Source organism: Cydia amplana, chromosome 9 (assembly GCF_948474715.1).
Source record: "Cydia amplana chromosome 9, ilCydAmpl1.1, whole genome shotgun sequence".
Taxonomy (NCBI): Eukaryota; Metazoa; Arthropoda; class Insecta; order Lepidoptera; family Tortricidae; genus Cydia; species Cydia amplana.
This window is the reverse complement of record NC_086077.1, coordinates 15,131,344-15,253,239: the sequence shown is the minus strand read 5'-3', so window position 1 is coordinate 15,253,239 and position 121,896 is coordinate 15,131,344. Positions and strand designations below refer to the sequence as shown.

At 37.9% G+C, this 121,896-nt stretch overlaps 2 protein-coding genes, 1 long non-coding RNA gene and 1 other non-coding gene across 4 annotated transcripts; 2 read left to right on the top strand and 2 right to left on the bottom strand.

The window, feature by feature from the left end:
• Positions 1-260: 260 nt before the first annotated feature.
• LOC134651216 (alkyldihydroxyacetonephosphate synthase) lies at positions 261-24,675 on the bottom strand. Its single transcript, XM_063506286.1, has 12 exons — positions 24,401-24,675; positions 21,593-21,679; positions 15,165-15,456; positions 14,644-14,829; positions 13,492-13,665; positions 11,944-12,060; positions 8,862-9,008; positions 7,084-7,233; positions 6,326-6,442; positions 1,665-1,825; positions 843-964; positions 261-451 (listed from the first exon to the last, which is right to left on the bottom strand). Exons 1-12 carry the CDS (start codon positions 24,571-24,573, stop codon positions 261-263), a joined length of 1,917 nt encoding a protein of 638 aa, XP_063362356.1. The 5' UTR covers positions 24,574-24,675.
• On the top strand, positions 10,474-10,546 carry Trnaa-agc (transfer RNA alanine (anticodon AGC)). The gene has a single exon. It is a non-coding gene; the product is annotated as a tRNA-Ala (tRNA).
• A 5,615-nt stretch (positions 24,676-30,290) lies between the features above and the next one.
• Positions 30,291-99,478, bottom strand: LOC134651207 (uncharacterized). The gene is made up of 2 exons (XM_063506275.1): positions 99,218-99,478; positions 30,291-30,969 (listed from the first exon to the last, which is right to left on the bottom strand). The coding sequence occupies exons 1-2, from the start codon at positions 99,232-99,234 to the stop codon at positions 30,372-30,374; spliced, it is 615 nt and encodes a 204-aa protein (XP_063362345.1). The 5' UTR covers positions 99,235-99,478; the 3' UTR covers positions 30,291-30,371.
• A 13,866-nt stretch (positions 99,479-113,344) lies between these two features.
• LOC134651227 (uncharacterized) lies at positions 113,345-115,062 on the top strand. Its single transcript, XR_010097089.1, has 2 exons — positions 113,345-113,388; positions 114,942-115,062. It is a non-coding gene; the product is annotated as an uncharacterized LOC134651227 (long non-coding RNA).
• The last annotated feature ends 6,834 nt before the right edge of the window (positions 115,063-121,896 follow it).

The following is a 121,896-nucleotide window of genomic DNA, read 5'->3' as shown; positions in this document are numbered from 1 at the left end:
GTTTAAGTGTTTACATTTTGTTTTGATAAGATGTCCAAATGTTTTGCCAAATAACAAGCTCGCAACCCAGTAACAAAACAAGAACTGAGGCCCTACCTGTCTCTAGGTAGACCTTTGACTTGCCGCTATAACACATGAAAAATCCAATCCAATGACGGCAATGACACTTAGCCTACATTTTGTCACTTTGTGAGTGACACACAAAGCAATAAGTAAAACTATGTCATATTTTGTACCCACTTATAGTTTTTTTTTTTAACTTATAGTTTACTTTTAACTATTGCCTCTTCGTGTTTGTCTTCGCCAAACGCCATGTTTCCGAGGGCAAAAATATTGTCGGGATCTAGAGTTTGCTTAGCGGCGAGTAATAATCTTCTCCCGGGTTCGCTTACTGTATCTTTGTACCATTTTTTTCGAAGTTTACCAACACCATGGTGATGGGATATTGAACCTGGAATAAAAAAAAATTAGATCATAAACTGTAATTTTTTTTTGCAGTATTACTACGTCGTGTATTTCATATTTGCGTTATTGCTCGTTCAAACTTCCGCAAACATCAATACAGCCAACATTCAGTTCTATCAATTTTGTTTTGTTTTTAAAAATAGACCTGGACCAAGGAATTTCGATTATACATATACATAGACATTTTTAGTGTAGAAAACTTTGTCAATTTATACTGGGTCAACCAAATCTTGTTAGTAAATAGGAACAAAAAAAACAATACTCATCCTTTTCTTTTGGGTGCTAGTACTAGTGTAAGACAAAGATAGTATGATTCTCTCTGTCTATGTTCGAAATCAAACAGATCTTTGACACACTATAATTTTACTTTAGCTTACCACCACAGTCGATAATTTCATCTCGAGCGGCCTCTTCGATATCTTCATACATCGCAACGGGGTCCTTGAACGACGACGAGTTGAATCCGAAGTAGAAGTAAATGCAACATCCGGCGTCATATCTGAAAATGAAAAAAATACAAGTCAATTAAAGGGCTAGACTCTGAGCACGCTAACTTTGCACAAACTTTGGTTGTAAAAGTTAGAACAGATCGGCGTATCGGGCGCGGCGCGTCATCTTAAAGTGATCGCACCGCACCGTGACCTTGGAGCATCGCATCCATAAGTGAGAGCGAGAAAGAGTTATCTGTTTCTCGCTCTCACTTATGAGTGCGATGCTCCAAAGTCACGGTGCGGTGCGGTAGTGTGTTAGCCACTTAAACCTTGTCGGAATTGGATATTGGGCTGTAGCCCCTCGCGTCAGTTGATGTCTTTGGGGGTCAAAGGGTTAGCTCCATCTATAGTAGATGAGTATAGTCAGCAGCAGAAGTTGCTGACCCGCTTAGCAACTTCTGCTGCTGACTGTACTAACGTCTGTGTGAGTCGGCAGATGTGGTAGTGCTGGACTCCGCGATACTCGCACTCGGCGCGCACGCGGCGCTTGACGGACGTCTCAAACGACTCCGCGCTACCACGCTGTAGTCCAGACACTGGGAGTAAGTAGATGAGTACTAACGTCTGTGTGAGACGGCACGAGATGTGGTAGTGCTGGACTCCGCGACGCTCGCACTCGGCGCGCACGCGGCGCTTGACGGACGTCTCAAACGACTCGGCTACCACGCTGTAGTCCAGAGACACGGGAGTAAGTAGATGAGTACTAACGTCTGTGTGAGACGGCACGAGATGTGGTAGTGCTGGACCCCGCGACGCTCGCACTCGGCGCGCACGCGGCGCTTGACGGCGGCGCACAGCGCCAGCGTGCGGTCCCAGGGCACAGACGTCTCAAACGACTCCGCTACCACGCTGTAGTCCAGGGCCAGGTCCTGGAAACGAACAGTTCTTGTCTTCAGTCGTACCCAGGGCGTTTTTTGAACTTTGGCGCCCCGGGCCAATACGTTTCGCTGCCCCAGAAGTCAAGGAAGAAAAACAAAATGCAATCCGCTAGCAATCCAATATGCCGCCCCTGAGGGTTGGCGCCCCGGGCTATGGCCCGGATGTCCCTAGGGTAATACGCCCCTGGTCATACCACAGAATCAATAATAGTACCTACAGAAGGTTCACTCTCTAACAAAACGCGTCTATTACGACAGATATGCCAAGCGCGAGCAGGCGTCCCCGTTCCGTAGCGGTGCGCGGCAACTACTATGGCTAGACACCAAAATTGATGTGGGCCATGTACTTGTAAGTAGACGAAATCGCGGAGTGAGCCACGCCTGGTACTCATAGTGTTGTGTTTCCTGCCGGTAAGGTTGCCAGAGCTCAACGAGAGTGCGGGGTGTAAGGCCTCCTACTAACGAGCGCTTTTTCAACGCGCGTTAAAAAAGCGCTTGAATCCGTCCACACGCTAAATTCGATTTAACGACCAACGCTTAAAGTCGAAAATCCAACAACGCTTGATAAAATAATAAAAAAAAAAAATAAAAAAAAAAAATCGTTTATTTCAGACTAAGTATGTCCATAGAGATGTTAGTTGTATTACAAACTTAAAAAAGGCTATGTTAGTTAAAAAACAGCAACAAAAAAAAAAACAAAATTAATTTGAAAAAAAAGGTTCCACTGACAGGAGCAGGTAGTAGATATTTTTATTCACTACCTGGTCCTGCCAATGACAACCTCCACCCAGTACTTGGTTAGCGGACAGTCCAGGCGTTCCGCCAACACCCTCAGCATACTGTTGCTGCTGCCACGCACCCGCCTTAGCATCGAGGCAATTCTTTTCCGCCTTATAGCGAAAAAGTCATCCGCCCGCGCCTCGGCAAACATGGCTGATGCACTGCAGTGCTTCGGCAGCCTCAGCAGCATCCTGAGGATGTTATTGTACTGCACCCTTAAGGTGTTATAGGACCTCTGCGTAAAGCTTACCCACAGGCTGCACGTGTAAAAAGTTTGACAATATGCTTTAAAGAGCGTCAACTTGACTTGATCGTTACAACGTGCAAACCTGCGGGCAAGCATATTCCCCCTCACTGCCATCGCCCTTCTTTCCCTCTCCAGGTCCAGATCGTCATTTAGTTCAGCAGTTAGCATGTGGCCCAAATACTTAAACTGGTTCACTATCTTAAGGGACTCGCCCCCCAGCATGATCTTAGGCGGGGTGTTTGGGTTATATTTTTTTGCCTTAAAAATAAGCACCTCACTTTTATTCGCATTATATTTAAGACCATGCTGTAGAGCGTAGCCCTCGCACACTCTAAGTAATCTCCTAATGGAGTCAACCGACGGTCCCAGCAGGACCATGTCGTCTGCATAACTTATGTTATTGAAACAGATATCACCTATATGACAGCCGACATGCGTCCTGCTGAGCCGTACTATCAGCTCATTCACATATAGGCTAAATAGGACGGGGGATGACAACCCCCCCTGCCGTACACCACATTTCAGCCTGTACACCTCAGAGTCTACCCCAGCCCATCTTACGCGATTGACCTGGCTGCTGTACCAATATTTTAATAAAGCCACGCACTCCCTAGGTAGATCGGTTTTCTGCAGCTTGTCCCACAATATGTCGTACACAACCAGATCAAAAGCTTTGGACAAGTCCAGAAAACACGCATAAATAGGCGTGTTTCTGTCCTTGTAGTACTTGACAGCCTGCTTAACGCACAAAATCGCACTTTCCGTCGACAGACCTGGCCTGAAGCCGAATTGAGCGTCGTGAATTTTAATATGTTTACAAAGCTGCGCGTTAATCAGGCTGTCAAGCACCTTCGCTAGTACAGTGGCCAGAGAAATAGGTCTGTAATTCCCCATGTCCGAAAGATCACCCGTCTTGTTTTTGACCAACGGAATTACCACTGTACTAGTAAGTTGCTGGGGCAGATAGGCGTGCCTCATACACAGCGTGAAGAACATTGCCAGCACCCGCGGCAAGTGTACCCCAGCGTACTTGAGGTGCTCGATGCTGAGCCCGTCATGTCCCGGTGATTTACTCCTTTGCATGCTTTTAATGATTTTATCAACCTCCACCACCACCACACCATTTCAGCTTGGACTTAAAAAGCTTTCTGGCTTCACACATGTCCCGGTAGACTGGACCTATTTTAGGTCTGTTCGCAGACACCCACACTAGAAATTTCTCTCTGGCATCCCTGTGAGCATGAGCCACGTACCTGTTCCATCCGGCCACCTGTCTACAGTGTTTCCCCTGCTTTTTCTTGCTAGACTTTTTCGCTGCCTCCGTCAGGGTATTCACTATATAACTATGCATATTATCTAGTACTACTTTATGATTAGAGTCGCTACATAGCTTATCCGCGCATGACGTTAGCTCAGCAGGAAAGTCCAGCAATTTTAACTTCCTGTGACAGATAGCCTGGTAGAGCTCGACTTGAGCTGCTTCTCTTTCACCCCAAAATACGCCCTCATTCCGTGACGTAGAACTATCGCATACAATTTCAACTTTTTCCAGGTCACACTCTATTATAAGCGGCAGATGATCGGACCAATACACGTCGTATTCAACCCTGACATTTCGCACAGTTTTTCTCGCTGCCTCTGTGACAATGCAGTGATCCAACCATCTGTCACACCCATGGGCTTCACTCGTAAAAGTATACGTCTTAGAGTCAGTGCCCAACAGCTCAAGATCTATACAATGCCACCTTTGTGTTTCACAAAACTGCAATAGTTCATTGCAAAAAAGCTCATTGGGATGCGCATTAAAGTCACCTAAAATGTACACTGCCGCAATACCTGGATTATCCTGACTAATGGCACTAATTTCACTCATGCACTCAGTGAATAACGGTAAATTATCCGGGGCATTTACTGGCATATATACAGTAAAAATTAGCACCTCAGTATTTGCCCTTGCTATCTTAATGGCCGCTAGCCGCGCACTACCGCACTTCACCACCGATACGTCCTTAAACACCGTTTTCCTCCATAGTACAGCAACTCCTCCGTGCGGACGCCCAGTTAGCAAGCCGGCTCCGCAGTCGACCGCAGTAGTTCCTGTGTACGCGAAGTCGTTGTGTACCGTACCGAGCAGTGGCAAATCGTGCCCTAACAGCCATGTTTCTTGCAGCAATAGGACATCAGCTAATTCACATAACTCCCTTATTCCTTCTAACGACCTCTTTAGCGACTTACAGTTAAAACTTATCATCCTGCTTACACTACTACTCATTTCGCTTCTAAAGTTAATGATGATAATAAGCGCCACCGCTGTCGTGTGAATAAATACACATGTATCCATTTGTGTCATTCAAACGCTTTTTTAACGCGCGTTGAAAAAGCTCCCGTGCGTATGGGGACTAAGGGTCGGCAACGCGCATGTAACACCTCTGGAGTTGCACGCGTCCATAGGCTACGGAGACTGCTTACCATCAGGCGGGCCGTATGCTTGTTTGCCACCGATGTAGTATAAAAAAATGGTCACAGCGAACTATCTTGAGGCAGCCTCCAGCGAAGTACCCGGTTGTTCAGTTCCATTTGAATTTAGCGTAAATTAGTAGGTACATTATAGTAAATATATATATTTTTATGGAATAATCTTTATTTTGTTGCGCTCGTTATTTGACAGCGCCGACCACGTTGCGAACGCTAGGCGGCGCTGCCATCTTGCACGGTCCCAATAAGGCAACTGTTTAAATTATAAAATGATTTAGTAAGTACCAATTTGAAACAAATGGTATGACGGGAAGCCGTTTTTTTATGCAATTTTGTTTTGCTGTGAAAAGGGAATCCATATTGAGTTTCTAAGATCTCTCTATACACCTACAGCAATATTCGAAGTTAAGATACGTCAAATATTAGATATGATACAAATACTGACATATCCGACCCATATCGTTTCTATATCTAATATTTGACGTATCTTAAAGTTCGAATATGGCTGCTAGTTAAGAGCCATTTATCTTCTCTCTCTCTTATCATATAGCATCCAAAAGAATGCCTTCTACAATTAAATTTCACTGGCATTAGGTTTCAAATGGTCAATAAAACGACTTGTATAGTTTGTAGCTTTCTAATAGACCCCGAAGGCTAATCCTATTGTCTATTGTTAAGAAAAACCGCTCGTGCCACGTGCCACAACCACCTGCATAAAAAATCGGTACTTCGGTTACTAAGTGCCGGCGAGTCGAACGCTACAGAACCAGTCTAAAATGTGTCATCGAGATGCGTAACAAAGGCGCGTTATCGGAGAGCGCACCTACACTGGTTTTTTGAGCGTTGGACTAGCCCGCGCTCAGGTGCCAAATAGAATAATGAAGACCCTTTTTTGCAGGTAAGTAGCGCGTGCGGTTTTACTGAACAATAGACAATAGGATAAGCCTTCGGGCTCTACTAGAAAGCTACAAAGTATAAACTAGACTCACCCGAATATAAGCGATGACAAATGTGAACGTGTATCCCCTCTCTCCATTGGTGGCACCCGCCGGCACGCCGCCATGTTTAGCCGCGATGGCGTTGATCGTTTTCTCCCGCTCGGTCACCTAAAAAAGAAAAAGTTTTTGGCAAAAGAGCTTTTATCGCTGACTGTACTTTTCTTTCCACAGACAACTAATACTCGTCGAGACAATTCTAAAAACCCCAAACACAATTCGCAGTTGCGTTGTTTTTTTACAGAGTTCCTAATGGCCACCTCCTGTCTCACTCCATCATCAGATCAGCTCCATGGTACCATAATATTGCATTGTCACCCGACTTATACAAATTGTGGGTCAAATTTAACTTGCAAGATTTGACCCGTACCGTACAAAACCCGTACGAACAAAAGCTTGTAAAAATTAAACAATTTCTATATATTTTATGTATGGCTATACATAGGAGGCATATAATAATATAAAAGCTTGTTTTGATTTTTTGTCTCGCGGAGCCCGCACAGAGGCTTTGCGGAGCCCACTAGGCACACATTTTGAGCATGGCTGCTCTAGGATACCTACTCTGCCCTGCTAATAGTAAGTGCAGTACTTGCATGAAAATCATCGTTTAAATAAAGAACTTATTCAAAGAGAACAAGATAAACAATTGCATGACTTTTCAACTGCGATTACTGCATATGTTGTTAGCACGGCAGTACTGTATTGTTGTGTAAAGATAAATTTGAACAGAGATTCGCCAAGTCTGTATTTACCTCCTCGGATTCCCCCTCGAACAGTAGCGTGACGACGCATAGTTTAGCCGGATCGAAGCCCTTGATGCGAGTGATGTAGAAGTGTTTGAGGCCGTCAAGGATCACGCCGCCCCACGACGATTCGAACTTGAGCGCGAGACCGAAACGGAACTGAAAACGGGGAAGGGTTTATTACATTTATGTATTTATCTACTGGCGACCCGCCCCGGCTTCGCACGAGTTAACAAATTAGGCTTAGCACGCACTGCGGTTTTTAAAAAGCGGTTCCGCTACCGCAAAAAATGTAACGTACGGCATTCTTTATAAGCGCACGCACTTGCGATTTAAGAATGCCGTACGTTACATTTTTTGCGGTAGCGGAACCGCTTTTTAAAAACCGCAGTGCGTGCTAAGCCTTATACATAAACCATCGTCTTGAATCGTTCAACCTATTTAAAAAAAAACCGCAATAAAATCCGTAAAATCCGTTGCGTAGTTTTAAAGATCTAAGCATACATATGGACAGACAGCGGGAAGCGACTTTTATTCTATATGAGTTAAACAAGAAAATTTGGGTTTTTTGCCACAATAACGAAGTGAACTATAATCAAGCGTCAGCTAAAGATGAAACCGGCCAAGTGCGAGTCGGACTCGCGCACGGAGGGTTCCGCACCATCAACAAAAAATAGAGCAAAACAAGCAAAAAAACGGTCACCCATCCAAGTACTGACCCCGCCCGACGTTGCTTAACTTCGGTCAAAAATCACGTTTGTTGTATGGGAGCCCCACTTAAATCTTTATTTTATTCTGTTTTTAGTAATTGTTGTTATAGCGGCAACAGAAATACATCATCTGTGAAAATTTCAACTGTCTAGCTATCACGGTTCGTGAGATACAGCCTGGTGACAGACGGACGGACGGACGGACGGACGGACGTACGGACAGCGGAGTCTTAGTAATAGGGTCCCGTTTTTACCCTTTGGATACGGAACCCTAAAAAGGGCAGCATCATTTTACAATATTCAGCCTGGTCCAATGCGAAGTGTAAATGCCAAACTGATTCTCGAACCAACGGTGTCGTGGCGGGTCTATCTTTACTTGTTTCCCAAATAGTTTTAAGTCATAATTTGTTTGTCTGCAATTTCGTTATCATAATTTATTTGGTTCAGAAACGCGTCACTTTTCAGGATTGCCATAAAACAATCCTAACCTAACCTAACCCATCTATAGGATAACCTGACGAAAATCCTGAAAAGTTAACGGTTTCAGTTTGATGACTAATGATAATATGACAAACGATACATTATGACTTTAAACTTTATGGGAAACAACGGGACCCCTGTTGTGGCACCTGCTGGCCGTTATTCATAAGCCGTATGATGGACGATTGGAGTTACTCCTTGGCTATCTTAAGGGGTCACTCTATGCCCAGACCATGGCGAGTAGGGGCTGTACCAATAATACAACATGAGGTCAACACGGTACCTGGTCGTTGTCCATGAGCCGTATGCTGGACGGCTGCAGCCGCTTCTCGGCCACTTCCCGCTCGAAGGCCACGCCGGGAACACGAGCGAGCCGTAGCGGGTCACCGGCGGCAGTGGACGCACTTGTATCGTCACTCGGTATTAGTGTCACACGGTACCTGGTCGTTGTCCATGAGCCGTATGCTGGACGGTTGCAGCCGCTTCTCGGCCACTTCCCGCTCGAAGGCCACGCCGGGAACACGAGCGAGCCGTAGCGGGTCACCGGCGGCAGGGGACGCACTTGTATCGTCACTCGGTATTAGTGTCACACGGTACCTGGTCGTTGTCCATGAGCCGTATGCTGGACGGTTGCAGCCGCTTCTCGGCCACTTCCCGCTCGAAGGCCACGCCGTGCTCCCACGCCGGGAACACGAGCGAGCCGTAGCGGGTCACCGGCGGCAGGGGACGCACTTTTATCGTCACCTGTAATATCAAATGTAATATATCGGCACTTAGAGGACTCATCCGGAGATTAAGTAGGTGTCAAAATCTGCTGTAATACGAGGGGCGGCTGAAAAGTTCGCGGCCTTAGAAAAAAAATGAAAGAGAGTATTAAAGTAAATGTTAATTATTAATCGTTAGTAATGGCGGCAAAGGCGAGGTAAAAAGTAGCAGGTTTTTTTTTGTTTTTTTTTCTAGCTTAGGCCGCGAATATTTCAGCCTCCCCTCGTAGTTACTTAAAAAATGAATCCGAGCATAAATTATTTGCTTCTAAACTGCCTGTGAAGCCGATGGTCCCGGGTTCGAATCCCGGTAAGGGCATTTATAAAATAAATAAATAAATAAAATAAAAATAAAAATGTTATTTATTTGTGTGATGAGCACATATATTTGTTTCTGAGTCATGGTTGTTTTCTATGTATTTAAAAAGTATTAGTATACCTATTACAGTAGGGCCTTGATAATCCGTACATAGGCTAATCCGAACTGCCGAGTGACCCCTTTCTCTGAACTGACGATGAGATCATAGCCCAACTTTCGCAAGAGCCTGACGAATCTGGATGTGACGAGTCTTTTATTGACGATTCTTCGGCACTTAATGTCACAAAAATTCCCTACTCGCAAGCTATATCGGCATCGGCATTGACCACTTGTTTGGACTGGGCTGACGAATGATGCTACGTCTAATCTGTCAATAAATAGTTCGTGATTATTTTGTGCTAAGGTACTTTGTTGATTAATTTCTTTGTTTTTGTTACTTTGGAGTCTCAATAAATATGTTTTTTTAGAATATACCTACCATAATTTTCTTTATAACATAAACATACTATAATCCGAACGCTTCGCCAGTTCCGTACAGGTGGCATTTTTTTAAAGTTCGGATTATCGAGGCCCTACTGTATATATTATATTGTTGTCTGAGTACCCACAACACAAACCTTCTTGAGCTTACCGTGGGGCTTAGTCAATTTGTGTAAAAATGTCCTAAAATATTTATTTATTTATTTAAACTGATAAATGTGTCATATATTAAAGAAAAGGTGACTAAGCCTTCCGGCTTCTGGCCGAGGTTGGATCAGCTTTCGCGGCTAACGCCAGACGCCATAAGGCCCTGGTCTCCTATAAACGCCATCGGCCGCTTACAGCGTCTGCGTCACGATGCTTACTATAGAGATGTACTGTTGTGGTCTGTTTTAGACGTCGACGTCAGCGTCTTTTTTGTTCAAAAACGTTGACGCTGACGCCAGACGCCGCGTACAGCATAAAATAGGAGACCAGGGCCTAACATAACCTCTAGTCTGGGCTATGAAGGACATCGAAAAGTTATCACTGCCCTGCGATATGTAACGTGTCTCGCGCTTCATTAACTTCGAAGTGAAAGTTGTATATCGAGCAGTGTGTACTTAGTCACTTTATTGCTATCGATAAATTCGTTAGCCATGTCACCGGGGGCGTAGCTCAGATGGTAGAGCGCTCGCTTAGCATGTGAGAGGTACGGGGATCGATACCCCGCGCCTCCAACGGTATTTTTTTGTTTTTAAGATTGCCTAGACAGCTTCCGATAGCTAAAGTCTATTTTTTTATTCGGTAGACTAAAATGACATTTCATAGTATGAACATAAAATGTCATTTTATACTATGAAATGTCATTTTAGTCTACCGAATAAAAAAATAGACTTTAGTTCAGCTGCAATAATAGTAAACAGCTGCGGTAAATTAAATCATTTACAAGTCGTATCGCGGACAAACTTTTGAAATGCATGCATCATGAAATAATAACAATTTTTCTTACTCTGTGGAACTATAATATTGTTTTTTTTTTTAATACCACATCGGTGGCAAACAAGCATACGGGCCGCCTGATGGTAAGCAGTCACCGTAGCCTATGGACGCCTGCAACTCCAGAGACTACTGCATTCCTTTGTATGATTGAAATTGGCAAAACATTAATATTTTTATTTGGCAGGAACTGTTGCTATTTTCTCCTGGTACAGAATTAAGTACTTAACAATAAGAAGTAGGTAGTTGAAGCCCATAGTTTATTATGGTAGCGGCATAGAGAAAAAAATACATAGTGCTCACTCCATACATCAGTTCAGACTATTAATTTCAGTGTCTACATCTAGCATTGAGTAGCGGAACTATCAGTACTGCTACTTGACAATAGATGTAGCACCGACCGGAAAGTCTTATCTCAACAGCATAAGACTTTCCGGTCGGTGCTACATCTATTGTCAAGTAGCAGTACTGATAGTTCCGCTACTCGATGCTAGATGCTAATAGTCTTTTTGGTACTAAAACATCAGTGTGGAGTGAGCACTCTATGTATTTTTTTCTCTATGGTAGCGGCAGATACCTCAGTGACGGAATGGCGGAATGTTAGCGATCCCATGGCGTCCCCCATACGGCAATGCGGGTAAAGATGTGAGTTTAGTGGGTAGGCCGTCTCCCACCTTTTCTCGCTAAGAGAAAGGAATGGGAAATGGGAGTCCCACATAACCCCCGACAGGGGGTATGCGTAACAGCATTACCACATCGTTAAAAAAAAAACCGGCCAAGTGCGAGTCGGACTCGCGCACGGAGGGTTCCGCACCATCAACAAAAAAAGAGCAAAACAAGCAAAAAAACGGTCACCCATCCAAGTACTGACCCCGCCCGACGTTGCTTAACTTCGGTCAAAAATCACGTTTGTTGTATGGGAGCCCCACTTAAATTTTTATTTTATTCTGTTTTTAGTATTTGTTGTTATAGCGGCAACAGAAATGCATCATCTGTGAAAATTCCAACTGTCTAGCTATCACGGTTCGTGAGGTACAGCCTGGTGACAGACGGACGGACGGACGGACGGACGGACAGCGGAGTCTTAGTAATAGGGTCCCGTTTTTACCCTTTGGGTACGGAACCCTAAAAAAGGTACCTCAGTGACGACCCCGAAGCACCCCTCCGAGCCCATGATGACGTGCTCCCACTCCGGCCCGCACGAGATGCGCGGCACGCGACAACTCTTTTCTAGCACGCCTGTTGGTGTCACCGTCTGGAAAATAACATTTTCACCTCAGCAGCTCGAACAAGGGTACTTTGCTACTTAAAAACAGTGAGCAAAATGCGATTTTGCTCACTCGGTGAGCAAAATGCGATTTTGCTCACTGTTTTTAAGTAGCAAAGTACCCTTGTTCGAGATGCTGAGGTGAAAATTTAATTGTTGGTATATCTTAAGAAAACATGAGTGAATAGAGGTAAGTGATGAAGAAGGAATACATTTTTCGGGTTCTCTAATATGTTCTCACTGCTGAGGTGAAAAGTTTTGTGAACTACACGAGATCAAAGTTATTTACATCTCGTGCGCTTTTGAGTCCCTTACTACGCTCAAGATTCTAAATTAGATTCACTCGCTACGCTCGTGAATCTATTATAGAATCTTTCGCTTGCACGGGACTCAAAATAAGCACTCGAAGAAATATCAAACTTTGATCTCTTGTTGTACAAATAACTATAGAATCATTAGTGTCATGTCAGTTCGGCAGAGGTATTCATTTTTGCATAAAGGTATCTGATGGCTAAGGCCCAATTTAATTTTCGACCACGTAGTCGTCACCTATTAGCTGTGCCTAAAACACGCACTACGTACCATGGCAAATCACCACTTGTCCGCGCCCTACAATATATTAACGCGCTCCTCGCATCAGCACCGGAATGTGATGTATTTGCAAGTAGTTGGATGGATCTGTGTAAAGAATGTATGAAGTTCTGTGAGGCGATGGATAAGCGTGAATCTTCTGTCTTTTATTAGTTTTCTTTCTGACATTTTGTTCTGTTTTTCCTTTCTAGACTGTATCATGTACCTTGTTTGTATAAATACTGTCTATTATAAATTTCACAGCGTGCATTAGTCCGCTGTAAAGCTGTGTAAATTTTATGAATTAATAAAATAATAAATAAAATAAATAAATCTCTCGGGATTGTCCGGCATTGAGGGTTGATTATACATTACACCGGCGGATTTACCGTATATACACACATTGGTGTTGCTGAAAGGCATACCAAGTATCAACGCTTCTAGGTGCGATGGGGGCTATTGAGTCGAGAACTGTCGGAAGTACTCAGCCACTTAGGGTATTTGACTACTAGTCAAATCAGTTTCTTTTTTCGAACTGTCAAAACGATTTTGCTACTATGGAATTTATATGAAACACTATATAGCATGTGACGTCACAATCAAATTACCTACTCTTTATAGTTTTATACGGGTTTTAAAATATAAATTGTGTCTAAAAATAACTGCTGTCTACGTTTCTCTATTAATCTTCTGGTGCTTTATTTCTTGCATGGTATAAAATAATTTATTTTAAATACAGTCAAATACCCTATTGGCCTCAACTTAATCCCTAGTTAGCCCTATGCAGTTCTGTTTAATACTGGAATCCAGATTAACGTGGAAAGCTAGCAAGTCTTGTTTGTGTCCTACCTTGGTCTGAAGAATAAGGTCCTCGATGTTGCCGTAGGTGTTCTTCTTCATCCCGCTGGCCCTAGTGGCCACCCATCCTCCTAAAGTCGAAAACTCGTAGGAATCTGGCTCGTGGCCTACGGTGAGACCGCGGGCGCGCATCTCACGCTCCAGGTCTTGCCCAACTATACCCGTCTGTAACAAGAACTAATATCCTTAACAGGTGTTTTACTTATGACAGATTATAGAGGCAGGGATTTTAAGGCATAAGAGTTGCAAGTGGATTGTCAAACTGCGCTTGACACCGCAAAATAGACATAGACATAGACATCCTTTATTGGTAATGATAAATTACAGGTCACAACTTACATATTATTCAATTATTATACATACGACATTATTTACACATTATTTACACACAACTTATTTGTTCATTACGGTCACATAACAATTTATAAAAATAATAGCTTGCAATTATTTATAACTCATTATTTAATTGTTATAATTTAATAACTATTCAAACAAATATAAAATATAATTTAATAATTATTCATACACACTATTGAATGTTATTTCTTTATGTTCAATAAATTCTTTATAACTGTAGAAACATTTTTCAATAAGCCATTTTTTTAATTTATATTTATACTTGGATCGCTTACAGCCTCTGTTATGGATTTTGGCAACTTATTATAGACTACAGGTGCTGTAATATGGATAGACTTTGCTGTCTTTTTGAGTGTGTGAGGGATGGTCTTTAATATACGGGGTTGTACAGCTTGCAGCAGTCATATACTTCAGCTACGAGCATAGAAGCTAGGATCCTGTAGAAGTAGTATACGCGTGCCGAGGGACAAAGCATACGCAATGCGACACTATGATTGATCAAATTTATATGTTGCCCACCATAATCCATTATAATTTACGGTGACAAATAAAAAACATGTGAGACTGTGACAAGGACAAACAATATTAGCGCTTTCGCTGCTACTCCTACTGAAAGATACATAAGACTATCCCGTTCGGTAATTTGCCCCCACCCCTCATGACCAGTAAAATACTAGATTCATGGCTACGAGTGTCAAACTTACGGCCACGAATACAAAGGAACACTATATCCACCAATATATCACCAGACGAACATTATCACGGAGTGGTGGCGAGTGAACTGACCTGCACGCGCGCCAGGAGTTGGTCGCGGTCGATCCACAGGATGGAGTTCATCCCGCTCGTGTCGAGGGCCACGATGGGACGCGGCTCACGGGCCGGACACGTGATGGAGCCAGATACTGAAGTACCTCCGCCGAACGGGATTATCACGAACTGGTGGTTAGTTGCGAGTGAGACTATCTTTACGACCTGTAAAATAAATGTGATTTTGTGAAAAATGGTGAAACAAATGTCCGTGATTCTGGACCAAGTCAAAACTAAGTCGAGGTCGGTTCCAAGCATTATAAATAAAAATCTTTTTATTTATGTTATTTTCGTGTTTGATTCATAAGCACGAGAAGTTAAAGATGGAGCTAGCGAGCTCAAGGAGACTAGCAGATGGTGAGTTAGGTACTGTTTAATACCTCTCAAAGATACGCTCGATCGTTTCATAAAATGGGATAATGACGATTTATTCTGGGTGTACGTAAGTACTAGGTATACTAAGTACGTAATGCCTGTGTGTGTAGGTAAATACCACTTACATCCTCATGGCACTCCGGCCATATAACAGCGTCCGGTATCCTCGGGAAGCTGTTGCTCCTGAGCTGCGCCATGTCACTAAGTGTCTGCCCATGCGCCCTAATCAGCCGGTCCATCCCGTCCACGCTGACCAGCGCTATCGTCTCCAACTCCTCGCGAACGTTGCTGGGCAGCCTGCTGTCAGGGTACGAGGTGGGAAGTGGCGTGGTTTTGGGTTGCTTGCTGAGGTCGATGTTGAGGTTCTGAATCACCCATGGGGCGAAGTGCGGGAGGGATTTCCCGCCTATTAAGTATCTGGAAGGGGGAAATGTTGGTTATGTTTTCTTGAGTCGTATTTAATAGCCTAGCCCTTATTAGTTGTTGGCGGTCGTAGTGGGTGGAGAGGACTCTTTATGTCTTCAAGATACCTGATCAGATGAAAATATATAATGTATAGTAGAGTTACTGGTCAGTAAAGGGGTTTTAAACTCAATTAATTGTGCATAGTTCATAAAAACATATTTCTTAGTAGGTATGCGATAATTTTTGATGTCGAACGAGGTGCTAATTCTAGGTATTTCGCAGCTCATTATTACGTTAAACCTGCGTACATACCTATACCAGAATGTCACCTCAGAGCAAACGGCGCTGTTGACTATGGAGTATGCAATGCAACCAAACAATAGTAAAGGTTGTGTTGTGGGCTCATTTAATTCTAGCAAACAAGCAAACAGCGTGCGCGTGCGGCTCCGAGAACTAATGTCCTAGATCGCATAAGTACATAGACGTATAATATCTGTGGAAGAGTACCTAAGGTCAGGTGGGGTATGTGAATCATAGATTATTTTGCTCGGGACAACAGACACCGTATGAGGAAAGTCCATCTGTGTAAATATTTTCAAGTTCATTTTATTTATTTTTAGTATTATCATTCAATTTAGTGTTTAATAATATCTTGTGTCTCTGTTTATTTTCCCTTCAAGTGTTTCTCTTGCTCCATAGTTTCTCTTATTCCACCTAACCTTACAACCGTACGCACAAAATCTGCCAAACCACCACCAAGAACCATCGAGTCCGGCTTTTTCTCAGGGGCGTATTTACCCTAGGGCCAACCGGGCCATGGCCCGGGGCGCCAACCCTCAGGCATATGCCGCCCCTAGCGGATTGCATTTTGTTTTTCTTCCTTGACTTCTGGGGCGGTGAAACGTATTGGCCCGGGGCGCCAAATTCCAAAACACTGCTTTTTCTTAGATTAGCTACTTACACTTTTTCCACAGTCTTTTTTAATTGTACTTAATCTATAGAAGATGGTACCTATAACATAAAACCTGACTCACAAAATGACAATTAGATTTTCCTAATTTGTCCTACTAACATTTTATTTCAGTCCAAAATTTGTACAAAAGCACAGAATAAAAAATAGACAAAAGCAAGATGGGCGTTTTCTAAAATAAATATTGAAAACCTGATTCTTTCAAATCTGGACGTTCTTGGGCTCATTCTACTCAGAATCGACAGCATTCTCCATCCCGCCATTAAAAAAAGATGTCCCAAAATGTCCATTCCATTACGTCACGTTTTAGTATGAAAAATTTTTTCACTTGTATGTGCGTGACGTAGTGGAACGTACGATTTTCATACAAATTTTTGGGACATTTTATTTTATCATCAGAATTGAATATGCTAGTGATTCCGTCCGAGTTGAAAGAACCCAAAAACACCAGGATCTGCGAGAATCAGGTTTTCGATATTTATTTTAGAAAACGCCCAGATACTTACCGTAAATTTATTGGCTTTTTTATGATATAGGAGGCAAACGAGCAGGCGGATCACCTGATGGCAAGCGATTACCGCCGCCCATGGACACCCGCAACACCAGGGTTGTTAGTGCGTTGCCGGCCTTTAAGATGGGAGTACGCTCTTTTCTTGAAGGTTTGAAGGTTGTATCGGTCCGGAAATACCGCAGGCGACAGTTCATTCCATAGTTTAGCTGTGCGAGGCAGGAAGTTTCTGGAGAAACGCACAGTTGAGGACAAGTGGTGAAGATGATATTATAGTGTTGTCGCGTAGAGCGATGGCGAAAGGCTATGATGGCTAATTATAATAATAATAATATAATAATTGAATTGTTATTTTTAAAAACCATCTAGGTACTGTATTAGTGTACCCAGTGTTACCATGTTACCATGCCCAAATATGTCAATGCTTTTTTATATATATTGGTGAGCAAATCCCTGTAATATTAGTGTCTTGTACTCGTAACACTAACTGAAGGTCTTTTTTAGAAACGCCATTAGCAAACTATCACTAAATATCTAAATACGCAGGAGGCAGCCAAATATTAGCCTAGGCTTAATATTTATTTAAAGTGTTGTAATGTAACGTAATGCTTTACCACGTCTCTTTAGTACCTACATCCAGGTGGTATGACTAAGAAAACTTGATACTTTAGGGTACATTTTATAGTAATATTTACAGTACATATGGTGCTACTTTACCGCCCTAGTGCGATAATTAGCACATTACGTACCTGTGTCGATAATTTAAGGGGCCATATGTACTTACTGTAGGTACCTGAAACGTTTTTCGATACATGTGCGAATAGGTAATTCGCAACTCGTGTCGATTTACTTAAAACACTCCCTTCGGTTGTGTTTTAATTTATCACCACTCGTTGCGAATTTCCTATTTTTCGCAATTCTATCGTAATGTACTATATACAATCTAATTATTAAGTTAAAAATTATACTTAGGTATACCATCGCAGCGGGCAAAGTACGGTCGCATTTTTATCGCTTGTCACCATGCCTGTCACGTTCTAACAAGTATTTAAGTGCGAAAGTGACGGGCATAGTGTACAGGCGTTATAATGGAACCATGCTGCGCCCACAGTTCACGTACTGGCCGGCAGCTAGCATTATGGGCATGATCGCGGCTTACTTAGGCGCAAGTCAACATTGAAAATAGTATTGAACTAGAGCAAACATCAACTCAAACCATGCGCAAAACAACCTCTAAATTGAGCGTAGTAAACTTGCTGGAATTTTTGTTTTCATCAAGTTTTACGAGACGCGACGCGACGCGGCGCGACGCAATTGGCTCAAAGTTTTTGGCGAACAAATACAAAAGCAGAAAAGTAAATACTAGATTTTTCTGACAATTCCGCCGTTGTTATTAATCAATTATAGTGTGTGCTATACGTTACCCACACATATACATACAGTGTTAGAGTAGGTATATAAAGCTACAAATGTATAATTTGACGCGCATGTATTATACCAATATCATAGCAAGCAGTTGTTTGTCTTAATCCCAACCTCACATGGCGATCCTGGCAGGGTCGACATGTGGCGTGGGACTATCTCTGGTGGTGGTGGAGTATAGGTTTAGGTGGACGACGCACCAAGGTGCAAGACGTCGGATACATCATTACCAAACTTAAATGGAGCTGGGCGGGACATGTTGCCAGGCAGAGTGATGGCAGGTGGGCCAAAATGTTAACGGAGTGGTGGCCGCTTACAGACGAAAGGAGTGCCTGGCGTCCGTTGGGTCGTTGGGTAGACGATATTCGGAAGATTGCGGGTCACTTCTGGATGAGATTGGCTCAGGACCGGGATAAGTGGCGTACTCGAAGAGAAGCCTGTGCTCAGCAGTGGGCGATAAAAGGCTGATATGATGATGATGATGATAGGTTTATTCTGATATATGATACTTATGCTAGGGTATATATACCTAGGGTACATGTGAGTGATGTGCGTGTCATATATGGTGCACACTATTACACAACATAATATGGAGTTTTATAGTTAATACCTAGGTACTTATAATACAATCTTAGATTGTTTAGCCTTACTGCAATGATGTTAAGTACGCACTACATTACTGAGAAATCCTTTAACTTATTTCAAGTGCAACTCTATAATAAACTTATGAGTCATAATGTAATATTGGATATAATAAGGTTCGCCAATAGCAATAAATGACGCTGCACTTGCAGTTTGAACAAGTATGGAGTTCCACTCCACACATGACATAATAAGTAGTGTTCAGTAAGTCAATATAAATAATAGGATATTGTTCATAACAAATAACGCAGGTCGACCGTCGTAAAACAAATGCAAAACCTTGTACTTGTACTGCCCTACACTTATTTGTTTATTTATTTTATTTATATATCACTTACAGACGTGTGTCCAACGCGTGATAAATCATCGTAACATTCTTGACAAATGATTTCAGCACTGGAAAATTGGCCATACACTTTTGCAGCTGGTTTTCTAATACTTAATTATTTTAATAATAATTTGAGCCTATATACGTCCCACTGTTGGGCACACGCCTCCTCTCATGGGCGAGAGGGCTTGGGTTATAGTCCCCACGCTAGCCCAATGCGGATTGGGGACTTCACAGCATACACCTGTAAATTTATTCGCAGATATATGCAGGTTTCCTCACGATGTTTTCCTTCACTGAAAAGCTAGTGGTAAATATCAAATGATATTTCGTACTAAGTTCCGAAAAACTCATTGGTACTCGTATGAGTCAGGATTTGAACCCGCGACCTCCGGATTGAAAGTCGGACATCATATCCACTCGGCCACCACCGCTACCGCTACTAATACTTAAGTCTCATAATTTTATTTTTATTAGGGATGTGATATTCTTTTACAGTAATTTTATATGACATTCAAGATAACCCGCTCGATCTATTTTGGTATTTTTTTCCAAAGGTATTAAATTTATCACTTAGCCTTGGAATGAAATTAATAGCAAATTCTTTTCAAAGCGTGTTCAACTTGTTCAAGGCACTAGAAATAATAAATTATAGTCGTGGATGGGAACGTAGCATCTGATTTGTTGACGTCATGATTCTGAATGTCATTCAGTAGGACAATTTATTTAACGAAATTTCTATGAAACGGTGGTTTTCCACAATATACGAGGCGATGTGAAGAGGCGGGAAATTCTACCTAAGTATTACTTTTTATCAAGTCTTTTTGTCCTTGTGAGTTTGTGTCAAAACACGCCAAGACTATTGCAATTTTGATTTGCCAAAACATATAATTAATCAGATTTGAATGTTCAAATCTGATTAATTTTATGTTTTGTTTTATATGTATTACATAATGGGAGATCTTTTTATAGGTCTTTGGGCGGCTAGAGATAAAAAAATACTTCTGCCAAAATGTTGAGTACTTTATCACTTAAACTCGCCGCTCCATTCAGTAGAGTTCACGACCCTCTCACATGGCGCCTGGCCATCGCTCATAAGAGGCATAACTCACGCGATAACAATTCGCATTACGCGACACGTCGCCAAACCGACGGAAATGGCAATTTAGCTCGGCTCACGGACTGGTGGCGTCACGTCACCGGCTGGATCTGGTCTGGATGAGCGTGTAGGCATTCTAGCCACTTGGACTGAAGTAGATGTGGTCTTAATAATAATAAATAATACTTTTTTGAAGAACCGCAGACGGTAGCCGGCGAAGCCGAGAATCGGCTGCAGTCGCTCATGACATGAGCATTCCTGCGCAAATGTGGATGAATAGAGTCCCCAAGGCTCCTGTGCAGGACATCATTCATTCATTACTGTCCACTTAGCAAATATACTACGAAACCCCTGCAGACTCGACAGTGACGTACCTATAGTATTTAACTCTTAACAAAAAAAAAATCCCAGTAGTTCACTGGGTAACAACTTGGTGGTAACTAGTGGGAATAACCCGATTTTATCAATTCGGCCTTATGTTTACAAATAAAGCCGTATCCAGATCAGCTGGGCAAATCGACCGATTTGATCAGGAAAATAATTGGCGCCAATCTCATCTAGCGTCCACACGTCCAATTTAATCACCAATTTGCATTCCATACATACTAACTTCGAAAATGGGCATTTTTGTGTCCGCACCTGCTGATTTGATCGGGGAATCAAATTGGCGTTTGCGTCCGCACCCGGGCCGCACGGCATGATTCGATCGGACAATTTCATCAGATTGGGGCGAAAAATTGTCTCGTCTGGACTCCACTTAATTATTATTAAAATAGGTGTTAAACTATTACACCCATGGACAAATTTATAGGAACGCAAAAAAAGTTTAGGTTTGAAATTACTTTAGGTGCACACAGTAATTAAACTTGCGTTTCTCTGAATTTCTCCATGAGTAGGTATATTTTACTAAGTAGAGTCTGTGCGGAAAGAGAAGAGTCGTGGAATGTATGGGGCCAAATACATTCCACGACTCCATTCATTATCAAACATGTAAACTTTGTAAACGTGGTGGATGTGTTGGATGGAAATTTGAATCAAATAATAAATGAGGGTAAAATCGCTAAAACGCTGGAGTTTATCCATGAAATTTGAAACACAAGTTCTTCAAACGTTGTAGAGCTCCAATAAACAAGGATTTTAAGAACTGATATACAGGGTGAGAAAGTAAAAGGAACTGACCTGTCGCCTGTGAATCGCGCCGCCTGGTCGATCAGCTCGAACTTGGAGTCCTTGTAGCCCCAGCCCCACCATTTCAGCAGCTCTTGTCTGGAACATGTCGAATTGTGATAAGTAGGTGCTTAATTTATTTGGCGAACAAATTAGGAAAAAAGCGGCCAAGTGCGAGTCTAAATAAGTTTAGATTTTTTTTTCCATGTATCTGTTTTGTTTTTATTTTAATATTATTATTATAGTTTTTTTATGTAATTCGACATTAAGAGACCTTATACATCTCTAAGTAATTGTATTACGTTAGTTTGATTTGGTAGTTGTAGTTGTATTTAATAATTGTTGATGTATAATTATTATTATTTTGCTTGTATGTAAATTCAATGTTGACGTGTAAAAGTGCCCTTGTGGCCTATTTGCTGAATAAATGTTGAAGTTGAAGTTGAAGTCGGACTCGCCCATGAAGGGTTCCGTATTTAGGCGATTTTAGACGTATAAAAAAAAACTACTTACTAGATCTCGTTCAAACCAATTTTCGGTGGAAGTTTACATGGTAATGTACATCATATATTTTTTTTAGTTTTATCATTCTCTTATTTTAGAAGTTACAGGGGGGGGGACACACATTTTACCACTTTGGAAGTGTCTCTCGCGCAAACTATTCAGTTTAGAAAAAAATGATATTAGAAACCTCAATATCATTTTTGAAGACCTATCCATAGATACCCCACACGTATAAGTTTGATGAAAAAAAAAAAATTGAGTTTCTGTTCGAAGTATGGGGAACCCCAAAAATTTATTGTTTTTTTTTCTATTTTTGTGTGAAAATCTTAATGCGGTTCACAGAATACATCTACTTACCAAGTTTCAACAGTATAGTTCTTATAGTTTCGGAGAAAAGTGGCTGTGACATACGGACGGACAGACAGACGGACAGACAGACAGACAGACAGACAGACATGACGAATCTATAAGGGTTCCGTTTTTTGCCATTTGGCTACGGAACCCTAAAAAACGGACCCTCATCGTTTTTATATGGACTCGTCAAAAATCTTATTTATATTCAGAGGCGATTTTTTGAAAATAGGGTAGATACCAGATCCCGTGCTATTTTCTGGTTTTTCTAATGCCCTGACCTTGGTTAGTCTAAGAGATCATACAGATCATGATCAAAAATGGAACTAGCAAAAAATAACACAAAATTGACGATTCCGTCGCTGACTGTGATTTTTCCAGTCTGTAAATGCTATTCGTCGTTACTTACTAAGTTAGGACAAGTCACTCCTAATACCATTTTTGCGTAACAGCACGGCATCAGGTACTTATTAGCTGCTTAGGTATAGTGCCCCATTTAAAAAATCCACCCTGTATACCTACTTATCTTCATCTTCATTTTACATGTCATGCTGACGATATTTTAGGTAGGTAGGTATATAATTCGTTTCGCTGAAGAATGTTTTGAAAGGATTATGACATAAGTACTTACATATTATATTGTGATATTAGGTAGGTATGACATTTGTGTCGATTGTGATATGATATATTGTGATTGTATGATGGGTTTCGAGCATTGAACAATTGAAACATTCATTACCTATACGTAATAAATGAAAAGTTGAAAACAAATGAAATCTCATACCGTCCAACAACTTTTTAGAAATTATTTAAGTACTCAATTATGGGGCCCAATACATTACACGACTCTTCTCTTTCGACTCTATCTATAGGTAGGTACCTAACCCATAACGACTATAACTTTTAAAGTTTTTAAATTTGGTCATTTATGAAATTCTTAACTTTAAAGCAGTTTTATAACGAATGTAGGTAAGTATTTCGTTTTGAATGATTAAAAAAAAAGAATTTAACTGAAAACGTGTAGCAGTTTGTCTGAATTTTTCGGAAGTGTGTAAGTAGGCAACAATATCGGTCAGTAACACGCCTATCTTGTGATAATAAAGATAAGATAATAAATGCACCTTATTTATAGGTACTAAGAAGTTATTACTCATGATATTATCAAGTCACATATTAATGTGGGTTTGTACACGAATATTAATCATTGTAAGTTGGAAGTAATAATAAAATAATTTCTATTTGCGAAATGCTGGATGTAGTTAGACCAAATTTTGACTAGAGTGTACGGAAAGAGAAGAGTCGGGGAATTAAGGGCACCCATACATTATACGGGTCTTCTCTTTCCGTACACTCTAGTCATCGCTAGACGGTTAGTTTTTACTAAATTATTATATCAACTCATTTAGGTAATCAGTTTTTAGAAACTAGCAAAAGTTTGGAATAATTTGACGGTAAATTCCAAATAGGTATATGTAATTCCGAAGTTGGTAAATAAGTAAGTACTTAAAAACTTTTCAGATCTGCCTTAATTAACCAAGTAAAAACTTTTCGTCGCGGCTAAATATGTAAATATTGATTTGATACTAATATTTACTATTACCACACGAATAGTTTTTTAAGTAGGTTACTTGACTCTTTTGTATGGACCGGGCCCCGGAAGCTCACTTGTACAAAACCGCGCTAAACCGAAAACAACGAGCTATAACCGTGCACTCATGTTTAGGTACTCCAGAAAACTATGGAGAATATTTTAGAACGCACGGTTAATTATACCCAGAAATGTAGGGCAGAGATGCCGGTTTGTAAAACATGTAACATCTATGTTTCAGTTTACACGCAAAATGTGTCAAATACATATATATTACATAAATTACATGATTAACAGCTTGTTCTAACTATTGCTTGCAGTCTGTGGGCTTATACAGGACCTTGAAAAAACTGTATTGTATTTTGTAATTAACTTACCTTCGTCTAGGAATAACACTTTTCACTTTTATAATTGTATCATTCCCACTGTTCGTATTTACATCCCTTTTCTTTTTAACACTAGACATTTTATTTTTATCACTGTCGTCTGTCCTGTTATTGCTGTTTTCATTTGCGTTAACTATCGAGCTGCTTACAGATGCAGCTGACATTTTTAGTTCCGACGATTATAGATTTGTGTCCGCTACCATTTGGTACGAAATTTATAAATCGCGCAGCCTGCCGCGCATGTGGTGACAAATGCTCGGTCGGTAAAGCAGACGAAGGGGGTGATACTACTTTAGCGCCATCTAGGCACCGGTTGTAATAATATTGTAATCTTGATTATAGCGCCATCTGGTAGCGATATGATGAGATTCTTACATTAGGGACATTAGGTATTGTCATGCATTTATATTTGAACTGTTAAACTAGATGGCGGCACTTTTGTTTTTAGGTATTTGGTCATTTCTTTATCTGAAAGATTTAGTTGCATTTTGATTTTGTTTTTGAAGTGAAAACTTCTTTAGCGGCGCTGTGCACTTTTTGAGGTGGGGAAAAAATGTTAAACTCGAGACAGCGTAAGACGATCACGTGACCGTAAGATTTAGATGGCCACTCATTTAGATGGCATTATTATTATTGATTTAAATGCCATCTAGTGAATTTCGCTCTAACTAGTATTAATATAACTCGAGTACTAACAGTGATGTGCTTAGGGGTTTCAAGTAATTAACTCTAACGCTAGATGGCGTTAACCTTAATTATTCATAGTGTATTTTGCACTAGTCATTGAGTTTTCACTTCTGCCGGCACTCCCTGAGTGCAACCCGTTGTTTTTTTATATTATACAGGGTGCTTCCTGCAACAGGAGCAATAAATTAAACTAAAGGCTGTACTCCTCAAACTGACCAACATTTGTTCAGCAACTTTTGAAAATAACTCATGTTTTGATCACGTTAATTTCGTATGTACCCCGAATACAATACAATACAAACAAGCCTTATTTAAGTTATTGAGCTTACTGTGGGACGAGTTTGATTTGTGTAAGATTTTACCTTTTATTTTTATTTTTGATGTAGTAATTCTAATTATGTAGGGTGTGTGTAGACGTGCTGCTTGTTACCCTCATATAAATTATAATAATAATAATAATTCAGCCTATATACGTCCCACTGCTGGGCACAGGCCTCCTCTCATGCGCGAGAGGGCTTGGGCTATAGTCCACACGCTAGCCCAATGCGGATTGGGGACTTCACATACACCTTTGAATTTCTTCGCAGATGTATGCAGGTTTCCTCACGATGTTTTCCTTCACCGAAAAGCTAGTGGTAAATATCAAATGATATTTCGTAGGTACATAAGTTCCGAAAAACTCATTGGTACGAGCCAGGATTTGAACCCGCGACCTCCGGATTGAAAGTCGGACGTCATATCCACTCGGCCACCACCGCTTCATCCTCATATAAATTAACTCAAAGAAATAAAATAACAAACATTCAATAAAATATTTTATTAGCCGTAGAAAAGAATGTTGTACATAAAATTGTTATCAAAGTATAACGACTTATATTATTGCCTTATTACTTAATAAATAATTTAAAGCGTAAGCTACTTTAGTATATCTTAATGTTTTTAAGTACCTACTAGAGTAAGACCAAGATAAGTCTGCAACGATTTTGACAGCACACGCAGTGTTATTTATATGCGTCATAATACTCATAATTTCATAGAAGTTTGTCGTTTAAAATAACACTTGCACTGCGTGTGCTATCAAAATCGTTGCAGACTTATCTTGGTCTAACTCTTACTACATAACTTCGATGTACGAGTAGTAAGCATGGGTTAACTATTAGATAAATATTAATTATTTTCGAGTCTTTTACTTACATAGATAATAAATGCAAAATCTAGGAAGAAATGACTGCTTTATTATGAGCATATAAAATAGGGTCAGTAGCACCAACCATTTATTTGAGTTCTCAGTATAAATGCAATTCAATTCAATGCAATTCAATTCGTTTAATACGGTGTAAACGTACATGTCAATAACATACAAAAAAAATCTTATTATTTTGTGGACAAAATTAAACTGGTCGGAGCATTTTACTAGCCTTGGCTACCGTAAAATGTAATTTCAAAAAATTATATTTTTCGTCTCTATTGCTCTTGCATTCATATCGCACTGGATTATTAGATTTACGAGATCAAAATACAAGCATGTTTATTTTCTGAGTTTGCGGTAGGCTAGCTTGCTCTTGGTATGAAATCTATGAAATGGGAATACCTATACGATCTTAATGATTGTATGCTTCTAGACCTAGTCCTAGTGCTCCTAGTAGCGTATATTACATAGGTAGCTACACTAACCTAATAATTTTAAATTCGTGGAGCAGTCTTACCTTACTAACACAACTAAGCACCTATTTATCTTAAAACTATTTTACAATAATTAATAATTCACGGCTCCTATTTGACATGCACCATAAATTGAGCTTGTCGAATTGAGGCCCTGATTGATTTTATTTACAATAGAGTGACACTGGGTTAGTTTAGTTGCTAAACTTTAGTAGAAAAAATTAATTTATCTATGATTTTAACTTACATTTATAGACGGGTCTAACGCGAAATTTATTTCATTACTTACCTTTATTTACCGATGTTTAGACGTTTTTCGGCGTTCGACGATGTGAGTTAATATGTATTTAAAACGCGAAAGTTTTGAATATTATATCTATGATTTTATCATTGTGTTTTACAATTCAATTAAGCTGCATGCACATAGTCGGTAAGAGTACTTAGGTACCGTAAAACGAGGTGACTTTAGGAAATTTTGGGGATACTTTGATAGTTTTAAAACTGCCACTAAATTATCATTATTCATTATTTTCTCGAACTGTTCGTGTAACAAGTTAGATTATTATACATACTTGTTTACCTACTACTAAAAAATCCGAATAAAAATATGTAACGGCTGAAAAACTGAAATATCGAAGTCGCCCCTGCATTTGAAAGTCACCCCGGTTTACGGTACTAATAACAAAGCATTTGCACCAGGGATGTTGCGGATGCAGATTTTTTGACATCCGCGGATGCGGATGCGGATGCGGATTTTTAAAGGCTCACATCCGCGGATGCGGATGCGGATGCGGATGTCAAGATTAGGTACTTAGAAAACGTCAAATATTAAATTTTTAGTATTTTTTTATTAAAAAAAACCAAACGTTTAGTATTTGAGCAAGAATATAGGTGCGTTATATTTAATAAACAGCAACTTCGCCGGCTTTTCTGGATCTAGACGATTTCGTTATAGGTAATGACGAAATTACCTAGCACTTACGCCGCCGCTAAGACGTTCCTGTACCGACTTGTTCGACATCCGCATCCGCATAAGCTCCGCATCGATTTTATGCGGATGCGGATGCGGATGCGGATGTTGAAAATAATGCGGATGTTCCGCGGTTGCGGATGCGGATGCGGATGTTCGCAACATCCCTGATTTGCACATTTTGCTGCAAATTAAAGGTTTTATTATATAGCTAAAATAGTTTCACTATACAACTTATACCATATGCAATGACGAAAAATGAAAATAAGCGAGTACCTAAGTAAGTACCTACTTACGTATAATTTCTTTCTAGTAATAATGACCTACATAAGTATGTATATTTGCACTGGATTTAGTATTTTCGTACCAAATAACATTTTTAGGACTTTGATATTAAAGTACAGTTAGTGTTGTTATGGTTGATTTCAATATGCTTCACGATCGGATCAAGAATGTTTAATCCATCATTGTAGTGCGACCGAGGGAAAATGCGGTGGAAGGGATCAGCGTACTGAGCTGCGGGGCCTGCCGCAGCGCGTAAAATACCTAAACTCGCTCATCCCCGAAATGTAATAGCACTCTTAATAATAAATATTCGTAAAATTACTAGTTCAAGCATTCACATCATCCCGGTCTTAAATGAGACAAATGCTATATAAGGTAAACACCCATTAGCACCCATTTTTGACCCATGAAAATTTAAATAAAATAGAATAATATATAAAATAGGCTTTACGCGGTTAAATTATAATGAAATTAAGTTAGTAAAGCATAAGGCAAGCTGTAAAACTCCATAAAGTGGCTTAGTATAGTTGGTTTGATAAAACCCGGTCTTTGCCTGATTAGTGTCGATCGCAGGAAGGACTCGGCGCAGTCGTTTATTTAATGCACTCTATTAAAGTTATATCCACATACTGGATTAATTTTATTAAGGCTTCTGCAATAAATGAGCTGGCGTGAGTGGTTCCAACTTTAATAGGTTTACCATTGAGTTTGTATAAAGTAGGTAATAGTTATTTGTTTTACAAGGGGCAAAGTTATTGTTTAACCGCTCGAGCTAATATTGATACCCGAGCAAGCGAAGGATCCAAAATTGGAAAATGGAATCTTGAGCATTGCGAGGGTTTTAAAGCACGAGGGTCAAACAAAATTTGCCCCCGACTGAAACACAAAAAATTTTCACCAACCCGAAGAAAATGTTTTTAACTGGAAGATATCAAACAAAATCAAACCAAATAAATTCCAATTGAATGTTATTGAATATTTATCATTCAAAATCATCATTCAAGTCAATTCTACCAGCAAACAGAAGAATACTTACAACTCAAAAGCATTTGATTACTTTGCCTCACATGTGAATAAAATGCTATAAGTTTTTGAACAATCAAGAGAGCCTTTACCAGTAGGTGTGGTGAAAAGAATGTTGAAATATAACCTAGTCTAGAGGACAATGACACACAATGACAATCGCCAAACGCCAAACGAAAACAAGAAATGTACCGTAAAGTCATGTGACTGATGTGACTATTTCCAAAGGTACGTTAGTAGTTACACTGTTTCAAATAGATACCTGAATCCTGCATTTTATTCTGTTCGTGAATTTTGCTAAAGAAGACAAAAGCTTAGCTTTTAGCTAATTAATTGCCATTCATGACTGTCTAATCTGCCCATAAAATCAACCATAAATAATGCAATTATCTCTCGTTGATGCAAAACATGGAAGCTAATATTGATCTAGTATAATTTATTGGGTCTGTTGAGAACTAAACGGGCGATAAGTAAGCTAAATGACAGTTTTCCCAACCAGCGCAGCGAGTTACAAATCGCTATTTAATTGTGGGCAACTTAGAAAATTGTTAATATAAATTACTAGGCGTGCTTAGAGAAAGGCTGTATTTGTAGGGCACAATTAGTGCAAATAACGTTTTATTACACCAACGTTAAATTTATATAACGACGGCAATAAATAAAACACATACCTACTTAATTATTTTGCACGCTAAACATAATTTAAGGGAGCGTTCCAAAACAAGTCATGCTATTTTGCTTTCTAAATTAAAAATATAATAATTGTTCATTTTCGATAATTGGATTGACGATATCTTATAAAATTATCCTTGACAAATAGATCACTGATGGATGAAAAGATATTTTTCACACCACCTATTCGGAAAAGAGCTTTTTCTTCCCTGCTAGGAGGGTTCAAAGGGGCACTTTTCCTCCCTACCAAGAGGGATCAAAGGTACCATTTTCTGTTCTAGCACACTATTTTTACATTTTTATGCACATTATTTTTTTTAGCTTAAATAATCTGTTTAAGCATCAGATGGTGTCAACACTAAGATTTTTTTATTTTCCTCATAGTTGATGTGAAAAGCAGTGTGTGTCACACGGTATCAAAATTATTTCGTCTTGGGCGTTAACACTTGCATCCCTCATCATTACGCTCAGCGCCCCATCGCTTCATTCAGGATTCAATGTACGCCCTTGACGGAAATATATATCATTTTGATCCCTTGTAACACAAACTACTATTTTAAAACGCTTTGAAAACGCATGACACTAGCAAACGTCTACATTGTAGATGCGTTCAGTTTCATCCGTTTTCAGATCACCTATAAAAAAAATAGATAAACCAACGAATTATGGCAGTAGTCTATGGTACTGCGCCGAATTCTTGTTTTTCTGCAGGACGTAGAACGACTTGGGCTTCCCGTTTCCTGAGAAGTATTTTCTGAACGAGGTTTTCTTGTCGGGAACATAGTACGCTAAAGAGTCTAATGAGTTCGGATGGTTGTTCATGCCTTTGGGCCACGTCGGAGTGCTTTCGACGTCGACGACGTCATCGTCGAACCGTGCCTGTGGTCTGTCTTTAGCTAGTTTGTGGAGGACGGGGAGGTTCCAATGGTATACTCGAGCTGGTTTGCCGTTGCCAGTCATTTGAAGAGGTAGGGTTCTGGCTGCTGCTGGGGCGGGGTCAGCGTGGGTATAGTAGCTGGTGTTCGGTGGTAGTTTGATGACGAACATTCTGGAGTCTCCCGTGGCGTGCCGCCTGCCTTGTTCGGCGACTCGTTTCCTGTGATGGGCGGCGGGCACCATGAGTTTCTTGAGGCCTAGAGAGCTGAGCAGTTCGTGTGTGGTCTGTTCCTTCTTGTCGTCGACCGTGAGGCTGTTGTCGCGCCGCAAGGCCGGGGCGGGGACGCAGCATGTCGCTGCGACTAGTAGCAGGAATGCCGATACCCTGGAACAATCGAAAGACAATATTAAAAAATATTTGTTGTTCTACAAAAAAAAAAAAATTAGACCATAAACGATTTATAACAATGACAAATGTACTTAATTATAATTGATTGAATGTTTTTGTTTACTATAGCTGGTCAACCAAATCTTGTCAGTAAAAAAAGGCGCGAAATTCAAATTTTGTATGGGACGATATCCCTTAGCGCCTACATTTTTCAAATTTGCCGCCTTTTTCTACTGTCAAGATCTGGTTGACCAAGTATATTTCTCAGGATTTTCCAAGCTACTTGATTTAGAGTTGCCAGACACCAAACAAGAGACCAAAGACTAAAAATTAACAAGCAGGTTTGTTTTTTAAAACCTTTTCTGTTAAATTTTATAGCTGCACGGTGAACGGTGACTAATCTATATATATAAATGCAAGTGTCCTGACTGACTGACTGACTGACTGACTGACTGACTGACTGATTCATCAACGCAGAGCCGAAACTACAAAAGCTAGAAAGTTGAAATTTGCACACTAGGTTGAATTTATAAAGTGTACAAGAGATAAGAAGCGATTTTGAAAAATTCAACTCCTAAGGGGGTTAAAAAGGGGATGAAAGGTTGTATGGGGTGCAAGTTTTATTTTAAGCTAGGAATTTGAAACTTTGTAAAAATGTACTATATTAAAAAACAAGAAAACTAATTTCTGCGTTTTCGAAAATTCATCCCCCAAGGTGATGAAAAAGGGGTTGAAAGTTTGTATGGAGATCAAATATTTTTGTGAGTGTTGGACTTGAAACTTTGTATATAGGGATATTATTATAAGACGGGAAAAGTAATTTTAGCGTTTTTGAAAATTCATCCCCTAACAGGGTTAAAAAGGGGTTGAAAGTTTGAATCCATAACAAATGATTTGAAACTTTTTAGAAAGGCATAATAGCCGATGACAAAAAAAAGTAATTGCGAAGTTTTAGGTAATTCAACCCCTAAGGGGGTAAAAAAGGGGATGAAACTTTGTCCTGGGGTGCAAATTTTATTTTAAGCTAGGACCTTGAAAGTTCGTAAAAAGGTATTAAATTAAAAAACATGAAAACTAATTTCAACGTTTTTAAAAATTCATCCCCCATGGTGGTAAAAAAGGGGTTAAAAATTAGTACGGAGATCAAATATTTTTGAGAATGCGGGACTTCAATCTTTGTATTTGGGGATATTATTAGAAGACAGGAATAGTTATTTCAGGGTTTTGTAAAATTCATCCCCTAACAGGGTTAAAAAGGGGTTGAAAGTTTGTATGGAGTTCAAATTTTATTTTAAGCTAGGAACTTGAAACTTCGTAAAAATATATGTTATTAAAATACAAGAAAACTGATTTCAGCGTTTTTGAATATTCATCCTCTAAGGTGGTGAAAAAGGGGTTGAAAGTTTGTATGGATATCAAACAGTTTTTCGAACGCGGGACTTGAATCTTTGTATTTCGGGATATTATTAAAATACAGGAAAAGTTATTTCAGTGTTTTGTAAAATTCATCCCCTAACAGGGTTAAAAAAGGGGTTGTAAGTTTGTATGGGGTTCAAATTTTATTTTAAGCTAGGAACTTGAAACTTCGTAAAAAGGTATTATTTTAAACGGGCAATAAACTAATTTCAGCGTTTTTAAAAATTCATGCTTTAAAAGGGTTAAAAAGGGGTTGAAAGTTTGTATGGAGTTCAAATTATATTTTAAGCTAGGAACTCGAGACTTCGTAAAAAGGTATTTTATTAAAAGCGAAGAAAACTTATTTAGTGTTTTCGAAAATTCATCCCTCAAGGTGGTGAAAAAGGGTTAAAATTTAGCATGGAGATCAAACATTTTTGTGAGTACGAGGCTTGAATCTTTGTAAAATGGTATATTATTAAAATACGAGAAAAGTAATTTCAGCGTTTATAAAAATTCATCTCTTAATTAAAGGGTCGAAAGGGGGTTGAAAGTTTGTATAGGGTTCAAATTTTATTTAAAGCTACATACTTGAAACTTCGTAAAAATGTATTTTATCAAAAGAGAAGAAAAGTAATTTCAGAGGAGGCCAAACATTTTTTTGAGTGCGGGACTAGAATCGTTGTTTAAATGCATATTATTAGAATACAAGAAAAATAATTTCAGCTTTTAAAAAATTCATCCCCTAAAATGGTTAAAAAGGGTTTGAAAGTTTGTATAGGGTTCAAATTTTATTTAAAGCTAGGAACTTCAAACTTCGTAAATAGGTAGTTAGGTAGTAGGTTTTATTAAATAGAGGACATGAAAATCTTCTAAGGGGGTTTAGAGGGATTACATCGAGGACAATTTTATTCAGTTAGGGGCTTGAAACTTCGTAGGTTGTGAAAGACAAGTCTCATGCGTTGTATTGTATAATATTAATAATTAAGAAATGATTAACCGTCCTACCGCAATCTCTTGCTGCATAATGTTCTAAGCTAATGTAGAATATATAACCACCAATATACAAATCCACGCGTACGAAGTCGCGGGCAACAGCTAGTGAATCTATAAACGTCACAAACAACTTAAAAACAAATAAAAATTACTTCTTATTTTCCATTTAATGGCAGTTTGCTGGAACTTTGAATTAAGTCGCCAGTAAAATTAGTAAATAATTACTTTATAGCCAGATAAATAAGTTTGGCAGTACAAAAAGGCGCGAAATTCAAATTTTCTATGATAGATAGATAGATAGATAATATTTATTTCTGATTGAAAATTTACATGTTACTTCCTTAAAAATAGCAGAAATTCACAAAAAGATCGTCAAGTGTATACAAACAAAATTTAAAGAATAATAAAAATAATAGTAAATTGTGAAATCAATAATGTCAAAAATAAAATAGAAATAAAATTAAAATGTCGTACAACTTAACTAAAATCTAAAACTATTTTGTATATAATACTAGTGCTTTCCTAGGTAATATAATGTCAAGTTCCATAAATAAAATGTCAAAAATGAATACAAAAAACCAAAATAAAATAAAAACAATAATTTAAATTAATGTCAAGTAAAAATTTTTAGTATTTGTATTGTTCACTGTACTCTTTTACAGAGTTAGGGCTTGCAAATATTCGAAACTTTCAGATATTCGAATATTCGACTTTTTCTGACAACGTATTCGAATATTCGAATAATTATTCGAATATTATAAAAAATAAGAAAAGGAACGAGAAATCGGTTTATTATCGTTTTATTCAAAAGCTTTTATCACATATTGCTAAAACTAAGGATATTTGGCAGAAATCCACTTAATTGACTAGATTTTATCATCCTACTATTTATAAGATGCCCACATTTATAAAAACAAGTACAACGCCAAAATTAGATGTATTTAATATTTCTAGATAAAACTTATTATAAATGCGTCGTTGCGTGAAATAATATAACTTTAACCATCCAAACACCTAGGTATGTAAGATATTTTTTTCAGTAGGTAATTATTTTCCGATTTAAATTAACTTGTAATCACTCAGAGGCCTGTAAAAAGGCCTTTAATTTAATTGTATTTTGAATCTTTATTGACTTTATTTGTTTTGGCAAGTTATTACTCCTAATGGTCGGCTAATTATATAATATTGGAATATTTAAGGGAAAAAGTTAGTTGAGTACTGGGTGGATTATTCGTCAGCTAAAGGTGCATGGTTAGATTACCAAGTTGGGCAGGTTTGGTATGATTAAATGTGAGAATTGCGATAAGTGGCAAGGTTTAGACTTCAAAAATTCGCTTAAGGTACGCTTGTACTGAATAAACAGAATGACCCTTTAACTTAAAACTTACGCACCGTAAAAATAACATACTTTTTGATTTCGTTTTCTTTTAAATTGAGTTAGGTTTCACTGTATCCACGAAGTCTATCGAGAGGAATTCAGTAAAAATATTATTTCCTTCGTATTTGGGTACCTACCGTTCCTTATTCACTGTAAATACCCGTAAAACACACAGAAACTGTAACTACAGCGGATGACATAATTTTTTTTACAATAATAAAAAATATTCGAATATTCGAAATCTGAGCGGCCGAATATTCGAATATCAAAACAGGTCGAATATTCGACAAATTCGAATATTCGAATATTCGAATTGCAAGCCCTATACAGAGTACAGCGATGTCGTTAATAATAGTTCTTTAAGTCGGCGATCAAACATGTCGTCATGTGTCATGGTACGATAACCCTCTTCGCGCCTGCAAGTTTTAAATTATCGCTCTTTGCTACTGACGGAAATGGCTTGGCAGAGTATATATCTCAACTGTTTTAAGTTTAAGAAATAAAGTATACCTGAAGTATCTGAAGTATTTGTTGGGACTTGAATGCTAGCAGACAGGTTATATGAGAAATAAAAGTTTTTCTTCGGTCATTCATTTAATTCAAAGGTATTTTGCTAAGGGCTTGCCATGGAGCCGGCAGTTAAAACAACAAGTAATGTCAATGGTTCGCATTCCAAAGCCAGTCATAAACGGATAACAACTTTGTTCAGCAATAGGCTAAAGTTCCAACCAGAGACAGGCGAATAATAAAGACTTGTACTTTATTTATAAAATGTTGCGTTTGTCGTATTTATAAGGCATTTTAAGAAATAGCCCTCGCGTACAAGAACAAATTGAATTTGAGATTTAAACTTTCATATAAATTTATAAAGGTATTCACTTTTAGGGGAGTTTTAAACCTATTAGTAATACGTCTTACCATATCTTCCAAATAACTTATTATTTATCAAGTAAGGTGACTGATGTATAGAGTAAACATTCTACATTATTTCTCTATGTTAATAGTAGCTTTCGGAGGTAAAAGGGCTGTAGACATAACGTAGGTAGGTAGGTAGGTAGTAACGTATAATAAGGTAGGTAACGTAGGTGGGTTAGATCTCGCTGACTGCATGACGTCTAGGGCTATGTACAATTAAATACGAGGTAGTGTAAATTTTTTCTAAGAACAATTTTTTTCTGCTCTATACAGCACAACTGAGGTTAAACCCACGATTTTTGACCACCACACATATATGAAAGGTTGTTATTATTTCCTCGTCTCTAGTTTCAAGCTCCCGAGTGCATTGACTTGGAGTCTTGGAGTTGTTTGTCGAGGCTGGAAGTTGAAGTCAAACAAAAGCAATAGTGCATACCCTACACAATGTCTTTGTAGTGTGGCCACCAATTAGCGGAGACATGACAACGTATACTTTAATGTTATTCGGAATTACGTGCAGTAAAATTACAAATATTTAGCTATCACCTACGACAAAATCTAAAGCAGATAGAATAAACAACTTTGGGAACAAATCAAATTATTTTGTTAAATATTTTGATTTGTGTTTTTTAAGTAGTCACACTACTATATATAAATTATAAACTGAAATACAATATAAATTATAAACTGTTTCAGTTTATAACAGATACAATAAAATTAGGTTTTATTATAAAGAGCCGAATCGAGTTAAGTACGTTCACATTTTAAAACGACATTCTGAAAAAACATGATGACATGACATGAACATCCAAATAACATAAATAATTATCTATATCTAAGTAGATGTAAATTTTCAGACCAAACGTCATAAAATTTAAACATCTCGTTTTAAAATGAAAGCAAAGTAACGCTCTATCTACTAAGTAAATTGTATGAGAGCGGCTTTTTGGCGGCGGGTCCGTGAGACTCTTAAGCCTACGGCTTTGAGGCATTATATACCGACTACATGAGCAAAGCTGCGTCACTTTCATGAGCCCCACATATGTAATAGCATATAATTTCAATAAGCACCCCGTTCCGAGAGAAATGGAAAGTTAAACCGTAACATTCGTGTACACTCGCAGTCTCAATTTACATTTAAAAATTATGTTTATTAAAATGTTGAATAGTTTGGAGTTGAAACTCTAGGTCCATGGGGTCCCAGCGCGCATAAGTTGTTCGCAGAAATCGCGAAGCGTTTGGTTGACGTAGGTAGGTAACTGGTGACCGAAGAGCTGGCGGCTACCTCGCACAACGTATCAGCATTGCGATACAGCGAGGAAATGTTGCCAACATCCTTGGTACAATGCCTCAAGGGCCTATTTTAGATTTAAGCTAGTTTTTAATTTCTTTTAGTAATACACTGTATATATCTTGTGTGTAAATAAATGATTATTAAGTTTTAACATTTAAGATGGCCAAGCAACGGTAGCAAGGCCAATTTATTCACGAATTCAACAATTATTTAATTAAGTTAAATTAAGCTGTCGTGACAATAGTGAATTGCAACTATTGCTATTGTCTTTCGTTATGCTCATATTTAAATTATGCTTGTATAAATAATTTTAAAACTTATTTAAAAATGCCTTACTGTTCGTAACTGGTGAAAAAAAAACTAATATTATCCGGATCCGGATCCTTCACCACTGGAGGGCTTCGTCACTTTTTCTTTAATATATGACATCTATTTCAGTTTATAATTTATATATGTATAGAAGTGTGACTAACTTCAAAAACACAAATCAAAATATTTAACAATATAATTTGATTTGTTCCCAAAGTTGTGAACTGTTTTAAATTTTCACGTCAAAATAAATCAAAACAAAACCATAAAAACAAGAAAGCTTTAGAAGTTATATTTCTGAACACTAACACAATGCGCAAGAGCAAGTAACTACTTAGGTACTAATACTAATACTATTTGTATATTACAGTAGGGTTGCTAGACCTTAATACATTTTTCTGACAGGACAAGGGCACCACAGGGCTTACCGCGGACCATCACATTTGTACATTCGAGCAATACAGTACAGAGGCAAACTACCTAAATATAGGTAACGAAATTTCGATTTTCGATCTGATACTGCTTAAGCTTCGAAATAAATTAAAAGTGGAAAAATTCTTGGGTGGGACTTGAACCCACGACCACTGGATCACTAGTACAGTGCTCTGCCATCTGAGCTACCAAGACCGTACCCAATTCAGCGAATATTTCCACCATATATGAGCCCTAGGGAGGCTCAACACTAGGGATTTTTCCACTTTTAATTTATTTCGAAGCTTAATAGCATCGTTCGCAGACGTTTCTGCTTAATACAAAATTAATTCTGATACTGCTTGTCTTGAAGTTATGTGGGTATCTAATAAAGTGAAATGATAATGCCTAAACTACATTACTTTTTTAGCAGATAATGGACATTAGGATTAGGACTGCAACAAGAACTGTGAGTGGTTAGGTTCTAGGTTTCACACGCAAACTGCTATAAGCTTGTAAAAAGTCAGCGTTTTTCTAAACTTCTACCTGGCAACCCTAGCAAGTGCGATTATTTTATAGCTTTCCTAGAACATGACAAACGACAATACAGGCAACCCACTGGTCGCTGGCAGGAAAAGCTTCACATTTGTGGCGTAAAGGTGCATTTTGGCGGTTGGCACTTAAATTCAATTCAATCAATTCAATTTATTTATTTAAAAGAGAACAAATGGCCCATAATGGTTGGCTTAAGTCGAATATCACCGCATTTAATATTGGAGAGTTCTTAATAAAAGCGTAAGGCCCGACCGCCTTAAGGTACCTTTACCCGTAGAACGTTTAATTTATGTATGTATGTATATACTTTATTGCATATAGAAATAAAAACACCAGAAACACAGTTTCAGAGTAAATTAAATAGAACAAAGGCACTTTAATTTATGTTATTGTTACATATGTTCGAGATACTACACGTGGGTGCGAGTTCCCGTCATACTTCTACATAAATCAAGACCTGTAAATGAACTTCTTTGAGTACCTACTTAAAGGACCGTTAATCCGGGAATGCTGTGCTAACTAGCGACTTCGCAGCTGAGTAACAACATACCATAGTATCGTAAAAAATGTAGTACATATACTACATTTTTTACGACTGATGAACAATTTATTACCTACCTACTTACGTGTATACATATATATATTGTACCTAAATTAAAGCCACTTAATTGAAATCAGTTTCAACGTCTAAGAACTATTTTGATCTCATTCAGGTACAATTCTGTATGCAACGAGCAATCGTTACTAACTATATTGTACCTATTGAAGGATGTCTCGAATTTCTACGACCATCTTAGACTGAATACTCAACTCTGACATTTATTGCAGTGTGATAAAGTTCATATTTCGCTACGATTTCTGACTGAATTAATAACGACTTGTACTGGTTCTCATTAAACATTGCACAGCGGTGTTCAGCCTTATTCGGGTAACTAGGTGATCTATACATGTAAAGTTGTAAACTGCTTTGATATATCTCAGTTAGTTTCTTCACTGGCTGTTTATGGCTTGATAACTTCTTTTGCAGATTTCCGACAGCATGTGACAAGAAGGCGCGAGATTGGTAATAATCGTAAATAGTAGTATTGTAGGTCTTTAGATTTATGTCTTTTATGTACATGTTAAGTGGGTTCGTCGAAATCGAAGTTATTTTGCACGTTGTACATGTAGGTACGTAAATATGTCGTTTTTTCAAGAATATGGCGTTTTATCCTGTTATTCAAGAACTGTAAAACCACTTAACTATAGTCCAGTATAACAACTAGAGTCTGTGCGGAAAGAGAAGAGTCGTGGAATGTATGGGGCCCAATACAATCCACGACTCTTCTCTTTCCGCACAGACTCTATGTATGATCAATAATCATGATGAATATGAATTTATTAGAGAGCCACTATGAGGGTGGCATTTGTTTGAAAACCCTCTCTATAAATACTACGTGCAGAGAAATTACTAGTCTGTGTTCTTTAACCGGTTAACCCCGGGTTAGGCTGATGGTGCAAGTGCCGGCCGCTATACCGTGCCGTTAGATTAGATACTGACTCTAATTGCTATAGGAACGGCACGGAAGCCCTTAAAATCTGTACTTGCTCTACTTATTCACATTAACGACCGCATAAATAACCATGGACATGGACACGTCAAATTGATCCCATTACAGCGATCATATCGAAAGCGATAGCAATTTACTAATACATTTTGATTAACACTCCGAAACCAGGTTAAAAGCGTAAACATAGGTATTATCTTCAATGATCATTACTATCATTAGACTGTCATTATGATCATCGCATCTGACGGGCCGGTAAAGACCATCCCGACTGCAAAAGAAATGGAAACATTGAATCTGTGCATGGCCCCTAATATTCATAGTTGGATATGCAAATAAAAGTTGCAAATATAAACTTGTATGTAGACTATGTATGTAGTTAAGTATTATACAATACATGTATAGTTGGATCTATGAACACATTTGCCTTCAAGTAAATATACAAAAAAAAGTAAGCACTTTAAAAATGTAGGTACTTAAGCACCGGCCATGATGGATTATAATTGCATATAAAATTGTACGGGAGGTATGGGACAGGACAGGAGTGCTTATTTAAATTCAGAGCATCAAAGCGTACGATAAAGAATCTTGAGCGTCGCATGTTATAGTAATTACATAGGGTTGTCAAATCACCAGGGGCCTAGCCTAGATGGAGTCTCTATTGTTTCCCATAAAGTTTTAAGTCATAATGTACTTATTGTTTGTCCGCATTTTCGTTAAGTAGTCATAATTTGGGATTTCTCTGAAACACGTAACTTTTCAAGATTGCCATAAAATAAACCTAAACCACAGAATAAGTAATAGTATTATCATACAGAACGGACACGCAGCGCCCCGCCCCGACTCGGATTACCTCGCCCCTCGACATCAGTTAGCAGAGTTTTAGACGCGCGCTCAGTTCGGTTAGCGACGCGATGACGGACGGAACGTTCAAAATGCCGGTCTATTGTGCTATGCACGAGTACCGAGTGTGCCCTGGGCCCTGTGTGTGTGTTATTTTAGAAATAAGTAATCAAGTTTTCAATTTAAAATACACGAAATGTATATAAGGGTAAACTTTCGTATAATAATATCGTACGTCACATACAGTACGCCATACGCCTAACGATTTTTTGTTCGTTGAAGTTAGGAATGTTAAGTTAACATTTAAATGTAAATACCTACATAGATTTTACTTGTAAATGTTTTATTTTTAGTTTTACACTCTTTTCACAAAAAAGAATTTATGCTCGGAATATTCGCGTTTTTATTGATTTATTTATTTATATTTTGGAGATCCAACAGCTATCTATACAGAGTATCCCAAACTGATAAGAGATTAAGAAGAGATGTTTTTTTTTATTGTAATATAATTAATTAGGTATTTTGCCCAAAAATTCAACCTCACTGTGCAGAGAGGGAACGCGGCCAGTATCCTGGGAACTGCCTCAGGCTAATTTAGGGTTAGATTTTTGATTTATTTTGTTATTCAATCTCTGTTATTAATATATACCTATTGAATTTTTCCATTAGGTATGTATGTTATATAAAATCAATAGGTATCAACAATAACGTAAATATTATAATGGCGTAACAAAACAATTGGAGCGTAATTAAACTTAAACATTAGTTAACATATTTCGGTTGAATTATTCAACGCAGCGGGCGGCTCGTCGTGTCACTTCGGCCGGCCTTGGCAAGCTTCGGCTCCGCCTTCCCCGCGCGCCGCACGAGTGTCAGCCCTAAGCGACTTACTCACACAATGACGCGTGTACAGACGTGCCGTTCATACATATAAACACCAATGATTTTCGATGTATGGCGTGTCCGCCCTGTGCCTAAACTAACCTATCTCAAAGGCATAGGATTGATAATCTGGCAATCATTACGTTATGACTTTCAATAATTATGTCAAACAAAGGGATCTGGCCAAGATGACTATCGTTGATAAAAAACGCCAATTGAAATAGAGTCAGTTAAAGCTAACTCGGCAGCGATTTTGATAGCACAGACTGTGCAAGTGTTATTTTAAAAGTCATAATGTGGTCATAATTCCACAGAAGTTTGACGTAACATCTTGTTCTGTCAATCGAAAGAAAAATGTGGTAATTATAATATAGGGATACCGAGTCACTGCGTGGTCTGCACTGTGAAAGTGCAGACCCACGTTATGAATGAATTAATTCATAAAGTGCGTACATGGGTATGCACTTTTGCAGCTCATTATACATACTCCTAAATTGAAAATAAGTAAATAAGTTGTAGCGCCTGTGGCAACCCTATCCCGCCTGTACTTCAATTATCGCGCGCGCGCAGGCGCCTCGCAGATTAATATCACCCTAGATCCTATCATTGCTCCGAATGATGCAGGCGACAATACCCGTGTAATGAAGCCATAAACATTTACTGCGATTAGCGGAATATTGAAATATCGCGTTAACTTTTATAGGCGGTAATTATTTACGGATGGAATTTTGCCCATGCCCACAAGCTGTTAACTATTGCCCACAGGAGAGAAAACTAGTGTGTTAGCGCTAACTGTACATTTTTCTCTCCTGTGGGCAATAGTTAACAGCTTGTGGGCATGTAAGTAATGATTTTATCATAGTTCTCTAAATAAAAGGAGGACCTTTTCACGTGGATAAGGGTTAAATAAGAAAATTAACCTTTATAGCCCTTAACTCTTGTGTATGTCTACAGGAAAGACGATAACACAGTAATCTGTTTGACCCATACACATCTTTTTGCTAAGCTATCAGAGAATGCTCACAGAGAACAAACTTACATAACATCTTTGATTAACTCTAAGATATAATCCTAACATTCTTAAAGCCACTTAACGCTCTATGTGACAAACGAAGACCCAACTCCAGTACCAGTACAGTTAGATTTAGACACGTTAGAGCTTAACATATCGGCTGTTTGCAGAGCCTCAATACAAAGCTGCCTTCACACGTTCCCACGCCTGCAACGCCTAGGGCTACCTACCATAGTCTCATAGAGTAGCGGTAGTGTAGGCGGGCCCTAACACTGACCGCTTGACCTCGAGGTCACGCCGGTCAACGCACCACGTTGCAACGCAGTGTCGCGCATGCGCTTTGGTAAACTGGCCGTATATTTTCATTGTTTGCGCGAGGGTGGTCGAGTCAAGTTCTTTAGGAAACCACTGTAATTTGATCTAAACCTCTATAAAAACTATGCGTAATCGTAGAGCGTTCTTATACTAGTTTGCCTCGGAGCTTGATTCACCCATGTTCGCTAAGGGTGTAACATAATGGCATCCCTGAACGGTTACTGACGCGCTGCCATTTTGGAATTTCAAATTTGGAATGCGTCTTTGTGCAAGGGATTGCGATGTTTGGCATTTAGGCGGCGGCCCGTATGCAAGTGTCTAAGATTCTTTAAAGTTTAGCGTCGCAAAGCATGTAGGGCGAGAAAATATGCGCAATAAATTATAATTAAGGAGATTATGCTGTGGTTTTGTAGCGTAGAATTATGTTAAGCTGAGTACAATAAAAGAAGGGTTTTTAATGACAAAGTTGCGTTGCATTTCCTGAGGCTATCGCTACAGCATATCAAGTCGAGACTTTTACTGTGGCCAGTATTAAGTTAGTTTTTCAGTTACGCATTGTAATGCTTCTCGGGGTCAAGGTTATACTGGTTATATTGTATGATTGTAAAGTCACAGGTATCAATATAACTTGAGGTGCATTAATATAATGCTAGAAGTAATCGATCGTGCGTAATAACTAGTATCGGGGTGCGATTGCGTTTAAACGTCTGTGTCCTAGCTACTCGAGTCAATATTTACAATGAGTGTATGCATGTGAGGGTAATTACCCACTGCCGACTCCCACGGTATCGATGCATTTTTAATAAAACCGATACTTTGCATTGGTGAAACAAAAGAAGATCGTGGATCCCCGTGGGGGAAATCGGACCCTATAGTTTCTTTTTATTATCTCATAGTGTTTCTAGAATTTTGTACTCATACACAACACAATAGACATCTTGAGACCGCACTTCATCAGTTATGCGCGATCAGACATTCATGACCTTCTTTAGACATGTTATTTTTGGACATTATTAAACTTACTTCTGTATTTCCTAGATATAAATGCATTATTCATTATTGAAACATAATTTAAGGTTTATAAATAAAATACTTAAGTACCCTGAAGTAGAATACCTACTTATTGAAGTAGCAGAGTTTATATTTAAAATTACTCCGTATCCTATTATTTGGGGTCGTGGCAATAAGACCGCTGACATTTTCGGAGAATTAACGTTTATACATTTCAATAATAGCCTTATGTAAATGTTAAACAACGTTGACCTATTTGCCAAAGTCTCGCACGCACTTTGCAATCCGATACTCGTAGGGTTAACCATAATGCAGCGCAACATACGTTCGCTACATTATAAAATATAAAGTTTATTTTTAGCCATGCTAAAAAAGGACTCGAGTAAGCTTAAGTCGTACGTAACTCATATTTCCAGGAGATTTTTAAACCGGCATGAGACCAAGGCAACGTCATTCATCCTGCAAGTAACCGCTTAATATTAAAAGGTTTATTAAAAACGCAATTTTATCCTATGGCGTGGCAAATTGCTTCTATATTTTATTACCTCTAGGTACATTTATTATTTTCAAGACATAAACACCTTGAAAAGGGGGTAATAGTTGTTAATTTATTAAAATTATATGCGTAGGTGATTCTTTGCTGACACTAAATCACTCTGTGTGTAATTAAAATAAGACTAACTAGAGTCTGTGCGGAAATAGAAGAGTCGTGGAATGTATGGGGCCCAATACAATCCACGACTCTTCTCTTTCCGCACAGATTCTACTTATGTCAAAAGTTTTACGGTATTCCCTTCTCTAAACTTATACCAGTCATCGTTGTGTACCTACAGTCAGCAACAAGAGAAGGCTAAAGTGGCCAAATATATCGTAACATACCTAACATAGAAATAAAGATGTGTGGATATTATTTGGCCACATTGACCATCACTATCTATTTGATGCGGACTGATTGTCTGAAATGGAGTGTAAACATTAAGAATTTAATATGTTAGTTAATACTTAATACTTACTAAAATATTATTTATAATTATGTTTTTTTTTTCCTAAAAAGTATTTGTAACTTACATCGGTAGGTCGGTAAACGTAGACGCATGTAATGAGCGGTCGCGCTCTCGAAATAAATTTGTATCCTGGGACCTGCCGGACTAGCACATGATTGGCGCGACAGTATCTCGCGGCGAGATAGACTATCCGTTCCTCTTCCTCTTTTATTAACATAGTTAGAAAAAGACGGGTAGTCTATCTCGCCGCGAGATATTGTTACGCCAATCATGTGCTAAGCTGCTAAGCCTACTAGGAGCAACATTGTGTAGCGATCGCTATTAGTAGAATATTATCTAGTAGGTAGGTAACTCATGGTGCGGCCTGTAAAATTAAGCGAAACGGCAAGCTTTAACAAAACGAAACGCTCAAACGCGCTGCGGTGGCGTTACGCAAGATTACAGTCAGACACTTCATTACCGCAATGGGCATTCTTACCGCACGCCACACGCCGGTCAACGCTCGGCAACCGCAGGTACAGTCACCCGCAATGGTACACAGCGAACGCGAAATATCTGACACGATCTTATTCTAGAGCCATAAGGGCGTGTCACATATTTTTGTGGCCTTCGAAGAGTACCTAACATATTACAGTACAGTCGTAACGTATTACAGTACAGCGTGTAACAAATGTAACAATGGGTAAAGAACAAAAAGAGGAAAGCGTTTCAATGGCTATAAAAAACTGTACCTACGTAAACAACCTGCTTCGCTTTTAGCTTGCTTTTATTGTGTTATGAGTTTCGATCACGAACTCGTGTAATGAAATCTCATGGTAGAAGAGCCGGCTGCAAAATTTCGAACCGACTTGATACCGCGATGAAATGCATGGACAATGGTTTCCCAAAATAAAATTTGGATCAATTTAAAGTTTCAGCGTCGTATTTGAGTCTCACTGTACTTTTGCAACAAAGAATAAATAGCCTAACTATGTGAATTTGACGTAATCTCCGGATTGTGTTCGTTTTTTACGTCGTTGTGGTTTGCTATTTGCTACGAATGCCGGAATGCCTTGGGTGTTAGCAATTTGCTGGCAGTCAGTTTGTCACGTCGGGGCGTTTTATGAATATCTTGACATTATTTACTCTTGAGTTTATGAAATGATAAACAGCAGTGTTACGTTGCGCAGATCTTTTTCTCAAAATGTAAACCTAGGCGTTTATAGCGTGACGTGACGTTTTTGTATGGGATTTTGAACAGCGCGCCAAGCGGGACGTTTTGGAAACTCAAAATCCCATACAAAATTAGACTTAACGCAAACGCGTACGGCACGTCACGCTACGAGGGTAATTTGAGAAGTAACTTGTTTCGCCTACGTATAGATGGCGTTGACGTCAACTCTGTATGTATTGATTTAGTTTAATTACTAAACATATTTAATATGTGGCGTCATGTCATTTTAGGCAGGAATTTGACATTTGACAGTAGTTCAAACAAAACTGGTCTGAGTTACGCGGGAAAATATAGAAAATTGGAATTCGTGGAGTTTTTCAGTTCTTTTTTTGGAAGGCAAAACTGTGAAACAAATCCATAAAAGGATTTTACCTACGTTGGGTAGTTCGTGTCCTTCCTAGGGAACGATTTGACTTTGCGTAAATGAGTTTAAGCGAGGCAGGACATGCATTAAAGATGCACCTCGCCCTGGAGTCCCGAAAACACCACTTTTACCCGAAATCATCGATAAAATCCATGATTTAGTTTTAGCCGACCGAAGATTGAAAATACGCGAATTAGCTGAAGCCACAAACATCTCTTCTGAGCGGGTGCATTTTATTTTACACGACGATTTGCACAAGAAAAAGCTTTGTGTAAGGTAAGTGCCGCGATTACTGACTCCAGAACAAATGCGTATTCGCATGTGAACATCTGATGAAGATTTGCAGGTGTTTAAAAAAAATCCAACAGATTTTATTCGCCGTTTTGTTACTATGGATGGAACCTGGATCCATCACTATCCCGGAGACGAAACATCAGTCGAAACAATGGGCTGGTCATGGTGAGCCAACTCCAAAGAAAGCCATATGCATTCCGTCTGCTGGAAAGGTGATGGCGTCTGTGTTTTGGGACGCAAAGGGATACTTTTAATTGCCTACCTGGCCAAGGGAAAAACTATAACTGGAGCATACTACGCATCACTTTTGGATCAGTTACAGGCGGCAATAGCTGAAAAATGTCCAGGTTTGGCAAAAAATAATGTGATTTTTCACCATGACTACGCTCCGGTGCATTCAAGTCGTGTCGCTGCACAAACTTTGTCGGAGTTACGATTGGAACTTCTTCCACAACCTACTTATTCACCAGATTTGGCTTCGTCGGACTATCACCTCTTCCCGAAACTGAAAACATTTCTCTTAGGGCGAAATTTTAAGTCCGATGAGGAGGTTATATGGGAGGTCAATGCGTATTTCGAGGCCCTTGAAGAAACCCACTTCCGTGAAGGCATAGAGAAGTTGCAGACTCGTTGGGACAAGTGCGTAGAACTTCGGAGGGATTACGTAGAGAAATAAAATAAATACATTTGCAATATTATTATTTTTTGATATGAAACCAAGTTACTTCTCAAACAACCCTCGTATCAAATGAAATTTACATTAGGGGTACTGATTGCTTCTAGGATCACAACACGTGCCTTATCACCACGTAACATACCTACATTAATGTAGGTACTTGAAAATTATTTATTTATTTCTTTATACAAGGAATTCCAATTGAATTGAAATATTTGTTTATCTTTTTAAATAGCATTACAAAACCAATTATAGGAACTCGCAAAAAACGGTGGCAAATCTCTTCTCACTTTCGTCGTAACGAAAATGAGATTAAACATTTTCTCTTTCACTTACTTACATCTTGATTTATGCTTAGTTTTTAGGGTTCCGTAATACCCAAAGGGTAAAAACGGGACCCTATTACTAAGACTCCGCTGTCCGTCCATCCGTCTGTCACCAGGCTGTATCTCACGAACCGTGATAGCTAGACAGTTGAAATTTTCACAGATGATGTATTTCTGTTGCCGCTATAACAACAAATACTAAAAACAGAATAATATAAAGATTTAAGTGGGGCTCCCATACAACAAACGTGATTTTTGACCGAAGTTAAGCAACGTCGGGCGGGGTCAGTACTTTGATGGGTGACCGTTTTTTTGCTTGTTTTGCTATATTTTTTGTTGATGGTGCGGAACCCTCCATGCGCGAGCCCGACTCGCACTTGGCCGGTTTTTTTTCGGGTGCTCACTGCTCAGCGTCGGTCGACCGCGCTGGCATGCATGGCCGCATGGTCGTGCGCATGGCAGCATGCATACCATGTGCTTGTAAACAAAATAACCGTTTTATAGAGCGTGGCTCCACCTAGCGGGTCACGAAACAAACATTTCGGTAAGTGTGAACGTTCGTTACAGTTATTACATTGTGCAGTCATTTTATTTCTACGCACGACTTTGAGATTATTTCAAAAGCTTGTCAAACAAATGATTTTGGGTAATGGCTCTCATTATAGTGCCACCTGCACGGTTACCATCAGTTTGGCACTGACATAAACGCCGTCGAGAACGTAATTTACTTTCTATACATCTCGCTCGCACTCGCATATTAGTGCGAACGAGATGTATAGAAATTAAGTAAATTACGTTATCGATGGCGTTTATGTCAGTTTTGACACTGTCAGTGACTCATGGTACGGGCTCGGATGATTAAGAGTCACACGAACTTAGCAAACTCCACCATTTTAAAATGACATTCTGAAAAAACATGAAATTTTACATGAAAATTTAAAATAAATAACATATTTCTATGTGCGGTCTAGTTTTCGTTGATAGAAATTGTAATACTTGTACAAATAAACTATCTTGGGAATGGCTTTTTGGCGGGGGGTTCGTATCACTTATTATCTCGCTTTCATCTTTCAAAGCGTAATAAATGTTTGTTTGCATAGGTCAGTCCGGTCACCCCTATGCTAACTAGGGAACCTGATTTTACCCCTCCTCCCAATGGTAATAAAAAATAAAACGTGTTGGTACGTTTGTTGTATTGTTATATTAGGTTAGCTTATTACCCCCGTAAAATACCAGTTTTACCCCCACGGGGGTAATTACCCCCAGGTTAGGAACCACTGGCATAGGTCAATGTTGTAGGTAAGATATGAACCAGTTAATTAAGGCCGTGCATCGAAAAATAACAGGATCTTAAAAAGGTGGCAGTGGCTAGCCCCGGAAACCTAAGTAATATGTAAATTTGGGCATTTACGATGGGTTTCTGATCGACTCGTCACGAGACGGAATATAATCACATAGACTTTGACTCTGCCTATGTATTATAAGTTTATAATATCTGGGAGATCGAGCTTTGCTCGGAAAACACATCAAAACTCAAAAATGCGCGTTTTCCCGGAGATAAAACCTAGCTAGATCGACTTTTCGCCCCCGAAAACCCCCATATAGCAAATTTCATCGAAATCGTTAGAGCCGTTTCCGAGATCCTCAATATTTAAATACGTACACCTAATTGTTATTAAACATCTCTTTCTAACGTTACCCTATCTCACTCACATCGCGATGTTTCACACTTTATTAACGGTTTCATGTTGAATAATTGCTTCCGTTTTTTTCACTATAGCTTAGGTAATAGCCGAGAAAAGTTAACCTGACAATTTCATTGTCTAGCTTGAACACACCTTATAAGAGGCATGCTACAGTTGTTTTATACCACTTCGTGGCAAACAAGCATATACTGCTCGCCAGATGGTGGGTATAAGTAAGTAATCTTTTCCGAGTTTGTTGCCGGTCCCATATAGGGATACCCTCCTACAATCGAGGGGGGGATTTTAATCTTCTCGGGGCAGAGGTGTAGGGTTGGAGCCGGTGTAGCTGTATTTGACGTTCATAAGCGCATTGTAATATGCCTATACTTGAATAAACTATTATCTTTAAATACTTTTTACTATGACGATGGTGTGGTAAACTGTAACGCCCGCTTGATGGTAAGAGATACCGGTAGTCTATTCTATATTTAGTAGGGTTTGCTCCCGGGAAATACCGGTACCGAAAGTACCGGGAATTCCCGGGATTTAGAGCCAAGCAAAGAACCGGGATTTCAAAATTAAAATCCCGGTACTCCCGGGATTTTCGGGACTAAAATTTCCGGTACAATATTTGACTGCTTTCTGTTACATAGCATGAAATATCATGTTTTATAAAGAAAATAAATATGTATATTTTACCAATCTAAGGCTGATGGTAATACTTTTACGGCTGACCACTACATTAAAATAAATTAAAAAAAGTCAATGGGTTTGACAATGCCGACAATATAGAATTGCGTAATTTGATACTTTAAGGGCATAAATGTTTGTACGATAAATAATTTTGTACGAACAATTAGTTATTTCATATTTGTATACTAACTAGAAGCAAAAATAGAGACAATTTTGTCATTAATAAAATACTACTTTTAATTAAAATTCAAACACAGTATAAGAAACTCACATATGACAATGATATTTTAAATGAATTAATAATTCTGGCTGAATAATTTCTTGATTTGTCGTATTGATAGTTCTGTTATTATATGTTCAAAGGTCCACAGCCCATTTTGAACACAAGCGAAAATTATCAATTTTTTTTATCCTTTTTCACTAAACGTCTTACATATTTAAAAAATGACGATATTACTGAGCCACAATTCAGTTTTTGCCAATCAACAAAGATAGTAAAAATATCATGTAGTTTAGGAAAAAAAACAAAATTATATTAATGATTGTGTGACTTAAAGACATATTATGGTACAAAAGAAGTGTGTACCTTCACTGTGCTACTTTTTTATTGTTTTAAGGCTCCGTTAACGATTTTAGAGCCAAAATGTAAAATTGATAGATTTAGTCGTTGAAATTGTACTCCTTTTGTTACTTAATATCTAAATAACAAGTATTGGTTTCTATTGACACGTCTTCTTATCTTGCCTTTTAATAATAAGGTCTCGAGCGTGCGTCACCGGCAATATATGACGAGCAGGGGCAGTTTTTAAAAATTCATCAAAAAATTATAGTTATAAATTATAAAAAATTATGTATAAGAACAGTTTCAGGAAATGTTGTAGATTGTTTAAGTATCAAAATTACGTTGAAATTAAGTCGATTTTCACGAAAAATGTTCACTTGTTATGAAGTAATTTCTGGTGAAAATTGATTTCGTCTAACTTTCATTTACTCTTGTTCAATATCATATAACAAAAATGTAGTCTATGCAAGTTGGAGTATAGGATATGTGTAATACATAATTACCATTTTTAGTAGTCCAAACTTTACGGAATTTACAAATAAGATCGACTAAATCAGTGCTTTACGCGCGTTTACCTAAACGTCCATCAGAAAAAAAATCATTACTAATTTAGTGAGTCAGTTAAAAAAAAAATGATCTGTACAAATGCAAGATAAGAAGACGTGCTAATAGATACCAGTACTTGTTATTTCTATTACGTAACAGAAGGTGTACAATTTCATCGACTAAATCTATCAATTTTACATTTTTGCGCCTAAAATCGATATCGGCCTCTTAAAGTAAGATTCGTGGTCGTTTTACGCTTTTTTTTTACTGAAAATTGATGTGAAAACTGATTTTTGAAGGCAGTCCCGAAAGTACCGAAAATACCGGGAAATCCCGGTTCCATTTTTGCCCGGTACCGAAAATCCCGGTTCTTTAAAACAGTACCGGTTCTGCAACCCCTAATATTTAGATACTCAACATAATTTGAAAAATATTTAGGTACCTATAGTATGGCTTTTCTGAGGTGAACTTTTCGCTTCGAACCATAATCTTTCAAACAAAGGCCATTGTCTCTATTATCGCAAACGCGCTAGCTCGAGCGTTAGCACGTGCCAGTACAACATTCATATTGAAAAACAACCGGTATCGTCATAGTATTAAGGTTCAAATTTAATGTCACTGATATTCTAGATATTACGTTTTGGTAGTGTAGGACCATAGACCGCCCCGAAGCGATACGGCACTCATATTATTTTGATACTTAGTGTGGTGTTAAAAATGAAACGTGGTTACATATTTATTATATTGTTTTATTTAAATTATTAGCTTGCGGTGGTAAATGTAATAATTTACAAAGGTGCAGCTGCAAGCATTGTTATTTTTTTCTTATCTTTAAAATAACGATACCTACTATGAAATTAGCACCTCTGATGTGATGCCGACGCATAGTGACAATAAAAACACTGATAAGGATTTGCGACCTGACCACTATTGTTTTGCATAGGTAAATACAATAGGTTTATGAGAAGAGCGGTGTGCAAGATCCGTGTGCATGAGTAGTGGCACATTATTTTATCATTTACCGACCCTACATCAGGCTTAAGTCGGTTTCTAATATCCTAACCGTGTGCTTCGTGTTATTTATATAAGTACTCTGCCCGATATTGTTAAAAACTTGACGAGCTGCTTACGTAACCCTGGATTTTGATTGCAAGAAATTTATTATATCTGATTTTTTATGACACGATTTTATCTAGTACTTAGTAAGTAACTGTTTATATACCTACACGGAAAAATGTTGATTATACCTAAACTTATTAATCTTAAATTTACATTGTTACCTTAGATTTTGTTATATAACAAATATACAACGCTTTATCATAAAATATCTGGGTGACCGAGCTTCGCTCGGAAAACATATAAAAACTCGAAAATGCGCGTTTTCCCAGAGATAAGACCTAGCTAGATCGATTTTTCGCCCCCGAAAACCCCCATATAGCATATTTCATCGAAATCGTTAGAGCCGTTTCCGAGATCCCCGAAATATATATATAAATAAATAAATAAATAAACTAGAATTGCTCGTTTAAAGGTATTAGATTAGATAACCACGTTTCATTTTGAACACCACACTAAGTATCAAAATAATATGAGTGCCGTATCGCTTCGGGGCGGTCTATCGTCCTACACTACCAAAACGTAATATCTAGAATATCAGTGACATTAAATTTGAACCTTAATACTATGACGATACCGGTAGTTTTTCAATATGAATGTTGTACTGGCACGTGCTAACGCTCGAGCTAGCGCGTTTGCGATAATAGAGACAATGGCCTTTGTTTGAAAGATTATGGTTCGAAGCGAAAAGTTCACCTCAGAAGAGCCATACTATATACCTACATATTTTACTGGAACTTGAATTTGGACCATACTTGTAAGTTATGGACTAAAGTTATCTGAGTTTACGGTATGTAAATGTTGCCCTTTACAGAAATAAACACTTGTTTTTTTTCATTAAGTCATTAGTGTCACCTATCTATGGTATCAGCAATTAACCATAGACATTCTACAACATGATTAATATAGTTGGTTGCACATGTCTCGCTAATTGACGCCAATGCTGATTATAATTCATAAAGCATAAGCATAACACCACAAAGTGGACCAGTATAAGATAAATCTTTGATTACGCATAGTTACTATGAATTTAGGGTTCTACTCTACACACACGTGAATTCAGGGGACACTTCTATTATTTTACGGATTTAGTAAATTTTTTAAGTAGGTAACCGTTTTGAAATTTCAATAACAATAATTCCGTTAGACACAGACATTAAATAGTACATTTTGTTTCGTGATCGATTAAAGTTCAATTGGGGAGTGAACTTTGTTGTCCAACGGCCGCGAGTTTAAAATCTCATCTATAAGTTTTTTTTATACATACTTTATAAAAAAAATAGAGTTCCAACTATACTAGGCAACGAAGACAGTAAGAAATTACTTATGAATGTATAACTGGTTTATCTCGTGGGACGCGATGCATCACGCTCTTGCGAAGATGATTTATTCCTCAATTCATTATGCTGAAATTTATCACCGTAATCCATTATAATCATAGATTCCCTAATTAATGGGTAGGATTGACAGTCTGCCAGGAATAGAAATAGTCACGGTATTTTATAGCCTATTTTATTATATTTCATATTCATATTTCTTTATTCATAAAATTACAAACTTTATATGTCAAAAATTTATACTTATAATTAGTCAATTTCAATATATTAATATGCCACTGCTAGGCAAAAGGCTCCCCTCTCTCCATTCGGCCCTGTTGTTTGTAATTTTCCACCATTCACGATTCTCTATAGAATGTGACCAGATCATCGAGCCACCAACACCTTTTTGTGTGTCCCACCTAGGGTTTGCACGACGGATCCGAAATGTATGGGAATATCCGCGGATCCGGATCCAGATCCGGATAATTTCATACATTTCGGATCCGGATTGCAAACCCTAGTCCCACCCAAAAACTATTTAATCCCTCCCAGTGATGACATTTGGCGCCGAAAATGCGAAGACTCCATTAACGTACGAATTTCCTTTAACCCAGATTCGAAATGTTTGTACGTTTTAAAAGAGATACTTGATTCGTATAACTTCATACACACATTGTCAGGAAACTTTATCCTCTGTCGCAATGCAATTGGTGCAATTTACTATTGCTGTCGCACGAGTGGGCTTATGCGTAAGCCGAGATTTATAATGCTTATCATATTGTAAGTGAGAAACGCTGCAATGATCTTGGAATGGTCTTGCTAAACGATATAATAGTACTATATTTTTACACGATATTTTATTCTTACTGATGAAGGTGTCTAAGTCGTCCCGCAATCTCCGTCTGGGCCTGCCACGTCCGCGCTTCTTTTGCGGTATCCACTTGGCCGGAAAAAGCACAACAACGGGAGTTGTGGAGATCAAGGGGAGAGGCCTTTGCCCAGCAGTGGGACATTATAACAGGCCAATAAAAAAGAAATCTTAGTTTTTGAGGTTTTTTGCCCAAACGGCAAAACATTCACGTACTTAAAATTTTCAATAGCTAGGATGAGACCTCTCTGAAGTCATCTTAGTTTAGTCATATGCCTTACGGGAAACGGTATAAGAGACGATAGTTCAGAGCCGGTAACCGCTATCAATTTTTAGTAGTTATTGGGCATGGTATGGGACCCCAAAACTGCCGGGAGACAATGTAACGCACAGGCCATCAACTTCAGCATAATGACGTCAGGAAAATAGTTCCCGCTTAGTTTCGAATACACATGCAATATGTACCTACACTTTATCTTTCTAAAAAAGAGAACAGTATTCAAACTTTAACTCTGCATGCAAGGTGCACCGCGACTACCGCAAGTAATGTCAAATTAATATCAAATCCTGATTCGATTACATTCAAACCACAAGCTCGTCGACTTGTCGGCATCGGCAGCAGCACGCGCTTAAAGAACGAGAATTCACTGTCTTCCTTTTACTACTACTTTCAGTTAGCGTCCCATTGAAGGGGTAATAAATCAGAGATGGAATCCGCGCGGCTAGACCCCGGCACGCACGATGCTATCACTTGTCGCATTTTCCTGGACTATTGAAAATATTATATCTAAGGAAAGCGACATAGTTCGTAGGATTTCTCGGCAATGGGGGTCACATAGTTCGCGGAAAGAATGGCGGTTTGGACATTAAAGTATTTAAAGTCCTAGAGTGTCCACGCATAGGGAAGTGCCTTGACAAGTTCTCGCCTGAAACACCGAGAAAAAAAAATCTGTACGAATTTTGTTGCCGTGTCCGTATCTGTACGAATAGAATACCTATATAGCGTCGTTGCGTATTCAATGAAATATACGGTATCACGGAATGGAACCATAAAAAATATATAAGAAGTTGGGTTGTTGACTTCATAAGCTTACATTCGCATGACAACTGCAGAAGTTGCAGTGTTGATGGGGGCGATGACACATATGTATGTAGGTACCAGTGGCGGCGCATCAAACATATCCATAGGCAAGCAATTTGGCATACATATTTCCTTTACAACTCTGCTCAAACGTCCAAAAACCGGCAAGCCGGTGGGAATCGGCTTTTATGGACGCGCTGCATCGCCCGCTTGTCGCTGCTGAAATGCTGCAGGTAAAAACCGACATAGCTCATATAGGATTTCTCGCTAAAGTGACAATGGGCGGGTCAAATAGTTCGAAGACAGAATTACTGTTGCATAATAACCTAGAGTAGCTACCACGGACAACTTAAAACTTACTACAACAGTTATCAATTAAAAGCTGTGTCTACAATATAGCGAATTTTCAACATTGGTACAGAAGTTATGAAGTGTGCGTTTTTTTTTAAATCTTTTCCTGCAAGCACGCAAACATTATTATTGGCTGTATTTTGCGGCGAACAATATACTTGATAGCTTAATCTATGATTTTCTTCGCCTTCGATATCTAGTACAGCGCAATTTACCTCACGATAATATCTTCTAACATCGCTCATACATCAAAATAGCCCATTTGCTTCAAAACGCCCACTTTGCGTAATAAATATCCTTCCAGTCCTAATAGAACCCGTTGCGTAAGAAAGCAAAACGTGTAAAAATAAAACGGAATAAATTAAACGCGAGTTCTCACGTTGCTAGGAATGCAGATTACTGCAAGTCCAATTTGGATCTGTCACAGCTATCTTGGGATCTTTTTTCTGGTTGACAGGTAGCTGCAGCAGCTGATCAAGGATATCTGCGGATAAGTGTACTAAATTAAATGTATGTCCGACTTTCCTTTTGGACTCCGTCTATATAGGGTTGCAATATGAAATTATAGGATGTCCTGATAAAAGTCTGGACCCTAAAAATCCTGATAGCCGGTTTAAACTCTCGCACGAGCCACGAGACGAGCCGCGAGCCGCGCCACGAGACGAGAGTGTAAGCGGTGGGCTCGCGGCTCGTCTCGTGGCTCGCAAGCTCGTCGAGCTAATATAATTTAAACACTAACGGCACGGCATAAGGTTTATAACCGAATGACAAGCCGAACGCGAGTGTAAACGGTGGACTCGCGTCTCGTGGCGCGGCTCGCGGCTCGTCTCGTGGCTCGCGCGAGAGTTTAAACCGGCTATGACATTTCGTAGACTGTCATTTTTCCAAACATGGGATCTAAATGTACCTATATGTGATTGTATGTAGTCGCTATTATAATCTCTTCTTCTCTGTCGTGCCTTGCTCTCTCTTGCCTCACTCTTGCCTGGCCTGGCCGTGGTCATCGTTTCAACTGTTCTACGACGACTAGCGACGATTTACCATTACCACTACCACGATACTCAACAACAACTCCAAAGTTTTAGCTATATAACTATTAGTGGTTCAGGTTTCTAAAAAAACCCTTAGACTCGCCAAGTCCCCCCACAAAGGACCAAAAATCCTGAAATCCTGACTGCCATACATCAGGATGTCAGGATCCCTATCTCGTCCCCCTGCCAACGAAACTGGAGGCTCGAACCTCGGCAGGCTGCGGCATTTTATTGGTCGTATTCACAAAATGCCAATATGGAATAAAGTAATTGCCTACTCTACGTAAGTTCCCATACAATCTCAACTTCAACACACGTTTCAAAGCTAATTCTTTCTCATAAATACACAAAGCCCCGCGATATTCCAGGCACGGGCGCACGCGCTTAACGGACGTTTGGTTTGACGCAATATAAACAAATGCGACGTTTAAAAACAGCTTAAGTTTAAATAGATTAACAATATGTGTTTTAGGGCTCCGTAACCAAAATGTCAATAACGGAACTCTTATTGTTTCGTCATGTCCGTATATCAGAGCCATTTTTAGGGTTCCGTAGCCAAATGGCAAAAAACGGAACCCTTATAGATTCGTCATGTCCGTCTGTCTGTCTGTCTGTCTGTCTGTCTGTCTGTCCGTCCGTATGTCACAGCCACTTTTCTCCGAAACTATAAGAACTATACTGTTGAAACTTGGTAAGTAGATGTATTCTGTGAACCGCATTAAGATTTTCACACAAAAATAGAAAAAAAAAATTTTTTGGGGGTTCCCCATACTTAGAATTGAAACTCAAAAATTTTTTTTTCATCAAACCCATACGTGTGGGGTATCTATGGATAGGTCTTCAAAAATAATATTGAGGTTTCTAATATAATTTTTTTTCTAAACTGAATAGTTTGCGCGAGAGACACTTCCAAAGTGGTGAAATGTGTCCCCCCCCCCCCCTGTAACTTCTAAAATAAGAGAATGATAAAACTAAAAAAAATATATGATGTACATTACCATGCAAACTTCCACCGAAAATTGGTTTGAACGAGATCTAATAAGTAGTTTTTTTTAATACGTCATAAATCCCCTAAATACGGAACCCTTCATGGGCGAGTCCGACTCACACTTGGCCGCTTTTTCTAGAAAACTATAGCTATATTTTAATGGAAGTAAATAAATTTGTGAGGCGCTACTTAGATTAGAAGGTTAAATTAAAAATATATATTTTAGGGATCCCATGCTTGCAACTGAAAGTGAAAAACAAAAACAGTAAAATCAACGCGTGGCATATCATTGGATATGTCTTTAAAGACAACTTAGGTTATTTATTTTATTAAGTGAATATTTTTGTAATTAATCGTTTCGTAAGTCCAAAAATAATGTGTCGCCCTACTCTAACTTTTGAATCGGGCCTACAAAAAAATGTTAATATGTAAAAGAAAATGTAGCTTACTACTTTCCACGAAAATTGCTGCTGCTGTTTTTAATCGTAATTAGTCTACTTTTCATATTGTATGAAGGTACGGAACACTCCATTATGTGTGGCTCGACTCGCATTTAGCCGGTTTTTCTAAATTGTTACCAACCAGTGTTCCCCTCAGCCAATTAGCACTCAATCTTGCTCACGCGCAGGTCTTTTAAAAAAGCGCTAGGTGCTAAAATTGCCACTGACATTCTTTTAGCTTTGTTTATGTAGGTATATGAGCATGAGCGGATGCTCAATTGAGAAGGATTTCTCAATTCTTTCTAGTATGGGAGAAAAGGATGGTTGCTACAAAGTAGCACGCTAGGCGAAGTTATTTTTACTTCTTGATTGCTTGTCATGTAATTATCCGCCACTGGTATTTATGGAGACGTATTGCTTTTAAGTAGGCAGGTACTAAAGTAAGTAGGAACACTTAAAAACAATGAAAAATGGTCGTTTTGAATAGAATTTCCATATAAAGTGACCAGTTTTATTGCTTTTGAGTATAGTGGTCGGAGATTTATAAACAATTATTGTCCAGCTGACCTATTCTCATTAATTAGTATAAATAAATCTTACTTTAGTGCGTACTTACCTACTTGTTGTAGGGAAAAACTAGAGAAGTACAATTTAAAAATAACGGTTAGGAAAATTAACATGTAGTCACAGAAAGCCGGCACTATTAGTCGGTGCCACTGCCACTAGCACTAATAGTAAAACACTCTAGTGAGTGCTAAATAGTAAAATACAGTACCGTAAAACTCAGTAGTTACTGTAAATGTCGATTACAATTTTAATATCGGTGCGTATTAACCTCTTGTCTGTGTACTATAAAGATCCGGCGTTATATGTACTACTCTTTGGATCCGTCCCAATTTTTAGTTATAAGTTTTTAGTTACTTGTGTTTTTGCATTTTTTTCCAGAAATATTTTTTATGATATGGTAATACGAGAAATATTTTATGATATGTCAGGATGTTTAGGATTTTGTCTCAGGGTATCCCATTTATTCATATAGCAACCCTACCCGTGAAGACAATATATGGAGGAGACAGTAAGTGTTACATTAAAAAATAAATATATTTCTTGAGGGATCTTCACTCACTCAGTTCACTCTTCAGTATAGTTTTCAGTAGAGGATTCCTGCTCTGTCTTCGCATTCAAATGCTTTGTGAAACCTCTGACTCTTATGGAGATTGCTGTTATTACAGAAATTTGGACTTTAACTTTCAGCCAGAAAATTATTTATCATTTAATTTTGAAGCTGTTTTCTTTAAGAGCCAACAGGAGTGGTCATTTCTCCATACAAACGTACTCGACTGTTTCCTCCGTGGGGTTTGAAGCTAGAGCAATGATTTTTTCAACAAAGATTAATATTGTCAATATCTGTGTCGGACCGTTTTGTTTTTTTTTTTGATATTTTCGTTTTTTAAGGCGCTAGAGCCCTTCGAAAATGGCCAAAATGGCCTAATTGACTATGCCGCAATGAGAGGCGTGGTATTCAAAACTGATATCAATTAGCTGAAAAAGTAAAACGGTCCGACACAGATAATTTCATAATCATTTAGATTTTCAAATTTGGTTACGATTGGTTAAGTTTTGGAGGAGGAAACAATCGAATACGAAACCTCGATTTTTGAGATTTTTACGCAGGATTTTTCGCCTTGTCCTTATCGCACTCGTTTTAGGAGCCGCTTCCGTTAGCGAGACGGGTATATTTACCTAAAATATTTAAATCTCAGCTCCTGTTTCGTCTTAAGAAACTATTGTATTCCGTCCCTAGGGCTCCGTCGCATGAAATGACTATAATGGTGTAAAAGATAGGCTCTTAGATCCTCTGTTGCTCACCCTACCTGTGAATGATTCAGTGATGCGATCAGTGGCCCGTTTGTGAGACACGGACATTGATAATGCAAGACCGATGGACGGCGGGAAAACCCACTCAAAAATTTAATATTTATCAGGAGGTTTAAAAGTGAACTTCGACGAAGACGGAGAGCAATGCTATTCGAGTGTATGTATGTATATACAGTATGTTCTATTTTTGGCACATATGGTAATTGGTAACTATAGTTACTTAGTGGATTATATATAATACATATTTATAATGAGGTGTTTTTGAATTCGCATACATCAAAAATATATACTGCTATGGTATGCAGGTTAACGGTATGCAATTAAAAATAGATGAAAATTAGACATGTTTCCGTGTCTTTTTTTCTATTGAGCGAATTTTATCCTTTTACGGTTTTGATTATAGTCTGCCCTTGAAAATATAGTCTAGTTTCCGTCTGAATTTATTCAAAGTATTTGCTTTTGATTAAAACGTTTAAAAATTAAATATAAAAACTGAAATATTGCGTTAGTTAAGTGACATATATTTAGATGATTTACTCTGGATTTTGCGGTTTCCCTATATTTAAAAGTAAACAAGTATGAATATGGAGTGTCATTCCAAGCGTTCAACGACTTCGTCGTTACAAGTGCGTCCTCCATCCATATCTTAAGAAAAAAACCGGCCAAGTGCGAGTCAGACTCGCGCACGGAGGGTTCCGCACCATCAACAAAAAATAGAGCAAAATAAGCAAAAAAAACGGTCACCCATCCAAGTACTGACCCCGCCCGACGTTGGTTAACTTCGGTCAAAAATCACGTTTGTTGTATGGGAGCCCCACTTAAATCTTTATTTTATTCTGTTTTTAGTATTTGTTGTTATAGCGGCAACAGAAATACATCATCTGTGAAAATTTCAACTATCTAGCTATCACGGTTCGTGAGATACAGCCTGGTGACAGACGGACGGACGGACGGACAGCGGAGTCTTAGTAATAGGGTCCCGTTTTTACCCTTTGGGTACGGAACCCTAAAAAAGCAGAAGAAAGCTGACTCAAATAAAGAACACATTTGGGATGCATATTGCACATGTACGACCAATCACGCGATTTGTCCGAAGAGTAAAGGAGACAAACGGATTATCAGAATAGGCGAATGCACCAATATTTGTAATTATACTGTTTGTCAAAGGACTATCTCATTTCAAACATGTACAGAGAGAATCATACTATCTTTGTCTTACACTAGTACTAGCACCCAAAAGAAAAGGATGAATATAGCTTTTTTTGTTCTTATTTACTGACAATTTGGTTTGTCCAACTATATATGCCTTGGGTACCGTAAAACTATTCAACTATAGTTGGCTCCCTGACACTGCAGGGTTGCGTATTGCGTACATAATGCATCACAGCCATATAATATGTTTTGTACTCGTAGTTTTTAAGTTTAAGATATATTTTTATGATATGTATGCTTGTTTTTAGGTATTTATCTATTCTATGGGCCACTATTTAACATTACAGTCTGTAATCTTTTCTGAATTTTTACGAAATAGTGGAGTGTACAAACACAGTTACGTTTACCTTGTACGCTCGTGTCATTAATAATTAATTAATTGTTTCGTGGAAGTGCAGAGCAAAAAGATGGTCGGTAACACTTTAATGCATACCGCACAGACTCAATTCACTCAACTCAAAAAATAAAAGCAACAATGTTATAAAATACCGTTTTCACATTGTCCGATCCGGTATCCTTAGAAGAAAAATAACAGATAGGTTACCTATACGTATAAAGTACCCTATCTTACCCTTAATTTTACAGCGCATTGGCGCCCCTTAGCTGTAATGCTGTAAAATTTTATACTTATTTCATTTCATTTCATTTATTGAATGCCAACCGCACAGACTCAATTCACTCAACTCAAAAAATAAAAGCAACAATGTTATAAAATACCGTTTTCACACATTGTCCGATCCGGTATCCTTAGAAGAAAAATAACAGATAGGTACCTATAGTATAAAGTAAGTACCCTATCTTACCCTTAATTTTACAGCGCATTGGCGCCCCTTAGCTGTAATGCTGTAAAATTTTATTTCAATAAATATCAAATATCTAACGGCATCAAGTCCTTTTATTCTTGCATTAACGCTTTCTTTTGAACAACAGACAATAATTAAATGTATAAAGACTTTTTGCGTCTTTGTACCTATGTTGGCCGAACGTTAATTGCAATTGACCATTAACCAGTATAAATTGAACCGTAAACCATAACGGACGGTTACAGTTAACGGTTCAATTTATAATGGATAATGGTAAATTAACGTTTCGATCAACACTATTTTGTACTCGTATCCGACATACGATATCGGATTGGACGATGTGAGAACGCACTAAGGAAATCTGCAAAGAAATTCAAACTTGTGTGTGAACATGTCTGTATGTCCATGTCTTATCAAAACCCTCTTGTAGGGTGAGAGGAGATTTGTGCTCAGCGGTGGGAAGTATAATTAATAAGAATTGGTGATGTGAATGAATGAAAAAACAAGTGTTTCTTAATGTCCATAAGTTCTTGGAATCGAAATGACAGTTTTATTTGAACTCCACTGATTCATACGTGTTTAGTTTACCAATGACAATACCACGAATAGAACTTAAGGTTATTACCTACATATTTGAATAAGACTTGTGAGCACCTAAAATTCCTTACTTTTGATAGCTATTTAACTGTATATTGGCAATTATAATTGTTATCCCCGTATTAATATGAACATTTTGTTATAAAGCATTAAAAATGAGTTAATGATCATAATGATTGTTTTATACTACTTGAAAATGAATCATTAAGGAAGAGAATAAACTTGTAATTACATATTTGATTTCATACAGATCACTTCTACTTCTTAAACTTTGTATTGAAGAAAGTTATAGAAAAATGTATCCAAATCGTTTACTTTTGTAATGTCCACAGAAAAGAATTTTATTAAATTATATTAAATTAAATTAAATTTTACCAGAATTTTGACCCAAATGAAATACGCGATGATTCAAGCGATATCACGCCCGAAGGCGTACGAACAAGCCTATGACACGGATAACTATGTATGTCTAAAATAAGTAAAATCTGAAACAGTTAGCCACCATTGGTGGCTAACCACCAAAGGACTAAAGGTCACTGCCTTCTAGCGGGAAACTGCCAATTTGAAGAGATTCATGTACGTTAGGGACCGAATAGACATACGTCGAGATGTGTGCCACTTAGCGGATGCTGGCAAATTTTTACCAAGTATTTATACCACAACAACATAGGTGTACCAATACAATCTTTGTTGCAGCTAAGCTAAGATCAGTGTCAATTTAGATTTGCAAAGATAACAGCAATAGCTTACAGGCTTGACGGACCATTTATGAGACACTGGTTGTCATTGCATGCACCAGTGTCCCATAACTGGACCAAATGATGTACCTAAGAGTTAGATTATATAATTTATTTGTTGACATTTTCATTTTCATTTTCATTTTCATTATTTTGTATTGTTCTGTTAGTATATATATGGTTTGTTATTGTGTCGTTTAAGTACTTGTGTTATGTATTGTGTGATTTGTCTCTGTGTTGTATGGGTGAAAAGCCTGAAATAAATGATATTTTTTTTTTTTTATTATTAATAGACATCTTAAGTATTCATCGTATTTTTCTATATTTAGTTAGTTTTTTTTAAAGCAATAATGACTCATTTATTCGAAATGAAACGTATAGGTTTATACATATAAGTATTATTTTGAAAGAGATCTCCATACACGATTACGTTGACATCGCCACCGTTGAACATTTTGCTTCAATTAGACATATGGTGGTAGTTAAAGGAAGTGACCTAAATGTTATTCATAGAAACCTACTCGTTTTCTACATTACCGCTATTAAGACATACGTGACATATGCGAAGTATTTATATAAACGACGTGCATATTAGAGAATATAAATGTAAATTATCCATGAGTAATCAGGGCAACAATTTTTTTAAAGATACCTATATATGTATCTCTATCCCTCTCAGCAGAAAGTATCCGAAAAAGGATAGATGATAACATTGATAACCCGTGAGGTAGGTCCGATGCAGTTAACCCACATTGAGATGAATCAGCGGGTCACGCCGCGGGGGATGACCGCGCATCGACGCGCGCGCAGCCCGTTACGTCTAAATGCTCTCGGCCACAGATAATATAATTAAATTTAATTAAATGATGGTAAGCATACGCTACAGATGTAGGGCAAACCTTGGCTTATCGGTGATACTTGGTAATTCGGTGATGATGCGTTGTTATCTTACGCTGAGCTTACAATGCTGAAATGTAAGCAATTAAATCGCTGCCAACCCAATTGCAAGCATCAAAACTAACAGCTGCCAACAATTTTATAGCTCGCATTTCCTCATGGTGAGAACTGTGTAAGATTATAACACAGTATCACCGAATTACCAAGTATCACCGATAAGCCAAGGTTTGCCCTACTGCATAATCTTTTGCCATCGTATTTTCTCGGAAATGATCGTGTTTGTCTTGCTACTTCAGTCAACCTCGATACTTTTGTACTGACACTGACTGAAATCATTACACGTTCGTGCGTTTCCGTGAAAATACGATGGTAAAGGATTATGTACTATGTACATCTGTACGGGAACTTTACCATCTGTCCGGACTAAATTGTACTTATGCAATCGGCGGTGGCTAGTGGTCTTGCATAGTAAATTGTCAAGTAAAAAAATTGGACCGTGTAGTTTTAACTTCCTGTTATACCCTGTGTCAAAAAAATGGGTGGTGAATTTCTGTTATCCAACTAACAATACTCAAATACTCGAATCTTTATTGCTCATTTTAATTTCAGAAAGAACACCCAAACTCTATCAAGTGGTGAAGGCTACGGAAGTTCGGGAATCGGGCCCGATGGAGACAAATAACAAGAGTTGCAAAACCAAGTGGTCACGATCGAAGAGTATCTATATAAGTACCTAATAAGTAAGTATATGGACGCCTTGCTACTGTATCATACTCATGGAATACGTCATATTGTATAAGTATGGTGTAGGATAATGTGAAAGGGTCCTATTTGCTAAACGCGACTCCCATGGCTTGAAACAATACCAAGCAGACATTCACAACCCAATTAGGAATGAGCTCCAACATTAGCCAGACCAGAGACAAGAAAAGGAAGAAATACTGTTAATAAAGCGTTCATAGCCATTGTTGTAGATGGAGCCACCACGCCACTTAGCACGATCTCAGACCAATAGAATACCTGCACACACCGACTTCGCTTTATGAAGCATTCATTAAAACCACGTTGCCAGCGGTCAGGTATACAGACGAGACGCTGTGTTACTTGGTTAATGGTTAGTCTTTCTTACGCGAATAATATTGCTCATCGGTATCATGCATTACTTTATACTACACCTGTACGGATATGATGGTCGTTCTTGTCTACGTGACAGCGTGATAAAACGGTGTCCGTCACTTTCTTTCCCACGGTGTTAAACAGTGACAGTTATTTTATCACGTGGATAAAGATGGATAAAGCTATCCATAATAGGCTGGCAGCTCATGGTTACCTAAATGTTTAGATATATTTTGTAATTTACGCTAAGAGGTCTACAAGTCGTAATTTTTTTGTATTTTCAAACAAAAATAGTTAGTGAGACGTGAGACTATGGGAGTTCAAATGTGTGGTGAACTGATGACATCAATTATCCATACATGCTCACTCTAGTATTTTTAAGTGATCTGGTTCTCAGACTGACCTGATTGGTATAAGACATTGACCCCTTGATTTAGCGTTAAGCACGCAGTCTTCATTTTTCTTGTCTCTGGCTAGACGAATAAAGCAGCATTATCTAGCGATCTAGCCACCAGACAACACAATAACCGCGCCTGTCATAATTCATACTTATCATACGATCTGGCGCACAATGGAAATGCAGTGTCGCGAACTTATTAGGGCTCGCAGACATTAACTTTGCAAGGAGGTAAATTTAACTTGCAGGAGTATTATCCTGGCACGCCACGTGATATGATACCTTTACCTAAATACATATTACATATAGATACCTGGCTCGTCTCTTTCTAGAGCTAATTAAATATTTATGTGTAATAGGATTTCCCTTATTTTACAATTTTCAGTATAGTCTGCCTCTTTAGAATTCAAGAAATGTTCATGTGATAGCTTTCTTTTTGCACACTTCAATTAGGTAGCATTAATAGCGTCATTGCAGATCTGTGGGTAATTCATTATTGACAGTAGAAAATACCGTATCATCCGTTGATCTATTCCCGCGTAGTGACGCACATTTACACGCTAATTTCATCTCATCGATCAATATTACCTGTAACAAAAACATGTATATATAATCACCATTTAATAGAGACAGTCCGATATCAAGGAACACAACAAAACGCACTTATAGCCTACTGACGCGACGTGACAATTGTTGTAAATGATGACTAATATGTTATCAATAGCATTGCCGCTCGAAAAATCTCTAAAATCAATTGGTCTCATTAAAAAATATTTTAAAATCGTTTCATAGCACTGAACCTATACGTGTTTCGATTCGCGACTTATTAAAAATACACGCGTACAAGTGAGCGATAAGGCGTAATTAGTAGTAGTTTATTTCGACGATTTAATATGGCAGATGTAATTAGAGATTACCCGCATGCCAATTGATACTAATGGTTTAAAGGCGGTATAGCTGCAACACTTCACATAAAGTGTTTTATAAATAAAGTGTTACTATCTGCTCCATGCGCCATCATCCAGAAATACACTTTAAAAGTATCAATGCAATAAACATAAAAGTTGTATTAAATACACTTAATTGAAGCGATTAAATGCTTGAGTGAGAAAAATAATATTGATTCCATAAGCGCAAATAGTTGTAAAATCACTCTGAACTGATTATGATACCATTATTTCCCAGCTTTACAATTTTCAAGCGCCCGAGCTATTTTTTACTACATTTTATACTCGCCGGAATAATAAAGTTTAAACGGTAGGCACTTTATGCACTGCATAAATGCGTGTTATGCCCCATTTAGACGGTTCAAGAAGTTGCAAAAGCTGAAATATATGGCACTTCACGACCCATAATATATTACACGATGACTAGATTATCGAGGGCTAACTTTCAACACGCTACCACAAAACATGATGTCGTGCAGCGATTTGTTTTATATATGCTCCAATACTATAAGGTAAACGTACTAGTGATCGACATGCTAATGCCCAATAGATGACACCCTGCTGTCACCTCTATTGACAATGACTTAAGTTTCAAGATGACATGTACTGGTACCGCGTCGAGCATCAGTACGTTTACCTTAAATGGCTAAGATATTTGTCAAAAACATGCCATATACTAATAAACTCTTCAAGTCAGGAATGTTGACAACTGGATTTCAACGAGGTATTCGTATAATAAATTCCAATTAAAATTGATCCACGACCGTCAAATATGGCAGGCAACTTTCTCACCACCGTCACCTCGGGACCGTATTAGGCATTAGACATTCTTAACTTTACTTTCGCCACAGATTGTGTCTTATTATTTGATATCGTTTTCGACCAAAACGGAACACTTATAATTTCGTTATGTCCATTGTCCGTTCGTCACAGCCATTTTACTCTGAAATTATAAGGTAAACTTAAATCAGTTTTGGAACGTAGGTACCTATATTTTGTGAGCCGCTACTTAGTCGAGTTGTACCTATAAACAGTATAAACCACACTATAAACCGTGGGCCATGCCTTGCGCCTCCGGGCGGGGCGTCCGCTAGCTGGCGCGGGCGCGGGTGCACGGAGTGGGCATACTTAAGTACTTTACTCTTTGGGCCTTGGGGCGCACGCACGCGGGTGCCATTGTAGGTAAAATCCGTCACACGCTCCGAAATGAAGGTTTTAACTTATTTATTTTTAAGGTTGCCTCTTTTGTTCTATACAAACTTGTCACCGCTTGACTATTTAATTAAAAAGAAATGTCTAAGGTATCCTAAGATCTTGCTGTTTTAGAATAATTACAAGCATCACACTGCAGGATATTTCACGCAAGTACGATTACCATGAATACTTATTATTATTATTATTGGGGTTTTGTGGGCCTTTGAGTGTCGCTTCGACCAAGCTATGATCTATTGTGACAGCCCTTTAAAGTTCACTACTGATGCCCGTTGAATCCAGGAAGCTCCAGATTCTTTGGGCCGTAATGCTCTGTACCTCATAGGGTTCCAGTATGTGTCGCCCTAGGTAGGTACTTCTTTTGGACATTAGTGGTCCGCAGGAACAGAGAATGTGCATAGCAGTCTCCTCTGACTCCTGACAGAACCTGCATGTCGCATCTTGTTTTTTCCCTATTCGGAACATGTGTTTGTTCAACTTGCAGTGTCCAGTCAAAATTCTAGTCACCGCGCAAGTTTTGTGTCTTTTGAGCCCTAGAAGCTCCTTAGCAGTTTTGCTGTTGAACCCTTTGATTAGAGCTTTCGAGTGTTCTTGTCCTCTGACGAACTTCCACCAATCGATTGCTCTCGCTTTTTCCATGTTGTTGAGCAGAGAATATGCGTCCCGTTTTGTGATTCCACAAAACGGTTCTGGGCCGACCAGGGGTGTGTCTGCGCCCTTCCTAGCAAGTTCATCCGCTTCTTCGTTCCCGTTAATGTCGGAGTGCCCTGGTACCCATCTAAGTATGACTTTGTTGGAGTTAGCCAGTGCATTTAGGTTTGATTTACAGTTCTGGACTAGTTTTGAGTTTGACTCAAGAGATTCTAGTGCCAGCAGAGCAGCCTGGCTGTCTGAGTTGATGTAGATATGCTGGTGTCTCAGGTTTCTATCCAGGTTGATCTCCGCACATTTGTTGATGGCGAAGACTTCTGCCTGGAAGATTGAGGCCTGTGTGCCCATGCTGACGCTAACTCTGAGCTTAGGTCTCTCACCATAGATCCCACATCCTACATCATTGCCTTTCTTGGAACCATCCGTATACCAATTGAGGCTTCCCTCTTCGACGAACATTTGGTCGTTAGACCATTTGTCTCTAGGAGGTATTTCTACTGTGTACAGTTTAGTGAAGTGACATTGAGTGTGCGTGTCATCTGTGGGCATGCTAAGGGTTCTATTTGCAAAAACCCAGGCCTTTAGTTTGGTTAATGCTTGAGAGCGCCATTTTGGCCTGTTTAGCGTGCAGACTCTGTAGATGCACTGCTTGGCCTCCTTTTGCACCTGCAAGTGGAGTGGTATAATGTCCAGCAGTGCATCTAGGGCCGCCCCCGGCGTCGAGGAGAAGGCGCCTGTTGCTGTTAAACAAGCCGTGCGTTGCAGGCTGTTTAATGTGTCTATTGCTGTCTTTTGGCTGGATGAATACTTAACTGACCAGACTAACACAGATCAATCACAGTATTATAACATTCCAGCGAAAACCAATCAATAACTGAAATACCGAACTTTCTTCAAGAAAAAAACACACGAACAAGCATTTATTGAATACCCCGATCTCGGGGCACCCAATCAATCATGCGCAAACACACAACAATCAAGTAAATCAGATCCGATTTATATCACAATTTGTGGAAGTGAAAATCACCGGTCACGCTACATGAATACAAAAAATGTACAAAGACGTAAGAACGGCGGGAGTAATCGTGATAAGCCAGACCAGACGTGACTTCTATCCGTTTATCATTGCAATGATACTCGTAACTGCGTTCAATGACAATTAATTAAATACAGATTTGATCTGATAAAAAAATTATGTGAATTAACTGCTGAAAAGGAAGTCCATTACCGATGTCGCCGCCAACACAAAGCCAGAATAAGAATAAGACAAGTATATTTTCGTACAAACCCTACAAACCGCACTAGTGTTTGTCTAACTTTTTCCAGTTGAAGAACTCTTCAAACAATCCTAAACTTCCCGAACTGACAAGTGTTGGCTTTGCCAGTGTCTTGTAAGTAGAGGAACAAAGTTCAACGACCTGAGCACCTATGCTTTAGGTCCGTCTAATCTAACATTGCAGTTGCACCGATTTCTTAACAAAGTGAAGGAGTGTCATCTTAAACGACATATTTACATAGAAATTTGACATTAATAATGAAATTGCCACACTCTTTCATTGAAAATGCCATGCACAGTTAGATTGGTCAGACGTTATAAATATAAATCTAATATCGTGGGACACTGGCGGTTTCAGGGCTATAACCGCGAAAATCGAAGTTCGCAAATTGCGGGCATTTTTCTCAGTCCCTCTTATTACGCCTTAATTGGAGTAAAAGAGAAAGATCCCCGCAATTTGCGAAAAACGGTTTTCGCGGTAGCCCCTCTGGTAAACATCTGACGAGCGTGAACCGATGTGTGGGTGGGCTGGGGTATCCCACAGTCATGTTGAACGTCATATTGAATTGAAACTCGATTGGCAAGCCTGTTCGAACCTTCGAACATTTCACCCCGAACACAGTTACATTTTATTATGAGTGTGGCTTAATATTATACCCACCAATTGTATTCGAGAGAGACCTTTTTAAGGTGTAAACATTTTTATAATAATTGATATTAAAGTTTTGATAATAATTGTATTAACGTTAAATACAACAGGTTCAATGCTTTTATACGTTTGCACTAGAATGATAATTATTTGTATTTATACGAATTCATTTATTTTTGCGAGTTAATTAAGAGAAAAATTATATCCTTAACTTTCACTTGGGAAAGTAAATCGTAATTACACACATATTGTGCAATTATCTCTATATTTACTGATTAAAATGTCTTCCGGATTTTTGCAGGTATTACAAACAACACTCCATGATAATGTAGAACGAAATTTTAAAATTCAATTTTAAAATTACCTATAAATTTACATAATCCTCAAATTCGACACACTAATAACTTAATTCCTCTAAAATTCTAATAAGTATCTAGATCAAAGCCATAATTGATAGCTATTATAGCCACTTGGGCTAAACTAATAATGATAGGTTCACACCGACGTCGCACGTTGCGCAACATTTCGTTTCGGATGCATGGGCACGCGACTTTGCTGGCACAAACCACGTCGTTGTAATATAGACGTTATGTTCTACGAAATAAAGATAATAATCAATCAAGCATTTCACTTGACATGTCCGTAAAACCAAGATATTCGTGGTCCGGTTTAAGCAAAAATATAACGTATTTTTAAAACCATAGTGTCTTTGAAGAATTTAGAATAAGATGGTTATTAGCAATGAAGATTATACTGAAGAATTTCTATTAACAGCCATAAAATAAGCAATCCATTGGAATTTGTAGCGCCACTGGGACAGATTAAATCGTTTTATATGTAATAAGTACCGGAGGCAAGTCTTAAATCTGCTATTATAAATAATCTGCAGGTTTTTAATAGTCTCATTTAACGCGATCTAAATCAGGGTTTTAAAACAAGTGTTAAGTGTGTGAGAGCCACTTTACCTACTTGCGATCATTATTGATCATAATAACTATAATCAACAGAATATCACATCAACTTTCTTAGGTGTTTTCTGTACTTTTCAGGAAACGGTAAAAGTTAAGTGTACTAGTTGTGTGTTTCGCTTTATTTTCAAAATTTCTAAAATTTAGATCATTTAATTTAACCATAGAAAACATATCATAACAATAATAGGTAACTCATGTTGTAAGCAGGTCAATAATAGGTAGCAAGTGTAGCTACATGGATAAAAAAATCTTAAATAATTTGATAACGACATATCGGATCGAGTACGGTTTTATTCGGTTTCGGAAGGTCCTATGGCTCGACGATGACTAAACCACGTATTGCAGCAAAAACTCTTGCTAAACAACATGACACTTACTTACCTATAAGATGTAATGTGTTCATCATTCACCAATGCATCAAAAATTGCCGTGACGCTGGTAGCACTACCGATTATAGATTTTATCGACCGTTAAATGTCTCTGAGAGACTGTGAGTGAGACATTGTAAGCGAAGCAAGAAAGTTGCTTAAAACGTGCGTGTTCCAATTGTGTCTCGATTGATTACTTATTTATTTATTCGTATGGATGGCATAATCTTTTAGTTGTTTATAAAGATACTAGCTTTTCTCGTGACTTTGTTGCGTGGAATAATGATGACGATTGATAAAAACTATCCTCTAGGAAGGAGGAAGGGCTTCGAGCCTCAAACTATCTCCATACCAAAATTTATCTAACTCTGTTCAGCGATTTAAGCGCGAAGAGGTAGCAGAGAGGCCAGACAGACCGACCGAAATGACTGAATTACTTTGGCATTTATAGTATTAGAATTATCTTAAGAGATTGACAGTGACACATCGCCCATTTCCTGCTGTAGCAGTCCCAATCCGAATTTCGAGCATAACCTAGCTTACCCCGTGTTTTCCTCTTTTATTATCTAAATAGCCTTTATTATTTTGATTCACGATATCTTAAAAATATTCATGACTACCTATATTAACGATTTATCAAACAAGTTTCAGTAGTTTAAGCTAGGACATAATATAATTTTATTATGTTGTATATTGACCCCGTATTTAATAACGGTTATTTTTATTAATCCTTAGAAAAGCTCCGCTAATATCGGTTGATCCGGTCATTACCTCGTGCTCTAAATAGCTGAATCAATCAATATTTAAATACTGACGCCTATTAATATTGCACACGAACATAACGTGAGACCAACATTCAGAAGTACCAGCACAACTATGACTTCGAGGCCCGTCACAAATACATCCTAATTCCTTATTTGAAAATAAGGAAAAAGGACACTACATCCACATAGTTCCCCAATAAAACTTCGTCAGGGAGCTCATTCTACAGCGTCCGGAACATAACCCATTGTACAAGCGGTAGAACATACATATGGAGCCAAAGTCTCAAGTTAAAGGTTCAATAAATTGTATATCAATAAATTAGCTATAGGCGATGTAAAGTAGTATCTGTGGTCGTCGGCCATGTCTGACATATTATATTCGCACGCTATCTATGGCACGCTCCCAATTAAACGTCTCTTCTTAAAATGTAGTCGTATTATTATAAATAACGTTACATGGTGTCAGAAAGGTTGAAATAAAAGAACTTAAAAAAGTGTAAACGAAGAGGACTATAGTGATAAAGATTGTGAAAATGGCCACAAACGATGCAGTGTCTGGTATAAAGCCGCCAGCTAACCTACAAATTGACTCTGACATATCTACGAGTTGGAAAAAATGGTCTCAACAATTCGATTGGTACGCCACTGCGATTCAACTAGATAAAAAGCCAGCTAATGTTCAGGCAGCAACATTTATGGCCGTAATAGGCCCAGATGCTATAGAGATATACAACGGCTTCAATCTCGCCGAAGCGGAGAAGGATAACCTTCAAACCATAAAAGAAAAGTTTAAAGAGTATTTTGCGCCAAAAACAAACATATCATTTGAAAGGTACATATTTTTCAAGATCGAACAAAATGAAGAAGAAATGTTTAACGAATTTTTGACCAGAATAAAAACTCAAGCCAGTAAATGCGAATTTGGTACCTTACTAGACCAAATGTTGAAGGACAAAATAGTATTTGGTATCAGGTCCAGTCAAGTAAGAGAGAAATTATTAACAGAAGATAAACTAGATTTGACAAAAGCAATAACTATATGCAAAACAAGTGAACAAGCTTCTAAACAACTGGACGAGTTCGAGGGCAAAAATAAAACAGAAAAAGTCTTAGCGATGAAAAGTAAAAACGCAAAAGAAGAGCAAAATGAGAAATTCGACTGCCGGAGATGTGGTACAAACCATGGCCGCAGAGAATGCCCAGCTTTTAACAAACCATGTACACAGTGCAACAGAAATGGTCATTTTGCTAACATGTGCAGAACTAAGAAGAGATCTAATACTAAAAAGAAAAATAGAGTGAATGCGTTAGAAAAAAGCTCAGATTCTGAAGAAGATTTATACATATCTGCAGTAAGCACTGATGGAGAGAAAAGCTGGTATGAGGAATTAGAAGCTGACGGTGTGAAATTTAAAGTCAAACTGGACACAGGGGCAGAATGTAATGTTATACCTAAATATTTGCTGGACAGAATGAAGGCAATTTTGAAACCAAGCCGGACTAGAAATCTTATATCATATTCAGAGAATGAAATGACGGTTCTAGGGGAGGTGGACTTGCCATGCAAACTAAGAGATGAGCGGGTAAACATTATATTCAAAGTCATCAAAGAAAGACGCACACCAATTCTAGGACGTAAGTCCTGCCAAAACCTAAGGCTTGTCGCTAGAATCAGATCCCTGAAGGAAAGTCAAGACATATTTGAAGGCTTAGGGTGTTATAAAGACTACGAGTATGATATAGACCTGATAGAGAATCCAAAGCTGGAGATAAAACCATCAAGAAGAATACCACATGCTATAAGAGAAGAGGTAAAGCAAGAACTTGACAGAATGGTGAAGTTAGATGTCATAAAACCAGAAACAGAGCCTACTCCTGCGGTAAGTCCTATGGTAATTGTTAAACAGAAAGGCAAAATAAGAATTTGTATAGATCCTTCTGATGTAAACAAAAATATTCTGAGACGTCATTTTCCACTAACCACTATAGAAGAGATTTCTGCTGACATTAAAGGTTCTAAGTTCTTCGCATTATTAGATTGCACAAAAGGATTTTGGCAAATCAAACTTTCAGAAAGAACTCAAAAAATTCTAACTTTTGCTACACCATGGGGAAGATATTCCTTCAAGAGGCTCCCTTTTGGCGTTTCATCAGCACCTGAAATATTTCAAGAAATATTAACAAATTTGCTCAGTAAATTCAAAAATGTGAGAGTATCCATTGACGATATCTTCATACATGCAAAATCTAGAGAAGAACTACACAAAACTGTCAGTGAAGTAATTGAAGTGCTCAAGAAATCAGGCTTTAAACTAAACAAAAATAAGTGCATTCTGGAAGCAAAACGAATTAAATTCCTTGGTCATATTGTTTCAGCCAACGGACTAGAAGCAGATCCAGACAAAGTAGAAGCCATACAAGCAATGAAAACACCAACAAACAAAACAGAGCTACAGAGACTACTAGGGATGATTACATACTTAAACAAATTTATTCCCAACATGTCAGATCTAACAAATCCACTAAGAGATTTGTTACATAAAGATACAAGTTTCACCTGGGAAATTCATCATGATGAAGCTCTCAAGAAAATAAAACAAGTACTTCAGAGCCCTCCAGTACTGAGATTATATGATGTGAATAAATCTGTAACCTTATCAGTAGATGCGAGTTCAAAGAATCTTGGAGCCGCACTTCTTCAAGAAGGACAACCAATAGCCTACGCAGCAAGAACCTTAACAAAATCTGAACAGAATTACCCACAGATAGAAAAAGAAGCACTTGCTATACAGTTTGCTTGTAAGAAGTTCCATGAATATGTTTATGGTAAAGAACTAACAGTGGAATCGGACCATAAACCACTTGAGACAATATTCAAGAAAAATATACAATCTGCTCCAGCTAGGTTGCAGCGCATATTGTTTAACCTTGCACCATACTCACCAAAAGTCATATTCAAGAAGGGCACAGAAATACCCTTAGCCGACTTTCTTAGTAGAGACTGTGATACATCTAACCTGAAATATGAACCAGAAGAAAATCTGAACATCGCAGTTATACTACCTATGTCATTAGATGCCAAAGAACAATTGATTATAGACACAAAAGAAGATCCTCATCTACAATTGCTCCTTAAGACAATCATGGAAGGATTCTCAGAAAATCTTAACGAACTCCCTAAAGAACTACAGCATTATTTTAACTTTAAAGAAGAATTAAGTTATTGCAAAGGAATCATTTTCAAAGGTGACAAGATTGTAGTGCCAAAATCACAAATTCCTAAAATGCTAAAGATTATTCATCAAGGGCACTTAGGCATCCAAAGTTGTCTAAGAAGAGCCAGACAATTTCTTTACTGGAAAGGACAATATGATGACATTTTAAAACTAGTCAGAGGCTGCTCCGTCTGTGAACAAACACAAAGAGACAACACCAAAGACACAGTTCTAGTTAATAAGATTCCTACACTCCCATGGCAAATAGTTGCATCAGATTTATTTGAATTGAAAGGAAAAACTTACCTAGTAATCTGTGACAGTTACTCTGGATATCTAGATTTTCAACAACTAAAAGGTCAGTCATCATGTGAAGTAATTGAACAACTAAAAAGATGGTTTTCGGTACATGGAGTACCAGAAGAGCTACAAACCGACAATGGAACACAATATATGTCTAGAGAATTTAAGATCTTTCAAAAAGAGTGGAGATTTAACCATGTTACATCCAGTCCACATCACCATCAGGGCAACGGGCTTGCTGAAAAAGCAGTTCAAACAGCAAAGAACTTACTAAGAAAATGTAGCATTGACAAGTCCGATGTTCAACTGGCATTATTAAATTGGAGAAATACACCACGAAATGATAATTTAGGCTCACCTAACCAACGTCTTTTCAGCAGAGTGACTAGATCTCAAATACCTACAACTGATAATCATTTAAAACCGAGAATAATGCAAGGAGTCACAGATGAACTGCAACGATTAAGAGAGAAACAAGCGATGTATAGTAATAAACATACTACAAGACCGGTCAACTTTGAAATCAATGATAAAGTCAGACACAAAGTTGGTCATCGACATTGGGAAGAAGCAAGAGTGCTAGAAAAGCCAAAAGATCTACCAAGATCAGTCATAATTGAAACAAACAAAGGCCAAACATTTCGAAGAAACTACAGCCATCTGCACAAGACACAAGCAGACATAACTAGCCAGAGAGTGGTAGTACCAGAAACTAATTATATAGATGAACCAGCAATACTCCAGGTTCCAGAAGAAGCCCAGTTACCAGAAGCCCCTAAGTCGACACCTCTAGCATCCACATATTCATCACCAGGCCCTTCTAATCAGACTCAGAGACAGGCTCAACCCATTCAACCAGTGAATGTTCCAGCTCCACAAACATCAAGATTTGGCAGGATAATAAAACCAATAAATAGGCTTGATCTTTAAAAATACCTACTTAAATCATTATAATATCTTTGTATTGTTAATTTTACTATCTCAGAAATCGCTTAGTTGATTTTAAGAAAGTCATATGTCAATTAGACGAAAATGACATTTTAATCAGATTCTCTCAAACTAATGTTTTAGTACCTATGTTTAGCTTTTAGTTACTCTGTAAAGAAAGGGAGATGTAAAGTAGTATCTGTGGTCGTCGGCCATGTCTGACATATTATATTCGCACGCTATCTATGGCACGCTCCCAATTAAACGTCTCTTCTTAAAATGTAGTCGTATTATTATAAATAACGTTACAGGCGATTTAAAAAAGGCACGTAACATACAAACCTAGCGTTCCAGAGCTCATATCATGAAGGCCGAGTTACGCGTTGGGCAAAAAGGCCGAACCGGAAATCCCAATAGTGCCGGTACTGGAAGCCCCGGGTCCGAACACAGCGTGCTTCTTTGCGCAACAGGCGGTCTAGCACAAGTAGCACAACTTGCGTTCTCGCGCGCGAGTCCATACTTGAAGTCGCGCCAGATGTATGGAGTCACGCGCGAGAACGCCACTCATGCTAGACCACCAGAAGGGCTGATCAGACACTCTAGTGCACACTTGATTTTTGACGTATTTCACTTTGTCTGGGACTCTGGGTTCTCTTAGAAATGCTTACCCGTCTCGTGGCCAAGGCATGAATGAACGTTCAACTTGGGAAGCGATTAGAATAACGCTGCGATCGGGTTTGCCTACATCTCATCTGTCTGTTTCCTTGTTTTGATTTAATTACCTATGTTCTTGTTATTGATTCGAAAGTTGTTGACACCGGGGCTAGGTTGTACCGTTTGTCGAACTTTGGCGATATTCGGTTACCTATATAGGTACATTGATCAACAGATTCTTTGGCGTATTTATGTTGCAAATGAAAAATACGGAGCCCTTATAGGATCACTCGTGCGTCTGTCTGTTCGACCATCCCCCCCCCCCCCCACCTCCTTTATCTACGAAACTACTGGGTCTAAAATTTGAAAAATATAGACAAAATAGTTCTTTATCTATAGATGCTAGGAATACCTATTAGAAATATGTAATCAAGCTTGAGTCGGACTTAATGTACGGATCCCTTGGAACGCGAGTCAGACTCGCACTTGGCCTGTTTTTGTTTTTAATTCCATCTGGGTTTGGTATTCTTAATTTAACATCAGGTGAAGAAAAGAAATCCGCAAATGATTATAGACAGTCTAATTCACTCAAAAAGGGAAAGGTTTAGGTTTGAATTGAGTTGAATAACAAAGGTAATAACTTCACGGCCCTTTAAATGATTTTCCAGTGGCAAATTGGAACTAATCCCATTTTTCCGATCTCGAAACCGATTGGTGCCCAAAATTGTCAATGAATGTCTCTACGGGAAGCTCCGAGAATAAATTGTATATAAAATGGATATCGGCTACCGTAAAATTTGTTCATTAAACGGAAAGCAAGAAATGAAAAAAGAAAAAAAGCCTAGGGAGATAAAATGAAGCTAAAGTGTTTTTCAAAAAAAGACTAGTTTTTTTTAAACATTATCAATTGTCGTTAGTCGTATGGCTGTTTACAACATAAGTATGTTATTATAACCAAATGAGGCATGTCAGTCTCTGAGTCGTATAATGCTCAGTCTTTATACGGTGATCTATAAAGACTCTCGCCATGCTCAATTGCTATTTGTCAGTCTCAAATTCCATCAAAATCATAACATTTGCGCGTGAACATATCCAATCGACTTACCGACAAAATGATACCCCTCTTAACGTCAATACCTTAGCATTTGCGCGCAGACTACCCGTTATCTTATCAAAGCCCTGTGGACAGGAACATGAAAATGAAAGCAACTAGAAAGCCCCATAAATCTCCGATATGAACTCCACAAAAGGACAATCCAGTTTTTGTTTATGCCGTTCCGATTGCGGGCTAACGGATCGTGAGACCAGTCAGGGAGGTGCAGTTAGTATTAGAGTTGCTCAAGGCCGGTCAAAAGCCGGTTGGGGAGGAAATAATTAGGCGGTTTGAAGGATCGTTCGACTTCGAAAAGCTCGTGAAGCCGAAACGTGTAAGCAATACAGCGTTAAAATATTAGGGTCAAAAATCTTCGGGAAAACCGACGTCTTTTCTGTGGACATTACAAAAGTTAGGGATTGGGATTTTTTCAAAGACTTGTCATACAACGTTTAAGCATACCTATAAGGATTATTTGAAGAGATCCACAATAAACCGCATTAATCTTAGGTAATTCATATTAAAAAAGTTGTTGACACATTATAAGTACCTACTAGTAATGGACATAGGCTCGTCTACTTCCGTGATTATTATAATATTTTAACTTTTTTGCTGCTACAAGTTTTCGTTTGTTTGGTAGAGATCCTCGAATTCCAGCAAATAATACGAAAATTCATCAAAACGTAGACGCTATTTATTGACGACGACGAGACGATATTGTATTGAATTGACGCTTCATCCAAAAATTGTGTTCAAAGTTACGTGGTAAGAAGTAACGCTCTATGGAGTCAAACCAGACGCCATTTCAACAACTTGACTATTGACATTTCTGGGTCGGTATAAGTATAACGACGATACACAGCGTAATTGTTTACTTATTGGACCAGCAATGTATGAATTGTAAATTTTAGGTGACAATTGGTCAGCGTGGTGAAATAGGGGCCAGAACTTTTCTATCCCATCGCAGTGAAACTCTGCAGCGCAAGTGCAACTGCCATGTACCATGACAAATGATTCATAATAAACGATTCGCTATCCCTATTGTATTGCCGGCCAACCCGCCAGGCCACGACTTTCCTCGAAGTCGACCCCTTTCCATATTCATAAACCAATGTAGCTGAACATGTGACTAACTATGGGTATAAGGCAGGTTGCATGATAGAGGGCATTAAGTAGGTAAATACCTAGCCGTAAGTAATACATAAGCATGTTATGTTCATGTGCTGTACTTATACAATAAAGTACTACCGATCACCAGCTTATTTAAGTGTACTTACATCACTAATTATCATTGTAATTGACGCTCTACAATAGTATAACGCAAGACTATAATATAACGTACAAGGTACCTTTACTTGGCCGATATAAACATCTAACTAATATACTTAAAGTAAACCGTAAGCAAATTTAATGACCATTCACGTCTATACCTAAATTACTGTGGGACTGTATAGTGTATACCCTATTCCGTTAACTTTTATACTTATGACCAAAGTTGTAGTTATTTAACAGTCAGGCTTTTGTATTTAGACGTATGAATATGGCTTTTAGAATCACGGAATTTCGTCATCAGATATATCGGAGCGGCTGCAACCTTCAATCCGGAGGTGGCGGGTTAAACTCCAGCTCGTACCAATGAATTTATCGGAATTGATATACGTTAAGTAGGTGTATCATTTGATATTTGCCAGTCGCTTTTCGGTGAAAGAAAACATCGTGAGGAAACCGGACTAATCCCAATAAGGCCTAGTTTTCCCTCTCGGTTGAAAGGTCAGATGGCTGTCGCTTTCGTAAAAGCTAGTGCTTACACCAATTCATGGGATTAGTTGACAAGCAGACATACATGGGATTAATTGAAGTTGAAGAAGTGAAGAACTTACGGAAGTTTTGTTGTTAAAATATTTTTCAAGTATGAATTAGAAATGAGAATTGCATTGCGGCCATTGCACTACGACGTTGACATTCAACACAAGTCGAGCAGGATGCCGGATACGTGGGAATATTTAATGTGCTGTGCTGTAGTGCAAAGCTGGTATCTGACCGGCTGGGGAACCCCACTGCCGATATGCTACATTCGCCATATTAATTTATTAATGATTGCATTGGAGGTGTTTTAATTAAAGTTAAAACTCATAAAGTAGGGTTGCCATACGTCCCGGTACGCCGGGACATGTCCCGGTTTGAAGCACGGTGTCCCGGCGTCCCGGCCGATAAGAAAATTGTCCCAGTTTAAAAATCATATTTAGTAGGGGGCTGGACTTGGTAAATAATATTATGCCTATATTTCTATGTTTCATATGGCCACAATTTAAAAAAAATGTTTTATGGTTACCTACTTTTACCTAATGTCCAATATCAATTTCTCAGACACACAATCATTAGATGATTATGTAAATTATGTTATTTTATAGCTTTTAAAGTCTGTATGTAATGTAGAGCTCGAATTTCAGGCTCCCGAGGGCCTAAAACCTCATCAATGGAACTTCGGCCCTCCGAGTAACTCTTGTATATATGACACATAATTATTGTTAAGTAACATTTGACGATTGGTTCGTGTTAGAGCGCTGCTTTCTTACAGCTCGACCTTCGGCGTCACTTAATTTTTAACAAATTTTCAGAAGCTTGGCATTTTCCTCGCATGAAAACTCACCGCGCTGGTTATAAGTACGCTTCGGGCTTATTAAATAATGTGGAGATTTCTGAGCTCGACCTTCAGCCTCACTTTTTACCTAAATTTTTGGTTTGTCTTCCAAATCTCCTCTTCTTCCTTTGACCTCGCTGCGCCATGCTCGGCCTGCGGTCTCGCTTTTTAATACAATGGACATTGGTTGGCGTCTATGCTCTAGCTGAGTTTATCCTGAAGCACGGCTTCGACCTCACATGAAAGCTCGCCTCACTGGGGAATTTCGGATTTTTAGGCCCGGCCCGGCCTTTTTTTTTAACATGCTTTCACAATTTTTTCACAAAAAATTTCGCGCTCGCTGCGCTTGCGTTTTTTGCTGGTTAACCCTGTGAATGTACATGGTAGCTTAACTGGTCAATGAATAGTCATTTAAACACATGGAAAATTTATCTCCGAAACTACTGTGCTAAAATTTTGAAAAAAAAAAACACAAAATAGTTCTTTACCTATCGATGACAGGAAAACCTATTAGAAATGTGCAGTCAAGCGTGAGTCGGACTTAAGTACTTAGTTTTTGATGCTACCCCTACGGGTTTTTTATAGACATTTCACTCACGTTTCACATGAAAAAATACATTGTTAAAAATTGTGTAATGTACGGAACCCTTGGAACGCGAGTCCGACTCGCACTTGGCCGGTTTTCTTTAAATGTCCCGGTCTGAGTCCCCACACTTATGGCAACCCTATCATAAAGGCATGAGACGAAATCAGCATTGTCCTTTCATCCTGGCAAAACCGTATGGGTTATCTCCGATCCCCTCATCGTCATCCCTGGGATTATATCTCGTAGTTTGTTATTGTTGCGACAAAGTGACATGAAAATACCTATGAATCATGTAATATTTATACCATAAACACGCAAAGTACATAACTCTCTTCCGAAACAACCAGCAGCGGGTTAACACTCCCATAATTTATAAAATATATGCAAAACGTCCGCATGTCCAGTTACGATAACGAAATAAAAAGTTGATTTACGATCCATGCTGGGAGCCCAGAAGCCGTTACGATCAAACCTTATTAGTTGGATAAGTGAAAAACAGGTTTCGTTTTCAAGGATTGGAAGGATGACTGGATTTACCCATCTACCCTAAGTAACAAAGTTTTGTGCGGAACACTAATAAGAAAAAGGCGGCAAATTTGAAAAATGTAGGCGCGAAGGGATGTCGTCCCATAGAAAATTTGAATTTCGCGCTTTTTTTTACTGACAAGATTTGGTTGACCAGCTTTATTTCCCGCCCTATTGATGTTATTTTTTCGAGGATGCACACAGACTGCACAGTGTTTACAACGGTTGCAATCATTAAAATAGGTATTATAAATTGCATTACATGTAGGTAAATGCTGTGAGCATGTGAGGTACATTGTTATATTTTAGTTCACAATCTGATACTAAAAAGAATAACTGGTTAAGCAAATTTATGTTAAACTTGTTCTCTCCTTATACTAACCTATAGAAATCCATTAAAAATAATTGCTTGTTCTATAAATAGGAGAATAAGTATTTAATTATCTATAATTGCGCAGTATGTTAAATATTTTTGTGCGTTTATATGTTTATGCGTGCTTGTTTTTTCATAAATTCTTGGTATTTTTCTTCAATAGGTTCATTGCTCTTGACCGCCAACTTGATCGTACATAATTCCGTAGCTAACTGTATAATGTTCTTGTTTTCCTATATTGTACTTAATATTTACCTATTTTATCCTTTATGTATCTATACATTCACGTATTTCTTTTATGATTTACTTATCGAGAAAACAGTTAATATATTAATGCTACCTACGTATTAACATACTGTTATACCCACTTAGATAAGAAACACATGCATTTTAGTCCACACTGGAAATACTCGAAATAAGATCAGTATTTTATCGATATTATCTTTGAAAGTGACCTAATTGATGTAAACTCAAATGAGCGCGATTAAATAATTGTATCAATGTGGGTGGTTTTATTTCAAGTAAGAACCGATATCGAGACGCCGATTCTGATGTATAAATTTGTTACGACCTCGATGATTCGATTTAACGTTTGAATGGAACTCTTCAGTAATCCTTATCCATGTTTTTTTTTTTCAAAACGATCAAAAGCTCAGAAATTGATGTTTTTTAACGTTACGTAGATCAGTTACGAAACAAAAATACAATAAAGAGTTTACTACTACTATTACTACTACTAAAAATAACGTGATTGCTATCAAATAATATTAAATTTTTCTCTAAGCCCGCCAAAGCCAAAACAAGGCAATCTCGATGATATAGAATGAAAAGTCGAAACTGCAATGCTCTATCAGGATGGTAAAAATGGTACCTTCCCATTTTTTAGACTTTGGTATTCTATGATTTGGTATCTATTGATTGCTATTAAAAGAGATATTTTAGTTGATTGCAATCGTTTGCATAGCATGAAACCAAAAATGAACGCACATGCTTGCACCAAGAAATAAGAAAAGTGCCAGCAAGACGATGAAAATTTGCTATATTTAGTGTTAAAAATGTATTTGTATTGTTTAATGTCGATAATACCTTGTTCACTCTGCTAAAGGATATAATTATTTGTGCATTGAGTGGGTGGATATTTATACCATTTCAAACCCGTTGCTCTCCTACTAGCGCCCACTTACTTAGTATCGGAAATCCGTTATTAATTGAATATGAAACTAATCTAATTAGCACAATACGGTGAAGGCACTGACCATCCAGCCTCTAGACTCAACTTAGGCCAATTCTTTCATGAAACCGATGCTGCCAAAAATACAGGGGTGCGGGGGACGAGGTGAGCGAGTCCCGTGCCGTGATTGGTCCGTTCAAACACACGTGGGCGTCAGACAGAAATATCTGCCGGGCGCTAGTGATGTGACACGTTGAATAATAACATTGTCAATCACGGTCAATAATGTAATAACAGTAATAATATGCAAGCATGTTTTGAATGCTATGTTGATTCGTTCGTTCGAAAACATTAATCCATAACGATGTGGTTTCGTTAGCAGGTGTATCTGCTTTATATAATTAATTTAAAAATAAACTATTGGTAAAAAGGCGTCTTATGGGATTTAGAGAAGCGCGAGACGAGACGAGATGCGGATGCGGATATTCGCAACATCCCTGCTTGGAAGCACTTCATTCACGCAGCTCGCCCTTCGGCCTCGCTTTAAATTACTGAGGGTTGCACGCTTGGGAGTCGGGGTGAAGGCTTCGGGCCTTCGGCGGGTCAGCCTTCGGCCTCCCAGCCTGATATTCGCCCTTCGGGTTCGCTTAACCTACTTGGAAATTTTCCTTTGCCCGTGTCCGCCGCCATTTTGAGTGTTAATAAAAAATAATTCACATACTAATCTTGGGCCCCCAAGCTCGCCGCATGCCAAATCTCAACGCGCTCAGACCAAATTGAAAAAAAAATCATATCATAATCATAATCATAATTCTTTATTGCAACCATGGTATTACAAGGTGTTCTTATGTTAGTTAGTACATTTTGAAACTTTTTAAATGCAATTTGTGTTGTCTCGGGCCCTCTATGGCATTTGGTCGAGCACCCCCCACCTATCTCTCACCTTTGAAGCTTTTCATAAAAAATAAGTGGCCATTTTTACCGCCATATTGGTTTTATTAAAAAAAAAATCTATAGGAATACAGCTAGGTGACCCCGAGTTTTCGTGACCAAAATTTTAGCGCGCTGGGAGCATTTTGAAAAATGATCGCCATTTTGAATCCGCCATTTTGAAAAAATAATGGCGGCTTCAGAAACTGTCAGCGTCCCTCTATGACATTTGGTCGAGCATCTCCCACGTATCTGTCACCGTTTAGTGACCAAAAGTCGGATAATCCGGTAGACCAAAAGTCGGATTTTTCTGGAAGTCACCAAACCACCCCCTCTATACGACCGTATCAAAGTCAAATACCCCAGGAACCCCCTTCTGAGAGAGCAATTATGTCAATTAATCAGTCGGGTTGCGGCTTTATATACAGGGTGGATTTTCTTTTTGGCTCAGTGAGGGCAGCTACCAGATCCCGTACTGCTACGAGAAAACGGTCTTGGGAGACCTTCCCTCGATTTCAAATTAGATCCCATTCCTATTGAGGATCAAAAGCTTGTATGGAAGCAAAAAAAAATTCCGGCTAGAAAAGCCACAAATCGAGGAAAACTTTTCCCATAATATTTGAATGAAAATGAAAACTTTTATTTTTCACATGCTACTTTTGTATGCCAATCGATTCCATTCCTATCCAGTATCAATAGTTTCCTAGGGGTCGACTTACGGTAATGTACTAAAAAGCCACAAATTAATAAAAACTTTTTCCATACATTTACTATGGAGAAAATGTGAAATTTTATTCACAATTTTCTACCTCGCCCATCATTCGTACAGCAATGTCTTCATACAGTGTTATGGTTCTTAAATGTAACAGGACAGGACTGATTGGCCAAATATTATGGGAAAAGTTTTCCTCGATTTGTGGCTTTTCTAGCCGGAAATTTTTTTTTGCTTCCATACAAGCTTTTGATCCTCAATAGGAATGGGATCGATTGGCATAAAAAAAAAGTTTGTCAAAAATGACCTTTTTCTCGTATCCTGTATGTTTTTTCCAAAATCTGTAAATGCCAATCTTCATTAATTTGAAATCGAGGGAAGGTCTCTTAAGACCGTTTTCTCGTAGCAGTACGGGATCTGGTAGCTGCCCTCACTGAGCCAAAAAGAAAATCCACCCTGTATTCGCGGTATCCTACTATACCCACCCATTAAAAACACCCTGTATATTTCTATTAAGAGATATTACATGGTTTAAATCAAATATTTATTTGTTATTATGTAAATGAAATGTTATTTAACACAATCTAACTAAATGAAGTTTAAATTATTTGGCCGAATGTTCAAGTATCATTGCCATGTTGGCAGTCGTACACAGAAAAAAAGCAAAAATTAAAAAGTTAAACCGACGCCCACTATTCTCAACAAAAATGGAATCAAAATAATGCATTTTAAATTGCAAACGTGTGGTTTTGTATAAAATTGGTCTTGTGATTAATTTAAATTTGCAATGTTTTTATAATCGCTAAAAGTAATACGAGTACCTATGTAGTGCTGAATTGACAATATCGTTTATGTTCAAGGGAAAATTGGTACCTGACCGTAAGTGTAATTCTCATATTATTTATTTGTATTATAGTGAATTTTTCGCAAATACCTATGCGATTTGAATTGAATTACCTTGTCAATAGTAAACAATCACATTCTATGGATATGGACATCACTAGTTTGGGCTTAGGAATGTCACGTAATAAAAGACAAGAAAGGATGTATACGGATGCAGCGCGATAGAAAGAGACTTTCTTAAAAGACGTCATCGAGTTTCAAGCGCTGTCAAATTTGATGAGACGCTTAAATTAAAATATTTTTTATCCAAATCTCTAAAAAATCGGCTTACCTGTGAAATGAAATGCCATTTTTTTGTACACCAGAGTTTTTAGTGTTCTTGCCACACAATTTGACACAACAATAATGCATTTTTGATAGCAAAAACTTCTTCGAGCTACCGAAGTTTCTAGACCGAGCCCGGTCCGCCGACTGAAGTAAGCGGTGTAGGCGTGACTCGAAGATGGAGTAACGCTACCGTATGTGTGGCAGAGGGGGTAGCGCGACTATGCTATGTCTAGAGGCTGGATGGTCAGTGGGTGAAGGTGATAATCAAACGGTTTTTATTGGACTGTGTGCAATTAAAAAATATAAATTAGTTGTGAGGTGTCAAATACATTTATGTTCCGGTAAAAGTGTGCCGAAGTGGCTTTCGGTTGTTAAAATATTGGCGTTTTAATTGTAATTAATTGATGTAGATTGTGTCGATTGATGAGTCATTTAAACAAAGAGTTTTTTTTTCTGAAAAAATAATTTTCATGGATGCAGTTTATATCTAAACTTCACACTAGGCATTGCCTATCCCATGGAGGAGAGAATGGCAATCTTTAAGAGCCAACAGGAGTGGTCATATCTCCATACAAACGTACTCGACTGTTTCCTCCGTGGGTTTTAAACCTAGAGCAATGATTTTTTCAACACAGATTAATATTGTCAATATCTGTGTCGGACCGTTTTGCTTTTTTTGATATTTTTGTTTTTTAAGGCGCTAGAGCCCTTCCAAAAATGGCCAAAATGGCCTAATTGACTATGCCGCAATGAGAGGCGTGGTATTCAAAACTGATATCAATTAGCCAAAAAAGCAAAACGGTTCGACACAGATAATTTCATAATCATTTAGATTTCCAAATTTGGTTACGATTGGTTAAGTTTTGGAGGAGGAAACAGTCGAGTACGAAACCTCGATTTTTGAGATTTTTACGCAGGATTTTTCGCCTGGTCCTTATCGCACTAGTTTTAGAAGCCGCTTCCGTTAGCGAGACGGGTATATTTACCTAAAATATTTAAATCTCAGCTCCTGTTTCGTCTTAATAAGTATTAAAGGCACAAGAACAAAACATAGCTTCAGTTAATAACCTCCTCCCTCCATCCTCCATGCACTTTCTGTTCTTTCTGAAATCTGACTAAGTACTTAAATTAATATGGGTTTTTTAACCCCCGCTACATTTCATTTTTAACGTGACATTACCTATTTGCTCCATGGTTCCATTTGCCCGAACGAAATTCTAACAAACCCCGTTTTCTTATACCTAATCAAAATACCTACTTACTAATGGACGCTCAGAAAAGTTTCTGAGTTTCTAAGTAGACATCCTTGGAAAGTAAGTTAAGTACATACCTACCAGTTTTTCTTATAGGACTAAACAATTTACGTCCTTGTCGTAAGAATTAGCGCTAAAAACAGTCTTGTAAACGGTTCGTACTCCGCATAAGGTCCTACCACCCACCAGGCGTCTGATGCTGACGTCATAATGGTCTGAAAACGAGATGTTTACTACACTATGGATTGAGGTAAAATAGCGGATCCTAACTGTGACTGGGTGTGACTAGTGAGCTTACCGTGTTTTCCCCAATAAGGACCATTTGTATGGTGATACGAGTTTCTAGTACAATTAGGGCTCGTACTACTGTATTTAGACTGCGTGCGAACTCGTATACGATTTTAGCTACATTGTGGACCAATGAGGTTACGTCAATTCAGCCGACCAATCAGACTACGCAATGTAATCAAACTCGTATGCTAGTTTTCGCCCCGTCTAAATAGGCCCTTAGGATAGTGAGATTTCCTTTGAAAATTTCTACCTACATGAGTGCAAGAATTAATAAGACGGAGAGAATTTAATATATTGTGCTGAATAGGGTACCTAGGTACAGTCGCCACCAAATATATCGGAGCGGCCTAGATTGTCAAACATATCTGATTCTGAACACGCACTATAACGCCTTGACAATAAAGGCGTGTTCAGATATTTGTGAGCACCTCGGCCGCTCCGATATATTTGATGGCGACTGTACAATTTTAAAAAGCCCATAACATATTTTTGCATAATTTTACTTTTCTCAAAAAATTTAAACCGTTTCAGAGTTGCCCATTTTTCAAATATTAAAACTACAAAGTTCGCTAAGTTCCTGCTATTCTCCTGCTGACTGCACTTTAGTTTCTGACTCCGCAAATTGAATACCCTTAACGTAGTTAAATATGAAATTCTAGACACAATGGCTCTGCGGAAATGTATTTACAGTTTCAGCGGTGCATTAAGCCGTCACTGGGTAAATACAAGATGGCGGGTTGTAAATATAAGATGTCTGTCGGCGCCGGATAACGGAAACACGAATTTCACTTTAACTTCGTCTGGGTATTTCTGGGTTCGAAACTTCAACCTGTGTCTATCAGTAGAAACTAATAAATAATAGAGATTGGTAACCACCAAGTTGCGTTTTGTCTTTATTGTAGAGTTACGAAAAGACACTAGGTAGAGTTAAAAGAAAGAGTTTGTACTCTTAAAAGACGGTATAACAAAATATTTATTTGTTTGCGTCGCGACGGCAAATGCGAAATAACAATGGGGGATTACGTCCTAGCTAGGGTTTGCAATCCGGGTCCGAAATGTATGAAATTATCCGGATCTGGATCCGGATCCGCGGATATTCTCATACATTTCGGATCCGTTGTGGAAACCTTAGTCCTAGCTTTTCTTGCTGAATGGTGAATGGAGAACGATTAAAATCGCCTCCTACGTGATCAGGATGTCTACAATTTAATTCAGGGCGCTTCCTTGACCACCCATGCCTTGGCAAAAATCCAGCCGGCCGATTCTACCTAAAACGATACAGTACCTACCTATAGATATTGACTTTCTGTCAAAAAAACGTCCATATAATCATTATAATGTTATTATCTTATTATACGTGTATTATATTATATTGTCGTCCCATCTTATCGTAGCCATCACTCATTCGCGGTGCATCTAAATTGCATCTCGGCCACTTTGATCGCCGCGATTAATTACTGTAAGTGCTTCCGTAAAACGGCAGCTTGACAGATATTGGCAGCGCCGGCTGCTGCCGTGCACGATCAAGGTTGTATTGTACCCAGACAACCATTGTAAATGAATCAATAAAAAAACATATATCGTAAAGTGTCCACTGGTGCTGGTGCCCGTCAGCTTAAAGTGTCGAACACGGTTTACCTACTACTAATGTAGGTACCTACAGGCAAAAAATAGTATCGCATAAATTGGCAAAAATATTTTCACCTGGGAAATGAGCTTCTTGAGAACCAACAATCACATATTCCCTCATCCAAAACGTAAATTTTGTTCTTCAAGTCGTTTACTATAAATACTTACATATGGCTTATTATTAACCGGGCAACTAAAATATTAAACAGGAAGTTTCATTGGGCATATAATAATACAATTTGGCTGTGCATTAATATTTTAGCGCCAAAAAAGATATTTTAGCCCCAAATATAAGCATCATATTATTAAAAAAACTGGCAGCAAAATCAAGCCACCTAAAAAAATTATAGGGAACTTAGAGTGATAGGTTGGCGTCTAAAATAATAAATTGGTATAACTTATAACTAATATTGTAAAGCGATCATAAAAATTTGTTGTCATCTAGTTGTTCACACATAAGTAATCAACTAATCATAACTAACTGAGCATATCCTTTCAGCTAGGTAGTATTTTAACACGAAAGCAGTTAAATTTAATAAATATTGGTCACTTTTTACACAAAACACCTCAAATTAATTTACCAATAGGTATAGTTTGTAGCATATACGCAATGGTACTGTATACTTATAGTCGAAATATCTAATCATGAAACGCCTAATGGCCATTATACCATTAGATCTTTAAATTTTTAATTACTAATTTCAATAGTTACCACTGTGTTCTGCTAGAGTCAACAGATAGGTGGGATGACGAGCGAAGCGAGGAGGAGCGTGTTAGGTTGACCGTGTAATGACCAAACAAAATATTTTAAAAGAACTTCATTTTTGAATTAATAGATAGCCGTTTTCTTTTTAAAATGTGCTTCATAAATGGTCTCCAATATATTAATTCAGTTGCCAAATAAATACTTGGTACCTGCCTAAAAACAATCAAAAGCTGTAACGGAATTAAAATACAACTCATATTGACATATTTTAAGGCTCCGTTTTTGTTGCCAAACTATTAATTTTAGTAGCCATTTCTATTTTTTTAAACTACTTACCCAAATTCGATTAATTAGTTGACCGGTTAAATACGTGCCCTTACATATTATAGTAAAGCAATAATGCACCCTATCCCTATCGCGTTCCTATTTTTAACATTGTTTTCGTTTAATTATTGTTATTATTTGACGATCCTTCTCAGGTGATTTTTTTTTCATATTATGAATTTATTTGGATTAAGCATCTTGCTATTATTTAAATGTATTTCTAACGATCACAATATAGATTCTTATAAATTGACATTAATGTAATTTGTACTGTAATCATATATTGTGAAATAAATAAATCTAATCTAATCTATTGGAACTGGAGACTAAAAAAAAATAGCGCAATTTGGGTAAGTGTCTTTTCGGATGCTTACCATGGACTTGTAATGGTAAGATGTATGCAATGCAAAAGTATTTTACCCAGTCTTGAAAACGGTTAAATGTGTTTAATGGATATCCATTCACATACCAAGTGATGAAACTTGTTCTAAGTACTTTATATTACAGGTTCAATCATTGCCGGTATTTAGTATCGTATATATATGCTTATATTTCGCATTGTTTTGTAGAGGTGCCAATTCTCACAACCTTATTCAAATTCTGGTCCCGCGGGTTTTGAATCCCGGTAAGGTAAGGGCATTTATTTGTGTGTATCACGAATATTGGTCCTGAGTTATGGATGTTATCTGTAATCGAATTTAAACTGTTGTGAGACATACTAACATTGAATAATTTTACGGTTTAGAGTCACTTGTTTTAAGTCACTCACGCTACATGTTTCGGAGAGCCTAGGTCTCCTTTCTCAAGCCGTGTATCGCGTACGCGATAAAATTATTCAATGTTATCTATATATGTATTTAATCTATATAAGTAGCTATGTATTTCCTCGCCTAGTACCCATAGTAGGTACAAGCTTTGCTTAGTTTGGGGCTAGGTCGATCTGTGTAAGGTAAGACTGTCCCCGAATATATTATTTATTTACTTCCTAGCAGTCATGAAATAAAACTATTAAAACGGATTATATCGCGTACCGTAAAACGGGGTGAGTAGGTTTCGCGGGGAGAGGTGGGTTATGAATGGGGAGAGAAGGTTTGAGAGGGGGGTGAGAAGGGATTTTAAGGCTACTGCTACAAAAATAATGTATTCCAATTTAAAATGGAGCTATAGTAATACGCATAATAAAAAAAAATCGATCCAACAATCTTCCAAAATCACCTTTGTATGAAAACCCCTCTCACCCCAAATACGAGGCACTACGGGGTGAGGTGGGTTTTCCTCTTTATCGTCAAAGTTATGAAATGGAACTACCCAAAAAAAAACTAAAATACAAACGTCCGGAACACTTATTATATACACCATTCAGTTTTCATATGTTAAAATAAAATGTTACTTATCGATGTTTGAATTTCAGTTTTGACCCTACTCACCCCATTTTACGGTATTATATTGAATTTATTCTACTTACATCCCGACGTTTCGAACCCTTTACAGCCTTCGTGGTCAACGGTTGACTATGCGATATAATCCGTTTTAATAGTTTTATTTCATGAGTTCCTATTAGCAGTCGTTATTTCATATATATCCCCAAAAAGCAGAATCTGCAGAAAAACACGTCTTAATAGATCAAACGGAAGGCCCCCATTTAGGTCGTAGTTACATGAAAGGCGACCGAGCCGGTCCGACGGGTGTTCACACATGAGCTGATTCTAAGTCACCCTGTTAATTGGTGATTAATGACTCCGTACATTGTGGTTGCTATTTAACAGTATCATGGTTGCACAATTCTGATAATTGTCGTGGCAGTATATGTAAGTGTGTGGTGCTGTTGTGCTAAAAGGTGTTGTAAGAGCGGGAGCGTCGGCGGACGGAAGAGCATAAGAATCGGCCATAAAAGGAAAAGATCCGCTTCATGGTTACCAGGATCATGCTACATGCAACTAAACAAAAAGCGAAATTCACCTAACATAATTTCCTCAGAGGACACCACCAAAAAAAAGTAAATATATATAATTTGCTAGATTGTGGGTAAGTAAGTAAGTAAGTTATGTTTATTAGCACAAGAAATTAACAAATTAGCATAAAAATTAACAAAATATAATAACAAAAATGTAAGTATGTAAGTAACTACCAGTGTTCCCAGACCACACATTTTAGACCCCGCAGCTTGGGAATACTTAAAAGCGATCAATTAGCCTGCTCAATTATTGTCCAAAAAAACATGCCTAATCGAAGTAAGGTTTATTCGGGTAATTCCGGAAATCGGGTAATCCCGAAAATCATTGTAAAATCAGTAAAATCACTCATATTCCGTTGTAGTAAGAGTCAGCTTTCGGAATTATCCGCCACTATTCGTCATACCCGAATACACCTTATTGTTTTAAAGGATTCTGAATTACCAAAGTCAGAAGCAGTAAATAAACATGCAACCAATAAAATGCAAATACTTATGAACTGTTAACTAATTTTATCTCAAAATAACCGCCTTATGACTACTTCCTAACTCGCTACCATTAAGTTATTCTACAGCTAAGTCTAAACAGAAACTAGTCCGGCCTGTCAACAGCCTACTAATAACCAGAACCCCCTGTCATCCACAGAACAGAAAAGTCGCAAGTCCTTTGATAGTTGTATAGATATATGATTTATTGTCTTGGTTTAGTCGCCGCGGGTAGCCTGCTGAGCCAATTACAATGTTAACAAGGGCATGTCCATGGGTACCGCCATAAATATGTCATTGATAAAGTTTGCAGGAAGAACGAGATGTTTACTTATAGATAAGTCAGTTCTGAATGTAAAACTTCTTCTCGCTCTAATTTCTTTGTATTAAAATTTTAGAAACGAAAACTTTTACTACATAGCTTTATCTTATTTAAATATTCTTGTCAAATTTCATGATTTTTTAGAATGTATATAACTTTGAATGTATGGCGGCGGCTCCTAAATACATACATAATAGGGTATTTGACTACTAGTCAAATCAGTTTCTTTTTTCGAACTGTCAAAACAATTTTGCTACTATGGAATTATGAAACACTACCATGTGACGTCACAATCAAATTACCTACTCTTTATAGTTTGATACGGGTTTTAAAATAGAAATTGTGTCTAAAAATAACTGCTGTCTACGTTTCTCTATTAATCTTCTGGTGCTTTATTTCATGCATGGTGTAATATGTAGTATTTTATGCAACCGTTGTTTAAGAGAGGTCACAAAAGGCGAGTGGCGTGAGTAACAATTTGAGGCGAAGCCGAAAATTGTTAATAAAGACGCCACGAGTATTTTTTGACTCAGTTAAACAACGTTGCATACAATACTTTTTCTACGACCAAGCACATTCTTTGAAATAAAATTGTAAAAACAAATATTTTTAATTCAAGAAGTAGCAAACATGGAGGGTACTGGCGGGAAAAGAATGAATGAATGAATGAAATTAAAAAAAAACATGTTCACTTAAGCTTTGGATTCCTCCGAAAACGGTGCCGTCATATGACGGCCGTCATATAGCGGCAGCAAAAGACGGCCGTCTTTACGGTGGCGACATGTGGAAAGTACCACGAGTATTTTTTAGTATTTTTTGACTCAGTTAAACAACGTTGCATACAATACTTTTTCTACGACCAAGCACATTCTTTGAAATAAAATTGTAAAAACAAATATTTTTAATTCAAGAAGTAGCAAACATGGAGGGTACTGGCGGGAAAAGAATGAATGAATGAATGAAATTAAAAAAAAACATGTTCACTTAAGCTTTGGATTCCTCCGAAAACGGTGCCGTCATATGACGGCCGTCATATAGCGGCAGCAAAAGACGGCCGTCTTTACGGTGGCGACATGTGGAAAGTACCACGGCGTCATAACACACCGTCATCCACCAAGGTCAAAGCGGCAAATTTGAAAAATGTAGGCGCGATGGGATAACGTCCCATAGAAAGTTTGAATTTCGCGCCTTTTCCTACTGACAAGATTTGCTTGATCATCTATAATTTACTTGGAGGATGAAATATCATCAGAAGAGGAAAATAATCGTAGTACGGAATCATTTATTCAAATCTCGTGTCATTTATTCAAAATGGCGTCACCGCTATCTAATAAAACGTTCACGAAACTATCGACAAGGTCATGACGGCCGTCATCTTACGTTACGTTGACAATCAACGTAACGTAACGCCGTCTAGGAAACCGCGCCATCTTGTTTACATAGACAACGTTCTAATGACGTCAGTCAACGCTATATAGCGGCCGTAATATGACGGCACCGTTTTCGGAGGAATCCAAAGCTTTATTTGTCAGAGATGACATTTAGAATAAGGTTGGCAACACTGTATTTCATTCAATATTTTTTAAGTGGTCATTACACGAAGTATCGTAAAATCGCCAAAAAGATACTGCGTGTATGCACAAATTCCTTTTTGGGGAATAGACTAAAGACTTGTCTTGACAACTATAAGGTAGGGTTTTAAAGGTGTGTGCACGACCCTTTAAATGACAAATAAAAGTACGGGAGTAGAAAAAATAATTTATTTTAAATACAGTCCCCCCTACCCTATACCCTATAAGTAGGTGCTAGCGGTCCCAGAGTAGGCACCTTATACTCGTACAATTAGTACAACTATTACGCAGCTAGCTAATAGTTTTGCTGGCTGTACATATTAGTATGTATGTATTTAAGTTTTCCTTGCAAGTTGCAGACGCAGACATTACAACTTCTGAACAACATTGGCTGATGCATAAGCTTATGCAGCTCTTTAAATGCAAACTGCACGAGTACTATCTCCATCTCCGAGTTGCAAGACTTGCAAGGGTACCCATTACTCACTGCAAATGAAACGTCGGTACTTTAGTGCTTTATCAGATGTCCACGATTTTATGGACACCTTGCGATAGGCATTTTCAATTTTATGTACAAGACGTGGTTATGTATAAATAAGTTTTATGGTCATCTTTATAGTTGGTTCCGATTAGCCACGCCTGGTGACAATGAAAGTAGGATGTTTATTGTATATGATTTCAATTCTGAATTTACAGTTTTACTGTCGTAAATACCTACATGCCGTCAGAAGACCTATCGTAAAAACGAAAATCGGAATTTCGTTATCTGCCTATCTATCGCTGTGCATATTCGAGCAATAGAGTTGCAAATAAAAAATAATCGATTCCTTTCGCGGTACTGCCTCCGGTCCAACTATATGAAACGAGAGGGGAAATTTTTATACAATATAATCTAATACCATCGTAATTCGCGTTAGAAAATACTAGTTACACGTTACACATACCCTCTGGTGTTGCAGGTGTCCATGAGCGACGCTACTTGCTTACCATTCAATTCGTCTGCTCGTTCACCTCCAATTTTATACAAAAAACCTATGCAAGAGCTAATCAATCATTAACATTTCTTGTACTGACGAATTCCTAATTATTATTCAAATTATTAATTCACAAAATTCGTGCCACATGTCATTATTTTAACCAGTCGTTGACTGCCGTGCTGCCATATTTCTCTCATTATCTCGCCGTGCTGATTTGATTAGTGTTTGTGATTGAACTGTAAGTATTTGTTGCCAGTTAACTTCAATTACCTACCGTAATATCAGCCAACTAAAGGATGACTCACGTTAGAGTTTCGCAGAATATTGGCAGCATGCGACTACCGCAAATGTTAAAAATTAATTGAAAAAATGTTGAGCGCAACGGAAGTTCGTATAATGCCCGTGTTTTAATTATTTATAAGGACTTTCTGAAATTACATGAAACTTGGCACTTTCAAGTAACATATAGGGTGTCCAGTAATTTATGGATAACCTTCTAACCACCAAGAGGGCAACTTAGGCTGATCCAGAAAATTTGAGACTTTGAGGTTTATAGTTAAAGTCCCCTGGTATTCGCACTTTTCTCATTTTGGTTCACTAGAAAGAACCCCCTCCCCTCCCCTCTCTCTGCCTCCCCTCCTCCTCCTCGTCCTCTTGGTGGTTAGAAGGTTATCCAATAATTCCGAAGCACGGATATATCGATGTCTGGTAGTACCTAGTTGCTAAAAATTGTTATACAAAGACAATAAATTTTTTATTATGTAATTTTACAGGTTCACTGCAATGTACCTGTTAAACTTTTATTGTTAAATAAATATATTGTTATTGTTTAAACTTCTACTCGCTTAATTTGATATCAATTAACCATAAAAGGGCCAAGATTCGCACGATTTTCAGAATTCAAATTTATGACAAAAATGGCGCTGATCGTGTTAATTTACCGGGGACCTGTTATTTGGCCCACTTCTCGGTTGTATGACAGTTGGCCATTGTGGAAACGGTGATGAATACATTAACTTTGACACTATTGGCAGCCGACCGTGCTACGAGTATCTATCGGTTTTTGCATATGCGGTATTCAGCGCAAACGCAGCTAAGAATAGAACAGATTTTCTATTTCCGATTAATATTAGTTCACATTTTATGGTAAAACCACGTAAAACTATGCTGCCCGCGATTTCGACTGCATACCAAATTTAATCTAATCTAAATCGGTTCAATTTAATCTAAAGCGGGAAGATAAATGAATGAATGACTGAATTGAATGAATTTTGTTTGCGGAATACGCATGCGAGTTTCATTACATTGCGGGTTTTGATTGGTCGGTTGAATTGGACGTAACCAACAGTCCGCAATGTAACTAAAATCACATGCGAGTTCGCGTGCCGTCTAAATGAGCCCTAGGGTTGGTGTGATACGACATGTTCGAATAATTAGAAGTAAAGGGTGTGAAGTGAAGAATCGCATAACGCGTTCGCTTCCACCCATAGAAGGGTCAGCTGTGACTAAGGGGCACTCCAGTAAAATTCTCATTAAATAGTCTTAGTCTTAGTAATTAATTAAAAACATAGTGTATTAAGTTCTCTTATACCTAACGATGATGAATTGACGATAATTTTTTTGACAAGAGGAGCAGCAGAAGGTGGATTTTTAATTGTACTTTTACAAATATAGGTACTGTTTTAATAGAAGACAATAAACACATCCAGTTTCCTGCAGGGATCGGAACCGGTTTTTTGCAAAAACTTAGAAATAATCACATTTTTCGAATTATTTTATGCTCGAAATGTAGGACTCAATTGTGTTTTTAGGTTACGACTTCGTATTATTAGATTGCCCAATTAGAAATGAAGTAATTAGCAAAGAACGAAAAAATACCGTTTCCGTTCCCATACAAAAAATACCGGTATCTGATCCCTGGTTTCCTGGGTACTTTTTAGTCGAAGTTGTAATAAATTATGAGCCATACAATGTCGACGTTTTATATCGACTATTTATTACTTATAATTATAACTGATTGACTTCAGACATCAATATTTATAACGTGAAGGATTTCGTGCAAGTTTCCTAGCGACCCTACCGTCTTCTATTTTCTTCGTAAATCCTTAATAGTTCTGATAACTAGTGTGATCAGTAACAACACCAGTTTCTATCATTAAAGCTCTAGTTTCAAGAACTAGGTAGGTAATACCTCAACCTCATACATTTGTTCACACGCAAATTTATCTATGTGAGAAATCACAACTTATGAAGACTACAAAGAACGTTGCACATTTAATCCCTATGATCATGTATACTTTACACAAAGTGCAATCTACTTTACAATTCTAATTCTCAATTAAGTTTAGGGGGGAAAAGATTAATATAAACTTTTTTACAAAACTCTCCAGAATTTAATTGGCTTCTAGTCATAAATATAAAAACATATCCGCTACAGTGCAAAGTTTCCTATAAATACTTTTTATCGCTAGTCCGTTCCCTGGCAATAACCCTAAGGGAACGAAGACGATTAAATTGATTAATAACATAGCAAAACTTACCTTAAGAGGTTCCGCATGGCTGACCGGTCGGCGAACTGGCTGGATGAGTTGAAAAAAAAAATCAAAAGCACTGATTCAAAATTCAAATCGGTTCGAAATTTGAAAACACTCGTGTATTTGAAACTCCGGCGTTCGTTGGGAATGTTTTTCGCGTGCGCTCGAGGCGAGGGCTGCGGCTATTCTGCCTGTCTTCGGGCCGCGTGGCCACTCTTGAACTTGACAGCAGGTTGCAGTGATTGCACACCACTGCAGCCGGTTGCATTTTCGACTGTAATGCGCGTTATATGTAGATCTGTTGGCCTTTGAACTCTAGACGCTACTGCCTGAAGGTTATTGAGGGCGGGCTATAACTGCATATGTCACCCGGTTCCCATATGCAAATGCGCAAACATGTCGCCAAATGACGACAATGTAAGTTTAATCTGTAATATATTAAGCTTAATATTGAAGATTTTCGATTTCTTATTCGCATATACAGCTATGCTACTTAATATGTACTACCTATCTTTCTGGCGTAAATTCTTCAGTACGTAATAAGTAGCATAAAAATAATTATAAATTGGTACCACCACAAAAATGCGTAATACTAATAAGAAAATTAGTGTTCTTTTATTAATATTTACAATAAATATGGCGTCATTATAATAAATTATACTTGTCTAATATACATAATTATTATAAATTATTTTACAATAATTAATACAAAAAAATATTAATGGATAATACATGATGGCCTATAAACTATTAAAGTTTAATACAAATAACACACATACACATGGAACATTAAATAAAATAATAATATAAACTATCTATAAATAAACTTAAAATAAATAAATTACTTATATGTTTTTTGAGAAGTTAGATGCGTGCTTTTGTTTAACTTAGGTAATCGGCAATTATTTATGCATTATCATTACCTCTGTTTCCAGCATTTACAAAGCGAAAGTTAAAGTTTTTATTAATTTTTCACGTCACGCTTAACGCTGAACCAATTTAGATGAAATTTGGTATAAAGATTGTTTGAATCCCTGGGAACATAGCATAGTTTTTATCAAGGAATAAATCATCATTCTAGTATTTTCATAATTCGTAATCAACCTCTAGAAGACTGACTAAAATACTGTGGACATCTAAGCGGACAAGGTTTTTTGGAGTTTACTCCTTAACTATAAGAATTGATTTTCACATATGCCCGGGGTATGAAAATGTATGGAGTGAAATCAAACGTTACGTTATATTTCGCGCAAGCAAAGCAAATTGCGGAGTTTTGATCTTAAATTTTATATCGTATTTTATAATCGTTCGGGAGTAAACTCCAGTCGTGCGTTGGAGCTGACACACACACACACACACACACACACACACACACACACACACACACATATACACACACACACTTTTTATTCTTTTAACTAAACTTTCCACTAAAAGCTTTGAGCCCAAGGTGTTTATTCGTATTGATATCACCGGATATTCGGCTCACCAACACTTTTCCAATCGGCGCCATGCAGACGTTATCTCGATCAAATTTAATACATTTTAATACCTGCTAGGTATGCAGCACAGTAACTACTTTCACAATGTTTGTTCATTAATGCTCATATTTACTCTGTTCCTTTTTTACTTTCATTAAATTGATCACATATAAAGTTTAGTTAAAATAATTCTCATAAAAAAATGACCGAGCCTTCCAGTGGGCGGGAATCTATCCGGAGTCCCACTGCTGGGCACAGAGGGCCTCCCGCGAACAATGAGGTTCGCAAATTGCGGGCAAAGTCAACGTCGTGTCATATCAAGAAAGAAGAAGGCGCGCACGGCGCCTCGTAAGACTCAGTGTGGTACCGCCGAACCGGCTAATTCTGGCTTGCGGATTGCTACACCGAGTAAGGCGCTGTACGTATCGCGCTTGCATTACACCGCCACGGCTGCTGAAGTGGTGGAGTATGTACACCAGAAGACCGGTTACACGCTGAGGGTGTTCCAGCTTCGATCACGCCACTACGTGCACTTCAACTCTTTTGTGGTGCGCGTGCCGCGACCGCTGCAGGGGACCATCGAGTGCGCTGACTTCTGGCCGAAGGGTGTCGTGTTTCGGAGGTTCCGGGGCAAACTGCCGAATCCGACACAGGAGCAGCCGATGCAACGGAGCCACGCCGTTTTATCGACTAAATAACTAGTGTTTAGTTTTAAGTTTATAAAATACATAAGTATGTATGTTAGTGTGTAAGGTATTTGTAATATGGGCCTTGTTGCCTGAATTAAATTTCTAAATAAATAAAAAAATAAATAAATAAAATATCATATCAGGCTTTCAAAGAGGAAATTCTACATCCATGGAAATTGCTCCACCAACGAGAGGACGAAGGTTTCAGATAACACCTCCAACATAGAAAAATCAAAAAATGTTATACCTCTCTATCGCTCTTGCATATTCGAACAGAGAGGCAGATACAGAAATTTTTAAATTAATTTTTCGCGGTAGGGCCTATGTTATCTTTAGCCGTTGTGGATATTGAATAATACAATTTACCTTTAATTGTTTAGGATGAATGTATTCAATTAGTGTTAAAACCACTGCAGCACACGCCGCGGCATTCACTTTCATCTAATGCCCGGACACGCTCGCAAACCGCCACAGGCCAGTGTGAAAGGGCCCTAAACGCTGCGCAGATCACTTATGCCTCGGCCACGAGCCACGAAACACAATACTTAACACTATTGTACACAATATTTTTTCCATAAGTCAACTAAAATAATAATTTTCCTAGGTACTATAAAACCTAAATAATTGAACAAAATCGACGACCGGTCTGGCCTAGTGGGTAGTGACCCTGCCTGTGAAGTCGCGGTCCTGGGTTCGAATCCCAGTAAGGGCATTTATTTGTGTGATGAGCACAGATATTTGTTCCTGAATCATGGTTGTTTTCTATGTATTAAAAAAAAATTAAAAAGCTTTTACTTCGGTCAAGATATCCATTTAAGTATTTTTGTATATTATATATATCATTGTCTGAGTACCCACAACACAAGCTTTCTTGAGCTTTCCGTGGGGCTTAGTCAATTTGTGTAATAATGTCCTATAATATATTTAAAAAAAATTAGGCAAGTACCTATCTCACTGGATAAAAATATAGTACAATAGACATCAACGCACTACTTATTCATTAAATAGTAGCGCGTTGATGTTTTTTCTCTTAACCGCGGCCAAATTTATTACACTTGACCATAGAGAAATATAGTAAGAATAGAGTGCTCACTCCATGCATCAGTTTAGGTACCAAAAAGACTATTATTTTTATAGTCGCTTGATTGCGGTGTCTGTTGCAAGTTGTCTATGATCCTAAGTGTCCATTTAATTGATGACAATTAATACAGTAATAATAATGAATGCTGGCTTTCGTTGCTCAATCAGACCAGTCCAGCCGCTCTCTCGCTCTAAATCCCACAGGACATTGCTAATTATTATAATTCCACGACACTTTGCATGCTAAGTTAATCATAGTAAATCTAGAAATTATTCTGAGACATTTATAGTAAAGTAATCCGTGGTATGTTGTCTTTGAATACAGATAACATTTAACGAACACGCTTGGTGATGAAGTGACGCGGTGGTTTTGTAGGTTTTCATTTTCATAATGTACCGTACCCTAAAAATATGCAGTACAAATACCCTCAATAGAATAAAATAATACAGAAAGAAAACAGCAACACAAGTAGAGGTAAACAATAGGTGTTATCGCTTAATATAATATCTACAAAAATTGATATCCACGGGACAATACAAGCTGTTACAGTAGAAAATTGGTGTAGGACTGTAAGGACACTCAGTAAGTGCTAATGGCGTCACATTTTACGTGAAATTGCACCTACCTAGAGGTACTAGGTATGTCACTTATGTGTCTAACCTTACGCAGCGTACTACCTAGGCGAATAACACGCGAACACGAAGCGAGGCGATGCGGCGCAGGGTGAATCAATCCTTTGATAGCTATAGAAGTGTCCTACGTGGGAGATCTCGTTGCGAACGCGAACGCCGCGCGCCGTGAGCCCGCCGCGCTGCGTCGCGCTCGCGCCGCTTCGCTTCGCGTTCGCGAGTTGTTCGCTTACGTAAGAGTCGTAACTGTCGTAAGACGCAGCATTACGTCTCTTCTTCGTAAATACTTTATAATGCGGTGCCTGTGCATGTGCCTTCAGAAGACAACTGCGCAAACTTTTTGGCGACATTAGCGAGTTTGAATCACTAAAAGAGTATCCGTATCGTCGCATACAGGTCCATTTTGCTTATTTAATGAACCGTTGGCTCGGCATCCGTAACATTTAATTTGGAAGCCTAATTAACACCCACGTTCAAGTGTTCCCCGCGTTACTCTGACATTGCTCTATAACAGACTTTTACTGTCATATTATTTATGGCTTCCTTCCGTTGAAAACTGCATGCGAATCGTGCGAATGCTGACAATTTTTGATAAACGAATTCTTGATGGTAGGTTACTGAGTTGATTTTGATTTGACAAAGTGAAATTAAGGACGAAATTTGATTCATCATCAAAGATGAAGAGATAAGATAACTGTGACTGAAGGGTGATCACAGGGTGATTTTTGGGAGTGGTGCCGACTTATTTCTTTACTTAGTCTAAAACTCGTTGAGTCACGTTAGCTTCGTTTGCACTACGGCGGGCTGGTTTCCCCGAGTCGGGAGTTCGAGTCTCACTCGAGACAGTGAGTTTTTCCACTTTGCCTTTATTTCTAAGCATAATGTTTTCAATATCGTTTGCAGTCGTTTCTACTTAATACTACATTAATTAAGTGGAAGCCCGAACAAAATAAACCGATTTATTGAGAACGTCTGCATAAAGTAAGCCATAAAATCCAAAGACTTGTTTAATCACATCAACCTTCGTTAAGGAATAATCTCGTTGGCAAGATTTAATATTCCCAATCAGTATCCCAATCATAAAATGCCATAAACATTTTGGCGAGATGGCCGTTACACGGAACATTCATCGTTTCTCGGTTAACTTATTCCACAACTTATATTGACACCGCATGCAAAACGTCTGGCCTCGAAGGGATATTCAGAGTTTCAAAATAGAAATAAAGCAATACGAAGTAAGCTCTCGGAAAAAATATGTTTATAAATGCACATATAAATAACCAAATCTCGCATTCGAATCGGCACTAAAACGAAATTGCAGAAATATTTTACAAACTTTTGGATTATTTATTCTTTAACGGAAAAGGTGATCCCATCAAAAATATTACATGTAAAAAGATGCAAGCCTCAAAAGTTGTGAGTCAATTGAAATAATCAATTGTGAGTCGCAACTCAGTTCTTACAAAAATAAGTTTTGATATGTAATGTTTAACCAAGTCGGTTATTTTATTCGGTACCGGGGGATGGTCACTGAACTCGATTTCCATCGACATGCTTATTTTAAAACCCTACTTATATCAAACATATCGTCGGGTGACAAGTAAAAGTCACTAGGTACTATCAAAAAATTAAAGTAACAATGCACTTTATTACACTTGTAACACGGTTTATTGTCCAATAATTTCAATGGTGTTAGTTAGTGACTTTTACTTGTCACCCGACGATATATAATAGCGGCGAACATTTGCATCATGTATCCTTTATTTTTCTTCAAGTCTTGTCGGCCAAGCTATACACATGTGGAATATGGAGGAAGTTCAAAATTTTCCTAAGTGGCCTTTACCTGGCTACGTTTAAATAAGTAGGCTTTTTTACCTGATCACTTCATACTAAAATCTATCACAGAAACACTGTGCTGATGGCTTCTGATACGCATACTTAGAAGCAAATGATGATGATGATGATGATGATCATGATAATGTTTATTATTCCGGTCTTACATTACGGCCCGTGTTGCGTGGCCGTGACAATGCATAATGAACAAGTTAACTCCTTATTTTACTATTCTTGGACAGTGCACCAGTTATATTATTATTATGGCAATTTTACTAAAATTTCCACATCTTCGTATCGTATTAAAATCAAAGCGGAAACAAGACTTTATATGGTGGTATTAAAGTCTAAACTGCCAAGCTATCAAACGCATAATTTGAGGCTTCTTGTAAATTTTCCTGGCAAATATCCAGTTATTGGGAAAATTTTGCACGTTTTATTGTAGTTTCCAGATAGACAGCCTGTTTCGACGAGATTCATTACATATAAGAAAGAAAGATTAGAAAGATACGCAGTAGTTTATTAACAAATAAGTTTTACGAATGCTCATGCAGTTTACACCACCTTACACCTTTAAGTTTGTTTGTAGGAATTGTAGGTATATCCAAAGAGAATTAAATCACTACAGGCTACATTCCTACTAGTCAAATCAGCTTCCTTTTTAGAACTGTGAAAACGATTTGCTAATATGGAATTTATATGAAAACGAATGTAGTGACGTCACGGTAAACTCACCTATTTTTTATATTTCAATCCGATTTATTAAATACAAATTGTGTTTAAAAATGGCTGCTGTCTATGTTTTTCTAATAATTATCTGGTGCTTTATTTCGTGCACGGTTTGAAATAATTTATTTTAAGTACAGGAAACATCCCTATTTTCCATATTCAGTTGAGTGAGTGTATTTCACAAGTCGCAGCAGTCGTCACTCGGTCATTTTTAACCGACTTCCAAATCTAAAAGGAGGAGGTTATCAATTCGGTTGTATGTTTTTTTTTATTTTTTTTTTTATTTTTTTTTATGTTTGTTACTCCATATCTCCGTCATTACTGGACCGATTTTGAAAATTCTTTTTTTGATTGTATGTATATGCATACAGATTGGTCCCGGTTTTGTCAAAACCCAGTTCTGATGATGGGATCCATGAGGAATCGAGGGAACTCCTCAAATCTTAAAGGCATACATATAGTGCTTTTTGTGTTTTTATCAACAAATCAAGCATATACATTCAGAAACGTGACATTTGATGAAGTGGAACTGCTGATGATGATCAGAACAGAACTCTTCAACGACGCATAGTTCACGTTTGGCGATTTGTCCTCTTCGTTATGTTTGTTAAGCAAGTTAAGTTTTTAAGTCACATTTTTGTCAAGCTCGAGTTCTGATGATGGGATCCATGAGGAATCGAGGGAACTCCTCAAATCTTAAAGGTGTGCGTATAGAGATTTTTGTATTTTCATCAGAAAATCAAGCATTTTTATTAAAAACTGTCGCATTTGATGAAGTGGAACTGCTGATGATATCAGAACAGAACTCTTCAACGACCCATAGTTCACGTTTGGCGATTTGTCCTCTTCGTTATGTTTGTTAAGCAAGTTTAGTTTTTAAGCCACATTTCTGTCAAGCTCGAGTTCTGATGATGAGATCCATAAGGAATCGAGGGAACTCCTCAAATCTTAAAGGCATACATATAGTGATTGTTGTATTTTAATCAACAAATCAAGCATATACATTTAAAAAGTAACATTTGAGGAAGTGTAACTGCTGATGATGACCAGAACGAAACTCTTTAACGACGCATAGCTCGCGTTTGGCGATTTTTTCTTTTCGTTATGTTTGTTAAGCAAGTTAGGTTTTTAAGCCATATTTATGTCAAGCTCAAGTTCTGAACATGGGATCCATGAGAAATCGAGGGAACTCCTCAAATCTTAAAGGCACACGTCTAGAATTTTCTGTATTTTCATCATAAAATAAAGCATTAACATTAAAAACTGTCGCATTTGATGAACTGGAACTGCTGATGTTGATCAGAACAGAACTCTTCAACGACGCATAGTACATGTTTGGTGATTTCGAATTTCGACTTTGACTTGGACTGGGACCCGGACTCGGATCCAGATCCGGACTCGTACCCGGATCCGGTTCAGACCCGGACCCGGACCTGGACTCGGACTCGGACCTGGACTAGACCCGGACTCGGACCCGGACTCGGACACAGACCCGACGACCTTGACCCGGAAAATCACTATGATACCTAAACTAAATAAACCACTATGATTACCTACCATAAAATGTAGGTATAAAGTATGATGAGGCCAAACCCCTCCCGCTCAAACCCCCGTACACCGCACCGCATGCGCCGTTAAGTGGGTTAGGTTAGGTTTGAACTGCTATCCTCACAGAACCGAACAAAAGTGGGTTAGGTTAGGTTAGAACTGCGAGCCTAACAGAAACGAAATGCTTCCTTTTCTACATAGCGCACCATCTACAATAATCTTTCACCGGGCCGCATAGAAGTCGGTTTTTTTTTCTTAAAAATTATTCATTTTTATCGCTCTTCGAATCACAACACAACTAAAGGATATATTGCTACATATTTATTAGCTTCTTATTTCATTGAGATTGCTAGCAATGAATTTTTCGTTATACGCTACTTTATTGCTGCTCATTAGGTTTTTAACCGACTTCCAAATCTAAAAGGAGGAGGTTATCAATTCGGTTGTATGTTTTTTTTTTTTTTTATGTTTGTTACTCCATATCTCCGTCATTACTGGACCGATTTTGAATTTTTTTTTTTGTGATTGTATGTATATGCATACAGATTGGTCCCGTTTTTGTCAAAACCCAGTTCTGATGATGGGATCCATGAGGAATCGAGGGAACTCCTCAAATCTTAAAGGCATACATATAGTGATTTTTGTGTTTTTATCAACAAATCAAGCATATACATTCAAAAAAGTGACATTTGATGAAGTGGAACTGCTGATGATCAGAACGGAACTCTTCAACGACGCATACTACACGTTTGACGATTTGTCCTCTTCGTTATGTTTGTTAAGCAAGTTAAGTTTTTAAGCCACATTTTTGTCAAGCTCGAGTTCTGATGATGGGATCCACGAGGAATCGAGGGAACTCCTCCAATCTTAAAGGCATGCGTATAGAGATTTTTGTATTTTCATCAGAAAATCGAGCATTTTCATTAAAAACTGTCGCATTTGATGAAGTGGAACTGCTGATGATGATCATAACGGAACTCTTCAACGACGCATAGCTCGCATTTAACGATTTGTCCTTTTCGTTATGTTTGTTAAGCAAGTTAGGTTTTTAGGCACATTTATGTCAATCTCAAGTCCTGAACATGGGATCCGTGAGGAATAGAGGGAACTCCTAAAATCTTAAAGGCATACGTATAGAATTTTATATATTTTCATCAGAAAATCAAGCATTTACATTACAAACTGTGGCATTTGATGAAGTGGAACTGCTGATGATGATCAGAACAGAACTCTTCAACGACGCATAGTACACGTTTTGTGATTTTGAATTTCGATTTTGACTTGGACTGGGCCCCGGACTCCGGACTCGGACCCGTACTCGGACTCGGACCCGGACTCGGATCCGGACCCGGACCCGGACCTAGACCCGGAAAACCACTATAAAACCTAAACTAAATAAACCACTATGATTACCATAAAATGTATACATATTACCAAACAAAGTATAAGCGCCGTTAAGTGGGTCCAGGCTAGTAGTTAGAGAAGTCGGTTTTTTTCTATTAAGACGATTGGAAGGCCCAATGCCCTTGATCGTCAGGGCGGAGCTAAGCGCTCTGTACCCGCACCACCCGCTTACCCCGCTCGCTGCGATCGTACGTGAATTTTGTATCGCTGCACCGCCACGAGGTTCAAAGAATAAGATACAGCCCAGAGGCATGCAGTTGGCGCTATACTCGTATACCTTTTGTTTGCAGCCGTGCGATTGCCAAGTCATTATATGTATTACAAATTAAAGATATATATTTGATACAGTTTTAACACCCCCTGGCACTGATTAAAATAACCGACTTGGTTTCACATTACATCTCAAAACTTTTTTGTAGTAGAAGCGTTGTTGCGAGACTTGCACCTTTTTACATGTAATGTTTTTGATGGGATCTCATCTCTTTTTGTAGACAGTCCTTCTTTTCGGGTACTCATACTATGTATACACATATCATAAAGAAACACATCTTCATTCATACTCACATCGTACATCGTAGTGTACCTTTACTTTACTACCTACTATTTGTAGGAACTGTAACAGTAACTTTGTAATAGCAAATATTTATATGGGATTACAAACTTACTTATGCAGTTCTTAGATCTTTAAAACGTGACTGATATTGCAATATTTTTAGGTTTTAAAATTAAATTTAAAAACTACTTATATTTAAAATATGAAGCTTGTGGATATACTAGAAGTACCTTAGAATTATGATGATCGTAGGTGAGTGAGTCAGTGTGTCAGTGTCGAAAAAGGAACTTTGACATACAATAATTCTTAAACTACTAGTTCAAATTGAATGTTTTTTAAGAATATATCTCAAGCATGTTTAGCCCTATATATTACTGAAAATTCAGGGTTTTAGCTTCAGCCAGCACAAAATTACAGGACGTCGAAAATGGCCTGAGTCGCTTCGAGAAAAGGATGGTACGGCCTCTTTTTTTGCTCGACTTGGCGGGGGCACTGCCGTGCCCCCAGATTTACTTAATAAACTGACATCATTTTAATGGGTAACAATCCTAAAAATGTAATGGTTTCTGAATCAAACTATATAGTATATACCTACAACATAAATTGCCAATGTTGATCAATTTTTTTTTAGAAATTGAACTTTATTAATAACGTTAAATTTTAATGGCAATATGTCGGCGCATGTTCGAAAACATTTTTTATATATTTCAAATGAAGCTTTCTCAAACATAAGTGGAAATATTGTCATTACGTTCGTAAATAGGCTGCGAAACACCGTGTTGCGCGCGCTAAAGCGCGTCACAACCAAATCAACATTCTGCGGTTATTTAATCTTTGGCCACAATAACTCCAATTTTATTGCACCTCGGCTCAGAACAAGCATGCAGAATACAAGGAAGGCACGGAGCGACGAGCGACACAGCCTCCTCGTCTCAAAGCTAGCACACGACTGCCGGCCACGCCTTTTTCGAGCTACATACGCACAAAATGTTGAAAAATATTCGATTTCTTAAAAAAAAAAATATTTATTAACATTATTCTACGTTGCATTTGTAGTATCTGTTAAAACAATTATTCTAGTTTAAAAATAACTTTAATCGAATAAACCGTTTACTAGAAATAGGCAAAGTTAGTCGCAAAACGGCCTGTCGTAATGTTCCTTTTTTGGAAAAACTATAAGTTATAGGGAACAAGTCAAACGTTGGAAATGTTGTACATAAAACGTAAAATCATATTTTTTTTTTTCATATTTTTTTGTTGAACCGTTAAGAAGATATAGACTCTAGAATGTTAGAGTTTTCGGCCAAAAACGGCGTCTAGCGCCTTAAAGATTATATATCTCAATACAAGATATATTTCTCGTGGTGCCTTTGTGTTGTTTTTCGGGTGTTAACCCTAACTAATGTTACCCATCCTGCTGGTAAAAGGTTCGTAATTTCATATATTGCTAAAGGAAATTATGGATGTAGGGTAACGGCACCAGTGGCCAGCCAGGTACCAGTGGTCAGCCTTCTGAGTCGTTTATTGGTCATAAATATATGGTATATTCGTTTAAACAAATCGCGAGTACTCAAATAGGAGCATTGATTCCTTATTGGTTAATACGTCACACGACAGGTGCGGTGAGGGAACGGGGGGAAGAAATATACTCGTTCATACAGGTGCTGTTTGTCGACGAGTGCAATAGTGTCATGTCCGCCATATTTTTTACTGCACGTGGTGTTCTCTTAACAGGCAAGAAAAACTATGTTTTAATGTTAAAAGTTATTGTTTTTGTTAATGATTGGTTTATTTATTAGTTTATCTATTAAATTGCATTATATTTGAATGGAATATCAATATTTCACTTATAAATTGAGGGGGCTGGCCACTGGATAAGACTTTTTTCCACAGAATCCAGTGCCCAGCCCCCCACGGCTGACCTTTGGGTTATTCGTTTATTTTATTATTTTCGAGCCAATGCGACCGTTAGGACTGTTAAATTTACATTTTCAAATTTAATTAGGCATGCCTTAGTCAATTTAAAGTAAAACCCAGTAGTCAGCCGCATTTGAAATAACGTTTTAATGCGGCTGAGCACTGGGTTTCGCGGATCCAGTACTCAGCCATTGACCTTGCTTGGTAAGACGCTGCCAAAAATATGTCCACATTTTTAAACCATATCTCATTGAAATAAGGTTCAAAAGTGTATACATATTTTTGACGTTAACTATACATAACTATCATTTTGCTTTTTCCTCGTCGGTATATGACTTTGTTTATTAATGATAATTAGATCTGCATAGACTCGATTAATTATTTTTTACCGAATACCTACTAGAAACATAATTATATATTACCTGATTTACCTCATTAATTTTTGACGGATTAATTATTTAGAAAATAAATATTGGGATTCTTAGTTTGCAAGAACAGTGTTAGTTAATTAAGTACCTATGGCCAACAAATTTCGTGTCATAAGAATTGTATGTACCTATAAGATTTTTTTTATTAAAGAAGTAAACAAGTAGGTAAGTAATACATATGTATATGCAAAAAAATATAAACTAAAATTAAAAACTACAACTAACTAAAATAGTAATAAAAAATAGATATTTGTATAACATCGTTGATTTTGATATATGCAAAAAATTATAAACTAAAATTAAAAACTACAACTAACTACAATAACGATAACAGAAATTAAAAAAAAAATATTATAATATCGTTGATTTTGATATAAATATTAGTGATTTTGATCTAATTATATGAATAGTTTATATAGGCTGAGTACTGGGTACACAGAGGCTGCTTACTGGATTTTGGAGGCTGACTACTGGAGAAAAGTGCCACTTTTTGTTTAAACTTAATTAGAGATATTATAAAGAGGATTGTTATTTTTTTAAATATTTTGTTTTAAAACTATGATAAACAATTGATCTAACCATGTCATTTGTTTAATTATCCGACTAATCCTGTAGAAATGCCGAACGTTCAAACATAAAAAAGTCGTTATAAGGCTGACTACTGGTGCCTTTACCCTATGTATATTCCGTTACTTCCCTCATGTTAGGTGGCGACATTGGTACCTATGTTATGTAATGTTTTATTTTACAGTATTGTACTAATTATATAGTGCTTCCTAAGCCCTAGTAGTTTAGCGGATTTTCACATCAGTAGGTACGGGTAAAAATCAAACGCACTTAAGTACTTTCACGCCTTGTAGGTTTATTGCTACTTAGCTATTTATACTAGGTATACCCTACTTCCTCAAACGGGGTGCAAAATAGCGCTTCAAACATGGAGCCGCGACCACAGAGTATGATTGAGTTACTAGCTCCTCGACGGTATTACGCCTTATTATAGATCATTGGAGCAAAAAGCCTCGCTCCAAAACTATGCTTCGATGCAGGTAAGCGAACGGGAACTGTAGCATTATATGTATAGTCCTACAAGGAATTGTAGAAATTGAATAAAATGGACCAGTTAAGGCAGCTGACTAGTCACTACAACCACATAAAAGAACGTAACTTCAATTGTATGATGGTGGCTAGCTTCCTAAGATGCTATATCACGACAAAACCCTACACCTCATAATAATAGAGAATAGTTGAGATTTTCTTGTGATTTGTGATTTCCGTTTCCTCGAACTGTTGAACTAAGTATTTCCCGTCATAAATTCTCCAAGTAAGGATCCGTCGATTACTTCTCCTTATTGAGAAATAACAGCAAGTAAAGAGAAATATGTTCTACTTTTGTGTTAATTTATTGGTAAAGCAGACATACATAGCGGGGCGTCGTCACTAAATGTTATTCAGAAGAGTCGTATCGGATTATATAAGAACCCAAGGAGTATGTAATGCAATGCGAACAAAATTAATAACGTCCTTTTACTTCTAATATCAATAAATAAATAGATACACCTCTCGCATCGAATGATGGTCCCTATGACAGTTCCTTTATGGAGAGAAGATTCATGGAATGTATTGGGCCCCATACATTCCACGACTCTTTCTATATTGCAGCATTTCCCAAACTATGGGTCGCGACCTAGTGGTGGGTCGTGAGCGAATATTATATGCATATATTGTATAGGTATAGGTATTTGACGACCGGTCTGGCCTAGTGGGTAGTGACCCTGCCTGTGAAGCCGCGGTCCTGGGTTCGAATCCCAGTAAGGGCATTTATTTGTGCGATGAGCACAGATATTTGTTCCTGAGTCATGGTTGTTTTCTATGTATTTAAGTATTTGTATCATGAACCTATAATATTACGGACAGAGTTTCGCTTACAACACAGCTGTGATTCCAACATCCACCAGTTTCTAAGTATTTACGCGTGACACACACACATTGACAGCCCACATCCACCAGTTTGCCGTCAGACGAATCGAAACGTCATTGAAGTAAACATGTCGAAGAAAAATATAAAATATGCCGGCATGCGTAGTTAAATCCTGCTAGAATTGTACCGATCGAAAGAAAAAAAGTCACGGAATAACTTTTCATACTTAAGTTTATCAATTAGTACGTAAAATCACGATAATTTGTTGTTTATAAATTATCAAACTGCAAAACAGGAGTGTGACCAGTAACATGAATAGGGTAATTTCCCGAAAGTAGGGTAATTGATACCCTTCTTATTAAATCATTATTTATTAAGAGATCATTTAGGTAAATGGTTAAATTATTGATTGTGCATTTCAAACTAGGTCGGTATGGTAATTTCCCGATACTAAGGAGCGATACTTAACGTTTGTTTGTTATGTATTATAATTTTTTTGTTGAAAACCAGATGTGTTTCAAGTTAAATGTATAAATTAAAAAAAAACATGACGAACTGATTTCATTACGATGCTAAATATCATTAGGTATTGAAAATAATGTTTGCACAGTAATTGTGCAATATTGCGCATTTTCAAGACCTATAAAATCAGATACGTACACACCTTTTTTATTGTCTAACGTAAAACTGTCCTAATTTTTTATTTTAAATTAAAAAAAAAAACTAGCACGATATTAAAAATAATTGTTTCACCAGGAATGGTCGGCCTTCAAACACTAGAGACTAGACGAAAGCTGCTACATATAATGCATTATCGCCAACTACTTCACAATAAAGTAGATGGCGCATCCGTGCTTGAGAGAATGGGACTGCAGAGGGCTTACCGCGAACCACGTTCGACGTGTTGCCTCCCTGTCACACTTACGTACGAATTCACAAGTGCGACAGAGAGGCAACACGTCGAACGTGGTTCGCGGTAGGCCCTCAGGTGCCACGGGCAAACGTCGCAACAGGCGTGCCGGGTGGGACCGGCGGCGCGGGCGGCGCGGTGCCGGCGCGGCGGCGGCGGCGCCTGTTCGCGAGCACCGGCGCGCGCACGAGGCGCGGCGCCAACGCTCCCACCGCTCGGGCCCAAACTGCTCTTAACCGCATCATACTGGAGTCAGATGATGTAAGTAGATATATTTGCTGATAGTGCTGGTGTATTTTACAGGAAACTGATAAGGTGCATAGATAAATAATATAATGTTAAAATGCATCCCTGATCTCATTGTTATAAGTTTGTTCTGTTGTAAGTATAAATATTTTAATATAATTATGTAATATACCACATAAGTGCTTTGGTGTTATACTGTTAATTTATGTGTAAAGTTTAATAAATAAAATAAAAAATAAATAAAATAAAATTAGGGGAGAATTTGTGTTACATGGTAACACTCGTCTACACGCACATATTCAAACCGGCCGCCATTGCAGTGTCACAGTTTGTCTTAGGTGACAGTCCGTCCGTAATATTCTAGGTCCATGATTTGTATATTATATATATCGTTGTCTGAGTACCCACAACACAAGCTTTCTTGAGCTTACTGTGGGGCTTAGTCAATTTGTGTAATAATGTCCTATAATATTTATTTATTTATTTATTATTTATTTATTTATGCCAAATAGTGAAACTGTTCAGGTGGGTCGCAGCCCAGTAAACTTTGGGAACCCCTGCTCTATTGGTTAGGATTAATTTAAAATACCTATTTGAAAAAACTTCGAGAGGTTGACATCAATTCTCAAATTCTATTATACACCTTATAAATTTTCTAAAAGGTTTACATTTTCGGGGCTTTAAAAGATCTTCACAGTTCACACCCAATCGTGTAAACTCAGAGGAAAAAGCTGTAAGAAATAGGACCATTTGGAAACGATTCATTATGGGAAAAAGTTTATGCAAAACGTCAGTGAAACAGTGAAATGCAAAGTCTGAAAGTAATTATTACGCACTAGATCAAGAATCATAAATCCCAATAGTTTAAAATGACCATATTTTCAAACTAATCACATTTTATATTTATTACAGCCTCGCAAATCTCTAGATTTATAGGAAATGTATGCAAATACAAATTAACATGAAAGAAACCGACTTGTAATAATTATGAGTAAGACCCGCTACAGCTACCTAATTATTACTTACAAGATAAACTATTTCACGAAATAGAATTACAGTACAATTAGTTAAAAATTATTATTTATTACCATAGTGTGAAAGTTTGTGATTATCATCGTTATTTGCGAGTAATTTATACGATATGGGCTCCAGAGCCCGATTCAGATTTAAGAACTTGTTATGGTTTTGATGTTATTTTGATATTACTTTGAAGATTGCTCTCGCTTATTGGTAAGAGCGAAATGAAAAGATGCGCGTCAATCAACAAGACAATCGTGAATGTTGTAACAAATTGTTAAATTAGAATGATAAAAAAGCTGTAACAGAGACAAGAAATCAGATTAAAAATACAATTAGATAAGATGAGTTGTGAACACATAGTTTTCTATAAAACTTGCAAATTACTTAATTAAATTACGCTGATAACATAATATAAATGTAAAATTAAAGCGGAGTCATGCATGTGGCTACATTTAAATGTATCAGATATTATAATAGAAAGCGAATAAGTAATTTGTTAATTTCGTGCCGAACGTGCGGAACCGTGCAAGACTAAGAGCGTTTTTTCACTGTCCGATCCGATATCGGGTAGAAGTAAAATGTGTAACATCGTATTTATATGAAAGGCGTAGAGGCGTAGATCGAAGCTAGAAGAGGAAGACCACGAGCAAACTTCACACAACAACTAAAAGCAAAGGCAAATGTCGTGTCTTACAGGGACCTAAAGAACCTGGCCCCTAGACAACATGCCAATCGCTAACGCTGCGTAGCGAACGAAACGCCTGTCACTGTCACACTAATTGGAAGAGTTATAAGGAGACACAAAGCGATTCGATGGCGAAGCGATAGTGATCGTCACCTTGGCTAGGCCGCGTGGCCGAGGACCGCGAAGACTGGCGCATACTCCACCGACAAGAGCCATGCTATTAAGTTATGATGATGATTAAAGCGTAGGGGCGTCGGGCCGGTATTCCGATTTTGAAATAGACATCTATTAGATATCTTTTAGACTTCACCAAGATACGATAACGATATGTTTAAGATTTAACCTGTCAAATTTGACATTTGCGCGATTCTGGAGATACTCTTGAACGATTTCCACAAGATATGACTTAGAGATCCAATTCGCATCTAATAGATATCTAACTCTATCTAACGTAAAAGGGTCATTCTCTCATTTCGTGCAAATCGGTGAGATTCTCTCGATTTGTAATTTTTGTTTTAAATGGTAAACTTTTGAGTTTCGTCAATTTGTGGATTCATTTATTAACATTTTTCTGCTAAAGGCACCTTTGTAACGTTATTACTTTTCATTTAATAAGGCTACTGGTAATGAACTACGCGCTGGTAATGAATTCGGCCGAGATGGTAATTTTATCAGTGGACGGTAATGAAACAAACTTATGAAATCGAACATATTCTATGTATATAAATATGTATTTATCTATATACGTATGTATATCGTCGCCTAGCACCCATAGTACAAGCTTTGCTTAGTTTGGGGCTAGGTTGATCTGTGTAAGATGTCCCCCAATATTTATTTATTTATTTATTTATTATTTATATAAAAAACTGTATTTCAAGAAAATTAACACCAATTAAAATCAACAATATTAAAAACATGTGTCTTAAGCACTGCGGAGATGATCAAACCGACTTGACATACACTTGGAGTTGACAATCTCAACTTATAATGTTCAAGCTAGATGGTACATTCACCATTTACTTATCATCATTATAAGTCGAGATTGTTAACCCCAAGTGTTTGTTAAGTCGGTTTGATCATCTGCGCACCATATCACATAAAACATAGTTTTCAAATTTTCAAAAATTAGCATAGACAAAATATATTTAAATCATTCGCGTTTTGTACCTATGTAATTTTTTTTTATCGTTTTAACCCTATAGTGTGGGGTGTCGTCGGATAGGTCTTTAAAAATAAATAGGAGTTTGCAAACAACATTTTTTGATAAAGTCAATCAATTCGGAAATAATAATTTAGAAAGAATAAAAAACGGTTATTCCTTCTAACTTTTGAAAAATCGATCCAAAAAATATGGAAAAAAATCATAAAAATAGTGCTTAATAAACTCATTCAAACAAAATTAAAGCGAACTTGATAAGTTAAGCCGTTTATGAGTTATCGCTAAAAGTCTTCCCTTCTTATTTTATTTAAAAGCCTGGCAAACCTTATTTGTGACCGGATTTTCGCAAGCAACCCTATAACCACATAATAGTGACCGGAAAAAGATAGGCAACCTAGTTGATTTATATTGTACAAGTTGTATACTTTCCATTGGAACTTATTTCGTTTGTCAGACAGATCGGTGAAATTTGAAGAAAAAAATTTTTTTTTTCAAAAAATAATTAAACATAGTTTTGACCATATTTCTTTAAGCAACCCTATTTATTTATGTTCAGGAATATATTTTCTTTCATAATATGTAAGTTTCATCCGTCAGACATGTCGGTGAAGGTCGACCATCTTAGACTACAAAGGCTCCCCGGTTGGGCTCCCCTATTATCATATACAGTTTTAAATGTTTATAACAACGTAATATTTATAATAACTAAGCCTCTTTCCATTAAATGCACTGCCTCGAATATATTATCATTACCTTCTTAAGTCATTAATTACCTTTCCCAGTAAAATTAGAAGGAAAAGAAGTGAATGAAACCGATATGAATGAAGTTTTGGAAGTTTTTGTCGCCTACATCAGTTGGCATCAGACCTTAATTTTGCAGAATAAACCATCTGAAAGGGGACACTAAAACACTTCATTACGTATAATTATAATAATGTACACTTGCTACTTACTGTATAAATCACGCGATGGCGATGAAGACTAACGAGAACCACACTCCTTCCCGACCCGAGAGATCGTATATATTTTCGCTAACAGCGGCACACGGGCGTCCGCTACGAGATCACGCGGCCAACTGACTGACGAACAATGTGTTGCATCGGCGGTAGGCGCTATATACCCTCGCTATATAGCAAAATATAGCTAATCTATTTCTCGCGTCGGTAATGAAGAAATTACTTGAACCATACACTTATAAGGCTGTATAGTTTTTATTATTTATTTCTAGCTTCTAATATTATACGATTTAAAACATAACTAAATAAGTCATTTATTGAACAAACAACGAATTTTCTATTTGTAGTATCTTAAGGTTAAAATGTAGGTCAAAGTTATATCTTCACGCGTTACATGTAGAGATGAATGAAAAAATTGGGTGTTAATTGTACATATAAAGAAAATACATATCTTTTTAGAATTGTTCATTGGAGAGACATATACTTTAGGCCCTATGTTACAACCTTGCATTAACAGATATTTGAAAACGCCACCACATTTTTGGTAAATTTCCGAAAACACCGATTTGCACGAAATGCGAGAACGACCCAAAAGTGACATTGGTTGCCCGAATTGCGCTGCAAAAGAGAACTAGTTGAAATCTAAACTATAACGTATCTAGAATGGATCTAGTACGTGTCGTCTCTTGTGAATATCTTGAAGTTCGAATGCGGCAGTCGGTTGCGCCCGCGCAACTGTACACCCCGCGGCCTGACATTGTGGATGTAGGATCCTCCAACCGATATCGGAACGGACAATGTGTTTTTAACGCTCTGCTAGCTCCAAAAAATGGTCACCGATTTCAAGAGCAACGAAATCTGTATAGTGCAAACGCTACTTATAGCGGGAAATGCTACGTGCCCGGATCCGAGTCCACTCGTACTATGACAGTCCAGTTTTATTATTAAATTGGCGAAAAACCAGGCTTCTGGAAGAATTTAACTTGTCTTAGCAACACTTCCGAGGACAACGTAATTTTTTGTGTGTTGTAGTGACTCGACAGGATATAACGGGTCACTTAGTAATTAGTATAAAGTTTCTATCCAAAACTATCCATTTTAATTGCTCCTGGGTGTAATTTTCACGGAACGAAGGCTAGGCCCTAGTTAGTCCTTGTTCTTTAAACATGTAAGCCATACGTATCGTACGTCGCGTACGCAAATGGTTCCTTTAATTACTCTCATTAGCGAGTGCGAATGTAGTTTTAATTGCGACAGGATCTAGAGGCGAGTTATTTTTGTCACGCTCTAGTGGCCGCTAATTACAAGTTAAAACAGGGTTAAATTCGTACATGTAGTGCATTGTTTTCCATCGTATCTTCTCGGAAAAGTTCGTATTTGTCATGCTACTTCGGTCAACCTCAGTACTTTTTGTACCTAGACTGACTGAACTAACAAGATACGTTCGTACGTTTCCGTGAAAAACGATGGAAAATAATTATGCACTACATCTGTACCTACCAAAGAGAATATAGTCACTACGTTTTCTGCTAGCTAATAAACTTGAATCAAAGGGCAAGGCTCTACCGCAGTTTGCAGTTAGCAAAAATGCGACGAACAAACTTTTCTTAATATAAATCGAGAGTATCGATGTAGAACTAATTTTGAAGTGAAAACTTCTTTAGCGGCGCTGGGCACTTTTTGAGGTGGGGAAAAAATGATAAACTCGAGACAGCGTAAGGCGATCATGTGACCGTAAGGGGCGTAAGGCGATCACGTGACCGTAAGCCCCGTAAGGTGGACACTAATAATTTAGATGGCATTTAAATCAATAAAGAAAAACTCAATGTTATTTGACATTTATGTTGCGGACTCCTTTTCAAGACTCTTTACCTATGTTCAAATAATTTGGCGTTGTCATGGCAGTATGTAAATAAACATGTCAATGAAAAAGTGTGATCTTATTTGAGAATGATAATAATATATAATAAATAAATAGAATACCTCCGCTAAACGTATGTATCGTGTTACCGGGCGTCGGTAACATAGTGAGGTGAGTTTTCACTTCTATCGGCACTCCCGGAGTGCAACCGTTGTTGCTTGTTTATTAAATTTGTTTTTTGCTATCGCCTACCACTGTTCTCTAAAATCGACTTTTCTAAATATAAATCACGACTATCGCTGTAGGTAGTGTAGGTGTAGACATTATGTAGTTGACTGTACTTAGCGTACGCATGCGCGCATGCATGCAGTGGCGTAACTAGGGGGGGGCTGGGGGGGGCACGTGCCCCGGGCGCCGTCGAAGGGGGGGCGCCAAAATGGGCAAAAGACGTCCCATAGAAAATGGACCAGCCAAAATGTAGGAAACAGTCAACTTTTTTTTCGCGACTTTGGGGTTGGTCTCATAGTAAAAATTGCTCAGTATAATCCCAAAACCTCCCTGGCAACGGAAATGCAGTTATTTTTTAGCCACCCTGGGTGCTAGCTAGCTATACAGGGAGGTCCAAACCTTGACGTACAAAAAAATTTTTTAGAATCCTAGTCGTTGGTTATCAGAATATACCCCATGTATGTTAGCCGATTTTTCGTAGTTTTCCAGTTTTACTTTTAACTTTTGTTAAGAAATTCCGGGGTGAAGCTTTGCGTTGCTTTTATGCCTTCTAATAATTGTTTGTGGTATTTGCACTGATAACATGAAATAGCGATAGGGAAGTGACCCCATAAAATAATAGTAGAAATAACAAAAGAGGATTTTTGTAATGAATTACTAATTTGGAAGCTTTCCACCTCAGTTCCTTTGACCGGCGACTCTAACAAATTATGACTATTAAGTATCACTTTTTTGACCTTTTAAAAAAAACGTAGGGTCTAGCAGTTTCTAAAATAACCAAAAGTCCTTGAAATCGCTTGTATTTTTTATTTATTTAGGTAAGGGCAACATCTAAGCTTGACATGCTTGAACGTAAAAGTTTGTCTTTTTTTCCCAACTCAGCCAAGTGAGGATGCTGATTTTTTTTAGCAACTGCGCCGTTTTTGAAGGATTATGTTACAAAAAGAAATATTCAAAGAAGTTCAATAGTTTTTTAAAAAAAATAATTGCTTCACCCCGGAATTTCTCAACAAAAGTTAAAAGTAATAAAAATAAAAATCATAATTCGAAAACTACGAAAAGTCGGCTAACATACATATTCTAATAGCCCACAGCGTGAGGAATCTAAAAAAATTTTTTGGACGGCAAGGTTTGGACCAACCTGCGGGCTCAGCACGGTTCCATTTTTTATCCACTATCACTAAGCCCGTCACTTTCGCACTTACATACTTGTTAGAACGTGACAGGCATGGTGATAAATGATAAAAATGCGACCGTGCTACTAGGGCTGTATAACACATGCCGTGCCAACATCGCTCGTTCTGTGATACTAGAATGCCGTGAAAAACCTGTGTCAGGTATTGAGAGCATTTTATCCAGAATTTCGGTGTGGGATCGGGAGAATTTAGTCCAATTCAATCCCACCAAGGC

Bases quoted from the DNA above. Each gene is read 5' to 3' on its own strand.
- LOC134651216 (XM_063506286.1), bottom strand. From the start codon at position 24,573: ATGTCAGCTGCATCTGTAAGCAGCTCGATAGTTAACGCAAATGAAAAC. The intron at 6,443-7,083 runs GTAAATACAGAC...TTTCTTTTTTAG, and splicing joins TCGAGGGGGAATCCGAGGAG to GTGACCGAGCGGGAGAAAAC. The intron at 965-1,664 runs GTTAGTACTCAT...TTTCATTTTCAG, and splicing joins TCGTGCCGTCTCACACAGAC to ATATGACGCCGGATGTTGCA.